The sequence below is a fragment of the Pleurodeles waltl genome, chromosome 2_2 (genome assembly GCF_031143425.1).
Source record: "Pleurodeles waltl isolate 20211129_DDA chromosome 2_2, aPleWal1.hap1.20221129, whole genome shotgun sequence".
Classification (NCBI taxonomy): Eukaryota; Metazoa; Chordata; class Amphibia; order Caudata; family Salamandridae; genus Pleurodeles; species Pleurodeles waltl.
In genome coordinates, this window is record NC_090439.1 from 980192823 (window position 1) to 980337001 (window position 144179).

The 144179-nt window shown below is 42.4% G+C and overlaps 1 protein-coding gene across 1 annotated transcript; it reads right to left on the reverse strand.

Annotated features, from left to right (window-relative positions):
- Window positions 1–56160: 56160 nt before the first annotated feature.
- Window positions 56161–116812, reverse strand: HAS2 (hyaluronan synthase 2). The gene is made up of 4 exons (XM_069220685.1): window positions 116266–116812; window positions 86400–87026; window positions 68869–68970; window positions 56161–59083 (listed from the first exon to the last, which is right to left on the reverse strand). The coding sequence occupies exons 2-4, from the start codon at window positions 87024–87026 to the stop codon at window positions 58154–58156; spliced, it is 1659 nt and encodes a 552-aa protein (XP_069076786.1). The 5' UTR covers window positions 116266–116812; the 3' UTR covers window positions 56161–58153.
- Between the last annotated feature and the right edge of the window lie 27367 nt (window positions 116813–144179).

The following is a 144179-nucleotide window of genomic DNA, read 5'->3' on the forward strand; positions in this document are numbered from 1 at the left end:
GCAGTTCAGGAATGTCAGTTACACCCATAAGTGGCAGAGATTTTCTTCCTGCAACAGGGAAAAGCCTGGATTAATCTTGCCACCACTCCTGAGAACACACAATTTCAACACCATTGTGAGCTGGAGTTCCCAAGATGGCTTTCTTACAGAGACCCATTCCACCTAGAATAAAGCATGGAACTCCTGTATCAGGGAAAATAATAGACCTTTAGAGTGTTGAATAAACTCATACAGTGCATGAAACTTGGAGAAACATAAGAAATAACTAAACAATCAGATCACCAAAATCATAATTACAAATAAGAATGTATCTTTAGAATGATAAACACAAGAGCATGCAAATGAAACAGTGCAATGTGTCCCCAGTGCCAAAGTAAGAACAAAAGTGGAAAACAATTCCAATAAAAACGGAAACCAGCTAGTGAGTAAATAACACATATTATCTTGAAATTTATGGGCTTTTGTTAGGATGAGAATTCAGCAAATCTGGGTTTGTCTGTATCCATGCCGACGACCTTTTGACCCCTATACACAGTACACTGGTCTCATCAGGACTAGAAGATAGGACACATCTGTGTACCCCAAAATAAAAGTGTTAATCCAACAAAAGAAAGTAATGAAAAGAGAAGGGAAAGCAGAATATAAAAGGGAATAATGTGCATGCACACCCAAGTACAATAATCAAATAAATTACTCACTCAGGTGAGTAGCCTCTGAGTGTAAGTGCTTGACTCCCTGAGGACCCAGCAGAGCGAAAATGAAGCACACAACTCTTACAGCAAGGAGAAGGCTGTGGGGAACAATGCCCCTGACAATCCAGCAGCCAACACAGCAACACAGTGTCAGTGTCCATATCTGATCTAAAGAAGTTTCAGAATGAGCAGGCTGTAGGGGGCTGGCCCTCTATGTAGTGTGCAAAGCTAGGCACACTGTGCAGGGAGTCTAGGCAACCACACATTGGTTTACTGTGGTACAAACTAGGTCACCTAATGCTCTAAATTTTAAGGTAGCTTGGTCCACCATTTGGGCCAATTTTGGAGAAGTGCAAAACATTTGTTGTACTCACAGTATCAATCATGCAACTCATACACTTGCTGCAGCGCCACGGAATCCTAGCTATTATATACACTGAATAGTGGATTCTGTGCTAGAGGACAATGGATCGAAGCAACATAGGTTTGAGGGGATGTCATCAATGAGCAATGTGAGCATCAACAATAGTCAACACAATCTATAATATTAAACCTCATACAATAACCACACCAGTATATTAAGAAAAATTATAGAATCTTTTTACCTAGATTAACAGTGCTAATTTCACAAACATAACTCTTAAACACAAATGATAAACATATAGGATCAATAACGGTTGATTAGAGCTTCTTATATATCTCAATTTAATTAAGACAACCAAACAAATTATCCCCAAAAGAATCACACTTTTTAATAATACAAAAAACGATAATAATGACAAAGTATACATTAGTTCAGCCTTCAAATGATCTCAAAATATGTCATGAGCATTTCAAATTAGTTCCCTCGCTAACCACAAATTAGCCTCAACATGTTGGGCTTCATGTGAAAAGAATTTAGTATCATAAATTTTGGAAAACTCTTTAACTCAGTTAATAAAAAATATTATTAATGTGCAGCGATGTAATTATTAGTTGCAGCTGATACCTGAAAAGCAAAAGAGACACGTCATACATTACAATGACCTACATTACCAATAATTAACAGCAAATAGCTTGCTTCGGCCAGGGGATACCATCAGTTATGTTATCAGAAGATTTGGGCCTAACAACAGAAAAACCCACTCAGCTAGACTCAAACCCCTCCTGTCCTCTCTTCTCCTCATTCTCCTCTATTCTCCTTGTTCTCCTCTATTCTCCTGACTATAAGGAATCCTACCCAGTTGTTATACTAAATCCTAATAAGCTTATGATTGGTCAATCTAGTGGGTGGTTACGGTTCAACCAATGAACAACTAAATTGATGACCTAAAACACAACAATTCTACATTAACTAGAACATTTTCTTCAATAGTAGCGTTTCCTCTTCCGTCTTGTCTGTAGCCCCATAGTTTCATCACCTCTCAAAAGCCTCATCTCAGGAAGAGACTTTTACAGTTTCTCTTTACTTCGATTTTTGAGGAAAGACCAAATATTAGTAACATTCTCAAACAATAGGACATTTCAACTTATGCAAAGCTCGGTAAAACATGACCTTGTAAGACATAATGCAGCAACCCACTAGGGGTAGCTGTGGACACATCTACTCAAAGTTCGAAAACACTTTTGTGTAAGCTTTGAATTATGGAAAATAACCATCACATTTAGTTAGAATTTTGCCCAGTTAGGAACAGAAATGAACACTAACAATCAGTTTTCAAAAGTTTCTCGTTTTACAAGTTAATTCAGTACACATCTTATTATGAAGATCATTAATAAACAAATTAGAAAATTCACACTCTCACAATCCCTCCTCTGATGACTATTCATGTCATCACATCAATTCCATAAGAAATTTGTTTATTATCATCAATTTCATAATTTTTTCTTATATTTTTTTGCATAATTTCTTTCTTCTTTTATTCCCTCTGTAGAATTTATTCATTTGGATTTCAAAATTTATTTTATTCTTTTCCAATTTCCTTCTCTTAAAACATTGTATCACTTTATATGTTCCCCCAATGCCAATTAAACAAAATACAATTATTGATATCCATTTTACTATTGTCAAAATAATTTTCTTTCCACATTGCTAAACCAATTACCCACAGCTTTAATCCCTTTGCCAGCTTTTTCCCAAACTGTGGTTTCTGTTGGTTCTTTTAAATCTTCACTATTAGTATTTGTTCCATTTTTAAACAGCTCTTTAACTTTACCTGAATTGTCAGGTATAAACTCCGCCCTCTTTCGCCAAAAGAATGTCTAACACCAAGCTATTCTGAAGTGCCATAGCTCTTGTAGCAGCCAATTCTGTATCTAGAAGAATGATAGTTCCAGAATATCTTGTCAACATGTTATCTACTATTGTAGACAACTTCTGAATTTTGATTGAATTTAGGACTACACCCGCTGAGGGAATTATAGCCCCACAAATGTCTACCACAATGCTAGAAATTGATTCTCGCTTGTGTCTTGTTTGAAATTTCATTGATTGAGGAATCTTACTCAAGTCTTCCAACTGATAGATTTTTAGAAAGACTATTCCTAAATAACATGTTCCATACCATCCTCTAGGACGTCGGCAATATGCATTTCTTCCACAAACATAATAAATCCCAGGTAGTGGGGGTCATGTCCATTCATCATAAAATACCACTTACTCCTAAACATAAAATCATGTCTACATTCACTCTTTCCAACAAACACTCTATCATTCTTACTCCAAGGTCTATATATACAAAGTTTCCCTACATGCTCAACATCTATTGTTAGTTTTCCTTGTTTAGTAATGTCAGTATAACCATAATCTTTTCCAGGCTTTCTACTTAAAATTTGCTTATCTTTCTTTGCCTTTAGTTCTCTTCTTCTGTCTTCTGAATTATCTAAGAACTTCTTTTCTACTGGTGTTAGTAAACAAGTCAGATTATTCCTATGAGCAAAGGCTGTAACAAAGGTTTAAGTAGGCTCAAAGAAATCTCTCATAATCTCTATGTTATTTTCCTTGGCTATTTTATTCTAATAACCTATGACAGGTACAATGGACAATACCATGCCATAGTTTGAATAAAATTAAGGAATATATTCTTGATTATAGAAGTGTGTCAGCAAAAGTCTGCAACTTATAGCATTAGTAACAGTTAAGCTATGATAAGTAGTTCCTCCCTCCGCTGAAGTCGGAACTTGTGTGCATACATAATAATCTTTAGCATCCGTCACCTCAACATACTCATGCAATAAGCAATAGAAAACATTAGAAGAAAGCTCTTTCTCTTTGTGTAAGTATTTGACATGTATCCTAAATTTATTTTTTGTTAGTGACTTATCAGTCAAATCTAAAGAATTATCAATTTTAATAGTCTGGTTGGCTCCATTCATCTCATAAACAGACACTCCTTCAAACAACAATAAACCTATTAACACACTCACTACCGTCAAACCAATACTAAACAGTTTACAACAACTAATCCCACTGTTTTGGTTATGAAAGTTATTTAAAAAAATAAAAAAAATAAAAAAAATAAAAACATTTTCAAAATTCAACAAAACACTTAAAAACACTTCAAAAATCCCCCCTATGTTTTTTTCTTTATAGTTCATTCACTCTTGGACAGTCCCTTTGTCGAGTTCAGTATAGCAGCTTGTCTAATCCAGTTATTTATTTGTCTACTCCAAAAAGTATTATTATTTGTCTCTTCAGTATGAATTTTCAAACTCAATTTTCCATTTCTCTTCTCCCAAAGTCTCTTTCTTATAATTCTTCACGTTCCAAAGTAAAAATGTTCTATGTCTCTGTCAAAACAATAGCTCGAAAATTATTCTTGCCTGTCATTTTTATTTAAATATACCAATTCAAGCCCAGCATATCTCTTGCTTGCAACTCTTTTCCTTTTTGGTCTTCTACCACTCTCACTTTCTTCTCCACTAGTGTGTTGTCCTTCATTCAATTCTTTTTCCTCTTGAATCGGTGGAATTACATCAACTTTTCTACTCTTTGAAGCTTTCTCCTGCCAATTGTCTCCTTTTAATGTTCCTCTTGTCAGCAACCTTCTCAGTATTGAGTCTTCACTTGCTTTTGGACCTTTTTCATATGACGTTCCCACAACTGGTTCAGGAAGAGTATAATCCACTTGGGTGGGACTGTCTTCAAATCCTTTGCCAATGGGATCTGTCCTTTCTTCAGTTTGGTATGTCAAACCACCTGCTGCTGAAGTCACCTTCCTCTGAGTGAATATTCCTTCTGGTGATTCTTGTGTTTCTTCCTCATTCGAGCACCGCCTCCTCGGTTCGAAGAGTCTTATCTTTTTCTTCTTCTTGGACTGATTCTTCTACTCCTTTTGCAGCTTGCTCAACTCCTTCAGCATTCTGCTCTTTTTCGTCTGTCATAGGAGTAAGCACATCTCTGCCATTTTCAACATCTTGCTCACTTTCTTTTTCTTTGTTTCCAATGTTCTCAACTGTTGGTAATCTCAACAGTACTTCTGTTCTTCTTCTCTTTCTGTTGGATCATGCACTTTTCTTGTATGGCTCGCATGCACCCAATTTGGCAAACCAGCACACTTCACAGCAGTCATCGTAGTGAGCGCAATCCGATAAGGTCTCTTCCACCGTGGCTCAAGGCAAGTCTTTCCTACGTGCTTCCGTATACGCACCCAGTCTCCTGCTGTCAAACTGTGACCTTGCCCTTGCATTTGTTGTGCTGTTGCAACTTCCACCTGATGAGAAAAAGACAGAACTACATCAGCCAGGCTTTTGCAGTAATCTAGCACCATATCATCTGTAATATTCACAAGTGCATTTGCAGCTATTGCTGGTAATCTCATTGCTCTCCCCATCAAAATCTCATGTGGAGACAACTCAGTCTTCTTATCAGGAGTGCTTCTCATTGACACTAGTACTAGTGGTAAAGCATCTGGCCATTTCAAATTTGTCGATGCACACACTTTGGCCAATCATGATTTTAAAGTTCCATTCATCTGATCTACAAGATCAGAAGCTTCTGGGCGATAGCTACAATGTAGTCTCTGCTGGATGTTTAATGCAGAAAAAAGAAACTTCATCACCTCATTATTGAAGTGTATTCCCCTATCTGATTCAATTGAAACTGGAAAACTAAAACGTGGACTTAGTTCTTTCAAAAGCAATTTAGCTACTGTAAGACTATCATTTCTCCTTGTTGGGTATGCCTCAATCCAACGACTGAAAATGCACACAATCACCAACACGTATTTCAAACCAGCACATGCAGGCATTTCAATGAAATCCATTTGCATTCTAATGAATAGACCTCCCACTATACCTATGTGTCCCATGTTGACAATTGTTCTTTTGCCAACATTCATCTGCTGGCAAATTATGCACCTATGGCAAACCAGCTCCCCCACTTTTCTAAATTTTGGATTGTACCATAACTGTTTAAAATTCCTGATCATTGCATCTTTTCCTATGTGTGTTTGACCATGGTAGTATCTGGCCATTTCTGTCAACAAGCTGTTTGGCAAGACTACTTTTCCCTCTATTGTTACCCAAATTTCACCTTCTCTTTGTATGCAACAAAGTTTTATCCAATCCCTACGCTTCTCTTCTGGAACATTGTTCTGTATTTCTTTCAGCTCATCTAATGTCTCAACTATCTGCATGGTGAAATTTGCATATATCTCTTAGTTTTCAGACATTAATTCCCAATTTCCTTTGAATAAAATTTCATTCAGAGCACAAAATTTTGCAACTTGGTCTGCATAAGTGTTTCCCAATGTTACATAATCTTGCCCTCCTTTCTGGTGTGCACTACATTTGACCACGGCAATTTGTTCAGGTTTCTGTACAGCCTGTAACAAATGATGTATTCTTTCCCCATTTCTTACAGGTGAACCTGAAGAAGTCAGGAACCCTCTTTGTGACCAAATTTGCCCAAAATCGTGTACGATACCAAATCTGTATTGACTATCAGTGTAGATCGTCACTTTCATTTGATCTGATAATTGCCATGCTCTAGTAAGAGCCACCAATTCTGTGACTTGTGCTGAGATTACTCCTTTAAACCATGAAGCTTCTAATATGCCAGTAACTGTGCACACTGCATATCCTGCTCTAAAGGCACCCCTGTTGTCTCTTAAGCAAGAACCATCAACAAAGAGAATTTGATCATTGTCTTCCAAACAAATGTCTTTGATTTCGTCTCTTGGTTTGGTGCATAATTCTGTCACCTCCAAACAATCATATTCAACATCGTCTCTTCTAGTTAGATCTTCCCCCTCATTTAGTAATAGTGTTGCTGGGTAACAAACTGTGCACCTTTTGATTGTTACATTGGTGCCCCAAGAATCACTGTTTCATATTGTGTCAGTCTTGCATTTGTCAGATATTGTGTTTTCGATCTGGTCAATAGAATTTCTATTGAATAAGGTACCATCACTGTCAGAGGATAACCCATCACAATGTTTTCACTTTGAGTTATACTCTGCTCAACAGCTGCGACTGCACTTAGACAACCGGGTAAGGCTGCTGCAACATTATCCAAAGTAGATGAAAAATATTCAACTGGACGATTGACACCACCATGTTTTTGTGTCAAGACAGACAAAGAACATCCATCTCTCTCATGACAAAACTATAAGAAAGGTTTTGTGTAATCAGGCATACCTAAAGCTGGTGCTTGACAAAAACTCTCTCTCAGCTCAGTGAAAGCTCTCATGCATTCTTTATCCATCATTATCAGATCTGAAACATCCTTATGTGTCAAATCTCTGCAATGACTTTGAAACAGCTGAACAATTTGGAATCCACTGGTGACAATATCCTACCATTCCCAAAAACATTCTCAACTCTTTTTGTGAACTTGCCACTTTCTTTTTTGTTATCGCTGCTACTCTTTCTTTTGAAATTCTCCTCGACCCTTTCTCAATCAAATGTCCCAAATATTTCACCTCTTGCTGACAGTACTGCAACGTAGCAGGAGAGACCTTATGACCAGTGTCTCCTAAAAAATTCATCAATACAATTGTATCCTCTCTACAACCTTCCTTTGTCTTTGATGCAATCAACAAATCATCTATGTACTGTACTAAGATTGTCTGGCAAGGCATTACCAATGACTCCAGGTTCTTTTTCAAAATCTGATTGAAAATCGATGGTGATTCTGAGAACCTTTGAGGAATTCTACACCAACAGTAGACTCTGGTCAGAAATTTGAAAGAAATTTGATATCTACTGTCCTCATGTAGAGGCACGGAAAAGAAAGCTTGGCACAAATCAATGACTGTGAACCATTCTGCATCACATGGATATGAAACATTATCACTGCTGGAATTGGCATAACTGGACAACACTTCACCACAAAGTCATTTATTTTCCTCAAATCCTGGACCAGACACATTTTTCCATTCTGCATTTTCAAACCCATTATTGGTGAATTATAGAGACTGCTCATCACTTCTTTCAAAACCCATTGCTCCGAGAATTGTTCTATCAAGGGTTTTATCCCTTCAATTATTTCATTTGTCATCGGGTATTGTGTAGTCTGTGGAAACACCACATTTTCTTTCACTACCACATTGACACCTTCAACTCCTTTAATCAAACCAATGTCTTTTCCTGAAAAGTCCCAAACTTTTGATTTAACTCTTTCCTGCAAATCAATCGGCAAATCTTTCTTTTCAAAGATTGGGAAGAAATTAATTAAGTCTTCCAAATTGTGATCTTGTTCATTGCATCTGCCTGACCATCCTCAACATTCAGCAAAGATAATTCACAAGGCATCGCCCTTCTCCCATCATCAACTGACAAATCTTTCTCATCATCACTGTTGGTCTTGATTTTAATTCCCTCAGTTGAACACATGATCGAACAATTTATTTTGCACAGTAAGGGCCTCATTATGACCCTGGCGGTAGAGAACCGCCAGGGCCAACGGGGGCGGGAGCACCGCCGACAGGCCGGCGGTGCTCCCTTGGGCATTCTGACCGCAGCGCTTTGGCCGCGGTCAGAAAGGGAAAACCGGCGGTCTCCCGACGGTTTTCCACTGCCCCTAAGAATCCTCCAAGGCGGCGCAGCTCGCTGCGCCGCCGAGGGGATTCTGACAATCCTTACCGCCATCCTGTTCCTGGCGGCTCGCCCGCCAGGAACAGGATGGCGGTAAGGATTGTCGTGGGGCCCCTGGTGGCCCCTGCAGTGCCCATACAAATGGCATGGGCACTGCAGGGGCCCCCGTAAGAGGGCCCCGCCAGTATTTCACTGTCTGCATAGCAGACAGTGAAATACGCGACGGGTGCAGTAGCACCCGTCGCACCTTCCCACTCCGCCGGCTCGATTACGAGCCGGCGTCCTCGTGGGAAGGGAGTTTTTCCCTGGGCTGGCGGGCGGTCTTTTGGAGACCGCCCGCCAGCCCAGGGAAAAACTCATAATACCCTCCGCGGTCTTTTGACCGCGGAGCGGTATTATGGAGGGCTGAATTCTGGCGGGCGGCCTCCGCCGCCCGCCAGAATCAGAATGAGGGCCTAAGTCTCTTCCCAATAACGATACTGGACTGGAATCGCAAACAACAAAGCTATGATAATCTCTAAAGTTTCACAGTAACTGGTTCTGTAAGGGTGTTGACCAAATGTTTATTTGCAACTCCTACTATCTGTACTGTCCTTTCTGAAACTGGTATGTCTGGAACTTCTATTGTTCCTTATTGTTGAGCGTGTTGCTCCTGTGCCAACCAAAAAATTAACCTCATCACCACGTACTTCACCCTTCACACAAGGAACTCTCTGATCCACTTCTAATGATGCGGTCATCATATATTTCATCTCATCTGAACTATCTAACGGCCATTCAGCGTTTATTTCATTCTCAGTGTGTGAAGGAAATTGTTCAGCTGTTTTTTCACTTTTGTCTTTACGTGATCACTTGCAAAAGCATAACCTGTTGCTGTACCATTGGGTTCTGTATTATTTGAACCTGTCTCGGTATGTGCATTTGCTGTAAAGGCACCATCAGGACCTGTGGCTGCATTTGTTTTATTTGTGGCATTTGTACCTGTTGTACCTGAGGTTGTACATTCAGCATCTGTTGCATCGGATGCAAAGGCTGAAAACCTTGCATATTATTCACGTTGTTCTAGAAATATTGATTTTGACCTCCCATTCTAGGCCCTCTCATGCCCTGAAATGAATTGACACCATTTGTTTGCTGGACCATTCCTCCCTGATTCAACATTGGGCACTGTCTTTTCCAATATCCCACTAATCCACAAATATGACAAGGTAACACATTTCACCTTTGCTGCTCATCTTTCATCACCACTGAACTCAAATCCACATTTCTATTGACTACCGGAATCATCATTCCACCTCAACCGGTACCTTGACCTTGACTCGGAATTAAACCATTTCCCTGTGGCAGTTGTTTCCTTGCAATCCTGTCTGTGCAGCCTTAATCTGCATCACCATCACTTTCTCTTTCAGCTTTTTCTGCTTCAACTCAATTTCAACACTACGGTATTTAGCATACTGCAAATCTTCGTCAATCAGCTTTGCTTGCCAGCAGATCAAATGATTCTTAAAAATGTGACTTACCTCCGGTTTCAACCCTTCAACAAATCTGAACACCATTGATTCATGCTCTTCTTTTCAATTGTTTCTACACCACTAAATTGTTTGAATGCCTTCAACAATCTTTTGTAATATGCATGAACTGATTCTTTCCCTTCCTGTGATGTTCTATCTATGCGCCCCCCAATCAACATTTTTGGGTGAAATTCTCGTTTTCAGAAACTCAATTACTTTATAATAATGTTTCATTACTTCAGAAGTTGACGCACCTGTTTTCAAATCCCTTTGCAGCTCACTCGTCGGCCAGTCAACACTTCTCTTGCATTCAATCCACAAATCTGCTGGAACAACAATGTCAAAAAGTGTATTTAAGTCTTCCCACAGACACTTCGAAAGTTTCACAAACCTATCTGTCTGCTGGTACCACTCTATTGGTTTCTCTCTCAGTCTTGGGTAGTCATTTGTAAAACGTATAATATCACTCCTATTCCAAAGTACATGTATAAAATTCCCTCCTGGTGTTTCTCTCATTGGCAGCATTTTCACTGCATCTCGTGCCTGTGTCACACCATCTTTCTTTGGTCTTTCTCTTTTCTTGTCCCATCTGCTCTCCCACTTGTCTAATGCCCTCCAAACCTGCACTTTCTCAAGTAATTCTTTAAGATGTGTTCTCATTCCTACAGATATCATGTGAATAAAATCTTCTTCCTCCAAGTTTAATCTGTAACTTCTTCAGTAAGTCAATGTCATACTCGTCTGCTACTTTTTGTAACTGCTGATAAACTCTGTCTGCTCCCTTTGTAATTATTTTACATAGATATCTCAACTGCACTTCAGTTTAGGACTCAAATCTGTTCACTCCCATTTTACCTTCTAAGAGTTCACTCCCTTCCATGATTAATCTCACTCTGTTTATCTTTTCTTCAGCTTTATCTTTTCTCTCTTGTTGTTTTGAATTGTTTGAATCTTCCAGCCATTTTGTTATTTCTTGTGCAGACAAGCCTTTCAATGATACTCCATTAGCTTGTGCACCTGCATATCGCTTTTTCCCTGAACTTGCATATTGTTGTGGAACCACTGTTCCTAGGTTCTCAACAGATGACAAATCTATTAAAGAATGTTTCTCATTCAAACTTGGTCCTTGTCTATTCTGCACATTTATTAATGAATTCACTCCACTATTATCTACGCAAGCATATATTGGAGTTACTGGACCCACGGTAATAGGTACAGTAATTGCATTTGGATTAATCAAGGATCCAACTCTCTGCATCTGTCCTGCACCCATGCTCTGCATCTGCGGAATCTGTATTTGAACAAGCTCTCTTAAGTTCATCCCTTGCTGAACTTGTGACAGCGCCAAATTAGTAGTTGTTCTCACAATCTGAGCCTCTGGCTGTATTTCAGGAATGTTCATTTCAAACTGTTGTCTATTACTCAATGAGTCATTAACACTACTCTGCATCTGAACTCTCTCATTGTCAAGGATACTTTTTGCTGACTCTGAAATCGATGGTGAAGTAGGAATTGTATTACTAATTCCACTCCCATTCAGTCTATTATCATTCCACTGACTCACATTTGGCGGAGGATAGGTCTCTAAAATCTGAGAAATTATTTCATCTTCCTCCATTTCATCATCATCATTAGACATGACTTGTTTTGAGTCTTTCATCTTTTGTTCGTTAATGTCTGTTAGCCCCTTTTTCTTTTTCTTTCCATCTTTTGTCTCAATCTTATCCTCCTTTGTTCTTGCAGGAAAATCTAATCACATGCAATGTTTCTACTCTCCACCTTTTCTGCTCTTCATCCCATATAGCTTCAGCTAAAGTCTTTTCTGCTCTTCTCATTTTCTTTTCAAATTTTAAAGCCTGTTGCTGTTTTGCTACCAGCTCCCATATCACTAATGCTTCATATTGTGCTGGCCTCTGTGAAGGTTTTAAATTGTACTTCTTTGACCTCAAATTATCAAATTAAATGTACCATGTTCTGGAAAACCCAGACAACCTTCTTTCTTTGTAATCTTGACCCAATGTTTCAACCAAAGGCATGTTACTGCACCTCTCTCCCCAAACACAATATATGCCGGAGTGTTTTCTGGCAGACAAACCTCTCCTTCGAGTGCCGGAATGTATTCATCACCCATTAACGCACTTCTCAATGCATTGAAAAATTTCATTTTCAACTGAATTTATTCAAACCCTGATGTCCACAACATAATTTTTAACAAACTCAATTAAACCAAGCAAGTACCAACAATAAACACAAATAAAGAAAGAACAACCAATTATAAAAAGTGACTACAATCCCACAATTCTCTTCAACCCCCTCACCTACCAATCGCGTTACTGTATTGTCGGACTGATTGACGAATCCATGCGCAACTCCTTTTATCAATCAACCAATCTCAGCACAGCACCAACTACGTCACACCAACACAATCACTCCCTTAACTGAGACGCTGACAAAGTCTGTTGTACCAATCTTTCACAACCCACACGCAAAAGCAACGCAATATTAATTTGCGAGCTAACTTAAAATAAGAAAAACAAATTTGCTCATTTACTACAGGTAGGGTAATACAATCGCTTCAGAGCCTTCCAAAGTAACCTTCAGCTTTCGCTTACTCTTTTTCACAGTTCCCACATTCGTGAGTAAAATTCGACCCGCAAACTTCATTTCTCCACTGTTTCTTGGATTATTGCCTTGTGCACTTAGTACTCACCAAGTCTTCAGTATAATTTCATTCACACCAATTTCTCACAAACTCGACTTACCAATCACGACGGATCAGTCTATTAGATAAACGAATTACAACACATACTAAGTGTCTCTCTACACTTATCAGTATACTCCGGAGTCCCAGACCTCTCTCCTTAGGTCTGTCATCAACAACCATGTGGATAATTTTCCCTGCATCAAATGCCACACTCAAATGAAGAACGTAGCTTCCCTACTCTCATGCCTACAGGAGTACGCCCACTCCATCTAATTAACTAATTTGAGTATCTCTACTCCTCTAGACTCATATTCACCACAGTCATCTACAAATTAGCTAAAGCTGTGCAAGCGCTAAAACACTTCATTTAAATTCAACCAAACACTGCTAAGAACATACCCTTAAACCTAGGGGGTCTCCCCATAACCGGGGAAAGTCACTTAAGGCAACTAACAACTCATCTTGCTAAATCCGTATAATAACAACAATCCAACAATTTTGTTCACATCCACACCTCACAACCTCATTATGACATCATCAAAACAATGATGTAACCGTAATCTGCTACCAAAAACTGCTGCAGAGCCACGGAATCCTAGCTATTATTTTCACTGAATAGTGGATTCTGCGCTAGAGGACGATGATCGAAGCGACATAGGTTTGAGGGGATGTCATCAATGAGCAATGTGAGCATAAACAAAAGTCAACACAATCTATAATATTAAACATCACACAATAACCACAACAGTTTATTAAGAAGAATTATAGAATTTATTTCCCTAGATTAACAATGCTAATGTCACAAAAATAACTCTAAAACACAAACCATAAACATATAGGATCAATAATGGTTGTTTAGAGCATCTTATATACCTAAATTTAATTAAGACAACCAAAGAAATTATTTCCAAAAGAATCACACTTATTAATAATACAAAACCGGTAATAATGACAAAGTATAAATTAGTTCAGCATTCAAATGATCTCAAAATATTTCATGAGCATTTCAAATTAGTTCCCTCGCTAACCATAAATCCGCATCAACATGTTGGGCTTCATGTGAAAAGAATTTAGTAACACAAATTTAGGAAAACTCTTTAACTCAGTTAATAAAAAATATTATTAATGTGCAGTGATTTAATCATTAGTTGCAGCTGGTACTTAAAAAGCAAAAGAGACACATCATACATTACAATGACATACATTACCAATAATAAACAGCAAATAGCTTGCTTCCGCCAGGGGACGCCATCAGTTATGTCATCAGAAGATTTGGGCCTAATGACAGCCAAACCCACTCAGCTAGACTCAAACCTCTACTCTCCTCTCTTCTCCTCGTTCACCTCTATTCTCCTCATTCTCCTCTATTCTACTAACTATAAGGAATCCTACTCTGTTGTTATACTAAATCCTAATAAGCTTATGATTGGTCAATCTATGGGGTGGTTACGGTTAAACCAATCAAGAACTAAATTGATGACCTAAAACACAACAATTCTACATTAACTAGAACATTTTCTTCAATAGTATTGTTTCCTCTTCTGTCTCGTCTTTAGCTCCATTGTTTCATCGCCTCTCAAATGCCTTGTCTCAGGAACCTTTACAGTTTCTCTTTACTTCCATTCTCGAGGAAAGACCAATTATTAGTAACATTCTCAAACAATAGGACATTTCAACTTATGCAATGCTCGGTTAAAACATGACCTTGTAAGACATAATGCAGCAACCCACTAGAGGTAGCCGTGGACATATCTACTCAAACTTCGAAAACACTTTAATGTAAGCTGTGAATTATGAAAAAGAACCATCACATTTAGTTAGAATTTTGCCCAGTTAGGAACAGAAAACGAACACTAACAATCAGTTTTCAAAAGTTACTCGTTTTACACGTTAATTCATTACACATCTTAGTAAGAAGATCATTAAAAAACATATTAGAAAATTCACACTTTCACACACTCAAAGGAATAACTTGAAACCAATTTATAAACTTTCTTCAGATTTTTATGTAACTTTTAAGACCAAGATTATCAAAATTAGTTAGGTACTTTGTGAGATATTAATTTTTGAAGTTTAATAAAAATAGCATTTTTGTGCATAATGAAGCACCATAGGAATCAATGGACAGTCACCTTTAAAAATACATATAAAATTATACAGTTGGTTTACCAAGTTCTTCTTTTGCAGGTTGGTGGAGGTTGTCGGTGGGCACGCTGTGCCAGCTGGAAATATTTGGGTGGCTCCCGGTTCTGGCTGGAGCAGCAATGGAGCTGGTGCAGGGCCACTTGGAAAAGCACTGCACAAGTAAGTTTAGAGGTGGTTCCTTTGGGGTCCCCTTGGAGTGTCGAGGTCGCAAGGGGCAGGGGATCCTTAGATCACAGCAGGTTCTTCGGTGCAGGGAGGCCGGGTACAGAGCAAATCAGTGAGCCATGAGCTATGAGCAAGGATGCCCTTTGGAGCTGGAGGTAAGTTGGTTCAAGGGTCATTTGCAGGACAACGGGGGCACTCTGGTGGACGTCTGTGGTGTTCCTGAAGTCTCTTGACTGTGGTTTCCTCCTGGTCCTTTTTCAGGCCTGGGTGGGTTGGTTTTCCTGCTGTCTCACATTAGCTGATTAATACCTAGTGTGCTGGTACGGTTTGACCACTGGAAGGTGCAATGCCACCAAACTTAGCACACCTGCAGGGTTTGTCCTTGCGGTTGTCACTGTGTTGTCAGGTCTAGCTGCGACTTCCGGTTCGGGAGTTAGCAGCTGGTGAGTGAAGTGACCCTTACTGTTTGCTGGTTTCTTCTTGTTGCAGAGTGGTAACTCCACTATGGAGGGAGTTCTTGGGTAATTTTCAAAGCCTAGAGGTCCTCTGGGGTTCTTTAGAGTTTTTCCAGTGTCCTGCAGCTCCTCAGTAGCGATTGTTGGGTCCTGGGTGCAGCTGGCAGGGGTTGGCACCTTTTCTTTGTTGCAGCAGGTCCACAGTTCTTGTGCCTTGGATCTTCTTGGTCCTGGTCTTCTTTCATCCATCAAATCTGATTACCTGGTCTAGGGATGCCCACTAAATACTAAATTTAGTAGACATTTTAGGGGGGACCCTGGTAGTTACCAATGGGACACCTACCTTTGGGTGACTACACCCACTACAGTGACCACTTCCGGTGGGAAGGGTCACTTCCCTATCCCTGATTGGCTATTTTCCTTCCATCTAAGATGGAGGAAAATGAAATGGCGTGCCACCCTCGCAGGCAACACCTTAGGGGTGGTGCATGCTAGGTGGGGCCACTCCCTCTACTCTTTGTGTAGTGTTCTGTCTTTCCTCCCACCAAAAGTGGTGGTCTGCAAGGGGGTTAAACATCTGCTGCTAGCAGCAGGCCTAGGGGCAAGGTTCAAAGGCAGTAAGCCCTTTAAAGATATCCTGCAGGGCAGGGCACATTCTGAGGGAGGGGGTGTTAGCACCTCCTCCCAGGAAGGGCATTGTTGTGCAAACCAGAGAGACGGATCTCTCCCCCAAGGTTTGCAGATTGGCTGTCTGGAGGTGGCAGGGTAGATAGGACCAGTCAGCAATCATGCCAGGGTAGTTGGCTTTTGCAGGAGGCACCTCCAAGGTGACCCCTGGGTACCAATACTGGTACCGATTTGGATTTATCTTTCTGAGTTGTTTGATACCAAACAACCCATGGTTCAGAGTGGCCATAATGTAACTCGGAAACACGTGATGACCACCATCCAGCACATGTTTTAAAATGGCTGCTCTGTTCACTCGCTATGTCCCAGGTTTGGCAAGGACACAGTGGGGGCATACTGCTCATGCAGCTATGCACTTACATATAATATGGTGCACCCTGCCTTAGGGCTGGAAGGCCTGCCAGAGGGGTGTCTTATCCATAGCGTATACAGTGTATGGTGGACAGGGCACACAGGCAGTGTGCCACGTCAAGTTTGTGTTTTAGGTTTGCACCTGGGCGCTGAAATGGCAGTGCTGGGTGTATCTTAACATGGCCCTAGAAGGAGGCATAATCAGCGCTGCTGTCCTACCCTTAGAACCCCATGCCCTCGGCACCTAAGTAACTTTTACTAGGGACTTATAGTGGTAGCTAAAGGTGTATCCAGTTGTGCCAATGCATCACAACAGTTTTACGGAAAGTTCTCTGACGCAGGAAACCTGATTAGCAGGGGCCCTGGGCACTACAATTTCTTAGGTTAATTCATACATCAGACAAAAAGTGGGGGCTAACCATGCCAAAAAGAGGCCTTTTCTCACACAACCCAAGACAGTCTGGTGGCTCTAGATTGGACCAAGAAAACTTGGTACCCAGAACATCTAGATAGAAGCATCTGTCCTTTACCATGTTGTTTCTTTGGTAGCACCTTCTGTCACAGAACCAGGACAAGTTTGTGCACCAGATATTGTGAAAGCAACACCTCTGCCACAGAAAAAGTAGAGGCAGTTGACTATATTCAATCTTCCTCCCAAAGAAGTGGATGACATCCTTGAGACCAAATATCCTTCTAAAACGTGGTTTATCCTTGGCCCTGGGCCACGTCTGTGATTTGGTGATTTGGTGTGGCATCTGAAACACTGACCGTAATAGGCCATACTGTTGGATGTATTGCTATTTGTTTTGTCTTTGGCCAAGCACTGACTTGCAGTGGGAACGGTTTAAGGTTATCTGTCAGCCTTTTCACCTTTTTTTTCATTTCCCAGATCAACCAGTTTTCTAAAAGGTTTAATCCACCTGTTTCCTTCCAAACCCTTCATGATGCCACAGTGGGGCCTCAATTGTGTGCTTGCTTTTCTTATGTGCACCTCCTTTGAGCCATTACTAGGTAGATCTCAAATATCCTTGAGAGCGCTTCCAATCACAACAGAGATGAAAACATGAGAAGGTGAAAACGTAACTCCCCCCACCTCACCCAATAGTCTTAAACAAGCCACCTGATATAGCATCAACTAAATACAGGGTATGTGCAGGGAGGGCCAAGCTAGTGAAGGAGATAAACAATATGTGAATATACCTGTGTATTCCTAAAGACTCTACTTTCATCCAGGGATGGAGGCAGCAACTTTTGGTACACATAAGTTTTCTGCCAACAGTTTCAGTAGCGATCCCCAGGGGACTGTGACTGTGACTGTGGCAGGGATCCCATTCCCACCCATCAGGTCTTGGGGCACCGCCTTCAGGCAAGTCCTACACCGTACCAAAATGTAAGGGTCCTCTCCTTGTGCCTTGAACTTTTTGAGGAACACGTCTCATTCCATAGAGATGGGCTTTCTGTGGAGAACTTTATATTTCTCTGGCCTCAAAGCCATGCTTTCAGCCTGTCCCCAATGTAACATTTCTTCACAACATCTGTCCTTCTTCGGGGCCCATGGAGATTTCCAGTACCTCAGTATCTATCTTTTTGCCAGTAAATGTGCAAGGCTCATGAACCACTCTACCACCCTGGAACAGGTATGGCCTGTCAAATCTGATGGTGCTGTGGAGATCCTCACCAGTAGTGCGACACCGATGGGCAGGACCACAACACATGTAAAAAGCCTGCGTTTTGCATATGACACTGAGGGCACACCGAGGATGCAGTGGGGTGCATCATATTGATGCAATGTGGGGTCAAGTATGCACTGTGCAGTATGGAAAATTGAATAAATGTAAATCTAGCATTGCACTAGATTAGTTGAGGGTATTCGCCTAGGCGTGGCCATTTCTTGTCCGACAAGACCCTGCTTAGGTCTGCCTCCAATTTGTCTTTAAGTATAGTAAGTGGAACCATGAGATGATCATGGAGCCCCCAATAGAGCCAGCGAATAAAATGCCACCCATGTCCCATAGTGCAGTTCATGTGTTTCGGGCTCCCTCCCATCTGGCGCCCAAGTGCGTTATGAGGTATTGCAGGATTCTTGCACGCATTAAAAATAGGGTCGCCTGTAACCCATGCACTTGTACAAATTCTGTGTGGGTCATTAACATGCTGTTGCCATAAATGGCCCCCACTGATGTCACTCCCGCCTATTCCCATGGAGCTAGCACATGTGATGTCAATGTGCCAGAAGGTGTGGGCAAGCGGCATAATAGAATATTGGGGGTGTAATGAGACTATGTGGATGTGTATGTCTTTGCAATTCTCCAGTAGGCTATGACTGTGGTCAACAAGAGGGGATCCCCGTTTGGTCCTGGGACAAAGCAGTTTATGTAGCAGCCCTTTGGTGAAGTTGAGCCTCCAAGTGTCCTATCTCTCAGAGATTTTGTCCTGCCAGCCAGTAGGCCAGCCACTGAAGCTGGCCCGCTATGCAATATGCTTTAAAATCTGGGCTCCCCCAAACCTCCTCTGGTTGCCGGCAGTTGAAGCATCACTAAGCTAACTCTGAGGCACCCTTGCCCCCATGCTAGGTCTATTAATATAGTATTCAGCTGTTTAAATACCCAAGCCGGTATAACAACTGGTAAATTCCCAAAATGGTACAATAACCTCTGCAACATTACCATTTTTTCCAGGCCAGGTCACCTGCCACTGACAAAGGAAGTGTGTTGCAGAAACTCACTTGTGATTTAAGGGCAGTAATCGTGCATAGAAGGTTACCATCTAGCAGGTCTTGTGGTACCCAATATACCTGTATCCCCAGATAGTGAAATGTGTGGGGTGCCATCTGGGTCTGGGTATCCCCAAAATGCAGTGATGGTTCTACATAAGTGTCAGAAAATGAGTAGGCACATGATTTTTCTATGTTGATTTGAAGGCTGGAAATCATTCGAATTCTGACAACAAGTGAGGCACACCCTCAGGTCTGTGCCGGAGATCCCTCAGATAGATAATCATATTTTCTGCATACATTGATATGACATGTATTGAATTGTGTATGGGAATCCCCTTACCTCCCGCCTCCAGACTTATCTGCTGTGTTATTGGCTCAATCGCTAAGATAAAGAGGAGCAGGGAGAGAGGGCATCCCTGCTGTGTACCATGCAATATCTGGCATGGGTCTGAGAAGAAAGGTCCGGTCCTGGCTCTAGCTGCTAGCAGGTAATGCCACCCAATTCTATCGAAGGCCTGCCGAACATCTAGGGACAGGCATCCTGCATATGGGTAACGACTTGGGGTGGCAACCAGGGTAACTGGCAATCTTCTAAAATCTTACTGAGAATTTCAAAATCTATGTTTAATATCAATAATGGTCCGTGTGAGTTTAGCTCTGTGGGAGGTTGGTCAGTTTCAAAAGTCATGTCGCCTGTGCTTCCCTGGTAGACAGGGGCAGTAGACCCCCAGTAATGGAGGTATTGTACCGTGGTTTTAGTTGGGGACCAGTTTAGTGGCATAAGTGGTATAGAATTTCACAGGTGGGCCGTCTGTGCCCGGTGTCTTATTCCTCAATGGCCCAAGTGTTTCACTTCTTGCGAGGTTTTTCAGTCAGACTTTGCCACTCTGGGCAGGTTTGCTCAGTGGAGGAACTCTGCCAAGTCGAGTGGGGTGGGGAGGGGGCTGAGTTTGATATCAAGTAGAAATATCAGAATTCCCTGTTTATGCCCAGTTGTGTTGTTACTATTCCCTGGTGTAGTGTGTTTATCACCATGATTGGTGTGGGGGATGTGTCAGGTTGTATCAAGCAAGCCAGAAGTGTGCCTGATTTGCTCGCCTCTGGGTGTATTTTCTTAATATATGCCCTGTGGTCTATTACCCGGAGTCGCTCGAATAATTCAGCATATTTGATCCTAGCCCCCTGTAATTGTATGGAGGATTCTCAGTATTTACAGCTGCTGCTGTCTCTAGGGGGCCAAGGCAAGGGTGTAGTCCAGAAACAGGGAGACCTGTGCATTGTCAATCTGGATCAGTGCTCGTTCGCGGGCTGCCTGTAGCAATGTGTCTTAATCTCTGAAGTTGAGTTATCTGGTCACTGTTGACCTAGGTGGGGCTCCAGGAGATGGCCTCCGAGCTGGAACATGATGAGCCCTTTCGACTGCATAGAGGGTAGACAAACCATCTCTTGTCACCACTTTGAAGGGCCAGTCTTCCACATTTTTGGTGGCATTGGAACCCAATGATCCGCGTATTGTTTCTAAGAGCCCTCTCATCAGCGTCCTCTGCCCAGTATTGCAGCTGGTCCATCTGCTGTCTCAGTTGAGCTAGTTTTGTACTAGGAGACAGGGTAGATAGTGTCATTTCATTTTTTTTTACCCTGTCAGCCAATTTGCGCTGATCATCCTTTAGCAAACTAATGTCAGTGATGAAAGTTCCAAGGTGCTTTTCGATGGTCATTCTAGAGTCTCTAATTTCTTGGACAATTAGATCCAGTTTGTCCAGAGGCGGGTTTACCACAGTGGGTGGAATACAGTTTTCCTGCGTTATGGTCGGCAAGTCCTCGCAGGGCAGGAAGAACGTCCGCAATGGTACTGTTTGCCTGTCACTCTTTGTTCTAGTGTGTTATATGGTGTCCGCAGATGGCAGACTAAGACCTAAGGTTAGGGTCCAAACAAGACTGTGCTCTTGGCCTTAATCCCTCCCCACCCACCCAAGGATGGTCACTTTCGTACCTCAAGGGGTCCACGTGGCATCTCCTCACCTTGTAGTGCCTACCTAGCCGGGTGGGGGGGTGAGTGAGGAGGCTGGTCCATATGGTAAGTCGGGGTGAGACAGGCCAAAGCTGGACAATCAACGAAACGCACTCCGTTTATACAGTGCCACCCCCAGTCCAAGGCATGTTTAAATGGGACCAAGGACTCAGGACCCAGTCCATTCATTAATAGAGGCCTTGGTGTGTGTCATGCTGGGCTGGCAGCCCGTTCAAGCTGTGGAAGTGTGCAGCTTATGTTCATGCATAAAGTGCCAGGTTCAGTCTATGCCCGCTGTCGGTGCCTTCAGCCACTCTAGATAAGGTCTCCCATGGGGGCCAGCAAGTTACACACAGTCATTTGCCACTTCTCTTCACTGGTCACAGGAGTTTGCATGAACTGATTTCAACAGTCATGGGGGCACCCCATATTCCGAGCCCAGGAGAGGCTGTGTGTCCCCAGGATTACAAACATAATCGCAGTCACCACCGTGGACACAGTCTCTACTCTTCTCCTCAGTGGCTCCTTGCAGGGGGCATAGGCAGGCCACTCCTGTTTATTCTAACCCCAGGGCACTCACAGGAACAGCGGAACCTGGAGCAGCCACCCCCAGGTGCCCCACGTAGCTCCTAACTCTTTGACTCAGTGTACCGTGTTTGCGTTCTCTAATTTGGTTCCAACTGGCCACCAGCTGTTCTTTCTGGAGTCAGCGTCCCAATCACCTCTGCAGCACTCACTTCGTGCCCGCAGCAGCGACACGCTGTCTCTCCAGCCGTTGCGGGCCGACGGGTCTGGTAGGCCCCATGCAGTCTCCACACAATCTCTGATGGTCTGGGGCGATGCCTACAGCTGTTGTGCTCAACTTAGTCACTCAAGCTCATTCTATCTTCACATGCCAGACCCCCACAGGTCCTGCAATGGTCTAGCCTGATTTGGGTCTTGCCACCAGCCGACCGAGACTCCTCATGGAATCACACAACTCTCAGGATGTTCGTTGTCAGCCCCAATCTTGTGCGTGCAGCCCGGGTGAGAACAGGTCGTTGAGCAATGCTGTGGCCACCCAGCAGGCAAGTTTAGCAATCAGGGCATGATCCGGTCATCTGGTCTCACCTGGTGTTGTTTTTTTAGGCTGATAATGCACCTAGGACAAAGATTGCAGGAGATGCCGGACCTGGGTCCAGGAGCTCCGAAACTATGGCCCATATTTATACTTTTTTGTGCTGCATTTGCGTAATTTTTTGACACAAAAGTGACACAAACTTACAAAGTACAATTATATTTTTTACGTTTGCGCCACTTTTGCGTAACAAAATGAGGCAAATGCGGCACAAAAAAAGTATAAATATGGGCCTATACGTCTGCCATTTTGAGCAGCTGGCCATGCCCTGTTCTTTCAAGTCCTCTTAAGCAAGCTGTAAATCTGTTGCATGCAATGCTTTAATTTTGGGGGGCCTAACTTCATTTACCACAGTGCCCTTTTCTCTTTCTCCAGAAGGAGGTGGGAATTTGCTTCTTCAAGCCCTTACAAGCGAACTACAAATCCTTGAGGGTGTGCTCGAGCATGGCCCGGGGAAGAGCGGGCCCATCTGCACCCACCCAAGCCTGTAGGAGGCTGGGCTGGGCCACCCTTCTGATATTTCATCTCGGATCCACACCCATAGATCTAAGCGGAAATTGCCTGCTTCAAGCACTGTGGCAACCGGGAGCCATGCGTGTACTTCTTCTATCACTAGCTATTCAACCAATGCCATGGGTATTATCAACTCAGACATAGAGGCAGTTGAAGGACTGCTATTGTCAGCTAAACAGGAAGCAGCTGCTGAGTCCATGGTAGAAGCTGAATCGCAAACAACCCAGCCAGTGCTACTATTACCAAACCTCCAAATGATAATAGAAATCTTTGCATCTTACCGAAGAAACTTAAGCATTCAGTCTATTGCCATTTGGAGATTCCCCCACTAACGAAAAAGAGTAAGAAAATCCCAAAGCAGACATCACATCCTAAGGACAATTCTGGGCACAGCTCTTTAAATCAATCTAGTGCCCCACAGAATATCACACAGGTTAATACAGAAATTAATAGAACTTCCTCCTGTAGCCAGACCCCCATGGCAACATTTGGATTTCCAGTCTGGAACACATCATAAAGCAGAATCTTGATGCTGTACTGACCAAATTAAAAACTTTTGAAAATGGTCTGTCATCTTTGCTAGCAGTTACAAAAGTTCACATGAATCTGATTTCTTTATCTTCTGATCCTTCTTTACCTAAGGGCCAGTCTGATGTTCCTTTAGGCCTTTCTCCTTCTTTAAGGGGTCTATAGTGTCCTCTAACTTCCATACAGATCACTACAGATCACATGGTTCAAACTGAAGGAGGGAGGAGAATGGAGAAATTTGGTCCACCTTCAGTTATTAATAGAAAAAGGGTAGCATCAGTTCCATAGAAAACTTGGCGAACAGTTGTTAACTGAGCTATGGAAACACAACAGACTTCTGACCTCGCAAGCTGCCTCGCATCTTCTAATAGAATGTTGCACGGCTTCTCTATAAATAAATTGAGTCTTGGGTTGGCCTTAAGAATAAAGTTGTTCACTGGCTAACCACTGGGGTGGGTAATATTGATAAGTTATCAAAGTAGATCCTGACAGCTAGCAGCATAAACTCTAATAAAATAATTCAATGGGGACTGTATTGCTATAAACTTTAACAATCCTGATTTTGTGATCTTTGTGCTTCGAAAACTCTGTCAATCATCCTACACAACTACACCACATTACAGTTGTTCCCCTGGGTTATTTTTGTAGGCAGGAAGACACCTGTCCTTGAAGGCTCCCCAAAAAGCAACCTATGGAGGAAGGGCAGAAAGATTGTTATATACACTGTTGTAACATAGAACAGTTTTGACTGTTTAAGGTGTATTAATAGCATGGACCGACTTATTGTCTCCTGATCAGAACCTAGCAGGAATATCTATCTAATAAATTAAATAATCCCATTTGGACAGCTGATACCACTTCTTTTGATATTATCTGCCTGCAAAAGACGTGGGTATCAGGACCCTTCTACATGAATGGGTTTACCACATGTCACTCTGGCCCATCCTTCGTGAGTTGGTTGAGCGATAGTGGGACAAGGGGCACTACTATCTTGTCTTTTACCAGCAAGTGTTAGGTGGCTCACAAAAGACTCTCCTTAACTTTCTAAAAGTGGCATTTTTAAAATTGTAACAATAAATCCAACTTTACCATTGAAGATGATTTGTCATTGCAATTCCATAGGTACTAAACATGACATAAAGAGAATATGGCAGGTTTACCCCTTCCCAATCAGGAATTACAGATTATTAAATATAATAAGGGGTTCCCAATGTTATCCTATTGGAAAGGTAGGCCTTACAGTAGTGAACAATTAATTTGAGGGTTTTTCACTACCAGGACTTGGAACACTTGAAGGTATATGTCCTGCTTTTTAATTACATAGCACCCTGCATTATGAGCTACCTAGGACCTAACTTAGGGGTGACTTACATGTAATAAAAGGGGAGTTTAAGGCTTTGCAATGGGTTTTAAATGCCAAGTCGATACGGCAGTGTAACACTGCACTCAGACTGCAATGGCAGGCCAGGAACATGTTTAAAAGGCTAACTTATGTGGGTGGCACAAGCATTGCTGTAGGGCTACTCATAGCATTTAATTTACAGGCCCTGGGCACATTACTAGGGACTCAAAAGTAAATGAAATGAGAATTTGGTGCATACCAATCAAACCATGTTTTAGGGAGAGGACACCTACACATTTGCACTGGTCAACAGTGGCAAAGTGTTCAGAGTCCTAAGGCCAACAAAAAGAAATCAGCAAAATGAGAGGCAAGCAGGCAAAAAGTTTGGGGGAAGACCACCCAAGGCTCTCAGGTGTAACAGGTCTACTTTTGACTCCTTTGTGAATTGGGGTGTGCAAGCTTCTGGGAGGGTAGGAAGTATTCCAGGGGACCACTGCCAACTCTCACTAATCTTTTCAACATTGAAACATTTTTGGAATGCAGACCCATTTCCTTTAAGGAAATCAGACTGCTTTTAAAAAAGGTTTTCTGTTTTTAAAAGCAATCAAAGGAATGGTGGGCAAATGAACTTTAAACCATCCCTCTAAGTGTATCCAATCTATGTCCTACTAGAATTATGTGTTTTGTGAACTGACCTATTAGTAGATTGGTCCATTTGTAAAATCATATTCCATTTGCAAAACCTTAGTGCACAATTTCTGAACATTGTTTTATGAATGCAGTCCTTGTACATCTAACCTTCATATTACTGCTGCAGCTGTTTTGTTGCTGCAGAATACAGACAGGTTCTAGTCACAGTGGTGAAAAATAATGCAAGAAATCGGAATGCTCTGCAATGGGAGAGTTCTGCCAGGGCCTTGATGTGAGCACTGAGCCCTGAAGGTAAACAAGGTCCTATTAGTATGCGTGGCTCACCCTTTATAGGGCTACAGATCTGCAAGGCAGCCTCAGAGAAAATGCATGTGGTGTTTATAGTGCAACTAGCCAAAACAACAATACCATTAGGAAAGAGAGAACTAGAAGTTTCAAAACATGTTACTGAAATAAACTGTAATATTACAAATGTGCCAGAAACCAAGACCATTGAATTTAAGTATCAAATGGTATAAGGAAAAAAATGCAATCTGTGTGGTAAAAGGTGATCATACTTATCCTATGAAAAATGCAAAAAAGTCAAAGTGTCTTCCATGCCATTACTCAGGACATAAGCATCTTTTGATTCCATGAGCGAATGACAGTGGGCAAGTAAAAGGTGATTGTTGGTCCTCTTCAAATTTGTTTACTTCACATTTAGGAACCTTTCATTAGGTGTTTTTCAGTAGGGTTTAAAAGTTATTCATTAGGCAGGTATCATGAGCTTAGGTATGTTGTGTGAGTGCCCCCCTCATAGCCTTCACCGTCTTGTCGACAAAAATGAGGTGTCAAAAAGTGAGAATGTATTTTATCGTAGATTCTTCGCAGGATGCTGCAGTACTTCAGGAGTGAACGTTTCAAGTGTACAAACTATTTGTACAAACTCTTGAAGCACTACTACATTGAAGAAAAGTTGTTACATTTTTGTGATTGGCTCCTTAGCACTCATTCCATAGATTCCACTGCAGAATGCTCTGATCAACTCCAGTTTCATGCACACAAGACATGTTCAGTTCACATTGGTGATCTGGAACTCTTCAAAGCAGGAGCTTTCTTTTCCTCAGGACCTTCTTTATCCTACAGCCACAAGGTGATGCTTCTGCTTCACAGGGTCAAGGAGGAGAAATGTGCACTTGCAACTGCTCCAACAGATTTTCTCTAGGGACTCCAAACCGTAAATTCACATTAATTTCTTTTAGTGAATTTCTGTGTGTGTGTATATATATATATATATATATATATATATATATATTAAAATTCAAAACCCATAACTGCACTTTATTTGTTTTTTTATCTATCTATCTATCTATCTATCTATCTATCTATCTATCTATCTATCTATCTATCTATCTATCTATCTATCTATCTATATTCACTAAAAAACAAAGGTTACAGGGACGTTATAGTTAGGTTTGGATTTTACATGCACAAACCATAGAAATGCCGTTGTTATAGTCAATGTTATTTCAAAGTAACTGTAACTCATGCCCTAAGGTAACAAAGACTCGCACCCTCACCATGAACAGTTTTCTCATCAATAATTTTACTGTAGATGCTATAGAAGATGCCATGAGTGATGTAATATCTGGAGTATTTAGCAGTGCATGGCAAAGGAGTGAGTTATAGTTACCTTAGGACATGAGTTATAGTTACATGAAATAGCTTTCAGTATATCAGCTGGATTTCTATGGTTTTGTGTGTGCAAAATCTGAACCAAACTATAACGTTCCTGTAACCTTTTTTTTTGTGTGTGAATTTCTAGGGTTTTTTAATGTTAAGTGAAATGTCTATTGCAATGTACAGTTGGGGGATGGGAGTTGAATGCAGAGCCTGGCCTGGCATTGTGCTGCCCCCACTCAAGCTTGCTGCTATCCCCCCTCCTCCTTGCCTTTCCTTTTTCCAAGTCCATGCCCCTGCTCCCTCATTACAGCTCTGTGTGGCCATTGCTCTGCCACTGCCCTTCCTGTCTGCCCTGAACAGTTAGGTTGCTGCCCCATTCACCTACTCGCTATCCTCTGTTGTCCGAGTCCATGCACCAGCCCTCTTCTCCTGCCCTGCATAGTCCGATGTGCTGCCACTGCCCTCCATTTAGCTTGATGTCCTTGCCCACTCGTCCTGCCCTTTGTTTCCCAATTTTTTGCCACATCATTGCCCTTCTGCTTAGCCTCTGTGTTTAGCTTGCTGCTCCTACTCTCCTTTCCCCATCCTCTAATGTCTGTGTGCTTGCCCCTGCTCTCTCCTTTTTGCCTACCATGTTCCATGTACCTGTCACTGCCCCTCCTATCCACTCTGAGTGTTCTGTTGAGCTGCCACTGCCCCGCCCACCTGGCTAGCATGGTCAAATGACCTCCCTGCTGTCATTCATGGTCCATTTTGCTGCCACTCACTTCTGCTCTCCATGTCTGTTGTGCTGCAACTGCTCCTCCTGCCTACCCCCACATCGTCTGTTGTTAACCCTCATCCCCTGCCCTCTCTTGCCTGTGTCCAGCCCCTACCCATCCCTTCTGTCCTCCACGGTCCTTTGTGCATGCCCCTGCCCCCTCTCTATTGCCAAATATTGCTGTTGTGCTGCCACTAACCCTCCCACTTGCCATGCATGGCCTTCTGTGCTGCCAGAGCCTCTCCCACCTGCCCTTTGTGGTCCGCTTGCTGCCCCTGGCCCCCTCCCATCTTCCCTCTGTTGTCATTATAGTCTCACTGTTGACCTCCATGGTGTGTTGTGCTTCCGGTGCCGATCCCGCCTTCCCTCCATGGTCAGCTTGCTGCTATAGCCATGCCCCCTGCTCTCCATTTTCCATGTACAGGCCTCTATCCCTTCCCTCCTAGATTGTCTGGTCCTTTGTCATGCCCCTGCCCCCTCCCTCCTGCCCTTCCTGGTCTGTTATGCTGCAACTGTCCCTCCTGTCTGTCCGGTATGGTCAGTTGCTGCCCTTGCCTCTTTCCCCTCTGCTCTCTGTTGGCTCTGTGACTAGGCCCTGCAGCCAACCCCCTGCATGTAGTCAACCCCATGCTTTGGGTCGGTGAATAAGTGTGTGAGAGATTGTATGGGTGTGTGACTGGGTGTGTGTGGTTGTGTAGAAGTGCAGGTGGGTGTGTATGTGTATGAGTGGATGTGTGAGTGTGTGTGAGTGACTGTGTGGGTCTGTGAGTGGGTGAGAGTGTTTTTTGTGGGTCTGTGAGTGGGTGTGTGAGTTGCTGTATAGGTGTGTGAGTGGCTGTCTGGGTGTATAAGTGGGTGTGTGAGTGGGTGTGTGGGAGGGGATCTGAGTGGCTTTGTGGGTGTGTGAGTAGTTTTGTGGGTGTGTAGGGTGGTGTGTGAGTGGCTGTATCAGTGTGTGCGTGGGGTGTGAGTGGTTGTGTGGGTGTGTAAGTGGATGTGTGAGTGCTTGTGTGAGTGCCTGTGTGGGTCTGTGACTAGGGTTGGTAGTGATTTGGAGGATCTGTGATTGAGTGTGTGAGTGGGTGTGTAAGTGCCTGCATGGGTCTGTGGGTGGCTGTGTGGGTGTGTGAGTGTGTAAGAGGGTGTGTTTGTATGTTGTGTAAGTCAAAGTGTATGAGTGGCTGTGTGGTCCGTGACTGAATATGGTAGTGGTTTTGGGGGTCTGTGGGGGGTGTATAAGTGTGTGAATGGGTGTGTGAGTAAGTGTGTGTGGGTTTGTGTGTGAGTGTATTTTTTTAACTTAGAGCTGGATCCACACATCCATTATGGATTCCCACTGGGGGCTGTGCTGAACACCACAGTGGATCTGCAGATCCTCTGGTGCCCCCCAAAAAATGTTTTTGGGCAATTCCTTGCCCATGCAGGGTCCCACAAAGACCCCTCCACCAGTCCCATTGCGTCAGTATTCCTCTGTCCAGACCCTTATATCATATTAAATCTTTATTGCCTCTCCCCCGGGAACCATGTCCTGATTGACAAAGTGCCAACCATAACTTTTCTTTCTGGTTGAAGCCAGTCAATCACGTCATTGCGGTTGGTGCGCGGATCCGTGGATCTGTATTTCTAGATAGACATAAATGTTTTTCTTTGATAACTCCAAAACTGCTGAACAGATTTACACCAATTTACAAAAGATTATCTTTTTTGGACCGAGATCTAGCTTTCTGACAAACTTGGTGTAATTCCATCCAGTGGTTTGCGCTGTAGTTGTTGCCAAAATCCCTGTGGGAGAATTGCCTGAGAAAAACGTGTTTTGGGACCCCACATTTACTCATTTTTTTCAGTTCAAAATGTTAATGCTGTCACTGACATATTCACTTAACTATAACGTCATGATAACCTTTGATTTTTTTCAGTGAGTTTCAGAGGATTTTTGTTAAACAAAAACAGATCTTTTATCCCACCTAACTATAACGTTATTTGTTTTTTTCAGTGAATTTCTAGGTTTTTTTTTTTAACGTAAAGTAAGGCTTCATTATAATAATTAAAACCAACCTCACGCTTCGCGCGGCCTTCAGCCATTGACCACTTGCTCTATGGCAAACTCTGCATATGCAGCCGACCTCTAGACTGCGCACGCCCTTTGGCCATGCACAGCAGGGGACTGACAATGGTGAGTGGCCAGCACGCCAGGTCCCATGCCTGACCCACCCAGAGGCAGCTAATCCTACACTGTGCATGGCCTTTTGTGGCACGCAGAGAAGTGTTAACAGCAGACAGCCTCCTGGAGGCAGCCAACCACAGGATACACACAGGATTTAGTTCTGCATCGGTTTAGCCCCAGGGCCTGTGCTGCAGCCAGGTCCTGCTTCCAACCCCCCGCAGGCAGTCAACCACATGCTGCACACAGCCTTTGGCTGTGTGTAGTGGGGGTTTGGTCACAGGACTTGGCCTTCCGCCAGGTCCTGTGGCCAAACCCCTAGCAGGCTACCAACCCCACACTGTGCACAGCTTTCAGCATGTACAATGTAAACTGGTGTCAAAACATACATATTAAGGGAAAGATGGCATGCAGCCTATTCCCCAAACCCTTAATTGGCCCCTGGGACCCAATCTTCTGGGGCCCAATACAATAAACAATGGGAGGAAATGAACTTTGTTTTGGAAAGTTTTGAGCACATTCCTCAAATGATCTCATAGATATTAAGAAAACAAAAAAGGCCAGATTTGTTTTTCTTCCAAGCAACTCAGCGAGTTGACAGCTTGTGCTCCATTGTGTGAAAGGGAGAGAACAGAAATGCTCCAAATCTACTATGGTGCAAGCGTGCCTGTGATATCGGGAAGATTGTTTTTGCCCGGTAAGGCATACCTTCTGCACAAAAACAATCCTTTGAGGCATATTCCTTTTTTTTTTTTTAATATTTTTTATTGATTTTTATGTTCCAGTTATGTAATACAAATTGTACAATTTTCAACCACAGGATAACCCAGTGCAATATCTGGTATCTAAACCATTTAACAATCACAAACCCCCCCAATAAGCCCGAGACGGAACACTTCCAGTTTTACAGTATCATTTCTAACTGCACCCGCCGTGAGTTTACCCTTTGCTATTTATGTTATAAAGGTATTCGCTCGTGACCAGTGTGGGCCCTGTTTTACGTGCGTGAGCTCCCTGGCTGACTAACGGGGGCTCCATTCAGAATACTAAGTGCAGGCAGCTGCCCAAGTTTTCTACTCCTCTTGTGTCGCTGGTACTTCAATGACGGAGATTTGACGGATTATTGCTACAAGAGAGGGGGAACGGGGGTGATGCGCACGTGCTGCGGTGCCTGGGTGCCCTATGGGTTTTATTACTGTAGTGGGAGATGCAGGGTGATTAGTGTCGTAATTATTACGAGTGTGTGTTCCCACGTTCAAGGGGGCATCTCATCGTTTTTGGCCTCCAATTTTGTTACCAGATCTTCCCAGGTGGTGCACCCTGTGTGTTGTCGCCCCTCACGTACCATTATTTTTAGTACCTGGTGTTCAGTGCGAGCCCAACGTAATATTAGAGATTGCCAGGATTTCAGGTCGGGAGCCTTTGGGGCTTTCCAATGTATTGCTATTAGTCTTTTGTACATTAAAAAGGCTAGGTCTGTAAACTTGTGTAGGTGTCTTTGTTTTTTTGGTCTCTTTCTCAGACCCAGTAGGCAGGACCTGGGTTCTGCTATTAATGTAAGCCCCGTTAGCTCGGATACCTCCCCTACCACCTCCACCCAGACCGTTTGTATATTAGGACAATCCCATACCATATGATAGAAGCGTGCTGACGGTGTTTTGCATCTTGGGCATACTGTCCCAGTGTCGGGAAACATACGCTTCAATCTGGCTGGGGAGAGATATGTTTGATGCATGTAATTGAATTGAGTGTACCTAAATCTGGGATTCCTTGACACGCCGTGGGTGTGGGACAAGGCTTTTGGCCAATCTGCCTGTGGGATCGGGGTGGGGAGTACTGCGTTCCATCTCTCCCAGGCTTTGCCCGCCTGTGGTTCGGGAGTCTTGTTGAGGGTTTTGTATAGGTTAGATATTATTTTTGTTTGGTCATTATGGGGGTGATTCTGACCGCGGCGGACGGCGGTCGCCGCCCGCCAAGCGGTTCCCACCGAAAGACCGCTCCGCGGTCATTCTGGCTTTCCCACTGGGCTGGCAGGCGACCGCCGAAAGTCCGCCCGCCAGCCCAGCGGGAAACACCCTTCCCACGAGGAAGCCGGCTCAGAATGGAGCCGGCGGAGTGGGAAGGTGCGACGGGTGCAGTTGCACCCGTCACGAATTTCAGTGTCTGCAAAGCAGACACTGAAATTCTTTGTGGGGCCCTCTTACGGGGGCCCCTGCAGTGCCCATGCCATTGGCATGGGCACTGCAGGGGCCCCCAGGGGCCCCACGACACCCCATACCGCCATCCTGTTCCTGGCGGGTGAACCGCCAGGAACAGGATGGCGGTATGGGCTGTCAGAATCCGCCAAGGCGGATTCCCATGGGCAGCGGAAAGTCGGCGGTACACCGCCGGCTTTCCGCTACTGGCCGCGGCTGTACCGCTGCGGTCAGAATGCACCGGCGGAGCACCGCCAGCCTGTTGGCGGTGCTACCGCCAACCTCCGCCATGGCGGTAATTACCGCCAGGGTCAGAATGACCCCCTATATTGTAAAAGCTGGTGGATTACTGGGGAAATCGCTGGTTCCAAAATACCTGCCCCCCATATTTTCCTTATTTCGTGGCATACGGTGTTGTATGTCAGGAACTGACCCGGGTTTATCTCCGTGAGGGCCTGGAGAGCCTCAAACGACATTAATTTGCCATCCTCAAAACAATCTCCTACTGTCTGTATTCCTGCTTCACTCCACACCCTCGCAGCTTGCATTCCGGCTGCTGTCCCCACCAATAAATAATTGAGTGGTATGTGTGGGGAGTAAGGGAACTTATCCGCTCCTTTTTGCACATATTTAGCCCAACACACGTGCGCACCTGCAAATAATGGGTTGACCTGTTCCATTTTGGGGGGCTTAGACGACAGCCAATTTATGAGGGGGGTCCCGTTCCGCCGAGGCTCTAGTCTCATGGGTTCTGCCTGCTCTGGTCTGTGAATCCAATATTGGACCCACTGAAGCTGTGCGGCTGCATAGTATCTTTCAAAATTAGGAGTTCCCAGGCCGCCGTTATCTAGCGGGCGTTGCAGCGTGGTTAGTGCCACCCTCGCTCTGCCGCCACCCCAGATGAGCTGCAGTAGAGCTGTGTTAAAATTGCCGAAAAAGCTTTTGGGAATAGCTATCGGCAAGGCCGCAAAATAATATAGCAGTCTAGGTAGGATCAACATGTTGGCAATCGCTACCTTGCCGGGTGGCGAGAGCGAGAGCTTATTCCAGAATTGCAAGGAGCCTTTTATGGAGGTTAGTGCCCTCCCCAGATTCCCATCTCTTAAATCTTCTGTGTCATGGTATATGTTTATCCCAAGATATTTAAATGTTGTCGGGCACCACTTTAAGTGCCCTAGCTTAGGGGCATCCTGATTATTGGGGGCCCTCTTTGCCAGTGGAAACGCACAGGACTTCTCCCAATTTACCACAAGGCCTGACAGACTTCCAAATTCAGCCAATAAGGATATTACAGAGGGAATAACTGCACAGCCGTTCGTGATATATATTAAAGCATCATCTGCGTATAATGAGACCGTGTGGTATAACCCGTTTCTGATTATTCCCCATTCGTGTTCCATGAGGCGTATTCTTGCCGCTAGCGGTTCCATTGCTATGGCAAACAATAGCGGGGATAGTGGGCAGCCCTGCCGTGTCCCCTGGGAGATCAGGAAACTATCAGAAATCACCCCGCCCGTCTTCACCCTCGCACTTGGGTTGAAATACAGTGTCCGGACCCAATGGATGAAATTAGGGCCTATTCCCATGCGAGCCATCGTAACTAACAAGAAATCCCACTCCAGCGTATCAAAGGCCTTTTCTATGTCTAGTGAGAGCACCATTTCCTCTTGTGCATCACGGGGGTGTCCCCCATTATGCTCAGCAGTCTGCGAATATTTAGGAAGGTCTTACGCTTTGGGATGAAGCCGTTTTGATCTGTGTGTATCAATGAGTGCATGTGGGGGGCTAATCTATTAGCTAATATTTTGCCTAATATTTTGCAGTCTGTATTTAGAAGCGATAGTGGTCTATAGGATTTGACATCTGTATGGTCTCGGCCCTGTTTAGGGAGTACCACTATCATAGCTTCCCTTTGGGATATAGGTAGGCTTTCTTTATTCCACGCCTCTGTGAACACTCCTAGCAGATGGGGTTTCAGGTTGGGTAGATAAGCTTTATAATATTCCGAGGGGAGGCCATCTGCCCTGGGCGCTTTGTTCCTGGGCAGCTGTGCAAGGGCTAGTTCTATTTCCTCTGTTGTTATGGGGGATTCGATTATATCTCTATCTGTTTGTGATAATTGGGGCAGGAGGGAGTCCGCAAGAAAAGCCTCGAGTTGTGCAGCTGTGCATGAGGTGCGTTTAGTGTATACGTTTGAGTAGTAATTCCTGAACGTCTCATTTATTTCTACTTGTGTAGTAGCCATCTCTTGCGCACCCGCACGGATGGCACCTAACGGAGCCTGCTGTCTATCTTCGCGGAGTAGCCATGCTAGCATCCTGCTTGATCTATCTCCTTCCGTTTGCAACCTAGTTAAGTAGTAATTATAGTCGTGACAGCGGAGTCTGCTATCTGCATCATTGTATTTTGAGCGCTTTTCTTTGAGGACGATGTTGGGGATTTCCCCTAGCGCTACCGCTTTTTCCGCTGTTCTTAGCTCCTTCTCTAGCTTGCTAATCTCTGCCTGTAAGGAGCGTCTCACTCCCCACGTAGTGGATATGCATACTCCGCGTGCTACTACTTTATGGGCGTCCCACTCTGTCGCCCGAGTTGTTGCAGACATAGCGTTTATTTCCCAGTATTGGCTTATAGATTTCCCCAATATTTCGGTGAATGCTTGGTCTTGTAAAGCCTCCGCCTGGAATCTCCAAGTGGGGATTGCCTGACGTGTCCTACCCCAATTCAGTGTTACTCTCAGTGGCGCATGATCCGAGAGCGTCTTTGCTAAGTATTCAGATTCAGTGACCAGTGCCCCTATTTCACGAGTGCCCCATATTATGTCTATTCTAGTATGAGTGTTGTGTGGTACTGAGTAAAATGAATATTCTTTTTTTTCTGGATGACCTAGTCGCCATATGTCATGGAGTCCCATAACGTTTGGCCATTCCTGCAGGGGACCTATGGCTTTCCTATTGGTTGGTGAGCTCGAGTACGCACTGGTTCTATCCAATACTGCAGACGGGGTACTATTGAAATCACCACCCCAGATGGCTAAGGCCACGGGGTGGGACAACAATGTTGGAGTGAGAGTGGTAAGAAAACCCATGATGCCGCTGTTTGGAGCGTATACCCCGACCACCGCCATTTGTCTGCCATCTAGTCTGCCTTCCACAACAACGTATCTCCCACCCTGATCTATCTTGTGTGATGTCAGAAGGAATGGAACTCCTGCCGCTATCCAGATCAACACCCCCCTTGTGAAGGCCGAGTATGTCGTGCCTATCAACTGACCACCCCATTTCGTGCGCAGGTCGCGTAGGTCCCCCTCTAACGTGTGTGTCTCTTGCAAAATAGCAATATGTACTCCTAGTCGTTTAAGTCGAGCGTGCACTCTGGCCCGTTTACTCAGCGCCCCAAGACCCCTGATATTCCATGTTACTATGATATACTGGTTTTTAGTATTATTGCGGGAAGACATCATATGGAGTTCTGAGGGTACATTGCTGTGTTAAGGATCTGAGCTCTAGAATTGGCCCAACTGGTCACTGCCTTTCTGTAGCTGGTATTTAAATATAGCGGGCGCAGGTGATCATTTTGTGCATTAAGTGATTCCGAAGCTTGCTTTTCTACTAAACTATTAACCCCAACTCCCCTTATTAAACCCCCTATACTACTTCCAACTACTGTGAAACTACAAAACTTAAAAATACGTGAAATAACCCATATCCAGTTGGATTTACATAGTGGGATTCTCATATCGTACAGATGTGGCTCTTATAAGGGGCTCACATCTTTTCGCGGACTTAGTCCGCTGATATCGTCAGGCGCCCCACCTAGGCATGAGTTTATTCCCTTTGGCCCCGCCCACCGATCATGTTCCGCCCCCGTGTGCCCCCAAACCCTTAGCTTAGCATTTATGTCAAAGATACATATTGTTGGAGGCACATTGTCCCCACGCCTCAGCGGTGTCACAAAGTCTCTGCAGATTTCCAGGTTTCAAGCATCGACGCTGGCGGTCTCACTGGGCGTGTGTGTGTATTTTCAAAGTTCGTCAGCGGTTTAGCCCACCTAGTTCTCCTGTTAACGTGGATGTGGAGCTGGCCGTATCTGAGTCTGATCCCGGCTCAGGGGGTTTCCTAGCTATTGCACTGTGGCTTTGCATGTGTAACGGCGTCTCTTTTAGCACTTTTGCTCTTTCTTCTGCTGCTTGCCAGTCATTGGGCTGGCCTCTGGTGCGTCTTTTGGATCGCTTCCTAGCAGCAGGAGTTTGCCATTTCTCGTCCCCTTCCTTGTCTTCCCTGGGGTGTGCTAGGCCCTTAGCGTGTAACCATGTCCAGGCATCTTCGGGGTTTGTGAATATATGGATACGGTCCTCCATTACTACCCTTAGTTTGGCAGGGAAGAGCAAGGCATATTTTATGTTGTGTTCCCGTAGGCGTAGCTTAATTTTGATGAAAGAATTGCGTTGGTTCTGCACCTCTTGTGTAAAGTCTGGGTATGCGTTAATGTTCGAGTCTTCGTATTCGAATGGTCCTTTACTGCGGAATTGTTGCAATATTGCATCTCGGTCTCTGTAATTCAAGAATCTAGCAATCAATGGCCTGGGGTCTACCCGGAATTCTGTAAGCCCTTTCAACTGAGAAAAACTTAGATGGAGCCATTTAACACCTCCTTGATTAGCCACTGCTCTAGGGAAATTTCTGATTCCGATTGTCGCATACTTTCTGGAAAGCCCAAAAACCTCACGTTATTGCGGCGCGCCCTGCTCTTCATTTCCTCCGATCTCCTGCAGAGTACCTTCAGTTCCTCATCCATGCGCTGGATCTGCTTTTGGTTTCCTTGCGCTATTGGAGTTAAGTCGGCTATTTCAGCTTCTGTTGTTTTCACTTTTTCAGCTAGGCTTCGGTGGTCCACTCGCAAAAGGTTCAAGTCTTGCGCAACTGCGTAAATTCTGCTTTCCAGAGATGACTTAGTGTCCAATATTGCCTGCAATACTTTCTCGAACTGAGCAGAATGCGCAAGAAGTGTACTTTCTAGTGACTGTAGGGATGGGTTAGATTGTTGGTCGGCCGGCGTTAGTCCTTGAGTGGTTCGGTCTGAGTTCTTAGCTGCTATGGCTCTACCGGCCATTTCGGCTGTTTCGGGATCTCCTCCCAAACTACAGTAATTTCGCACTTTTAGTCCACTTAGTTCGTTGATTTAAACTTTTACTGAGCAACCTGGGCTTGGTGTACACGTTCGTTGTTAAGAGCGCGAGATTGGCCAGCGATGCCAAGGGATGTTGTAGTCTTATTCAGGCGTGTTGGTAGCCTGGGGCCTTGTGTTCATTGACAAGCGCTGCAGCCATTGATTGATTTGGTGGTCCGGTGTTGAGTTCTCGTGGGACTGTCCGCAGGACCCACTGGGGCGCACGGGGAGCGTAAGAGTTGGAGGGGAGCGCTCTCTCCCTCATGTGTGATGGCAGGGTTGGTGCCAGAGGTTTCCCCAAATAAAGGGGGAGCGTATTTGAGGGCTGGGGGAGGCGGCGTCGCATGGGAGAGACCACAACGCAGGGCGGGCAACAGGCGCCGCGGATGGGCTCCGTTTAGCAGAGGACAGTCGTGACAGGCGCCCACTGCAGAGGGGCCAGCACAGGTCAGGTGCTCGCAGCGCGCACCAGCCGTCTGTACTGTGGTCCGAGCTCACGGGGGCACGCGGCCCACATCAGTCTTGCTCCCCTGCATTAATGGTGAGGTGGAGTGGGGGGGGTGTCCAAAAGAGTATGAATTTCACCACATCGTTGGTTTTAATTTTTACACCCCCCCTCCAGGTGCCCTCCTCACCTCATTCCACTTGCTCCTTCTTGGAGTCCCCTGCGTCCTTCTAAACTGCCAATGAATCTTCAGTCCTGGGCAGGGGTGCCCCTTCTCTGCGCTTCTCTCGCGTGTACACGCGGCTCCTGCTGTCGTCCAAGAGGGCGCTCCGACCCCTCGGGCCGGCACCAGCCTCGCGCGCCTCAGGGCACCTTGAAAAAAAGAAAAACTCACTGCGGCCCGCCTGGCCGCGGCGCCCCAGCCCCCCCGGGCGCCAGCAATCACAGGGGCGAAGGGCGGCCGAGCCGAACGAGAACGCGGCCGGGGCCGCAGCAGCAACCCCCCACGCCTCTCGCCGCGCCCGGCGCGAGCCCTCGGAACCCGGCCCCGATCCGCCCGATCGCCGAGGGGCCCGCGCCGCACACAGCGGATGCTCCGGTCCTCCCCGGACAGGCCGCCGACCCAGCCGCTTCAGCAAGGCTGCGGAGGGTGCCTTTCAGGATATTTTCTCTGAGACGGAGACGGAGCGCTCAAATCAAGCGACCGTCCCGGCTGCCATTTTGGCTCCTCCCTTGAGGCATATTCCTTTATCCATATGTGCTGCAGAATTCAGCACACAAGGAAAAAGGAGGTAACAAGAAATACAAATATTTCTCCTCATTACAATTCTCTTTGAGAAGGCGCACCATTGTGGCACAAACCTAGATTTACAAGTCTGTGTAAATATGGATTTGCGTCAAAATCTGTGCACCGGACCAGGGCCTACGCCCAACCATAGACTTAATTGTTTTATTTTGTTTTTAAAATTACTGGTTCTGGTTTCAATAATTCAAAATAGTGGCCTAGTAATCAGGACTGTCTGAAAAAAGTCAGTTTTTTTCTGAGATAAGTTTGTTCTTTTTTTCTATTTTACATGCCTCTGAGTTCTTCCTAGCTCTCGGTTGTGTCTAGCACCTCTTAATGTGTATCACTTTACATGTCGATTTTTTTCACACTTCTACAATTGCAATGTTTAACAAAATCATGATTTTCGAAGTAGCATTTTTTTTTATCCCCTTCTTTAGACAATCACATTCCTTGAAAAACCCAACCTTTGGGAAAAGGGTTAACTTTATCAAACTCAGATGGCTCCTTTTATAAACGTTAATATCTTGAAAACTACTGAACGAATTTACATCAAACTACAGTTTTTTAGAGAAGTTCTACAACTTGCCACATTTGGTGTAAATGCATTCAGTGTTTTTTACTATGGGAGTCAGCACATTTTCCTCTGAGAGCTTAAGTAAATGAAAACAGTTTATGACTCCATGTTACTTCTACTTGTTGGAACTGAATGTAATTGCATATGTCAGACCTTAGTTTATGCTAGCTTTGAATGGATGGATGGGTCAGTAGGTGGATAGATGGATGGATGGTTGGATAGATAGATAGATAGATAGATAGATAGATAGATAGATAGATAGATAGATAGATAGATAGATAGATAGATAGATAGATCTGTTCAAGTGAACTCATGGGTAGAAGGAACTCATATAATAATATGAATTACATTTAAAAGACCTATGACATACACTGAAAAAACACAGTTGAGGTGAAGTTATTGGTAAAACGTATAAATATTTATAAATATTTATAACTTACATTTTAAAAAAATCTCAGAAATTCACTGAAAAACACAGTGAAGCTATCATTACAAAGCCTACAAATCAGAACTTATGTCTCTGGGTCATGTACTGCTCACTAACACATGACAAGTTAACCCCTTAGCTGCTGGGCCTTTCCCCCTCCCAGTGCTGAGCCCTTTTTTGGCTATTTGGGGTAGTTCGCATTTAGGCCTTCATATCCTTTTGTCCACATAAGCTATCCACGCCAAATTTGCGTCTTTTTTTTTTCCAACATCCTAGGAATTCTAAAGGTACTCATAGTTTGTGGGTTCCCCTGGAGGAGAACAAGAAATTAGCAAAAATAGAGCGAACATTTCATTTTTTTTAAAAAAAATGGGAAAAAAGGGCTGCCGAAAAAGGCTTATGGTAGATTCCCTGAAAATGACATAAATAAAGGGTTTGTGGTGCTAAAATCACCATCTTCCCAGGTTTCAGGAACAGGCAGACTTGAATCAGAAAACCAATTTTTTCAAATCTTGCCATTTTACTGGGACATACCCCATTTTAAAAAAAAATTGTGCTTTCACCCTCCTTCCAGTTAATGACAGGAATGGGTGTGAAATCAATTCTGGATCTCAGAAAACTAAACATTTATGAAAAGTAGGCATAATTCTGAATTCAGAAAGGGGTCATTTGTGTAGATCCTACAAGGTTTTCCTACAGAAAATATCGGCTGAAATAAAAAAATATTGAAATTGAGCTAAAAAATCAACCAATTTTCTCCATGTTTTACTCTGTAACTTTTTCCTGCGATGACAGATTTTTTAAAGCAATATACTGTTATGTCTGCTGGAATCCTATGGTTGCGGGAATATATAGGTCTTGTAAGTTCATCAAGATCCCTAGTTACTCAGAGCCAATGAATGAGCTGCACCTTGCAATGGGTATTCATTCTCTACCGGGTGTACAGCAATTAATTTGCTGAAATATAAAGAGTGAAAAATAGGTATCAAGAAAACCTTTGTATTTCCAAAATGGGCACAGGATAAGGTGTTGAGAAGCAGTGGTTCTTTGCACATCTCTGAACTCCGGGGAGGCCATACTAGCATGTGAATTACAGGGCATTTCTCAAATAGACGTCTTTTTTACACACTGGCTTACATTTGGAAGGAAAAAATATAGAGAAAGACAAGTGGCAATAACATTTGTTCTGCTATTCTGTGTTCCCCCATGTCTCCCAATAAAAATGTTACCTCACTTGTGTGGGTAGGCCTAATGCCCGCAACAGGAAATGCAACATGGGCACCACATTTTTACATTGAAAACTGACGTGTTTTTTGGAAAGTGCCTAGCCGGGGATTTTGGCCTGTATCTCAGCTGTCACCTAAGGAAACCTACCAAACCTGTGCATTTTTTAAAACTAGACGCCTAGGGGAATCCAAGATGGGGTGACTTGTGGGGATCTCACCAGGTTTTGTTACACAGAATCCTTTGCAAACCTCAAAATTTGGCCAACAAAACACTTTTTCCTCACATTTCAGTGACAGAAAGTTATGGAATCTGAGAGGAGCCACACATTTCCTTCCCACCAGCGTTCCCCCAAGTCTCCCGATAAAAATGGTACCTCACTTGTATCGGTAGGCCTAGTGCCCGTGACAGGAAATGCCCCAAAACACAACGTGGTCACATCACATTTTCCCAAAGAAAACAGAGCTGTTTTTTGTAAAGTGCCTAGCTGTGGATTTTGGCCTCTAGCTCAGCCGGCACCTAGGGAATCCTACCAAACCTGTGCATTTTTTAAAACTAGACACCTAGGGGAATCCAAGATGGGGTAACTTGACTTCCACCCAGCATTCCCCCAAGTCTCCAAATAAAAAGGTACCTCACTTGTGTGGGTAGTCCTAGTGCCCGTGACAGAAATAGATCACACAACGGGCAATGTTGGACCTTACATGAGGGCAACTGTTGACCCTGGAATGATCCATTCCTGATGCAGGCACTAGGCACAGGCACTCAAGTGGGGTAGTGTTTTTATCAAGTCAGGTGGGAAAACACTGGGTGGTAGGAATTTTGTGGATCCAAGCATATTCCTGTAGTTTGTGTGCAAGAAAAAATAGAGTTTTTATTCAACATTTCAGTTTTGCAGGGTATTCTGGGTAAGAAAACTTTGGGGAATCCACACAATTCACACCTCTGTGGACTCCCCCGGATGTCTAATTTCCAGAAATGTCTGGGTTTGGTGTGTTTCCCTATATGGCCGCCGAGCACTGGACCAAAAACACAGGTGCCTGCCTTACAAAACCAGTTTGCTTAGTGATAGATAATTGTGATATCTCCACAATACGATTTGGGTGGTGGAATTTGGAGCTTAACTAAATTGGGGAGCTCCCTAGAGAGCACTCTCTCTGTGCTTGCAGCTGCATGCACCTGCTAACCCTCGGCTAACCCTCTATTGTTCCGTTGCACAGACTGTGCTTGCGAAAGGACAGCTGGACTTTCCTCATCACCTCCCTCATAATCACTGGAAGAGGAGTTATCGAATGGGACTCCTCCGACCAATGTTGCCTCTAATTTTTTTCCACTGTGTGCAGCAGTGTGAGGTCTCTGTGAGCTGCAGCCAAGGATATGTGCACCAAGAAATTGACCATTCATGCGAGCGCAGAGCATAACTACCAAGATCTTTGGCATTAGCCTCTCCCTAGCTTTGTTTTACCACTAAAGCAAAAAAGGGATATTTGTATAAACATTGCTCCATGTAATAGGACATTTAGGCAGTTTTGTGACCTGGTTGTACACCCAAAGGACATGACCTGTTAAGTGCCACCTACACCCCAGTTAGAGAAAACAGAAATCAGGAGGTTGAACCATTATGAAACTTTAATGAATACTCTCAGAGTGCTGCAGAGGGCCCTGCACATCAAATACAGCAAGTTGTACAATTAACTACCATTTACAATTTGATGAACACACTGCTGATTAATGCCATGATGCCCCTGCCAAGACACAGGCTGAGAAATGTTCCTACCCCATCCACACATGGACTGTAGGAGGAGCCGCATCAGAGTTTAGACAAGTCAGGTGCCAACATTAGATGTGTGACATGTTTGTTTTTCTCGCCAGTCCTTGCAATTCTTCCATTGCTGATAAACTCAGTCTAAGTCAACTTTCCCATTTGAGAGGTAAGCCTTTGTCCTCATCAGCATATCTAGGCGACTCTCCTCTAGTCTGTTTCTTAATTTGAACTTGATAGAATTCATGAGGCTGAATCCTCGTTCGCAGTCTGCACTTGAAGCCTGGAAAGTTGCACAGACATCAACAAGCTGAGATACAACACTATACTGTGCAGCATTCCGCAGAGTGAAATTCACCATGTCTTGAAAGGTCCTAAACAATCAGTTATTTATATGTGCTGCCACCACATATTTATGATCTCTGTACTGTCGAACAACATCATTAGAGGTGTCACAATCACCCAGGACCAAGACCTTCTTATACTTTTCAAAAAGTCTTTATACATTCTCAGTCCCCAGATTAAACTGTGATTGTGTTGTTACTGCATGGAAATCAAAGCTTGTCCATTCCTTCAATTCATCTTCTGGGAACCTTCTTTCCATGTGCTCACAAAGAAGTTTAATGAAAGATAACATCAGCTTACTATCATACTCTCGGTCCTCTCTGCACAAAGCCATCAGATCTCTTACTGTGTTGATCCAAAAGACCGTGTCGCTCAAGTACTGTTTCTTTATTTAGGCAATTTTTGCTCTTGCATACTGTACAGCTTCAACTGTGGTAAAAGCGATTTTCTGAAACGACTTGCACAAGATGCAAGTTCACCCAGAATGTCATTTTAGTGCAGCAAAGGAAATATGGTAGTTTGAGTCAGATAGTTTTTTGTAGCAATATTTAGCATTGGGTCATTCTCCTCACCTCTTTCATGATCAAAGTATTTGAGAGCAACCTCATAATTATGCAAGAGTGAACCAACAGCAAAATGCCTTGAAGCCACTGCACCTCATTAAGTGGCCGAAAGGAGACCACTTCACATTCAGTGACCAAAGCAAGTTCATCCAGCTTGGACTTCCTTGCATGTGAGCAGGAGAACACAGTGTAGACAGCCCTCAGTAACGTTTCCATTTCTCTGATCATCAGCACTTTTTTCCAGGCATCGTCAACTCCCAAATCTTCTCTGTGCTCAACACAGTGCTGCTCAACTAGATGGGGAATGGATTGTTTGAGGCGGGTAGCAACACCATTATTCTTTCCCAGCATCACTGATGCACCACCTGATGTGAACATGACCATTTTCATAAGAGGCAGTTTACTGGCAGTGTAGAAGTCTTTTACAGCTATAGTGATAGCCTCCGCATTCCATGTACTCAGAGTTACCATTCCCACAAACACTGTTTTGTGCTCTGTTGATGTTACAGATTGGAACTTTAAGTAGAGGATGAACATTTTTGTAACTGAAATATCTGTGCTCACATTAATTATCAATGTGTGATACCGAGCACTGCGAAGTTCTGCCATGAAGTCAGAGCGTATCACGCTGTTGATGGCCTCCAAAAACTCAAAGGCATAGTTCTTGCTCCTCCAGCTGTCTGGTATCGTCACATACAATGTGACGTGGTCGTGGATGTCTTGAACAGATGAAATTGACAGGTTCATTTTGACTGCTAGCAACACATTGTTGATGAAAATCTTTATCTCCTCAGGCAGGGATCTTTGCAGTTCAACCACTTCTAGTCTGTTTGCTCTGTCACTGGTTGTTTCCGTTAGCATGATGCGGACTCCAAAACCCAGCCTGGCAACAGCACTTTTATTTCTCAGTGTCACCAAAACAGATTCATGAACTTTGCTACATAGATGGTGTTTCAAGTAGTCCAGCTTCCAGCCATCACTCCATTTCTTCCCAGCAGAAAAGTCCCCTGCGATCTTTGCTTCTGCACATACTTTGCAAACCAGTCCTACTTCTGGATTGTGTAGAAATAGCTCTCCCAGTTGTACGCGAACCTTGCTCCGGGACTTCTGTGTCTCAGTCTCCACAATTTCTTTCAGCCATTCTTCTTTGAACACAAGACAGCATTTCTTCCTTTGTGGTGAAGCACTGCTCTCTGCACAAGTCACAGCTTTGCGCTTGAACATTTTGGTGGCAGTCAGTCTGAGCCTACTGTGCCACAAAGCCTACAAAAAACAAGAGGAACATCATTTAAAGTGAGGAACACTATTTAAAGTTGGTTCTTAGGCTATTGAATGCAATCTACCAGACAAGACTGAAATATCTCTTGGAAAATGTAGCAAGTGATTACCTGGGCCTTTCTGTTTGTTCTCACACCTGCCTGTAGATGTAACACTGTCTAAGATGTCTGCAATAGAAAAAACAATGGTTACAGCATGTGCTTATGTTCCTGTGATTCAGATGTATTTTAAGGAAAAACAACTAAATAATTAATTGGTCTTTCTGCTTGTAGTCATGTCTGCTTTTTCTAACCTATGATTAGCACTGTCTAAGAAGCCTGCAAAAGAACAAAAAACAAGGGTTGAAGAATGTTGTCATATTATGATGTACTAGGTGAATCACAAGTGAAATCTACCAAATAATTACCTTGTCTTTCTGCTTCTACTCACATGTGCCTTTTTGTAATGTATGAGTAGTGCTGTCGGAGACGCCTGCAACAGAAGAAAAGGCGGGTAAGGTGGTTAAAGTAGGTTGTCATATTCCACTGTACTAGGTGCACCACAATGAAAATCTGCTAAATTATCACCTTGTCTTTCTGCTTCTACTCACGTGTGCCTGTTCAAATTTGTGTAGCAGGATCTAAGATGCCTGTAGAAGAGGAAAAAATGATTAAAGCACCTGATCGTTTCAATGTCTCAGTTGCACTATAAGGAAAAACTAGCAAATATTAACCTGCTCTTTCTGCTGCTACTCCGGTCTGCCTGTCCTCATCTATGACCAGTACTGTCTGAGATGCCCGCAGCAGAAGAAAAGATGGTTAACAATTGGTTCCAGCATGTTGTCATATTATAATGTGCCAGGTGACCCAGATGGGGAACCTACCAAATAATTACCTGGTCCTTATGGTTCTACACATGTCGGTCCATTCAAATCTATAACTTGCTCAGTCCGACAAACCTGTAATAGAAGCAAAGGTTTGGATCATGAACGTGATTTATCTAGAGACCCTTAATCCCACCTGGAATGTCTACAGAATTACCTGGTCTTCCTTGGTACTCACGCCTGGCTGTTCAAATCCAAATGTTGACTGGCTGTAATTGGAAAGAAGATATTTAGCATAGGTTATAGGAGTTACAAAAACATTATGCATGACAGTTCGAGAGCAATTGAGTAGTTACCTGGGGTTTCAATTTAGATGAACTCTGGGTCCATATTATCATCCGTTTGGAAACCTACATTACATTTTAAACTTTCGATGATGCAGCCTTTATAGGCCTTAAGTGGCTACTGAGTGGAGTTAGAGACATGATGATACAAAGACATTTCTATAGAGTATTCATTGTGCCCTTGCATTGTCCTTGACAGTGGTCTCAAACTTCCCATATGTGAAAATTAACAGCTAGCTACATACAGTGCTTAATTTGTACTTGTTGATTTCAGTGCGGAGCACCAGCACTTATTTTTCTGCCTCAAGCATGTACTGCGAGCAAAAGACTCATATGGAAAGACGGAGGAAAAGAAAAATCTAAAAAGCATGCCAAAGGAAGAAACGAGAAAGCTGCAAGACCGAGCTGAAGGGGTAGGGAGAGGCCCTAGATGGACTGAAGAGGCCCGAGATGGCCTCAGAATTACGCTGCCTCAGTATTCTGTGCTCGCACATTTAATTGCAGCAGCCGCGTGTTTCAGAGGAGAGCTTTCCATACCGGCACGTTTTTATTTACAAATTAAGCACTGGCTACATATGCTAATAAAGAGTCGTGTGAAAACCTGCTGGAAACAGATCCTAAATCATAATGTTGGAGCTTTTGAACCATGAATGCAGCAAAGTCATCAACAGCACTATTAGCACTTCTAGGCTAATAATCAGTGTGCCCCAGGACAAAAGAGACTCCGAAATAGCAGCTTTAATAATGAGCTCTGCACCAGTTACAGGACATACCAAAACGTGGGAAATGTAACAATATAAACAACACACGTTAACTAGTTACCGGAAATGAAGGTCAAACACAAAATGTTGCTGTTTGCTTGTTTTGAAATATTTGCTGCTTATTACTGTCATACTGTTCTTACTAACTTGCATTTGCCACAACACTTAAATATTCTCGAGTGAAGCAAGCACACATGCACACACAAAGCATTCCACGCATTTCTTAGAAGCTACCTTGTGTGTCCAGTTCTCTTTCTCTCTGATATCACTTTGACTCTCACACACAAATATACACACAAACACACACACACACTTACATACTTACTTCATTTGGGATTTGCCCTGCTGCTGTGCACCGAGAGTGTGAATGTGATTGACAGAGCAGGGCCTCAGTGGGCCGTACTCTGTCAAACACAGCGGGACTGTGACATTCCCAACACCGAGACATACATTGCATAATGCAATGAGCCACTGTTGAATGGTTCAGCAATAAATCAGCTAAGGGCTAGAGAGGCGCTCTGGCTGACAGAGTGCCGTACTGATCAGCCCCTCTCTGACACCCATAAGCTCAGCAGCACTAGCGCCAATGAGCGTACCTCTTGTTTAGTCATAGCATAGGTATTGTCATCATTCTGTACCACTCTAATGTGTTCCAAGATGCGCTTTTTTAAATTGAACATCAGGGTTTCACATGAAAGACTAAATGGATTATTGGTTGCAGAGGGTTGCTGCGAATCTTACAGTAAGAAGATGAAATGATGGGGTACTAGACCCATAATTAAGTAACACAAGTGCAACAAAAAAGTATGATATACAATTAAAATAAGAAAAGAAATTGATGTGATAACATATAATCAGATATACAATTGGTTATTGGACATAGTGATAGATGACAAATTAAGTTGTGGCTAGAATGTGTAATGTGCAGAGTTTCTTCTTTTTATCTCAGTAGATATATATTTTTTATTTGACTGTCTTTTCTTCTTGGTATTTTGTAGAGGTAGAATGTAGTTGCACAGATTTTTTTGTTATAATTGTAGTTTTTTATTTTCATACATGTATTGATCTGAACTACATATCCCAGAATGTCACATAAAGGCATGTTGAGATGAAGAGTATAAGTAGAGCACCAAATGGATTGATTAATTCCCGTGATCAAGACCATGAGGGTTGAAACGTGTTTGTGATTGCTGTTGGTATCATTTTGCACATTAAAATGAAGATTTGAGAATCCTGTGAGTGCTGAGTCATTGACAGAAGTGTCAAGTTTGTGTGACAATAAATTAAGGGAAAGGTCCTTCTCTGGCGTGGGCACCGTCGAAATAGAGCGCGCCTTAAGTGGACCTCTTGGGACTAATTGAATTGTTGGAGGCAGCGCCGGGGAGCAAAGATATGACATGTTTATGAAAGTTGCAGCAGGAACACTTTGTTAAGAAGCCTTACACGAAGCTCTTGACCGGGAGCAATGTCGACGATATCAATGTGGAAATAACATTCGAGTGTGTGGATGTGAAGAGACAAATATTACCGACCCAGCTGAAATGCACCGGAAAAGGAGGAGAGCGCTGATTGAGGACCTCAATGTTAGCGTGCACCCCGAAAGACGTGTGTCTTTGAAAGTGGTGATTTACGGGTGCCACGTGGAACACATAAAAGAGACTGGGAACTTCGAGGTTATTCGTGTGAGGTGCGAAGCACTGTCTGTAAGGTGAGCCGCGTTATATTACTGTCAAATATCTAACATGCAGTAATTGGAATTTAAACGGCACATACCGTGAAAACAAAGGCTTAAGAACGCGGCGCACAAACAGTATATATTTCTGAGATTATTGGAGAAACCGGTGTAAGGTAGAGGCTGTACTTAGAATGTGGAATACATGAATGCAATTGAAAAATGCTTCATGCAACAAAATGCATAAAAGTAAACAATACAGCCGGATCATGAGTCAATAACAAAGTATTCGAATGGTGATTTTAGCTAAGATATTGCAAGTTTTTAAAAATAAACTTACATACATTTTGATGTTTGCTGCAGCGGAAACATAAATATGTTTGATTGGTACTAAGAGGTGTATACCTGAGATAGAAGTCCCAGATGGAAGGGGTCGTAGGACGCCAGAATAACGGACATTAAATTCATACTCCGGTGAGGCCCTCATTGATAACATATTGCTTCCCAGTAGTAGCTGCATGGCATGAAGAATATAAGGCCTTGGGAGCTACACAGGATGAATTGCTGTAACAAGGAAATATTGCAATGAATGATACCCTGTAAAGTGAATGTATTTATAATTACTCTACAATCATCACTTGAAGAACTTTCTAGTCATAAGCCGGAATAAGTTGGTGCCAATATGGAGGAGAGGTTGGCTAAACGTATACAGAGAGCGGAAACAGCTTTTTGCGTCACAAGTAGTATACAAAATAATGGCAGGTCTACAATAGGTGGAGAAACGGCACCGAAGGAAAATGTGAAACATTTATATTTGCAATTAGAACATCTCATGAAAAAGGAAATCTCGAAGAGTTGGGAAGTGATGACATTACAGAAATATATACAAGTGGGGAGAGTTCCAAGAGGGTTGAGAATCTTTACACTGCCAAATCATCCAGATACGATTTCAGAGATGTTAGAGGAATGGGGAACCAACAGTATGGAATGTTCTAGACACATGATGGAGATCATAATTAAATATGCCAAAAAAGACATTGAAAAATTGAGGCATAGTATTAAAGAGTTGGAAGACCAGATCCGTGTTCTGGGTCAGGAAGAGGAGAAAGAGAAATGTAAGAGAGTAATGAACACCTTTTTGGATAAATATGAAAATCAAGTGGAAGAACATAAAAAAAGCAAGTTTATGAGGGACACTCAAGATTATGAGACAGGACGCATTTTGAACTTTGCTAACAGATTCGATATTCTAAAACAGCAATTTTATTCAGGAAATATGGATTTGGAACAGGTACAGAATATAGAGACCAGTGGATCTGAGACGAACCTGAGTGAAGGAGAAGGAACTAGTAGTAATGTAAGGAAAACAACTTTTTTAGACAAAATGAAATTAGTATATCTGGATCAAGTAACACAAAGGAACAAAGGACGAGGAGGAAGAGGCAGAGGCCGAGGCTGGCGAGATTCCAAAGGAATAGAAAGACGGGAAGAGGAAAAAGGAAAAGACTATGGACCAGATGTAGCAAGCAGTTTTGTCCATTCTGTGTCTATGGGAAAATGTATTTGTACATATGGCCCTATATGTTACACAGTGGGAAGAGACAATAGGTTCTGAAATACAATCAGCACAATCAGAGAATTTGATTGTGAACCTATCAAGATACAAATTAACAAAAGTAGAAGAAAGTGTCCTGCAGAAAGGCCTTGGCTTCTGCCCAGAGAAACATCAGGACTTTGCACAAAGAAGAATCAACATATACAAATTTGTACGGAAATTTAAACTGGCTAAGCACTTTTCCAAAATGGAATCTGTAACAACATCTAAAGAGGACTCAAATACCTGTGATTCAAACTTGACTATAGAACAGAGTATGGACTTGAAAACAATATTTGACTTGACACATGATCTAAGAGATGAGGATATGATGGAAATGCAAGTATTAACTACGCTAGGTATTGACATAGGGCAAAAAGAAAAAAGAAAATTTAAACCGAAATCCAAGTTCTGCCCAGTATTGTCTCCAGGCCACAAGATTGATATGTTCCATGATCTTGATATCAATGACTTAGAGAAAATACAGACTCACCACAAGAGGAGCAAGGAAAATCTAACCAAGAGCAAATGAGAAGCATTAAAAGGTTTGATGGATAACCAGTCAATAATAATCAAACCTGCAGGCAAAGGAGGAAATATAGTGATCTGGGAGAGGAGTGACTATATGGTGGAAGCATATAGCCAATTGAATATAGAGTCGAACTATTGTAAACTAATCAAGAATCCCATGAATGAATTAGTGTTGGACTTGAATGAAAGACTAGAGAAATGGTATTCAGAAGGTCTAATTAGTTTGGACAAGAGAACATTTATGATGAATGAAAATCCGATTATGCCATCTATGTACTTCTTACCAAAGATTCACAAAACCTTAAACAAACCCCCAGGGAGACCCATAATATCAAGCTGCGGTTCACTGTATGAGGGTGTGTTGAAATATGTAGATTACTTTTTAGCACTGATGGTCAAAGATTTGAATTCACATATACAGGACTCCGGGGACTTTCTTAGGTTACTGGATGGAATAGTGTGGCAATAAGATTATTTATTAGTTACTACTGATGTTGTATCACTATATCCTTCAATTTTGCATCAATTGGGTATAAATGCAGTGAGATTTTTCTTGAGACAAAAAAGTATTCATCTCTTAAAACATTCTGAGATGCTATTGGGGATGACAGAAGTATGCCTCAGCAATAATATATTTATGTTTAATCATCAGGTATACAAACACATTTGTGGGACAGCCATGGGAGTTTCCTTTTCTCCAAGCTATGCAAACCTTATGATGGGTTGGTGAGAGAAATGCATAGCTTGGGGTCAGGGGAATGAGGAATAAATGGACAAAGTGGTGGTGTGGTATATAGATGACCTATTTTTGATCTGGAATGGGACGGAGGAAATATTCAAGCAATTCTTTATCAGTTTGAACTTGAACAATGTTGGGTTGCAGTTTACATGTAAGACAAGTAAGATCTCTATTGAGTTTCTAGATGTGTTAGTGTATATTGAAGGGAATGAATTACAGACTACACTACACAGAAAGCCCACTGCAACCAATAGCATCCTGCATGGGTCTAGTTTCCACCCTAGATCACTAACTAAAAGCATCCCATATGGGGAATGTGTCCGTATCAAAAGAAATTGCTTAAATCAGCAAGATATGAATGAAAATTTTGGGGAAACTAAACAGAGATTTTTGAATAGAGGATATAAATTGAAGGTGGTGAATCAGGGAGAGATGAAAGCAAAGGCAAAAACACGAGCACAGGTGTTGGTCAAAAACAAAAAAAATGCCAGATGAGCTGATGATGGAAAATGATGAGATAAGACTTATTCTGGATTATAGTAAAGAGAACCAACAGAAACTAAATGTATTAAATAGACATTGGCATATGATCAAAAGAGACAATGACATTGGACAAAGAGTGGGAACTCGCCCATCAGTTACATATAGAAAAGTACCAGCATTAAAGGATATACTAGTGAGAAGTCACTTCGAGACCCCAATGATCCCCAATTGGTTAGTAGATGGAAACAAGGGTTTCTATTGCTGCAATAAGTGCAAAGCATGTAAAATTGGTTGCAACAAAAAGGCAGTAATAGATTTTCGGGGGAAGGAGATTCCGATCAGAGACAGAATTACATGTGATACAGCTTATGTGGTATATGTCATAGAATGCCAGTGTGGTCTACGATACGTTGGCTGTACTATCTGCCCCTTAAACAAGCGCATCTTGGGACACATTAGAGCGGTACAGAATGATGACAATACCTATGCTATGACTAAACATCTGAAAAGCCATCCAGAATCAGATTGGCTACATATGAAATATTATACCATTGCTACAATAAAAAAACATGAACGGGGAGGGGACAGAGTTCAGAAACTAAGACGTTTAGAATCTAGATACATCATTAGATTAAAAACCAAGACTCCGTTTGGGACGAACGGTGATGAGGAATTATATTGTCATCTATAACTATGAATAAGTAATAGAAATTGAACATCAGGGTTTCACATGAAAAACTAAATGGATTATTGGTTGCAGAGGGTTGCTAAAAATCTTACAGTGAGAAGGTGAAACGATAGGGTAGTAGAACCATAATTAAATAACACAAGTGCAACAAAAAAGTATGATATACAATTAAAAAAAGAAAATAAATTGATGTGATAACATATAATCAGATATACAGTTGGTTATTGGACATAGTGATAGATGACAAGTTAAGTTGTGGCTAGAATGTGTAATGTGTAGAGTTTCTTCTTTTTATCTCAGTATATATATATTTTTTATTTGCCTGTCTTTTCTTCTTGGTATTTTGTAGACTTTTTTGTTATAATTGTAGTTTTTTATTTTCATACATGTATTGATCTGAACTACATATCCCAGAATGCCGCATAAAGGCATGTTGAGATGAAGAGTATAAGTAGAGCACGAAATGGATTGATTAATTACTGTGATCAAGACCGTGAGAGTTGAAACGCGTTGGTGATTGCTGTTGGTATAATTTTGCACATTAAAATGAGGATTTGGGAATCCTGTGAGTGCCGCGTCATTGACAGAAGTGTCAGGTTTGTGTGACAATAAATTAAGGGAAAGGTCCTTCCCTGGCGTGGGCACCGACGAAATAGAGCGCGCCTTAAGTGGACCTCTTAGGACTAATATATATATATATATATATATATATATACATCACTTTTATATGTGGGTCTGGTTTTCCTGGGGGCTGATCGCAGCCCTCAGGGAAACAACACACGCATTGACAAAAATGATCTATATATATATATATATATATATATATATATATATATATATATATATATATGTACATATCTATCTATATAGTTATATCTATCTGTCTAGAAAAATAGATCTATCTATCAACATAGATCCATATATTTTTTTAGTAGTTGTATGGTTTCCTTGGGGGCCATAGTGGCCCCCAGGGAAACTATACAACTACTAAAGAAAATTATTGCTCCCACAGGGGGTCACCCTGCTCAAGGGCGACCCCCTGTCAATTTATTTTTTGTGTGTTAAATTTAGCCCCTGGGAGGGTGTGATCAGGTGTGATTGTGCCCTCACCAGGGGACACTTATCTTTTTATTTTTTTAAATGTGCCCCCAGGGGGGTGGCCCGTTTGCAGAGGGGGCTGACCCCCCCAAGTGAAATCCCTGGTGTCTAATGGTGTTTCCTGACCCTCGATCGCAGCTGTGCTGCAATTGAGGGCCAGGAAACTGGTTCAGGAAGGCCTCGTTTGAAAGGGGAGCGTCTCCCCTTTCAAATGAGTCCTTCCTGAAGGTTGAGAAGGCAGTTTGGGGCTGTTTTCTCCATTGGAGCAGGAAGCGGCCATAAGGCTGCTTTCTGCTCCGATGGAGAAAAGAAAACAGTGATAGCGCGAACGTCACAAAGGGGCGGGTGGAGGGGCTGGGGGAGACACAGAGGATCTTCAGTGTCTCCTGTGGGATTTTTAGATTTTAAAAAATCCTCTTGTGTGATGCACCCGAGGATTTTTTAACCCCCTCCCTGGTGTCGGCCACTGGTTGTGACCCACACCAGGGAGCTAGTGTGAGCTTTGGCCAGTGGCCGACACCCACACTAAAGAGGTTAAAAGACATACATTTTCGTATTTTTTGTTGCACTAACAAGTGACAGTTAAAATAAAATAAAAATTGTTATATTAATAATGTTATTTTTAATTACACTTGATGAATATTGGTCATATATAGGTTTAATTGTAATATTTCTAAAATTTATTTATGTATTTATGTTTTAAGATGCATACACACACACATTTCATTGTGATGATAATCACTGTATAGTTTTATGTAAGTCAGAGTTTCCATAGGAAGAGCAGTTTTTGTTTTGCTAATAATTTGTGGCATTTGGCACATTTTCACAAACCTTTTCACTTCTGCTCCTTACTGGAAAATTTCTGGGTGACCCGTCAAGTTGGGGCAGAGAAAATGTAAGGTTCCCAAAACACCTTCCTCCCCTATGCATTTTAAATATGAAAAAGTAGACAGAAAACAGCAGAACATAATTACACCAAATTTGACAGAAAGATAGATCTTTACCCAGAAAGTGTGCTTTTGTGATTTAGTGTAGGTTTTGAGAAATTAAGGTTCTGAAGTAAGTGATATTTTGAGGTTTGGTATCTGGATATGCTCTGATTTGTACTTTAAAAAGGAGTAGTCAATCAGGATTGGTTGGTCACAACCTGAGTAATGTGTTGTGGCAGTCATCACAGAAATCTGTGGAATGGACATTGAGTCCTGAAATTAAAGTAAAAATATATTAGAGGGTAGGGTGAGCACACGCTGACCCCAAAGGCCATTGCTTGGCTGATTGGATGACCACAACATTGACAAGATGTTGTGGAAGATATTTTAGGACTGTGGCCAAAAGGTCCTCATTGAAATGTAATGAAAGCACATTTCTGAAGGTCATAAAAAAGGAGTGCATATAAAGGGTGATAAGAGATTTTAATCACAATATAAATCATTTGTTGGTGGTACAATACTCATTTTAGGAATTTCAGTATATTCTAGAGTGGTTTTACACTGTGTAAAATGCTGATCTTTTGCTGGGATTTGATGACCCATGTTTGAGAGAAAACAGTTTTCTCCATGATTTTCTCATAGAGGTTATGAAAGGTGTTCCAAAAGCTAAAATGAGAACATATTCTGTGTAAATTCACAATATCTCCTTCAGCCATGTGGGAATAAAGTAAAATATGTACTTTCAACAGCAACATCAGCCTGTCACTTGATTTCCCTGGATTCTAATGCAGAATCCCACAGTGTTCTTATGAACAACTAGAGCTCTACCAGTCTTTTATTATGACAAAAGTGTGTCACACACGAAGCCATCTGGATTAAATCAAAACTGAAAACGTAAAACGTTTGCTTTTTAAATGAACAAACTAAGGGGGTTTTAATTTGTCATAGACAGTATGGTCTTTGTCTCTCACAGTGATCTAATGAGCAACTAGAGTGCTAACATTCTGTATTTATGACAAACATAGGACAAGTTATAGTTTGTTAAGCTAACTATAACTTGTACATTCCATTCAATATTCATGACCTCACCAATTACATCACTCATAACATGGTAAATGACAACATTAATGACATCTCAAATGATGCCAAAGTCAGCAAAACAAAATACGCTCTTCCTATGGAAACCCTACCGCCACTGTGTAAGATAGATAGATGGATAGATAGATAGATAGATAGATAGATAGATAGATAGATAGATAGATAGATAGATAGATAGATGTATTTTTATTGTTATTCACTTGGACCTATTCTCATAGAGTTTTGGGTCATGTGTGTAATTATGCCTATTGTTAGAATATTAGAAGAGCCCTATGTAACTGATCTTACGCTTTATGATACAATTCAATATAGTTAGGACTTTTTAAAATGCATACCTGCCCTGTTGACTATGACATCATCTTTGAATTTATGCACATATTCTAATATAAATATTATTAAAATGACAGATTAATTGGCATATAAAACAAACTCTAGGTGATTGTTGATATAAAACACAACATAATAAAGTCATCTTTATATAAAAATACTTTATTTATGAATGAATCATTTGTACAATACATTCTGTATTAGAAAGACAAGAAACACATGGCTAGAATAAATAGAGGTATTGAACAGAATCTTGTACAAAATGAGCTATTCTGGTCAATATTTTGAAACCACAAATGATTTAACCTTTTGTAAAAGTTTTGAAAAATGTACAATGGACTTTGTGTCTCGTAACAACCAAATTGGGTCAACCCAATCTCGTATTTTTAATTGTCAACCTATTAACATTCGTAGACTGTGAGCAAAGTACTTCTTTGTGTTCAAGTATGGTAGAATGGAAGTGCTTGTTTGAGTGTCGGCATACGGGAAAGAATTATACCTTTCTGATATCACATGACGGAGTTGTCTTATTTCAGCGCATTCTACAAGACTATTGAAAAGCTACAAGATTGTGCAATTATAGAATGGATCTCAGAACATGCTAAGTAAGCCTTTAGGGTTTAATAGATCTACGAATCCCTTGGAGAGGCCAAACCCATGGCCAAAAGTCTAAGGATTTAATTAACCATTGTCTATTCATCCAGCAGAAAGGGTATGCTAATCCTTGCTGGAGAAGCATCGAATTCACTGTTCATCAGAGAGGAAAAACATTAGGTCTTCAAGTTGATTTGATTGACATGGGAGTAATATATATTTTAACTTACTCACCTATTCTCAAAAATACATGACGATTTTGCCCATATGTTAATTATTAATAATAAAGGAACCTAAGCAGTGCTGCATATTGGATATTCTAGCTGTGACCCATATTAAGATGAATGTTCACCTCCTGCAAAGTGAGTTTAATAAACGTAGCTAATATCCAAATATTCTGTTAGTGGATTTATGTTACACTTTAAACTGTCAAATGTACATATACAAATCGTTTGAGCTGTTCTTGTTTTGACTCTTAACTCGAATGTCTTTTATACAAATGCATCAATCTTAAGTTTAAATAGTTTTCACAGAAATGACTATTCATCAGTTTTAAAAGTACAAAGAAACATTTTATTCTTTCTTTTGTGAACAATATGAACCAATATAAAGTTTCACATTTTGGCCAGTTTAATAAAACAAGTATGAATCCTTTCAAAAACACATTTAAAAAAGAAAAAATAGAGAATAAAACATTTTGGCTGATAAGTAAAATATAAAATATGTAACTTTTTTTTAAAAAGGACATAAAAATAGAACACACAAAAATACAATATTATAAAAAATACAGCATCACCATTGTTCTTTCACTTGGCATTACATTTGGCAGCTTAAAACAATAACCTTTCCTAGAACAAAACTAACTTTTAAAATAGTTCATAAATTACACTGTAAGGCATTGTGAGTATTGTTCGACCCAGAACACTGGTGATGTGTTGCATAGTTAAACCTCACATTCAACAGAAATATTGCTGTTTTTTTCTGGAGACAGGCGAAGCGATTCCTTTTCCTTTCCCTTGTATACAGTAATGTAAAGATGTAAAATGAGAAGAAAGGCTTAGATACTCCACAGTATCTAGTGAGTGATGTGTAAAGTATATATTTGAGCGGAATTACCTTTAACCCTGTCTGTCCCCCATCAAGTCAAAACATAATGTGTTGAATAGAGGTCACAGTGTAAATGGGTCGTTGATCTTCCAAATGCCTTCCTTACCATGACCAACCACATAAGCAAGACCAGTGAGGTATATAGAACATAACACTGTCAAGCATATGCACAACTAAAAGTGCATAAAGGAAAATGTCGCCCCATTTTCAATGGAGAAACATTAGTTCGATCTGTTTATTTTCTTGGAAATGGTTGACTGTTTTGCTTTGGAAAAATGAAAATAAGCCCATAAAACATGTAAGTCTTCAAGTCCAAGCAGCAGTGTTGTGTTTCCCTTGGTGGCATATCTCCATGCCATTAATACTAGTTCCTAGACAATGTCTCTTAAGTTTTGGGTATTTGTTCTACAACGTGGAAGTGAAACAGGGTACATCATACATCAAGCACCATGTCGTATTGCTGTTCCTTCTTCCGCCTGCCGCATTTGGTGATTAGAACCACATATAAAGTCAAGAGCATAGCCCAGTAGCAAGCATAAAGTATTGCACCTATCATCAGGACTGTCTGCTTTGTTTCGGAGAATGGCTTTTTTGTCTCCTTCCATACAGTGTAGATCACTCCTCCCAAGAGGATGGAGAACCACACGGATATAGGAATGAGTCCTATGAAATTGACGACTATGGTTTTTCTTCCGGATGTGCCCCAACCTGCCTTGTTTATCGTGGCAATTGCAAATATTTTGGCAGGGAGAAGGCTTGACATGTACAACACTGAATAGAGAGACATAAACACCATCACAATGTTTCCTCTAAGGCAGCTGGCAAAGGAAGACTTTATAAGACCAACTAACTGGACTGTCAGCAAAAACAGGAGGATATTCCAGATCTTTCCCCGATAGAACAGTTGGATGACAGTTGCAATGAGAAAAAAGGGAAAGAATCCAGTGATAACAGCTTCATAGGTCATCCATAAGTGGTGTTTGTGGAACCACATTGCATTGTATAACCATTCTCTAAAGTAGGACTTACTCCATCGCGTTTGCTGGTTTAGCCACCTTAAGTACTCTATGGGTGTTTCCGTAAGGCACTTTGATCTTGCTGTGTACTTGGTAGCATACCCCAGGCTCAACACTCTGTTGGTAAGATGGCGGTCATCTCCAAAACTGCACTGGGAACCCATAAATTCTTGGTTGTACCAATCTTCAATGAATTCATGCAGAAGCGAGTTTCTGTACATTCCCAGTGGACCACTGATGCACTGTACGCAGCCAAAATATGATTGGCAAGCTCGCTCTATGTTGAAAGCCATCCAATATCGTACGGAGCTGAGAAAGGAGATCCAGGAATCATACTTGTTTAAAATCTAGAAGAAAAGAAAACAATCATGTATCACTGAATCTACCACAGGCCTGTCCACAACATAAACAGGAGAAAAATACATTTTAGCCAAAGAAAGGTGTTAGCCTTTGTTTTCATGGCGTTATTTCAAGAGTTGAAGGTTGAAACCAAGAAGACACCCAAGTACTTCTAGTTAAGCTATGAGCTGGAATTAGAATTCAAAGCTGCACCTTTAAGGTTTTTGGTTTTTGTTTATCGTTGAATCACAAGGCATATTCTAAACATACTTATTAAACAGGCAATCTAGATTTTAGAAGCTAGGATGTCTATAGCCTCTTAGTGGTGTAAGGAAACTACAGAGAGCCCTCCCACAGCGAAGGGCTATAAAAGACCCCATTCCATATCCCAACCAGTCTTTCACCCCATAGCAAACCTTTACAAAGCTTCACAGAGACTGGTTTAACAGGAGGGGTAGGAGACAGTAATTAACCAGACAAGGAGATATTGGTGCATGTTTTTCACTGTTGAAAAGTTCTAATGGGTACACTTGATATATTCTAAACCCAGGGGGGTTGAACTTTATCAGGTGTAATAAATTCCGACTGGGGCACTCGTAATTAGGGCCCTACTGTGGAATTGTACATTCCCTTCTTGCACTTCCTCTCTGTGTGCTCTTTTTCCCACCTGTCTCTTTATAGCCTCTCCCTCGCTTTCTCCTGTCTGTGTCTTTCTGTTAAGTGTCTGTTATTCAGAAGTGTTTTTATTCTATGCATGTTGTTCAATCCGGCTCTCTCTTCTCTCTCTCTGGTGTCTATCTTCTTTCCCTTTATTCCCTCTCCTGTGCTCACATTCAGATACTTTTTCTTACGTGGTTTGTAACCTTTATCAATCTCTCTCTCTCGCTTTCTCTCCCTCTCTCTCTCTCTCTCTCTCTCTCTCTCTCTCTCTCTCTCTCTCTCTCTCAGCAGGCTCTTGCTCCCTAAACTCTATTAAGTTTTCATCTTTCTTACTCTCTCTGGATTCTTCATAGTGCCCTCTTTCTTCGTCATTTCTCTTTCCCTAGTGATCCATCCCTCAGTCGTGGCTCACAGCGCTAAAAAGGGGCGGGCAAGTGCAGCGCGAAGCGGGGAGGTGGGGAGAGGGGGAGTCAGGGGTACATTTAATTATTTAAAAAAAAAAAAAAAAGGTACCTTGTCCACCGCTGCTCCTCTTACACCCGTCTCTGCAGGGAGGCACAGGTTCCCAGCCTGCCCTGTGGCCAATCCTGACACTGCTCAGAGAAGTGTCAGAACTGGCTAGGAGCACCCAGCCAGGGTGCTCACAGCCACCTGGGAGCCTGTGCAGGCTCTCTCCAGCCCTGCAGTTGGGGAGAGCCCTGTGCGATTATGTGATTGGCCTGCCCGAGATGGCTGGCCAAATACACATGCGCTCTGAGGGGGAGTGCTGTGCACTCTCCCTCACTGCTAGTCACCCCCATGGCCCGCCCCTTTCTGAAAGGTTTGCAACTTCTGCTGCTGGCGGGGGAGCGACGCTCCTCCGCCCAAACAGAGGAGCTGCCCCGGCCCTCTATATCACTCTTTTCTTACAATGACTCATGTGTGAATTGACACTGTTACATGGGTGCCTTTGCCCTGGGATTTTCTTCACTGCATCAATAAATGGTGCAGCATTCAGAAAACTGACAAACACATCTCATGGAGCAGCCTTTTAACAAGCAGCAGGAGTTGCTATTCCTTATTTTACCAGATTGTACTGGCATTGTATGCAAGCTTGAGAGGCACCTTACAGTCCCTCCTCTCCCACCCCTCCACCCCTCCCCACAGCATGAGGGCTGAGGGGCCCTGCGTTAATCTCTTACGGCCAGTTGGGATCTGTCGGCAGGACCGGACAGTCATTGTTAGTAGCTATGTTTCCCTACAGACATTGATTACATTTTTGAAAACCTCTGTATTGTTGATTACGACGCGTGTTTTGGTTGTTGTGGTCAGTCACACAACTTTAAGGCATCTTGCTCAAGCACATTAGGGATAATAAAGATGATTCTCTCATGACACAGGTTCCGCGAACCTGCACCAACTTTGCCTTTATTCCTCGCTGTTAATTCTTCTTCTTAAATTCATCATGATTGCTCCCTGTGCTCTTATCCATCCCTTTGAGTACATTTCTAATATACTATTCCCTTCTCTAATTATCTGGAAGCATTTTTTGTCCCTGCTCGTACCATGCTTTGTTCCATGCTGTCTCCTTCCCAATAAACCCATCTAGCTTTTTCATTCTTGTACCATGAAAATGTGGTGCTAGGGAATTAGAAAAAAGCAAAGTCCTGTGTGCTAACTTTTTGAAAAGTGAGTTATCTAAAGGACCAAGGCCCTCAGCCACCAAGAGGGGGCATGTTTCAATATAGAGCCCCTTCTCAGATTTGTAGACAGTAAAGCGGAATAAATAGGGCTATTTCTAACCTTTGTGTGACGTCTACAAAGTGTAGAATTATTTCCCTTTCTTTTTCACCCTACTCATTAGGTAATGCAATAACACTTTTTGTCCACCAGGAGGTAGTCTTAAGAGAGCCCCTCTGCATATTACTCATCTACCCCCACTACAATACACCAAGGGCCAGATGTAGGAACCGGTTTGCATGTCGCAAACTGCGAAAAACGCAGTTTGCGACATGCAAAACGGCCATTGCGATGTTGATTCACATTTTGTGAATCCGACTCGCAAATAGGAAGGGGTGTTCCCTTCCTATTTGCGACTCACACAGCGATGTAGAATTGCTTTGGGACCGCGAAAGCGGTCGCAAAGCAACTCGCAGTTAACACCCACTTGAAGTGGGTGGTAACTCATTCGTAAACCTGGAAGGGGTCCCCTTGGGATCCCTTCCCCTTTGTGAATGTCACTGAAAATATTTTTTCAGAGCAGGCAGTGGTCCAATGGACCACTGCCTGCTCTGAAAAAATGAAACCAAATGGTTTCATTATTTTTTTGAATTGCAACTCGTTTTCCTTTAAGGAAAACGGGCAGCAATTTAAAAAAAAAAAAAACTGCTTTATTCAAAAAGCAGTCACAGACACGGAGGTATGCTGTCTCCAGCAGGCCACCATCCCTGTGAGTGCAGGGACTCGCTATGGCGAGTTGCAGAAGGTGTCTGAGACACCTTTCTGCATACAATTTTGCGAGTTGCAAATTGCGAGTCGGTATGACTCGCAATTTGCAACTTGCAAAATTTTCTGTTCCTACATCTGGCCCCAAGTTCTCAACAACAATGACATGTCTATTTTTTCTATTGCAAGAAATCTGCTGTCTTTTCAGGGCTGTAGGCCACACTGATACTATCATCTACCAAAGTTAGAAGGGGCCCTATAATGAAGCATGCCATCCCTGGGTGGGTGAACGCTTTCATTCTTTCGAGAATTCACTCTTCCAGGAAATAGCACACAAGGCGTAGATATTTTTTGATGTCCTGGGCAGTGAATGTTCATGAGACTAATTTGAAGGGGTGAAAGTGCCTTGATTGTACCTTTATCTAATTTTCTTTACACTTCGATACTTTTTCATTCTCCATACTACTCACTCAATGCTACATCCTTACTCTATGTGTTATTTATCATTCATTCTTTTTGATCTGTACTACCTGGGCAATGTGCTATCCACATTCCATGTTCCATAATATGTGTTCAATTTTTAACCCCTCTTGATCCTTGCTTCATCGCTTCTTCATCATATGACTTGTTCCATGCTTTTACATACTGTTGTCTCCCTATTCTAGGTTACGTGCCCCCTCATCCATGGACCATGATACATGTCAGATGCACAATCTTCATTGTTCCATGCTCCCTCCTCTCTGCTCCATTCTTCATTAATCCTTTATCATCTATCTTTGCTGCCATCTCCATGCTATCTGTGCCATAATTTGTCCTCTCTGGTACATGATATTTACACCTGCTCTATTTTCCTCGCAATGTGCTTTGCTCTCTCCTTTCCATTCTCCCTCCTATCAGTTCTTTGTCCTCCCTGTACCATGCTACTGCCAGAAATTCTATCCTCCTTTTTTCAACTTCCATGATATGTGTTTTTTCTGCATTCTTACCCATCCACTTTAATGCTACCTGTTTCATGCTATCTGTTATATATACCCTCGACTCTGCCCCAGTCTTCCTGCTTTATTGCCCCTGCTCCAGTTCACCTGTCACACGCTTTGTCTTCCTTGCTCCATTCTTCACTCTTCCTCCACGTGCTCTAATATGCTGCGTATTCCATAGTCTCCCTGTCACATTATAACTTTGACCAGCTCTGCTTTCCCTCGGGTCTTCCTCTATCCTCCATTCTCACTGTTGCATCTTATGGCTACCTAATTCATGCTTTCTCTTCCCTGCTATATACAGGCAGGTCCCAGATATTTGCCCCAGGCTCAATATTCCCTGACTTAGTCACCTCTTCCCTTCTCCCTATGCAACCAACCCCAGTGTCAGCTACATACGACGTGCTCCATCCTCCCAGGTCCATACTATTTGCTACAAGTAACATCTTCTTGGATCTACAACACTTGCTATGTTTTCTTCACTCTCATCCATATTAGCTGATTCATGCCCCATTGTGCCTGCTATATCCTTGCACTCCACCTGCTCTACGCTTCATCCATCCTGCTCCATGATCTACACTCACAGTTCCATGAACCATTTTCAATGATCCACAATATTTGTTGCAAGTGTTGAACTCCTGTACTCTGCGCTGTTCTCTCATGCTTCGTGGTGCCCATGCATTGCTCCATCCCTCTAGTGTCAATCTCTATCTGTTGCTCTTTGCTAACTGTGCAGTGTTCCAATACCCTGCTCCATTACTCTTGCTCTCTTTTACATCCATGTTAATCCTTGATCTGTGAAAAATTTTACTTTCTGCATGTTCTATCCATTCTGGCCCATGCTATTTTCTATATGATGGGCAATCCTTCATCTATGGCCTATCCTCTCTGCTCTATGATTCGTCTTGCCATGCTCATCAGCTATTATCTCTGCTCTTTCCTTCCTGCTGCCTATGCCATAATGTGTCTTCAAGGTGTCATACTCCAATGCGTCAAATTCCGATGCGTCATACTCAAATGCCTGTGCCCCGCTGCTCATACAATTTCCCATCAGCAATGTCCGATGTTAACAGCACCATGGAGGTTCAATGACACCGAAATAATTTCTTTACATTGGAAATGATTTGGCAAAGATGTACTAGCACCTCTACCATACGTAATTATGATTCCTCTGCATTGAATGCAACAGGCTTAGTAGGCCTACATGAGAAATGTCAATGACGTATTCCTAAATAGTCACACCAGCATTATTTTTTCAAACACCTTGAAGGCACAAGGGAGAAAACGAAAAAAATGAGACGGGAAAATTATTAAAAAAGAGTGAGGTAGTATCGAATGCAGGTGACAGTAAAGAAGAGAGTGGACAAGTGATAGGGAAAAGGGAAGATGGTGTGAGTATGCAAGTATATTAAGATGAGGAAAGGAAAGGATGTAGTAGATGGCTCGATAATTAAATTAATGAAGAATTGGCAAATAAACACATAAACATATTCATGAATGAATCATGAAGTGAGGCTTAAACTAATTGAGGCACCAATGTATGAATGAATGAGTGAGTGGATCAATTGATGAGGGAAGTACTTAATGAAGATATACAGCACTGCTGGACAACAAGGATTCTCGGTCCCTCAAAGAGAAAACAGATCAAAATGGAAAACCCAACTAACAGAAGGCTAAACAGGCACACAAAGGGTGGAGATGACAGGGAGTGGAGAAAGAGAACTCCACTGGATGAGGCAAAGGGAGAGAAGTAGTGGATGAATGATTACTTATAGTGTGAGTATCTGTAGTGTTGGTAAATGCCTACCGTTCTCGAATGCCGTGCGCGAGGAATTCCACACGCGCTGGTATGTATTGGAGGCATTCGAGAACGGAGGTTGTGACGGTTTTGAATGGCGGACGGAGCAACTGCACGTCTCCCTTCTTCCATGTACTTGAAGAAATAAAGTAATTTCCAGACTCACTCGGTGTGGAGATTCTTACAATTGGCGACGAGGAGAAGAATTAATCCGAGCGCATCATCTTGAGGAGTGTGCTGCACAGTGGGTAGCCACTATTCCGGGGCTGTGAAGCATTTTGGGCTACAGCTGAAGATCGTCTTTTCTACACTGTGAGTTAGAAACTGGGAAAGATGTTCCCAGCAGGCTAAGATCAACGTTGATTGAAGCAGTGTCTGTGTGGGTGTGTACTACTACCGGGACTGCCTCCAACCGACGTCCTCCTGTTTCGGTGGCCATTTTGGATTGGTCAAAACATGACAATGCATCATTGCTAAGTGGCCGCCATTTTAAGTTGGGATAGCTCTACAAACAGAGTGGCAGCCATTTTAATTTATACATTATTTATGCGGCAGCCATTTTAAATTGGGAAAGTACGTGCTAACAAATTTATTGCTAGCTTGACTAACATTAGGAATTGCCTGTGTTTTTTTTTATCAGTTTAATACATCTTTTAAACATTTGTAACCAACTATTAGCAATTATAGTGGTTACCTCTACTTAAGTGGATAATTTTAGAAGGGAGACAGTGCAAATACATGGCGGCAAACAACCCATGGAATTTATCACCTCCACAATCATTTATTCCTGTTGCTGGTTCACCTATATTAAAATGGGAGGAATGGACCTAATCCTCACAATAAGGATGAGGTCCGTGCTTTTCTAGGTTTATTGGAATTCTATTCCAAATTTGTTAATAACTTTTCTACGAAAACATATGATTTAAGGCAATTGCTCAAAGTAAGGAACAAGTTTTTGTGGACAGAGGCGTGTCAAAATGCTTTTGACATGTTGAAAAATGATATTTGCAAAGCCCCACCTTTGCAAGGCTTTGATCCAAGTCTTAGATGTGTCATTACAACGGATGCTAGTTGCAAGGGAATAGGAGCGGTTCTCCCCCAAATTAATAAGGAGGGGTATGAAGACACTATTGCTTTTGCCTCACGTTCATTAACTCCTATTGAAGAGAAGTATTCAGTTATTGAGCGGGAGGCACTTGCATGTGTATGGGCATTGGAATATTTTAGACAGTATGTGTGGGGTACTGCAGTCATATTAAGATGTGACCACAAACCACTTGTGAAGGTTTTAACCACAAAGGGGTTGTATAAGGCTTCTCCCAGGCTTGCCAGAATGTCTGTACGATTGTTTGATTACAACTATGTGGTGCAATACTTACCTGGAGTGAAGAATATAGTTGCAGATTTTTTAAGCCGCATGCCTTTGCCATCCAACGATACGGATGAGTTCCAGAATTCTGATGAAGATAGTAAAGATGACATGTGGGTGGCTATTGTAGAGGAAGGTGTATGCAATGGTATTATGCGAGATGAATGGAATACAGAGCAGAACTTAGATGAGGTGATGAAAGAATTGAGCGTCATGATTACTAAAGGGTGGCCGTTAAAGAAAATGGTTAATAAAAATGTGTTACCTTTTTGGGAAGTAAGGGACGAATTAACTATGGAAGATGGTTTATTTCTTAGGAATGGAAAGGTTATACCTCCCATCACCTTAAGGGGGAAAATTCTTGAGATTTGTCACGAAGGCCATCTTGGCATAGGGAAAACTAAGAATACAGTGAAACATTGGTACTGGTGGCCGGGGATAGATAAGGAGGTAGAAAGAATGGTGAGACATTGCCATGTTTGTGAAAATGCAGATAAAACACATGTGATGTTGAGACCGCCTTTGCATCCCATTCCTTCTCCCAACATGTCATGGGAAAGAGTTGGTATTGATGTGATGGGACCAATTGGTGAAGGTGAAAAGCAAACCTTCCTGTTAGTGCTTGTAGATCACTTTTCCAAGTGGCCGGAGGTAGGTATTGTAAGGAAGGCTGATGTGAGCAGTATCATCAAATTTATGGACAACATTTTTGTAAGAGAGGGTTTACCAAAATGTATTGTGTCGGACAATGGGACACAATTCACGTCATCTGCTTTCCAAGATTATGTGGGAAGGAATGGAATAAAACATCATACTACTTCAATTTACCATCCTGCAAGTAATGGTTCTGTAGAAAGATTTAACCGTGTACTTAAAGGAATGATTCAATGGTCTAATTGCAACAATTTAGTTTGGGAAAGAGAATTATGGAAAACCTTGTGGGCCTTTAGGATTACTGCATGTGACAGTACAAATGTTAGTCCGTTTGAACTCATGAGGGGTAGAACTCCCATGTCTAAGGATAATATTGGTTGGCTCAAAGCTGCTAAAAGAGTAAATTGGTGTCCGGAGGAGGTGAAGACAAATATTGAGAAAGCTCAGGAAAAATATAAGAAGTATTATGATGACAGACACAAGTGTAAGGAGGTTAAATTGTGTGTTGGTGATGTTGCGAGAGTCAAGAGCAATAAACACACAGTGAAGGGCCAAAGTAAATTTTCTTCCCCATGAGAGTAATTGCTGTGTACAATAATTCAGTGCGACTCAATGATGGTAAAGTGTGGCATGTATCTGCTTTGTCACTATGTAAAAGTACTGGAGTTACCTTGGGAACGGAGACTAGTATTCCGAAAAGTCATATGTGGAAAGAATGGTTGGAAAATGAGGGAAGAGAAGAACATGTTCATCAATGTCAATATAGAGAGAATTCAGGGAGTACTGATGATTGTCATCTTCCATCAAATGACCTGAGGTCATCTAACAGTTCCAGTGACTCTAGTAGATTGGAGGGAATCCATTGTAGGAATGGTAGGTGGAGTAGATCTGGCAGGAGAATTGTAAAACCAAACAAGTAAAAAGATTATTATTCATGGTAATGTTCTATAGAAACTGTTTATTAGGATGTGTTCGACTGATTTATTTATAGGTTTATATATGGTTATTTTCATATTGTTTATATATATTTATTGTTTATTTTCATATTGTTTCTTCTGTAAAGAGAGAAGATATGTAGTGTTGGTAAATGCCTACCGTTCTCGAATGCCGTGCGCGAGGAATTCCACACGCGCTGGTATGTATTGGAGGCATTCGAGAACGGAGGTTGTGACGGTTTTGAATGGCGGACGGAGCAACTGCACGTCTCCCTTCTTCCATGTACTTGAAGAAATAAAGTAATTTCCAGACTCACTCGGTGTGGAGATTCTTACAGTATCCTATTCACAAACACTGAGTTTCATGGTCACCACTGAATAAATTGAGCAATCATGAGTCATAAATGTAATTTTTCACAAAATTGTTACTTCAAAGCTTTGCTTCCCCTCACCCCTGCAGAAACGTTAGCGAAAGTGCAGACTGTGTAACTCTCCAGCCTGTAAAAGGTGTGCACTTCACCCAATTGACTCACAACTGCAGTCTGTCTAGGTGTACCCTAGAACCTTTAAGCACAGGCTGCAGCGGTAATCCACTCTGAACTAATGCAGCTCATGCTTGCTGGTGTTGAACGGGCTCTGTAAGCCATTCCTCAGGAGCAATTCTGAGAAAGGATGGACGCCCTGCATTAAAAGAGCATTGGTTTTTCAAATGTGATACAACAGAACCAGACCTACTCTTCTGAGAGCAGGGAGTGGCATCCACGCCTCTTACAAGTATAAGTGCAAAGTAGCAAAACTATCGTTACAGTGAAACTATGAAGAGACTTGTTCAATTCAAAGTCCACTCCACATTGGATTTCAACAAAGAGAGTCGTGTACATGTATCGCGCCCTTTCACAGCCAAAGTGGTATATTTGGGCTGATAACAGATATTGCTAGCAAATCAGTGGTACTCAGCTGAAGATGCTCTGCTCACCTGCACATCCCCACCAACACCACCAACCATCATGTCCTCCTCCAGTACTTTCACCATCTCCACGGAGCAGGCGGGGTCCAGCATAGTGTCGGAGTCGCACACCTATACAAAAAAAAGTGTGACTATGAGGACATGGGAAGTGTATTACATGTTAAGACTGCAGTGTGGGCTGTGAGTTCTATTTATATCTAAACACCAGCCCCGTTAAATGCCTTTACTCACACCAAAGGGCTGCAGTGTGAGAGAACCAAGCTAATCACCCACTGAAAGAAAACATTCTTTAGAACTGACCTCACAAAGCCACATCTGTATTATGACGCCGATGAAAGATGTATTTATTTTAGAACTGTACTAGACTGTGAACAAGGCACTCACACACGCTCGTTTGGCTTTAAGAATTGCACTTTTCACAGAGGGACTTTTGAGCATAGTTTGAAGAGTTCAAATAAAAATTATTTCCCATATAGGTATTTGCCATACAGAGTTGTGTACTTCGATTAATTTCACTTTTATATATGTGTGTGTTCCATTTAAAATGCAGTTCATACTTGTTTAAGCATGTTTTCTACTGTTTCTCCACATGTTTATCCCGCTCCTTCCTCATACTCTTGCTTGCCTCCCTGGTCCTTGAGCTTGGTACATTCCATAGAACGTTGTTGCGTTCTCACGTTTTAAACACACAAAACCATAGAAATTCTCTTGATATAGGTATAGTTATCTCAAGTAACTATAACTCGTGCCTTAAGGTAATTACAACTTGCCCCCCCCACCATGGACAATTTCTCGTAATTTTTTTTACTGCAAATATTACATTGATATTATCAGTGATGTTATCAAGGATGTCATCAGTGCCCTAATTTGTGGGGTAACTAGAAGTACATGGCGAGGGCGCGAGTTATAGTTACCTTAGGTCACAAGTTATAGTTAGGAGCCTGCAATTGTTTTTTTTTTTTTTTTTTGACGCAAATTCTCGACTGTTGCAAGTATGCAGGCACATTTTTACAAAAAAAATGCTTTTTTACTCTGGCGGGGTCCCTCTGGGACCCCACAACCAGAGCTAAGGGGTCAGGTTGTCCATACCCTGGCCCCTTTTTTATTTTATTGCTTTTTTTTTCAGACTCAACTGAAGCCGAGTCCCAGGATGGCTGCCATCACTTCCTGGTTTGAAGTGTTGACAGCTAATCAGAGCTGTGCATTTCCCTGCACAAGCTTGTAATTATTCGCGAAGTTGACGCAGCCGTAGATTTCTAAATTTATTTTCCCTTTAATATCTCCAAAACTACTGAACGGATTTACAACAAATAAGCAAAAGCACAATCTGCGTACTAAAAGCTAGCTGTCTGCCAAATTTGGTGTAATTCCGTCCAGCAGTTTGGGCTTAGTCGTGTCTAAAGGTCCTATGGGAATTAACATGGGAAATAGAACTTTTTTGAACCCTTCTTTTTCTTGGCCCCCACTTGATAGATCACCCAAAACTTTCTGTGGGCAACAAGAATCAACAGGGCACTTTGTTTTGGAAAATTTTGTGAAGATTCGTCAAACGGTGCCAAAGATATAGGCAAGTCAAAAAAATTTTAATTTAGGGAAAACTTGTCCTAACTATAACTACATAGTGATGACCGCCACCAGGTAATATATTTAAATATACATATATATTAATTCTGCAGTTCAAAGGCAGGGAAAGGGAGGACATCTTTTCATTCAGATTACCTGGTCTAGAATGGTCATATTTCCAGAGGACATTGTTAGTGCTTCAGTTCATACATGTGATTTGCCTCATTACACTGTTGAATATAAATGGAACACATTACAAGCTACATTATCAAAATTAGAGGAGGGATCAAAAATGGCTGTGCTAAAGGATAAATGAAGCTCATCTTCTTTATTAAGGTGCAAAACCTTATGTTTAGCAGAGGATTCCATGCATGATGAAATACCAGAGGTTAAAACCAAAAGTACAAAAACGCAGCAAGTGGTGTAGGGTGGTGAAGTAGGCAGCCCAATTCTCTACCACCATCTACAAGAAGGCCTTCAACTCCCAGCAGCCCTCCATTATTGTAAATCCTGATGAGGCAGAAATCATGTTTCGGAATATCATCAATAGAGCAGAGGTGACCAACTTTATTTCCAGAACAGATCCGCGCGTAATTTGTGGGAGTACGTCAGAATACGCAAACGTTTCTCATTTAGGTTTATTTATTGTAATTGATATTATGTGGATATTCTAAAGGTTTGACATATATCTATTGCTAATGGACCAATATTGGACACACTCAGGGTCTAATTACGACCTTGGCAGATGAGATACTTTGTCACAAATCTGACAGATATCCTTCCCGCCGTATTACAAGTTCCATTATGTCCTATGGAACTTGTAAAACGACAGGCGGGATATCCGTCATCCATTCACCAATGTAGTAATCAGTGTACAAAGTGCCTAGAGAAATACAAACTCGATTTGTTCATCCTAAACATGCAGCCTCTTCCTTTAAAAAAATAAAAGTGGCATGGCGAGCAATCAATAGAGCAGATAGAAATACTGCTATGGTAAGGAATGTAAACGTGCTATTTTCCTCTATTGGCATGGACATCATTTAGGGGTCAGCAGGGGTCACCGCTGCAACCCCAGGCTTACCCCTTACCACCTCTGGCACTGTCTTTGCGACCCCTGGCCTCAGAGGTGGCAAAATCTGTCAAGAGGCAACTCGTCCATAGAGTCGCTGTCTGGGGCTCCAGTTTCCTTGTTTTTTTGCCAATGTTTTATTACACTTATAGTGAATAATATTCTGTTATATTATTCACTCTAAGGGTAATAAAGACTGGAGTAGAGTTAGTTGGAATTTATCTTTCTCTGGCAGTGGAGGTAAGTAAAAAGTGCTCTTAAATGTATGTTGTGTGCATTCTTGTGGGTGAGAGTGTGTTTATTTGAGATTGTGTATGTGTGAATGTGTGTGTATGTCTAAGCCTGTGTGTGTGAGATTGAAAGTAAAAGTCAAATGGTGTGTGATGGCACTTCCGCTACCCCTAGCATTTTGATGAATTGACATTGATGTCTATAGGCCCCTTATCACCAGTTTAGGTAGAAAGAATGGGATGCCTAAACATTTGCACTTGCATTGTTAAAGTATACTTGAATACAGTTTACTAAATTATTGTTTTCGGCCATTCTACTTTTAACTTTTATCATCAATGGTTCATGGCAAATCGGAGAAGACTACCAGAGTTAGTTCATTTGAATGACTATATGGATGCAGTTCACTTGACCAAAGGAGTCTCGAAGTCACATTTCCGGTTATTATTTAGCTTAAAAAATTAGCTTATTGTGCTGAAGTTGGCTCTACGATCCATCAGTTGAAAGTCATGTTCATTGCATCTTTAAAACACTCGACAGTCCTCAAAATGGAAAGCTTTGATACTAGGGATTACCCTTTCCTGCATTAGCTTTTATCCACACTGGCTGTATTGTAAACCTTACAACCATGCACTGCAGTTTTGTGTTGTTGATATCTACTACATTAGTGTATTCAGCCCATTAACAGGGTTGATATTAGCTATCTAGATTTTCTTTAGTAACTCAAACTAAGGTTACAATGATTTGAGACATTTCTAGCATGGAGGCTTTGGAAGATTAGTTGATTTCACTATGGTCAAGTCACACTTGCTTTACAAGTATTACAGCTGAAGTGAACCAGCTTGACTATCCCCCGTCTTTGCAGGGCAACGGTACTCTAGTAAGAAGGTACATTTGCATATTCTAATGGTATCTGTTTGTGCTCAGAACTTTTTTGTTATAGAGCCAAACCAATTATCGAAAAGTTTTTTTTCTGAATGTACTTATGTGGGTGACAGAACTTTGCTTGATTTAAGGTCTGATTTACAGCTTGGTGAATGGGGTTACTCCATTACATATATGAAGGCTATCATGTCTGCTGAATTACGAATTCATTATGTCCAATGGAATACAGCGGGTGGGATAACTCACATTTGTGACAGAGTAACCAATCCACAAAACTCTAAATCAGGCCCTTAGGCACTTCTTAAAATGAGGAATCTCAGCAGCAGCATAACCCATACAAATAAATGCTGATAATACCTATGTGTAGCAAGAACCCTCAGAGAAACACATTTGGCTCTATTCATGACTAATTTGTACAACTAAATTCAAATAGGCATACTTCGCAAACAACCATTAACTCTTCCACATGGGAACCTCAAGATCTAAGAAACTCCATGCTCCTGCAGAGTCCTTCAAGTATCCATCCTCTACCTATTGATCCCCAATCTCTATATGGAACCTCTTGGATACACACTTACTGACTACAGCATTGAAAGCCATCGGTATGTTCTTGATCCACAACTCAAAATCTCCTTGTGTAGTGATAATATGTGAATCAGAGCCAGTCTTGATGTAATACAGATCTGGTTGTCAAATAGCCACCTAAACCTCCACCCTTCAAACAAGGAATGCATGTTTAATAGCCATCAACACCAACCAACCACAGTATCAAGCCTAGCTGTCTGCCAGGAACCTAAAGGTCTTTGCCCACAAACTGATAGCCAAGGCAATTCACTTAGAGCCACCCTCGACACAGATTGTCATCTATGGTATTAGTCCTTCTGAAAAAAAGTGAAATCTTGTGTACCCAATTTTGAATTCATAACAACAGCACAAGCATTTGTCCCCTCTTTGCTCTGCTTAAATTCCTCCCCAATAGAAATGTGACATCTAGAAAGGGATGCTACATTCTGCAGCATGGATCCTTCATAGGCTTCTAGTAGTTCATCCATATCACCTCAACACTAAGAGAATTACACCAGTTCACTATTCTACCCTGGATCGTCTTAAAGATCTATATAAGGTCATTAGACACAGCAGATGTGTGTAAGTGGCTGTGAAAATTACCACTTTTAGGGGGTCATTCTGACCCCCGCTGGCGGCGGAAGCCGCCTGCCTGGCGGGAACCGCCAGAAGACCGTACCGCGGTCAAAAGACCGCGGCGGTCATTCTGACTTTCCCGCTGGGCTGGCGGGCGACCGCCAAAAGGCCGCCCACCCGCCCAGTGGGAAAGCACCAGCAACGAGGAAGCTGGCTCCGAATGGAGCCGGCGGAGTTGCTGGTGTGCGACGGGTGCAGTTGCACCCGTCGCGATTTTCAGTGTCTGCCAAGCAGACACTGAAAATCTCAATGGGGCCCTGTTAGGGGCCCCCTGCAGTGCCCATGCCAGTGGCATGGGCACTGCAGGGGCCCCCAGGGGCCCCACGACACCCGTTCCCGCCATCCTGTTTCTGGCAGTGAAAACCGCCAGAAACAGGATGGCGGGAAGGGGGTCGGAATCCCCATGGCGGCGCTGCTTGCAGCGCCGCCGTGGAGGATTCTTTGGGGCAGCGGGAAACCGCCGGTTTCCCTTTTCTGACCGCGACTTTACCGCCGTGGTCAGAATGGCCCCGGAAGCACCGCCAGCCTGTTGGCGGTGCTTCCTCCGTCCCCTGCTCTGGCGGTCTATTACCGCCAGGGTAGGAATCACCCCCTTAGTGTACAGCACCAAACCACGAATCATGGCATGGTCTTATTGAGGATGAAGAAACCTGAGAAGGAAAAGGCCAGAAGACAGCTCTTCTCAATTTACTCATCAAACATCTGGAACGACATTCTCATTAACATCATAATGGTCCCCACCCTACTTCAATTCAGAAAGAAATTGAAGACCCGTCTCTTCACTATTATGCCTAAACTGAATATGAATAACCCTCATTTCATAAACAATCTTCAATGGCATCCCAAGGCTCATGTACCTTTTTCAGCACTCCAGCTAGGTTTTTACACTCAAAGCGTTTGTAAATGTACTTCGGTCGAGAGCAGATGTAAGTGGATTTCCAATGTTGGATTTAAGGGAAAGCATCCACTGTAAGAATATTTTCCCAGGCAGACAAAGTGTCAAATAATAAAAGCACATTAATCAGCATTATAATTTTATGCAATAGTAATTAAATGCCTCTAAATGCTTCGATTTCCAGTTGTCCTGAAAAAATGACTGTAATACTTTTTTCGGTAGCAATCCTGTGAATCCTTGAGAATTCCATGCACCTCAGAAACATCATTTATTTCTCTGCCTATATATTGCTCTGTCTCAGTCTTTCTCTATACCTGGATTTATGTCTTAAGTTTCTTCATCTACATATTGCAAGTAAATGACTGAATTGTTAGTTTCAAAATATATCACATACCTTGAGGAAACAAATAAAACAGAAAAAATCTGCAATAGACTGAAGACATGGGCATTAGGGAAACAAGAGTGATCAAAAGAGGACTGAATTTCTTCCAGCATAAGTAATATTGCACTTCATGACATGACTAGACCCTATTAGGGATGACTAAACACAGATGTTACAGAGCAGCACGTCTTGATCCATCAGTGGGTATGAAGGCTGTGACAGTGCACTTATGGAGAAATTAAGCAGTGCTGCAGCTCTTATGCCAGTGTAATGCATACAGCGGGTGTAGATAGCAACCATAGAAGGGGATGTCCCTATAGATGACCCAGTTGTATGACTGCTAAAAATAGTAGTACTGGGAAGTATGTTTGTGAAGACCAAGCACTGCATGAATTGTGACTCCCTCCAGAAACCTTCCACAAGCATAACCTGCCTCAGTACCGCATCCATAGGACCTTTCATGAACATGAATCATAGTATAGATGGGTAAATTCTTTGGGCGGGTATGCATAGATCATTTTCAGAACTTGTCTTAGGGTAGGCTGCAGAATGCAGGACTTTGACGTGATATAAGATCTCCATGAATACAGTAAAGTCTTCACAATTATTGCTTTCAATGTCCAAAAGCATAATTATAAATCAAATATTAGACCAGTCCAAGAGGAAGACAATCTACTTTGGCTGACCAGAGATCGGGATTTCAGAGGACTTTACTGCAATAAATAACAATTCTTATTCTGCAAACAAGTGTCAAAATGGTGAAAAAAATGGAAATAATACTTTGGGCTTCATAGAAAGTTCCACAGATATAGATGCAGGAATACCAGATGGCTGGAATCTGTGTTTATGGCACATATCTCTGCACCTATATTTGGTGATGAAGTCATTTCCATTGAATGGGCAATAACATGTGGATCCGCGAATGCTAGGTCGAATTCAGCTTCTTTTTCTAGGTTGACATTTCAAAAATGTATTTATTCCCTTTGCACATAGATGACATCGAGAGAAGGCAAAAATGTCAGCCACATTCATGGTGTTAAATGGGGATGAAAGGTCTATTCAGTAGGCAATGTGTAGTACCTGTTTGACCCAATATATAGATTTGGGTAGTGAAAGAGAAGTCTAAGGGCCTCATTTACAAGAAACTGGTGCATCATGATCGATGTGTCAGTTTTCTTGCGCCGCCCTTCCCCCCCCAATGACACCATGTATTTACTATACTGTGCTCCATGGCGCACAGTGTCTACAACTGCATCAGAAATTCTGACACAGTTGTGGCACTAAACCTTAAAATTGCTGGACTAGCATAAAAAATGTTGACGCTAGTCTAGCAATGCTAAGGGGGGGGGGGCATTAAAAACAGCACAGCGTCACTTTAATGCCTGCCCGGAGCAGGCATTTAAAAATGACGCTAGACTGATTCCGTGAAATCTTGTAGATTTCACTGCGCCATTCCTGCGGGCCTCCTAACATGGGAACGTCTCTGATATAACGCAGCAATCAGAGCCACCGCCTTGGGGGCTGGAGATCTGGGTTTGAACGTCGGCACAACATCTTGTGATTCTGGGCAAATCACTTAATCTCCCCTTGCCCATGGACAGCGCCTTGAGATCCTCATGGGTGAAAAGCCATGCTATATAAATCTACATTTCATTTCATTTCCTTGCATACATTATACCTGGCATAGGTATAATGTGACGCAAGGGCTTGCAAACTGGTGCAATTGTCCCATTAGGCCAGTATGTAAAATGGCGCAGGGTGGGGGACTGTTCTGCACCACCAGAGTGTGTAAAAAAATGATGCTAGGGCGGCGAAAGGGGCTTGTAAATCTTTATTCGACCCTGAAATGCAGTTTGGGGTTGGAAGGTTTGCCTGGACTTCATTAATTATCCTTTCCCATGATTTAATTTCTTAGTTTTATATAGAATAAGACATTTTAAATTGTGTGTCTCACTATTTATCAATAACATTACGATTAGTGATTTTTCAAAGCAGACGTTTTACCTTTTATTTCATGTTATTTGAAAATTGGTGCAATTAGTTTGCAAACAATTTTGTTTTTGTTTGTCCGTTTTGAATGTTGCACTTCTCTCAGAGCATCCAGCTTAAAATTTGATTTTTTTCAGCTCAAAAATGTACTCTGTATTTTCTCTGCTGCTGTGCGTGTGAAACACCCATATTTAGGCGTCCTACAGATATTTGGTTTGACAAACATATATCTTAGGGCGGGTAGATGCTGGAGATACAATGCACTCATACTGAGTTGCAGCGCAACAAATCCATTCTAAAGCTCACAGAGAGCTCGGCGACGCGGGGGGAAGAGCCCTGGCGGAAGAGCCAGGTGCAAGAGCGGTGCCTCATGCCAAAAACCTGTCTGTGGCCCGGCAGCTGCTGCCTAAATTCACAACATCCCTTGCAGGCCACTGGGAATCACCACGCTGATGAAATCGAAAACCAATCACGAGCAAATGTGCACAACTCACACTAGAAGGGGTGCTGGGAAACGGGAGAAGCCAGGAAGTGCAGCCATTTAAACTACACAGTGGCACACGTTTCGACTCAGACAACGTCACGACCGAGAATAATTGGGCATCAGTTGTGTCCAACTATTAGAGCATGGATCCGATGCGATGCGCAGCTGGGGAAGAGTTGGCGGGAATACACAGAGGAATTCATGCTTTAGAGTCGTGTGGTCACTGCTGAGAGTCAGATTAATCTTTATTAATCTTGGTACAACAAGGAGGGATTGTAGAAACAAGTACAGTAAGCTAAAGATCTAGCAGCTTTGGAATTGGCACGAAACGACCATACATTGACAGGCAGGGTGCGAAGTAACTGACATGATAATTAGGACTTCGAGACTCTAGAGCAGCCCTCAAATCCTAGATGAAAAATGGTGGCTTTCTTGAAAGTCCACCATTGAACAGTACAACCATTAGCGAAACCAGATCAAGGGATGCGGAGTCACAGGGCGCAGCATTGAGGCTTCCAACAAACTAGGGAGGAGGATATCCCTTGGAAGCATTGGGGAAGACAGGAATAATTGCTCCCCATGAAACCTTGCTGGATCTGACACTAGGCACATAATTAAAAGTTTTGCCGGCAGATTCTGGGAGGCTGGCCTCATAGATGTTTCTGGAGATAGCCTTCTTAGAATGCTTGTCCTCTTGAAATGAGTCAAATACTCTATCGCCAAACTTTGGGTCCGTAAATGGGAGCAGCACCGATAGGGTAAGACCACTGTTATCTTTAAAAGGCCCACACAGTTAATGTCACTCTCTCAAGGACTTCCATCTTGAAGAGGGATGTGTTTTAGCCCATAAGAAAGCCAGTTGCACATAAAGCAATGTTTCCCAGAAGATTTCATTTTATTGTAGGACGCCTCACATTGTCCTAGTGTTCTTGTTACTAATTTACATTGCATGTTTCTTAACTTGCAAGCACACCAGACAAGATTCACTATGGGCACTGTCTTGTGTGCAACTAATTTAATCAATTAAAGGTTTGTGTGAAGTCTGTGGCTGGGGTGTGGGGAGACAGGCATATCATATGATGGGGTCCTACATGGTTCATGAAGTTCTGAGATTCACTGTTAGGCCCTGATGCAAAACAGCAGCCTACATAAGCATATGGACACCTTAATCACACTTGTCCACTTCAAAGAATACAGCCTTGCGGATGTAAGATTGGGGCAAAAGCCTTGAGCCTCTGCCCAGGTAACATTGGAGACCTTGGGCATCTGACCAGCTAAAGGGCAAGAAGTGCCTCAGTGGCAATAGTGGGATCATCTCTGCCTAGTTTGATATCCCATATAGTAGGCAGAAGACAAGAGGGGATTTCTCATGAACTCTTCCATGTGTGAAACTGTGCATTCAGTAGCAGGCCCAAGGCAAGGTCAGCCGATCACAGTGTACGGAAATGAGTCATGAAGGGGCACAATTCCCACTTGTGCACATGCATGGTGTTTGCCTTACACTGTGCATGTTGATACCAACACAGCGTAAAGTGTAAATCAGAGCCATTTCAGACACCTTTATGCTTTGCTTGATACAGTACACCAAGGCTCATGTACTAAGTCCGTAAGAATGATTATCTCTTATTAGGGATGCAAATTAAAGAACCTGCATTTCAGTGGATATTTCTTTGGTCTACTGTTGCACATATGGTTGTAGAACCAGAGGCATTCAGAATTTAGAAGATCTTTCTCAGTCTATTTGGATGCTAGTGGGAATGTGTGCACAAGCACGTACTGTACACAGAGGTATCAAAAACAAGAGAAGAATGACTAGAGGCATAGAGCATCAGATCTAGAGAAAATAGGCATATAAAGTAGTGTTTTCTACTTAAAGGAAGTAATTAGAACTAACAGATGATCACCAGGTTCTGGAAGGCCAGCAATAATAGACATTTAAGCATTTTAGCCTATTGCCAATGATAATGATGGTTGTGAAAGGACCTGAGCTCAAGTTATAACGAAGGTGAGGGCTTTTAACAACTGTTATAGTCTGGGGCAGAAGGACTATAAGGCTATTAAGTAATAAGTTGAAAAGGGAGAAATAGAATGACAACCATTGGCCTGTTGGAACAAGTCTGTACTAGGAGTGAGTGGAATGTTTCGTTCCGTATGCAGAACTTTGGAATTTGGTGAGTTGTGGCCAAATTCCTGCAATGACAGCATGGTAGAATTATTTCCCGTGATGCTCCAGAAATGCGAGTGCAAGTGAGATTTGGCATCCCCTAGCATCATTTTCTAACATAGGTTGTCGTAGGCAGTTGCGAGTGGCTGTCGTCAGAGGGCTGCTTCTCGGTTATATTTGCTACAGCTTGAGTAGATTTCAACTTGAACGGCACAAAAATCAGCATGAGTGGCTATGTACTCTTGCACTCTGCATGGTGCTGTTTGCACTTCTCGCACTAATGGTGCTAAATTGCAGTGCGAGCAGCACAATTTTCCATTTGCGGAACTCCATGGAATCTCACACAGTTTTTATGTAACTGCATAATTCTGAAACTCTGCGAGTTCCGCCAACCCTTAAACTTTACCAGCATTACTGGCCCTGAACCACTTTATTATCTAAAGTGGAGCTCTCAATATTTATTGCAGTGTTCTAATTCTGGTTATGGTCTCCTTATCATACTCATCCTCTTGCAACAGGGCCTGTACTGAGGTAGAAGAAGGGGGAAAGATCTTGTCATCAAGACAGTGAAATAGAAAATAGTTTTATGTGTGAGTGAAAGATACCTTTGCATTCGATGTGGCTATTGCTGAGAGATAAATGCGAGGATAGAGCTTCCCCATATTTAAGATAGTTTGCTTTTATGCACATTAACTACAGTATCAAAATGAAATATAATCAATGCAGTCTAATGAAGATGGTGTTGATATTTTTGGCTTTCAATGCAGAAGCAAAGGGTAACTTTTTCACAATCATGTTCATAGACGTCATAAGTGTTTTCCACAGACTATCTTTCTCTCCATAAAACATGAAAAAAGTCTAGAAGGTTTGAAATAGTTGTCTGAAGCTATGGATTGCCTCTAGTTATTAGAAATGGGTATTGAAGATATTTATGCAGTCCTAAGTAACATGCTTAGGATCTCTCTCCCCATTCCCCTTGTACTAGACTTTCTTGGAGGAAATCAAGACCAGGGACAGTTACGAGCCTGAAAAAGATGCACAGCTCCACTGGGGCGTCCAGAAGGGCTGAAATGGCTACTTTTAGAAATTTCAAAGAGCATCTGCCGTTAGGGACAAGAACATGTGTTTTGACACAAGATGGATGAAATACACATGCACCTTCAATGAAATGAGCTATTGCAGTCTTTGTATAGAATTTAAATACTCTCTGACGCCCAGAAGTGCAGACCTGTGACCAGAATAAAGAAATTGCTTTAAGGCAGTTTTTGCACCATTTTCACTCCAGAAGATTCCAAAACATCTGTACGCCCCCCTTCTCTAATAACCATTCCCCAGACATCAAGCTAGCACCAATGTAATGTACAGTGCAAGTTCCTTCATTTGAATGAGGGTTTGACCCATTTAAAATGAAGTCATGTCTTTGCCAAGCTAGCTGTGAGATACTGAAAGCAAGGGCACATACTCATCATGGCCTTGGAGCCACCCTGGAGGTAGTGCATAACTAGGGATATCCCACATCCCTTTGGAGAGGGCCCATCAGTGAACATGACGGTGCAATAAGGATCGTAAGGTTAGTGTTTATGTAGACACATCATGCATGCTTATCCCTGAGGGGAGTCTTGAAAACCTCTCTCAGACACGAGACAGAGCTTGATGTTTAACATCCTTCTACATGGGGACCCTCGGGGCCTCCATGAAGGGGTACCTGCCACTAATCGAGAAACACAATGCGAGAACTAATAATCTGTCCTACCATGCTCTACTCAATCCACAGTGAATGTGCTAACCTGACAAGTTAGTGTGTGTGCTGCGTAGATTGTATTGTTTGATAAAATGCGTGTCTAGCACCAGTCAGCTCAGGTATACCCAGTGAAGGTACACATTGGCTTAAACGCGGGCCATTTGCCCCTACTGTAACCCAGCCCCAAATCTGTGGACCCCTCAACAGTCTGTCTGAAGGATTTTGAGAACAGGTTGCACAACTATTCAATTAGGTCACATCTACACACCTGAATGGGGACTAAGCAGTGTGTTGTGAAAACGTCCAACATTTATTTAAAGAAAAGCTCATCTACTATTATATACCAGGTTTAATGTATATTTGGTGCTATGATCCAGTCTACCTTATTGCATAAGATAAAATGTGAGGGGAAGATACACAGCAATAATTGCAACCTTGTGAAATGTGAAGAATGTGGTGCACTAAATTACGTCACATTATCGTAGCCCCACCCCTTCATTTGAAATTCCACAAAGGAATAGGGCGTCATTACAAGTCGGCCAAACTTTGGTGCAGAGATGCCATGGGGCTGGAACTAAAGTTACCAGGTGGTATCTTCGTTATTTTCCTTGAAATGGGAAACAACTGGTCTGACTTGGAGTTACGGGGTGATTTACCTGACACTTTTTCACCTCTTCGGTGATAACATGCTGATATTTTTCGCTTGCTCTGTGCAGGTGGAACGTGTCAGCGGGATTGCTACTGATAGGTCATGGAGTGATGCAGGAAGGGTCCAAGGCAGGCTTGGGTTTGTCTGGGGGAAGCATTGTCTTTCCCCCATACTGCTGCAGGTGGCAGGAGGGGGTCGCGGAATGCTTCTGCCTACTGAACCTACCCTTACAATGCCTCTGGACCCAACATTTTCAGACGTGATAATTCTGGGCAGGTGCACACCTGTGATAGTGACGTGGAGTATTTTACCCAGAGTTATCTCTCAGGTGAAATTTTCCAACTCGCAGTGTGGGTCATAATAGGATATAACCTGGTCTGTCTCTTAAAGGAGCGCTACAGGAGGATGCATGTTACAAGCCTTTTCCATATTTTGTCTGATCATCAGCAGACCAACAGAGGCGCAGAAAGAGAAGCGGCTCTTTTTCTTGGTAGAGCGTTTGTTCTTAGTTATGAATCTTAGGTAATATGTAAATTAGCTTATTACACATCAGCATGAAACTAACCCATTACACTACCCCAAATTTTGAATTCCTTTCCAATACGACAATTTATCCATTTATGAGGAGAACTGATAACCATACTTATATAGCATGGGTTATATATTTATGAGACATAGCAAAATAACAGTTAGTTTGACGCGGCAGCTGTGCTTGGGCATGCTATCTTTTGCTTTAAGAACAGTAACAAGCAATAGGAGGAAGGTTCAGAGCTTGCACTGCAGTATTTCAATGAATACTCCATTGCCTTTGAAACAGTGTGCTCTAAATTCCAAGGTACTCCAGACACACTTAACCAATCTACTAATGAATTAATTGTCTAGACTCTTCAGTTGTTGAGCAGGCTGTGTCAGGTGGCCCCACTGGGATTGCCAAGCCTGCTCACCCGTCCTGCACAGAGAAATCCTCAGGCGCGGTGTGCAATCACAGCTAAATGCCAGTGGTGTCTCTGTGAATGAGGCTTTTTTCGGGATCACTGCCTATTCTGCTGCTTTCCCTTCACAGAATATGCGCTGCTCTGAGAAGCCGCGGCTCTGTTTCCTGGACCACTGCCACCAGAATCTGTTGGGTGGAGAAGTTACACATCTTCTGTGTCCGCTCGAAATCTAGAGGCAACATTAGCCAGATGTAATAGATCTGAAGGGAGGGTCCATCCCTTCCCGTCTCATTTGGGGTCAGGGAGACCTGTCTGACTCATGTTCAAGTGAACTTGAGCTTTATAGGATTTCAGGAACAAACCATGGTGAATTAGAGCACTGCATTTACTCCATGTCCGCTGCACTATAATGGCTTCCGTCCAATGTTTATACATTGAAACAAGAAAATGTATCTTGGAGACCCACAGGCTTTGGTGGCAGAAACAAAGATGTTCTATTATTTCTGTGTTATGCTTCGAGCTCTGTTGAAAATATCCTATATGTTATGAGATTCTATATGTGTCACTGTAGCTTTTAGACCAGCACTAACAGCTGGAATAGGCACTTTTGGGAGTTTCTTTCCATTGCAGAGTTATGCATCCCAAGCGGTAGGCCAGGTCATATAGAACGGCCAACCTCTCAGTCGATAATGACTATTCCATACCATCAGCAAAGTTCTTAGTGGCTGCATACAAGAGCTGCCAAGCCATGAAAATAAATCAATCCTCACTTTCTGGCTCTCTGGGAATGACTGTGTCAGACACTCTATGTAAAGCTTTCTGGAATCAGGAAAACAATAGCTAAAGCTGAAGAAATATAAGCTGGAGATACACCCTTCACCATGTCTGCAATAACACAGGAAAGGAGCTCAGATTATAGATGACATGTTGCCATGTTCTATATTCATCTTTCTAAATTCAGGAATAATATGGGCTTTCACAGCTTGTTCCAACCCACATGTCCATGGCTTCAGGTTGTCTGATATAACTTCAGCCTTCCACTTTTTCTAGCCAGGTCTTATTGGTTCACTTACATGGTGCCTTTTCTGGGCCCTTTGGAGCAATAAACTCATATGGACCAAGAAAAGAAATGAAACACGTTACAGTGGCAAAATGGATGTTTCCACCCATAAATACATTGCTATGGGTGCTTCTTATGTTATATTACACTGCGTGATGTTATGTTTCAATACTTTTTGAAATATAATATTAAGATAACGAGATTTGTATCACATTGTATGGCTTTAAGTGTTGCCTCACAGCACTGTCAGGTTCAGGTACCTTCGCAACATCTTTTCAAGGATTCCGTTATAGTTTGGAATCTGTTTCTTATAGAGTATGATCATTAATAGCAAGGGTTTGGTTATTTTTTTTATGACTGTGCTTTACTGTATGTAGTGTATGCTTGACTGTATGGATATAGTGTAGCCAAAGATCTAAACAAACTCGGGGGCGTGCCATCTGAAGGATCCGTAAATGCCTTATCCACCACGAGGTATATGCATGAGATAACAGACTGTAATGTATTGTTAGAACCCACAGAGCCCCTTTAAATTAGCCCAGTTGTCTGTACCTGTAGAGCTTACATTGCTTCTTATGGAAAGGCGTCTGTATCTTTTCATGAAAGTAGTAATTGTGTATGATGTGTTCCATTGAGATGATTGTATTTCCCATTTGCACATTATGAGGAAAACTTTCTGTGAAATGGTCAATTATTATATGGCATGCTGGTTAGGTACCTTCTCCCTATACAATGACTTAAACAGGTAGAGGCCCATGTTTGTGAAGCCTTTGCACTGTCCTGGCAAAGGCGAAGCAAGGACAATGGAAAGGCTTCAGTAATATGTACAAGGCCTGATTTGCGTGGTCTTGCTTGGCTTTAGAAAGAAATGTAACGCAAGCCAGCTGCTTGTGCTGCCTTACAATATGTTTCAAATTTGGAGGCGTTCCATGGGTGGAGCATGGGCGTTTCCATGTATCCACCCATGGATTTTGGCACATTCCCAGATTTACAAAGACTTGTAAACCTGAGAATGCGTCAAAATGCTATGCCTTCCCAAATGGGACGTAACAAGGTGATATATCTGTATTTCTCCTTGTTATTTCCTCTTCCCCGGTGTCCTGCATTCAGTAGCACACGTCAAAAGAGGAAAATGCTTCTAAGGGTTGTTTTTGTTCACAAAAGTTTCCCTTCCTGCACAAGAACAAACCTGCATGTAAGGCGCTATGGCGCAAGGGTGCTTGTGTTGGCGCTAGGCCGCACACAGTGCACCTGCACAAGGAAAGAGCAGGAATTCTCCAAATCTTTGTAATCACAGAACAACTCTGCTCTCTCTCTTTCATGCAACCCAGCACAGTAACTTTGCTTGCTACCCTGCGTTGCCTGAAAGTTTAGTAAATGTGCCTTACAGTGTACACAGGGCCACTACCTGTGAGATTCCGCAACACAGCATGTCCCCTCAGGGGAATTCAGAATGACGAAAAATAAAAGAAAGAATTAGGACTCGTGCCGAGGGTCCTCCTAGAAGAGAATAACTCAGATTCTACTTGTGTGTTAACAGAAAGTGCAAACAGCAGTTACCTGGTTTTCAAATACAATAGTTTATTCATACCTTTGCGAATTGTGTCCTTGATTTTGGTCCCTGTGATCTAGCAAAACTACCAGAAAGGCACAGAAGATATAACAGCTCAAAATGTATTGCAACAGCAGGGGGGTATGACCTCAAATAACCACTTGTGATGGAATTGATGGTTTCGGCCGTCACGAGCGCATCGGATGCAGCTGAAGCAAAGGTTTCACAAATGTGTCAGGGGCCTATTAATGTGTAGGGCAAATACCCCAAGTAGCAAGTTCATGGTCACGTCTAGCTTATGCACCGCTTGGAGAGTCTGCTTTGAAACAAAATACTGGCTCTTCGTTCCTTATTTGCTTTGCATTTGCTCAGGCCTCCTAGAAAACTAAGAATTCATGTTTTATAATAAAAAAATATGTCCTCGCATACAATCCATAAGCACTTTCTTTCTCAGCATATCTCCCTACATTAAAACTCCGATACCACGCGAGGTATATGAGGAGGGCGGATGAAAGTTAACTATTTTTGGTATGAAAAACTCACAAACCCATGCTTTTACAGATAACCACTGGTTACAAACATGCACTTTCAGCAGCCATGTTCCATTCCTGAGCAGTCTGAAAGGAGTACTGTGCTAAGAGGAGACCTGGACATTCTATAACATTCTGCATTACCGGCTCATACAAAAGCCTCTTTATGTCACATATGTTTGCGTTGGCATTCGGAAAGTGCTTCGAGACCTACCTGCACATAATCCACACTTCTCCCCAGCGCTTTGAAGGCCGTGTACATTACTTCTCTTTTTCCACCCCACTTCTGCATGATGCACACAGATTTGTTGGAAAGGACCATCTGTGTCACGTGCTGCATGGACTCCCTATGTGACTCCTCTGTCTCGCTCTGGCCTGTCGCGTGAAAGTTGCTCGCCCACCTGTAGGTAGCAGATTTGTCCCTGCCCATGATCTCACTGAAAATGTCCATCATGTAAACATCATCTTCTGAGTTCCCGTCAATCACCATGATCACTTTAATGCCAGGGTATGTCAGCCGTTTGACCGACAGCAAACATTTCCGCAGGTAGTCGGGGTCTTCCTGGTAGGCAGCGATGCACAGGGCAACACTCTTGTTGAGCTTGATCGGCGTCTCCAGGGACCTTTTCATCTTTTTGTGTTCTAAAAAGGCAAACAGGCTTTGGATGATCAGATGAAGCGTGAGAATTGCACCATAGAGCCCGAAAGAGAAATAATAGTTGTCTGTCTGGATGAACTGGTACCCAACAATGTAAGCCGTTGTGATGCCGAGAAGAAGAGAGACGCCGAACATAGTTGTTCCAAGTATTCTTAGGATGTTGATGAACCTTTCACAATGCATCTGTAAGCAAAGGACATGACATGATGAACTCACTGATTCACACGTAACTCAACAATTTACCACATGCCTAGTTGGAATCAAGCTGAGATTGGTCAATTCTGCTTGAAGTGAATTAATGAGACTGTGTATGCATCAGGCTTACATGGAAATTACTACAACAAGATTTCCCCAATGTAGATCTACAAGGGCAAACGCTATCCCACATTTTCATGTATGTAGGTTCACCTCTTCTCGTATCTGTATCTTACAAACATGGCATGGCTCTTGCTCGATGCAACCAACTTTACAATTAGGAGTTGCCTATGCAAAGCAGGGAATTACAACCGTAGCCTTTTTTTCTACTGTCTCCTGGGTAGACAGGGTAAAGGCAGGTCTTGTCTTAAGCATGTCCCATAGTTCACGAGTCCAGAGCAGTGCAATGCACACATAGGCATGCTGCATGGACTGCAGAAGACAATGTCTAGTCTGCCCTTTGAGAGACGCCGGGATTATCTCCACAAGAACTGGTGCAGTCAGGGACTGCAGAGACCTTTGTGGTTACTCTCAGGCCCTTGCTACCAAAGTACGTGGGGGTTCAGCATTCACGTGTTGAAAGTATTGGACAACACTACACCTCTGTTAAGATGCTCAGAGCACTCATGCAACAGAATTGGCACAACATGGTGCACTTCTGAGAAAGATGCAGAAACAAAAGAATTCAAGCTGCATTTATCACTCTTTACCTTGCCAGGCAATGTTGTGCACCCTATATCGGATCAAAATTAAAATGGCTTTGCTTTAAACACTCCTAATGCACTGTCCCTGACTAAACCGGAATAGCCTGGTGCAGGCTTGCTAATAGATTGGTTGACAAAGACTACTCCAAAGTAGAACCATTAATGAGATTAGCACAACGGAGAGGCTTTCTTTTGCATGTCACCGCCATAGCTATTTAGCAAATCCAGTATAACATTACATTCTGTAAAGGCCTAAATCTATTTTTATTTCATCAAATATCATTTTGCCTCCTGTTCTGTTATTGGTCAACTTGACTCATGAGGTGAGTGAAGACTTGATTGGTTAGTGGCATATAACTCCATACATTAGGAAGCAATAGCATGATCTTAATCAAAGAACATACGCCTTCCTCTAGATAGCAATCTCTAGTGTCAACCCACTTTTCCCCACATACTGCACACAATGCACAAACAAGTCATCACAAGTACTTCCTTGGACTGATGCAAAGATAGAGAACACCATATCCCATCCGCACACTGGACAACTGTCCATCCAAATGCAGAAAACATGACTCTTTTGGTACACTAAAACACTACAAACATCTGTCAAGCTTCAACTCAATGCACCTTGACACAAACCACGTAGACACTAAACATTGAACATACTCCCTACAAAACTCCCACAATCAAAGACTAACAAACATTAGACACAATCCCATTTCTGTATGAAAGAGTATCCAATTCTGGAATGTGCTACGATATAATTGAATAAGTCATTAGCACTATACAAATGCAAGCAACATAACATATCTGTGTGTGTGACCAACACTCACATCCTCTCTACTCCACTCCACACTTGAATGCATTTACAAGTTTTATGCAGAGAACTCTCACTCGTTTAGTCATCACACATGATTACACTTTTCACATTAACCATACTAAAATCCTGCACTCTTTCAGCAAGTACAACCAGCACAGTAGTGTCGTACCAGTCCAGTGAAAGGCACTTGGGGCCTTGTCAGGAGTATAAAAACATACAACTGCAATACAATATAAACACAGTCCGATGAACTCCTGGTGTGATGAATCTATAAGGGGACATTACAAGTGAATGGAAGGGAGAATTACATTATTGCACAAATTCACACAAAAATTGCCCCATTGTGAATGGATGAAAAAATGCTAAATTGAAATAATTAACAAAGCGTAATCATGGGGTGAGATGGGGATCGACCCCATGTAACTAGAAACGCCCGCTACACATGGCTGGTTCGTGTCCAAGCACACTGAGTGGTCTGATACACTGGTGAAAGGGGAACATTGCATGAGGTAGGTCACTCAGTTCAAATCCAGACTCTACCGCTGGGAGCAGCACATATGGAGGTGCTGACCTCCCGCCTCCAAGCACAGCCCGGTGACCTTCAAATGTAACTTCTCTTTCAAACACTCCCAAAAGCCACGTCTTTGAGGAATAATAAACTGCAGTATATTCTGTAATGTTATCTGCCGTTACAAGAACCGTTTAAGGCTATTCTAGAATGTTTGAAGTAAAAACGACACTTTATTTTCTACAAAAAGTTGCTGTACAAAAGTTTGATATGTCAATTAGCAAGGAGCACAATGAAAGTATTGGAAAGAATAACAGATTGAGATGAAGGGATATGCTTTCTCGCAAAAAAAGCGATCTCCAGAAGGCTTTGTGAATTCTGGCAAATTTCCTGAAACAATAAAACTTTTCAGGCCTTAAGAACGATCAAACACTTTATATCGCAAATAAAATGGCCACAGCATGTTCCTTGTCCTATTGATTGCTTTCAGTATTCCCATTTCCTTGCTTTTATCAGTTGTGTATAGAAGAGATATTGGTCATCAAAACATCTGCTCGCAGCAGCTGGATTTGGAGCACCACCCTCTTACATCATGTGTCTGCAGACTTTCCCAGGTCAGTACTCTGGAAAAAGGATGTGGAAAGAAAATTATATTTCAACCCGCAGTCCTTTGGTGAAAAAAGATTCATACCTTTTTTTAAGTTGAACTCAGAAGGTTTTTCCCACGAACAGAACTGGAGGGAAATCTTGCAGACCTGCTATTCTGTTATAAAACACTTCTTGAAGACATGTCTACTTACTGGCAGAGAATGAAAGCTTCTATTTAAGTCAAACGCCCTTTTTTCTACTCTGTCCTTTGCTGATCCCTGTCAGAAGGTAACGCCTCAACCTGAGGTCGTCCCCTTTTCCTTTCATGTTTCACTGTACTATAAGAATCCATTTGCCATAACAGCATTAGCCTGATTCTGTAAAAGAACATGCAAACAATCCCTAGCAGCTCCTCTTTGATTCCATTTATTTTATAGGAATTCGTGCCAAGCGAGAAGAGTGCTAAACAGAGAAGGCCCCAGTTCTGGAGAGAAATAGAAACATGCAAATAGGTCACTTTTTCCTAGAATAGAGTACTACAAATGACTTTTTGTTAATGCAACAATTGTTTATCTTGAGGAATATATTATAGGTGGGGACTTTAGTTGATAGGTTATCCTTAAAAGGGAGATACTGAAGAGCCTGAATACCAGGCACATTTTGTTGTTTTATTATGTTAGGGGCATTTAGTATAGCACAGTGATTCACTACTGACGAGTATCTCGGAGCTCAGCAGTCAGGACAGAACAGCAAGTCAAAACAGCCAGGTTTTCAGATGTTTTATAAAAGTTTTGAATTCGCAACAGTATCGAATATGAAGGGTAAGTTTAATGCCATAGGGGCCAGATGTACGTAGCTTTGGGTGTGTGATTTCCTAAGAGTGAATTTTGGCAATTTGCTATAAGGAAATCGCAAACAGCTGTGTACAACACTGTGTTTAACACTGCTTTCGATTCCCAAATGGGGTGCAACAGACCTGCCTCATTAATATTCATGAGGTAGGTCACAATTTATAACCCATTTGGGAATGGACACTATCACAGGGATGTTGGCCTGTGGGGGTCAGCAGGCCACCATGTCTGTCACTGCTTTTTAAATAAAGCAATATATATTTTTTGTAATTTATCCTGTTTTCCTCAAAGGAAAACGGGGTGCATTACAAAAGGAAACTGAAAAGTTTTCTGTTTATTTTTTAAGAGCAGGCAGTGGTCCCTGTGATCACTGCCTGCTCTTAAAACATTTTTCACCCACATTCACAAAGGGGTCCCTTGCTGCACCCTTTCCCGTTTGCGTATATGATTCCACCTCCTCTATAGAGTCGGTAAAATATCAATGTTTTGTGACCGTATTCCGGTCGCAAAACATTCATACATACCAGTGCAACTTGCTTTTAGGAAGGGACGTCCTTTACACGCCCCTTCTTAATACTGACGCTCAAAATAGGGTTGGTGTATACCAAAATGCATTTTACCAGTCGCAAATATTCAGATGGGCTGTTTGTGACCACTAAAATGCTTCATAAATCTGGCCCTTAGTTCTTAATCATTTTAGAAATGTACAACTTTAGTGAGGCTAGTGCCTGGGGAGGTTGTGTAAGGAAATATGAGAGAATCAGTATAGAACTGATTGGTTTGAACTTTTGCAACAGGAAGTGAGGTTAGTGCAGATAGTACGGTAAAATGTCATTTTAAAGAGGTAGCCTGGGCTGGAATGGTGCTGATAATGGAGGTAGACCTTCCACTAATGCTGTGGCAGAAGTGGCATTGTGTTATGGCTCGGATGAGGAAAATAAATGTGCCAAGGCTCATACTAATCCTGCTATTACCCAGGCAGCTATAGTGTCCCTGCTGCATGACAAACGTATCTTCCCCAGACAGAGGTACTCACCGGATGTCACCCTACCTTTGGAAGATATGATTCTGCAGCACATGCACTTACTGCGGTATTGTCCTTTAGTGTGTGTATTTAATTGTCAGATCCTTTCACATAGCCCCAGGGGATCAGTCTCACACTCTTCTATATGAGATGGTGGATCCACCTTCATGTGGGGGAGCAGTGGGCACTGCATCGCCGGATGCAGTCCCTGACTGCTTATGTCCTCACAGTGGACCTCCAGCCCCCCTCAAGGGCAGGGAGAGGATGCTGTCACACAGATAGGCCAGGCTGTTTGGATCGTGCTTATCCTCCCATTTTGCAGTGATCCGATTCTCCAGTACTACCTGACTTTTTCGGGGCAGAAAGCGAGAATCAAGGGCTAAACCACCTTGGTCCCTTGCACAATGTGTTCGTTCGGGATTGCAAAATGTAGATCTCCCAGGGTGTGTATAATTTAAAGTAAAGCTCTGTCTGGAACAGGAGAAGATTTAAAACTGCCTGCGTTATGCTTTAAAATACCAATCTGCCAGGTGAAGGACTGAGGAGGATAGTCTCCTGCTTTGCCTTACATTCTTGGAACTGGGGGTTTCTCTGGGGGATACGTGAAGTAGCCTCTTTCTACCCCACAAGGTTCTGCTTTTTGACCAGAAGAAGTGTGTCTGTTGCTTGGACCTTCTTTCACTGAGGCTGAGGAAGAGTAGAAGATGCTAATAGAAGCAGAAAAAACAGCCAAACCGGTGGCTTCTTGAATGTTGACTGTGGTGCTGAGCATAAGCGGGGAAGACATTACAGTCTGGCAATCTCCACACTTAGCCTTTGCTTTCTTTAAAACAAGGACATTTGCTGCTGCAAGTGAGAGAAACATTTTCTTTAAAAGACAGCACATCCTCAGTACTGGCATCTTTTAAAAACATCCCTTGAGGTTTATTTCTTGGCTGCAGTGGCTCTAACGGTTATTTTTCGAGACTCACGTGCAAAGGATCAGGGAGTTTAAAGTTTTATTTTCCCAGAGACTGGCTAATAATATTTTGTTCATATCTCTCAGCCCTTACATGAGATTAATATAATATTTCTGTCATTTTAATCAGTAAATCGGTTTACTTTTAAATAGCTTAGTTTCTGAATAGCATCCTATTTTATTCGTAATTGAAGTTTTGCTGTACTGCATTAAAAATATCTGAGAGGAAGAATATAGCTGCTTGTACAGAGCTACTAACAACAAGTCATGGATTCCTCGCGACAATCTGCATTCCCATTTTTGGGGTACATTGCTTTGTCGTCAGTAGAGGCTCAACCGCAGCTCACCTCTCTGGGGTCACATCGTAAGCCCGAGGCAGACTCCACGCTGATGCTAGGCTGAAGGGATGCAGCAGCAGCGGGTCTCTGGGCCTAGGCTCCGAGCGCTGGGAGTGACAGCTGGTCCAGAAAGCTCCGGAAACAGAGGAAAGATGGCACGCAGTAGGAGAACGGGAAGTGAGGAAAGAAACAAGGGTATGTAAACGAAGGCAAAGGAGGAGTCGAGGATAACGTAAAATAGCAAATGAGGACAGACAGCAGACCTTCTAACAAGAGCTCAAACTATCTGTGATGCACCCCCCGGGCCCCTGTTATTGGCACATCACCATCAGAGAGGCGGAGCTCATAATCATAACGTGAAGGGAGTGGCTGAGCAAACTATGCAGACTTCATAACTTTCCTTTCAAGGGCTATAACTTGAATTAACAGGAATCGTGTCATTTGTCCTGTGCCCATAATACTTCAGATGACATATGTCCAAAGGCACCCGTTGCACAGCAGGAAGTGGAAATGACAGACAGATGCATCCACCAAACCTTCCAAGAAAGCACAGGGTTAGGTTGAGAACCACAGCAGAAAGTGTCACGGAACAGTGTGGAATGCTTCATGGGGAGAGATGAGATGAGGAGGGCGTGCAGGGGGAAAAGCAAGGTGATAGGTGCGCAAAAGGTGTGGATTGTCTTAGTGGCTAAGAAAAAGCCACTTACACAACGTGATGCCAATTACAATTTCCACTTGTGAGACATGACAGAAGAACAACCAAAGGAACAAGGATCTATGTCTGTTGACTAGCGTATAATAAATGTTAATAGATGAGATGGGAGCATGTCCCGAATAGTGTAGGAATAAGGTTTTCCTCTTCTCACATCACATGGAATGGTTTGCCTCGAGTCCAGCTTGTGGATTAGTGAACCACTGTGACACCTTCACGTCTGTCCTTTGCCTCAGACAGTGATCGCATTCTTTAACAAGGCGACAACCTAGTGCCCTAGCAAGCAAAGACTTTGCATCAGCAAACACATGTACACATGCAAAGGTTGAAAGAGTACACACACAGGGCGATTTAGAAGTTTTAAAATTAGAAATATGTACTAGATGGCTGACTACATCCCAAATCACACAGGCCCTGATTACGAGTGGGGAAATTTGACACAAAGAGATAACTCAGGTGGAATTCCACCACCCACCATTGCAAGTGTCTCCAGTCCCGGAATTACCAGGCCTGGGACACCAGATTTCACCTTACGGCTGCAGGGGGACCAAAGCAGTGCAGACCCTGCCTGGCCTCCACAGCCCTCCCACTGAGGCAATGAACCTGCTCAGAGCAAGCAGAAGATGTCAGTGGCTTTCTTCCTGCACGGTAAAGAACCTTGCCCCAGATTTACATCATTCTGCAGCACACATACAAGGATGAAATATCCTTTTTGTGCAGTAAAGGGCCTATTCCTGCACAAAAGTATGCACCCCAGAACGCAGACAACCTTGCACTTGGGGGGAAGGGTGCCTATATTGGCGCTCGACTCCACAACACTCACCAGCGCAGGGAGAGATCTGGACTGTCCCATTTCTTTGTGGGTATGGCACAGTTCTGTTCTCTTCAGTTCATGCTACACAGCACAGCAACTTGCTTGATTGCCTGCGTTGCATGAAGGTTTAGTAAATCTGGGTCCAGGTATTTCGTGGTCAGTGTTCTTATTCACCATTCTCAGAAGAAAACTCATAAAAGCCGGAATATGTATTGGGAGTCCGACTGGAATAAGAGATGCTGGTCCCCTGATAGCCCCTCTCCAAATTCTGGCCAACTTGTAATCAGGGCCTTAATGATCACTTATTGCTAATTAATAGCAATCCCAGGGTCATAAATGTCCGTGAACACATGTGAACAGTTATGTGTGTGTTATGTGTGTTTCTATTTGTCCTAATACACATTAAATGTTCCTCTGTATGTGCATTCACATACTTATCCAACAGGTTCATACTAACAGGTGATAAAGATTGTGGGGCATCATCTTTTTAATTATAAGAACATAGACTGGATAAATCTGTCCAGTATTTAATGGCTATTTACAATATGGCTTTGATCCTTTTTCTAGCTGAGAGGGAAGTAGCAAGTGCTGAAAACACATTGTACCGCTCTTCCACACATGCAGCCACACATGCACACAAACAGACAGACCTTGGATAAACATCAAATCAACTAACAAGTTGAAAGTGAAATTCCTCCTTTCACTCCTAACTATGCACATTGACTAGGGTCATTTTGAACCTCAGCAGCCCGGGATCCAGCGGCATCCAGGCCTTGGAGGTCATTCACAAATGCTGGAGGAGACATCTACGTAAGACACAGTGCCCCAGACCTTACACCCCCAAACTTCCTCTGAGTTGCTTATTGATGCTCCCACAGTAATTGGGGTGCGATCAGGGGATGGGAAAGAGCAGGAGCTTCAACTTTGGGCACACTATATGAGGCTGAACATCTGTAACCTTTTTACAGACTTTTGAGACAGATACCAGATATCAACGGGTAATTTCTTGCTACATAGAGCAATCACAAACATGCTGAGAAGAGGATACAGACCCGCCCACCTCGGAGGTCGCGCAGTACCTCGTGAGCGCTATGGAGACACATAGAGCAGTGGCCACTCTCTACAGCAAAATCCGAGCTACTACAACCCGCCCCTTGATGGATCTTAAACTAAAATGGGAGGCAGACCTGGGGGTAACAATAGAAGAAAAAGCGTGGGAGGAAACACTCTCCCGGACTACGAGAGTGCCTAGAAACGGCCGATTTAAGTTAATTAATATATACGTCCTGCATAGGGCATATCTAGCACCAGGCAGAATCAAGACGCATATTGGGGCCTCGGGTTAGCTGCTTTAGATGCTGGGTGGAGGGAACTGAATTTCTACACATGTTCTGGGACTGCCCAGCACTACGAGAGTACTGGCACAGCATAATACAACTTCTTTCTGGTGACACCGGGCACACGTTATTAGAAAATCCCAGGCATTGCCTATTGGGAGACTATCGGCATCAGCCCAAACACACATACACTAATCAATTCCAGGATCTGGCTCTGGTCTTGGCCAAAAGAGAGATAGCAATGACTTGGAAAGCGGAGACAGGTCCAAAATTACAGGCATGGGCAAGGGAAGTCCTCAAATGGGCTGAAGCCGAAGAGACGATCAGCCATAAAGAAGCATGGAGAGGTCAGGGTCCCATAGAGAGAGCTAAAGCCTGGAGCACACTGACAGATGAATGGGAAAAGAGACTTGAAGAAACACAACAACCCGACATCCGTAAGACTAATTAGATGGATTGGCCTAGCCCCCAGTAGGTTACCATAATACACGCATCTTACTACAGCACCCCTTCAGGAATGTATCACTCCCACCGATGATTGAAGCATACTCCAGACCATTCCATTGGAGATCAAGCTCTTACAGATACTAGCTACCGCACAGGACTTACCGGGCACTTGAACAGCAGTTGGGTAGGGTGGGAGGGGGGAGGTTCGACCCTCTCAAGGAGAAACTCATAAGCCGATACCAGCTTGTAGGCCGTGATATTACCCAACGGAAATTTTTCACTCCTTACCATATTAACAGACATAAGGGAAGTAGCACATGAAAATGTCAATTCACGAGTTCACAGATGAAGAAACCCCGAGCAAAAAGATATAATGCCTACAAGAAATGCTATAATTAACCAATACCACATCTTGTCATTCTACTTGAGAGGGATGTCCGACTTGTTGTAATGTTTGTCTTTTAACATGTACCAAAACCCAATAATATGTTTAAAAAAAAAAAAAAAAAAAACTAACAAGTCGCAACCAGCTGCCACCACAACCCTACACATGCCCAAACTCTCCATAAGGAGTCCAAATCTTTAAGTGTATGTGCAGCGACTTATTCCAAGATTCTGTAAGTGATGGTTATTGATGCAAAGTGTGTGGCAAAGGAATGCAAAGTGTTTACTCTTCGAAGAAGCATTACTGCTGGTCAATTGAGCCGGTGCATTGCTCAGTAATGTTCATCCTAAAGAATGCGTGCTGGAGAAAAGACAGGATACATTACCATCAAACCACCCAGGCAATCGCATCAGGAACTGAAAGAGCCTTCTGTACTTTCCTCTACTTTTACCTACTTGGAGAATGCACTCAGAACGTGGTGGAACTGTTTTGTTAAAAACTGGAAACATTTAACATACCAACTTGAAACACTTGAGAAGCACTGTGCTGCATAAAGTTTCACTCTTAGAGAAGCGTGTGTACAGTTGTTGTAATTTCTGGCTGCATTCCTCGGTGCGTTGAATGTGCCAGTCACTGTTCCTTTTTTTCTCCACTAAAACCACAATCATAAGAAGTAGGCAAGACCTTTAGGAAAAATGTATTTTTGAACATTAGCCAAAGGAAACAGGGAAATGTCTTTTTCATGGCTGAATAGGTTGTCATATCCGCCTTATATCTGAAATGTCTGCAAAGCTGGACTCTAATTAGAAACTGCTGTATGTAAAAGTTTGTAAGAAGGCTTCCAACATCATTGCACAATAGTATTATGATCGTACATCTAAGCATAGTTTTATACAGCAGTGGTGCTGGATCATTTCTCATGTGTGCTTCTAATGCTTAGATAAATTGATCACAACATACAGCATAAACATGCTTTCAATCGCCCATGGATGGATTGTTCACTTGCACTCTCTGCTATTCATGTGGAACCTCATTACTGAAAAATGATTGGCAACTAGATGTAATTTTCCTGATAGTTAAATGAATTAAAGAGAGCTATACTTTGCTGTCTGGCTGACTTTTATGTTTCCTCTCAGTGGGTGGGTGGGCGATAGACCTCCCACTCTAAGGCTGAACTCAGTGAGCTTGCTGGTGTCCTTCCAAATACAAAGTCCAGAAAAAGACCAGTTAATGATTACGATATATTGTTCTGTGTCTGAGCTTCTGAAAGCACCGTAGGAGACTGCTGGTACTGCCATGCTGGAGGCATGTGGCTCATCTCCACCCCCGCCCATGATGGCAATGTTGGAATGGATGGTTGGTAAAGTGGAGCTCAACCCTGGATTTCCACGAAGCACTGTTTAGTACAGCAGTGATACCTTTCAAGCCCTCTGACTCACCATCTTGCCTCCAGACTTGCCACTCCCCATCCTGCACACCGATTACTCCCTCCTGCTCCAACAAGCAGACCCTTAGCACGGTCCTAACAAATGCTCATTATCTAAACATCGGGTGCTGATGCATCATTTTATTGTGGATCTTCAGTTTGCCACCCTGGCACTTTTTGTGAAACCTAATGGAATCTTTTTCTCCTAATATTGGCTCTTATGTTGCCCTGACTTCAAAATGTATGAGCAGGATCGGAGCACAGTGGTCAGGTTGCAGAGTAGCAATTTATTGCACATGATTCTATTGACATTTTCTGACCACTGACATTTTCCATGACTAAGATTTTAGTCAATAATGTCAAACTCACTTCTCTTTGTACTTTGTTTTGGTTCTCCTTATTTATTGCCGACCCTACAAACCTATTCGTTGTGGGTGTGCCTTAGTGAATCCTATTGTGCTGTTGGTGCCTAATGTCTCCAAACTAATTATTATTGCTGATTTCCATATCTGGACTCAGCACCCAAAGCCCTGGAACATCAATCCTTCCTATTTCTGTGGCCACACTCATCCTCCATCAACTGTTTACTGGTCTGACCCGTAACTCATACCACATGCTTGACCTCATTTTCACTTCAACCTCAGATCTTCTGGTAACCTCTTCCTAGAACCAAACATTGCACTCTTCTTTTCACTCTAATGATGCATCTAAATCCATTCTAGCCTCTGTTGGCTAGACACAGATCAGGTGTGTAACTTTGCCTCACCTCTTTTCAGCACATACACCGGCATTATCTAGCAATCTGGACACTTTAATACAATTCTTCAATGATTGGCTTACTCTATCCATTGATGAAGCGCCATCTCTTAAACTATCCCCTTTCAAAAGATCTCGGGCATTGAGAACATGGTTCACCTCAATACTAAGCCTAGAGCTCAACATTTATTACAACCTTACTCCGAAGATAGGGTCTGCAATGCCCAGAATACTACAAAAGAAATCTTCAATATTTATACGCCGCCTAACAATCCTTTTTGTAATGCAATCAAGGTTACTCATGACTCCTTACTTTTGTGACGATATCTCTGCTACTACTGCCTTCTTTTTTCCATAAGAGATGTGCAACCAGGAGGAACGTGTGAATAATGATTCTTCTGCCACTCAGCAATTTCCAGCTTTCGCTACCTCATTTTGGAAAGATGACTTCCAGTCTGTGCACAGTCCAAACTGGCTCTACCTGGGCCCCCTGTCTTTTCAAGTGACTAACATTGTGACCCAATTCTTTGTCGTACTAGAGATCTCTCCCTGAAATCTGCTACCATTCCACTTAACCTTAAGCATGCTGTTATATTACCTGTGTGCACAAAAATCTGTCAACCAGAGACGTTGATTACCTACCCACCAATAGCCGTAATTTTTTTTGTAACAAGCGGTCAATTATCATTTACTTGCTATTTTAGAAGCCTATTTGTTCTTGGTCCTGCTTGAGCAGGTTCTCAACCAGTTCACAGCACCAAACATTGCTGTTTGCCACTTTGGAAACCATTAGGATAGCCGCAGACAATTTTGGTGTTGGGCAGCCTTTCCGATCTGATAGCCTCTTTGATACCTAAATTCACTCCAGGCTAATCCTTAGGCTCAAGGGAATGCTCTAAGACCATGGGTCCTTGCCATTGATCTCTCTTTTGTAGCCAATTAAACACACGCTCTTATAATGCACCATTACCAATTACTATCTTTGTTCAGGTACTCAACTGGCCAGTCTTTATGTGAGCAAATTGGAAGTGCATAACTTTGCAGACTTCAGAGTTTGTTGGACTCTTATTGTCCAAGATCTATGACTGCAAGTTGTAGATCAACCCATTAGTTGTCTATGATGTGCACTCCTCCAGTGTGGAGATACTTCTGTGGTGCATTTAACTTCACTGGAAGCCTTAGTAGATGTTGTAGAAAAAGCACCAAAAGCAAGCGAGTTAATTGTCATTTGTGGGCTCCAGTGTGAGCACCATGGTGCTCTGGCTGAGTTGTACTTTCTGAAAAGGTAAAGTGCCTTCCACATCTCAATCCTATTTTATATACTAATAAGTCACTCTAAAGTGCATCTTGTAAGCCTACAAGGTAGAGTGCCCGATAAATATAAAAATAGCAATTATATATTTAAAAAGTATCCCTTCACAGTGACTGAAGATCTAAAAAAATCTATTTAACTGTGTATGTTTAGTTGTACTTTCTGTAGGATTGACCCAAGTGTGATTAGAATGTTTAATTTCATATCTCTGGCTGGGAAATGGTAGAAAACATGTTTAAAGTTATTTAATACTTAATTTTTTTAATCTGGTTTAATGGTTATATCAGATTTTTGATAATGAACATGGAAATGTAACTTTATTAACATTTAGGTTTTAGGCTGCCAGAGCTGGCATAAAACTACTTCTGCCCCTCCTCAGATCTCCAGAGCTGCAATACAAATTCATGGGTGAGAGAGTTATCAACCCTGGATCAGAAGACAATGGCCTGCCTCTGAGCCCTGGACCGAAAAGAAGAGCAAACTGCTGACCACGTAGGAGGTTATCTGTAAGCCAGCATGAAGAGTTAGCAGAACAAAGAACAGTTTTAGCACTACCTATTTTGACTTGTAAATGTCGGGGAGGGCTTGTCCAATTAATTACTAGGACTCTCCTAGATAGCCAACCTCCCATTGGGGTAGTAAAAGAGACTAGGTGCTCCTAAATGTCGGGAAAGCTCATCCAATAATAGAGATAATAAGGAGCTGAAGATATTCCTGCCTCTTGGGGGGAGTCGGCCATATTGAAACAGGGGCTCCTGGATAATACTGTTGTGTGACAGTGAGAAAGTGCTGCAAATGGAGGTGAGGGGACTGCAAACAATAGTTGGGATTGAGTGGCAGAAATTCTTCAATCACTGACTAGTAGGCATGATAACTCAGATACGCCAACTCCCACCTCATTTGAACATTCCTGGACCTATAAAGTCTCTCGCTTAAGAAGATGGCCTTTCAGGACGGAGACCTAACCCCTTTACTCCTGCTGGAAGAAGAAGAAGAGCACTCAAGGACTCAGGAACTCATGACTCCTGCTAGCATCCAAGGACTGTAACTACTCTCCAAGGATAAATAGGTTTCCCCTGTTTGCATGCCCCTGGGCGACAAAAAGCAGAAGGTATCCTTTTTCCAGGAGACACATCAAACCACAGACAACTAGACCCTGCAGAAAACAAAACTAGAGTAAGACCTGGCTCCTAGAAGCTTGCCCTGAGGAGCTAGAGGATCCAGATCTAAAAAAGTGCAACATAGTCATTTTTTCCACCTCTGGATGACTAGAAATAGGTGCTGAAGCTTGCCAAGGACAGTAGCTGTCAGAACCCCTTTCAGAGGTGCCTCTGAGCAAGCAGAATTTACTGTGCCCAACTGTGGTGGCTGGGCCTTTTACTCCTGACTCCTGGGGCCCAACCTACTATGGTTCCAGAGCAACTAGGCCAAGTACCCCTTCAGAACTTAACTCTCACTAGTAGTGCAGATAAAGCAGACAAAGTCTTCTCCGATGGGAGGGAGGTGCAAGGTGAACACAGACTCAAGGCTAAAAATACAACCAACAACCACAATAAATGAATGTTCAGCCATATACTCTCTTTTGTGACAAAAGTCGTTTTTATAAAGAAAACACAAAGTGAAATTCGACCCACACAAACAAATTAACAGCCTTCCTAATGCCGGGACTCTACCATTGTCCAGGCAGTGTCCTCAGTAATATGTACAGGCAGTAGTTATTGCCTGTTTATAAAAGATAACATTCAGGTTAGGCCCCACTAACGAGTGTGAGTCTCTGAAGTTCCCCAATGTGTTTCTATAAGTCAAAGTGTTACAATGCTGTATGCGCTATAAGGCAGAGCAAGTTCCCACCACAGCTCTGTAGCCTGGTGATAAGTCTAACTCGCTCCCGCTAATGTTGCAATATGGAAAACCATGGGAGCAGTCACAACCTTGTGTCGAGGTAGACTGAAGCAGATGCCGACTATGAGTGGTAGTTTTGTTATTGCAGGCAAGGTTGCTGAACATCTGCTGTGTTCCTCCAATGATGTAGTAAGTTTTGCTGTTCCTACTGGCAGGTTGGGGGCCAAAGCCCCACTTATCAGAGACCTTCACAGAACCAAAGATCCCTTTTGCAGAGCACAGGACAAGTTGGCTCTTTCCCTTCCTCCAGTGTATGTACTATCCAGAATGTAACAATCTACAAATCTATCTGGTTTGGCTCCTACCTGGATTTTCACTATGGAACCCACAGACCTCCATGTATTGTACCAATCACATGCACAAATACATCATAGCATACACACAAACAGATGTGAGCTACACAGTGTATCATGTTAACATGATATAGGCCAAGAGTGAGTTAAGCACACAGCAGCTGAACTTTTCATGAGTCGGCTGGTAGGCCATTTCACTCTACTGATCATAATTACTAAAATACTGTATGTTGCCACCACTGCGCTTGTGCTACTTAACTCTTTGATAAGGGCAGCAACCCTTCACCACGGCAAGGGTAGTACTTTAGGACCTCTCCGTGTCTAACAAGTCCACAATCCGTGAGACAGGCCCATGTCATAGCGCACACACATGATCTGTGCTCACCCATGACTAAAAAATGTACACTAGGGATCCAGATATCTGTGTAGCTGGGGTACTTTAGGGCAGTGGTGCACGTCCATCACGATGCAAGGGACTTTTCAGTGCCAACAGGTACACCATAGGTGTGCAAATAAACAGGTTAATCCCCTCTGAGCTTTTTGTCATGTTGAAAAGAAGTTTAGCGGAACCTTGCTGTAAAGGTACATGGCCTTGTGAAACCCAGCCATTTACAGCTTCCAGCCATTCTTCACTAGAGGATTTTAATTAATATAAAAAAAAAGTGACTGTGCCCAAAGTTAAGACCTGGGACTGGGCTGAAGTTGTAAATCTATCTGACCAGTAAAGCACCCTTGGCAGCTCCGAAATCTAGTTTTGTCCAGCACAAATCTTTTGGTGCCAAAACGAATGACATCAGGGGGAGCTCAGTGATTACATATCTGACTTCAAGGGACCTCAGAGTGTGGATCTTGCACTGCTGGAAAACTCTGACTTGTATTTCATATATTAAATCCAAAGATAAAACCTTGACTGGAATGACCTGCTTGATGTATCAGATCTCCACTCCATCGCGGTCAGCCAGAGATCATGCCTGTCATGGTCAACTATGACCTGTTTTCAATGGTTCTTTACTCTTTCCAGATGATTTTTGCCTTAAAACCTTTATAATTAATATGCGTGGTTCTCCTATCTTGAGGATCTTGGTGTCTTTTGGCTGACTACTATTTTCTCTATTTTTGTAGTTGGTTTAGGAATTATATTGTGGTATATTCTTTACTTTAAAATTGGTAGTACTTCTCTAATTGAACATGTACTTCCGTGGGGATTGCCTATTACTTGTCCATAGCTACCAGGAGTTGAGCAGGTATGCTCTCAGAACTGTGCTTTGATCTTCTACCCAGGTTGGATTTATTAAATTGGCTGCAGACACCCCTTCCAAATTAATAACCCAATTTCCGAAACACACCCACAGTTTTAACCAAAATATCAACATAACGACAGACCTTGTGCTTCTCACTTTAGCTGTTCATACAAAACGTATCATTCTGCTAAAAGGTTGCAACCACATGACTTTGATAGTGCCAAAAAGACATTGTGGGAAGCTACTCCTTTCTTGCTCCCATGTGCAATTCAGAAGCAACGGATTCCACGGACAGCTACTCTCTCGAATTATGTGCCTCCTAAATTCTTATATTTTGTTCTGTTGTGCATTTTCTTACAACCCAAACTTATGAAAATATACTTGTATGCCCTTTAAAGGTGGTATTCTTACCATGTCACTTTTTATGCGCGCTCATCTACGCCCTTATTGTGCATCAGACCCACGTGGTATTTTAATATTCGCTTTCATGTTGATTATTTTAAGCTGTGTATGAATTTTTACAACACTTTTTTGGGGGGGTTTTTGGACGCAGATGGCGCCGTTATGGTATTGACAGACTTCCATCTTGTGATCTTTGAACCTACAGTCATCTTGGGAGCAGGAAGAAACTCCTTTGCCCTACATGGTCAACGAATGATAGTGCTGCCAACCGGGGACATCGTGAGGCAGTGTGGGGAGGGTGTTTTTAAACAGGCATTTTCAGAAAAATAGATTAGGAAGAGAAAGTGCACAGTGCATTTTTATGATGTCCATATAGGATGGTTACCTCAGCATGAACTTGTATCTTTGAAAGGCTAGTGCACTATTTTGAAGATACAATATTGGGGGCACTTTATGCATGGTATATATGCATGTCCAGCGCATTCTCCATCAATCCGATGGGGCCAGATTAGCTTCTGACAGTTCAAATTTAAGAATGTTCACAATAAACAACAGGGAGAAAATGTGATCCCACTTCTAAGGGCATGTCATTGGGCACAAGTAGTACCTTCAGATGTGAGTCATGCCACAAAATGGATACCAAAGGTTCCTATTGCTCCAAGCTCAGTAAAGCAATGCATTTTGGTCTCATACACAGTCTAACACCCAGATCTGCTTATATTGTGCTATAATTAATGCAGGGTAGTCAAATGCACACAGGGAGCTGAATCGCTGCTGGCCAATAAATTTCAAAAAAAGAAATGAAAACATAAGAGGAGTTGCGGTAACATATTCATATATTATCTCACTACACACCTAGCCCATCTGGAACGCTGTCCCCTCACTTATTTTAGTCAGAAAAAAGCTGATGTTCTGCATGCTTGGTTAAGCAGGACTTATACGATCACCATTAAGTTTAAGGAACTTATAAAAGTGCGCAGCTACTAGTCAGCTACTCATCAGCTACTCGTCAGAGCGTCCCAGCACTCAGCTTACTTGGCCGTTTGCCCCGCAGTAGGGGCAACTCTAAAAGGCGACATTAAAAAGCCATGTTTTTAAAAGGCGTTTTAAAGAATCAACCTCCTTTATAGCATGAAGATGAAGAGGAAGTGGATTCCACTCAGCCACGGCCAGTGCCGGGCTCAAGAGAGCCCGGTGGGTAGTCTACATTATGAGTGCTTTTTAGGGTTGAGCCTGTGATAGCATGTGCTGGCGCATGTGTATCGCTTGCGAGACGCTGTAGTAGTTAGAAAAGGGCTCGGAGCCCGCCCATGTCACGTCAGTGTCTTTTATTGGTTCATGGGCTTGCCTCTTAAAATCTGCTTGCTTTCATTAGTGGAAGGCATGCATACGTCATGCCTTTTCTGGTGGTTAGCCCTCCTCGAGCGCAGCGACCAGGTACTGAAAACATACTAGGCTCACTGTTTTCCGTTCGGTTTGTGGACTACTTTTTCTCTTTTTTCACAGCACAATCTTGCTTGGAAGAAGTCTAGCACTTTGCATGACATCGACCCGGAGACCGTTTCTATTTCTATATCCATTGTTTAGCAGCACCGTCGCCCTCGTTTTTTTTTTCAATTTAATGAGGCAAGAAAAGTCCAGTTGGGAGTTTACAACTGCTAATTGCTCTAACTCGGAGAAATGCGAAACCTGTTGCATTGCAAATGCTTGTTGTTGATTCTTGTTATTGTTGGTAATGAAAACCAAGTCACTGACAGATATTGCCTTCATGACAGCCATTTGTGGGTTGCCTTGGTTAATTACTGACCTCTGGGAAGCATCACAACTTTGAAAAAGATAACTAGTATTATTTGCAATAAATCAAAGTTGTCATTTGGGATGTCTCTTGATTGGTGATGCAGATGGGTGGTGCTATGAAGATAACCTCCTTGCTTGATTCCGACTGTACCTGATGGAGGGAGAGAGCTTCTCTGAATGGGTATTTGGACAGCTAGAGAGACCTGTTCAAACTGCCTACTACTGTCTTGACCCCTCTCTGTGACATTTATTGTGCAGAACTAAAAGATCACCAAGAACTGAGCTTTCTCCTATCAAAAGAACTAATCATGCGAGACATCATTGCACAAAGAATTGAAAAACTGCAACCAAAGCAGATATGATAACATCAATAAAAAATTATGACTAGCTTGACTCTGAAGACAATCTGGATTACCAACATGCAAACTAGTTTGAAGAACTGGATAAAGGAGAGGAAAAATATAGGAAAATATATGTATGGACCAAAGAAAAACCAGGCTCAAAATTAATACAGGTAGCATTAAGCTATTCCAAACAAAATCAATGTCGACTCAAAACACCCCCAAAGACATAGTATTTACTATGTAAACACTATGTAGCACCCAACACAATCAGCATAAGAATTGTACTCTGAGCCCTCCACTTCGTCCACTTGCCAAAGATTGCTAAATTATAAAATATCTGTTCCAGCCCAAGCCCTGAGACCACCCACCTGACTGAAGTTCGCAAATTCCAAAGATGCAATAAAAAAATCAGGAAAATACCAAGTCGAAGTTGAAACATCTACTATCAGTAAACATGAGGCATCCAAGATTACAAGGAATTTCAGAAAACTTGAAAGACATATTTGTGCCCACAGCATGCCTAAGAAAACTTTCTTCTTCAAACATGCACCTAAATTCTAAGTAGCACCTGCCCCGGATGCAGAGCAATACAACACCATATCACACGGAAAACATAAGCTATCTTGACTGCTACATCCTCCAACCCATCCAGAAGCATCCTTACTTAGGTTTACCTTGTACAGATGCGTCAAATCCAATCAGTCTCATCCTCTTTTGATGGATGCTGAGATCAGGAGGGCCTGATACAAAATCTCTTGACAACTCTTAAGGTTCTGATGATGCATCCTGAATTGCAATTCAATTGTGCATTTCAATCCTTGCAGCCTAGAATGCACCAAAGCAGCCATTCGGTTTTCATTGGCAACTCCATCCATGATGATTATTGCGCCTCTCGAATCCTTCCTCAAGCTCATCCCTAGCCTCACCAGTTCAATCCTGACGATGTAATGCTTCCATCAACTAAGGACTTGAGACCTTCGTGGGCGGCCTGGTGTCTCATCAGGGAGGCGGAGATCCCTGCCTGTGTGCCTGGCTGAGAGTTCTGGTCTGAGAAGGGAGCTTCTACAGTGACCGCTTCAAAGTAGCGAAGATTGCTGAACCAGCACCTTATTTAAACAGCCTGCTCGGTAAACATTTTCTGTTCAGAGAAAAATAACTCCCAAAGCGGGAGCTTGTTTTTCTGGAAAAAACACAATTGGCCCTGATGTGCATGGAGCTTTTTAACATTTTCCCTGCCATACCTTGCCGGGAAAATGTGTGAACTTGCGGGGAAAATGTGTGACACAGTCAGGTCCAGCTTTAGAGTGGTGCAACCAGTGCCACTGCACGGGCCGTCGAGCTTGGGGACGCTGTCTTTTCAAATATCTTATGGGTTTAAAAGCACCTACAGCAGATTTGCTTCTGTGTCCATCAATTTTCAGGCAACAATAAAAATGTTAGGATGACCAGTGATTAAGGTACCTGCTGGAGGGAGATCAGAGTTTTGTCTAGTGGCAGTTTTGACTCATCATGGAGTAGCGCAGAGGGTTAACATGCCTGCTGAAGGGCACCTGTACCAGGTAGAGCACATAATTTTGTTTTATACAAATGGCCCAGCGGGTAAATGCTTTGTCAGATCAATCCTTTACCTAATTGCAGTTTATAAGTTACAATCATAGTGTAGCGCCGTGAGCTGTGGACTGTTAACGGAGAGCTGTATGCAAACTGGAAGGTATAGATTTCAGCGTCATGTTTTCCCGGGTCATTTGTTGTCCTGATGTTGCTGGGGTGAGGGTTCATTTGGATGGAAATAAATTCTTCTTGGTAAGGCCAACCCCACTGCTGTGTTGCGTTTTAGATCCTGAGTTTGTGTTTCTCCAGACCATTCTCTCTTGGAAAACACTGTCTACCAGTATGGGTGGTGTGAGGCTCCTGCAACTTGTGGTCCTCTATGTCTTGGTAGCATTTCTTGTGCACTGATTTCTACATGTGTGATTCATTGTCTCTGTGTTGTGTATGTGGGATGTGGAATGCTCCGACAGCCTACATTGGTATGAATGGTGCTGTGGGGTGAATGAAATGCATGTGAGAGAGGGACTGTGGAGGGGTGGGGGCACTTTTGGACGGGATGGTGGGAGAGTCAGTACAGAGGGAGGTCATTTGGGGCACCAGCAGGGATCATTGCACACCTGTGCTAAAGCTGGCCCTGGACATGGTCCTGTCCTTAATAGGGTACAAAGACACTCACTGTGACCCACTGATGAAGATACCTCAGTGGTTTCCCTGACTCTTGATAGAGTGGAGGAACCCCTCATTTCGCAAAATGGAATAAACAATGTTTTGGGGCATTGTTCCTGCTCCACCACAACTCCAAATAAGACCCTTTTTTGTTTTGACAGAGAAATAAGTGTTCTTCCTCCACAGCCTCTCTCAGTTTTGGATTGTAATAACTTTTGTGTGTTGGATTCCAATTGACTTTGCATCCCACTCATGACACTATCATAAACACAAAACGGCCCAATCGGTATGGCTTGTGGGTGAATATTTGTGGATATTTATGCATTAGGACTGTAAATGGGACAAGTAAGTGGTGCCTCTGTTGGTGTGATGGCCTAGTGAATGAATGCCATTTCAAGCTCAGTAGTCAGTAGTCCTCGATTACCCAGTCTTTGCTTGGTAACAGAAGTGATTTAATTATTTGTGTATGTGTTTGTCCATATATTAGCTGAACTATCAGGGCAAAGGGCATGAAGAAAAACTATTCACAGGAAGTTAGAATGAGCCAGCTGCATGGCATCCATCAGTCATTTCTAGTTACTTAAAAGGATCTTAGTCAAAGGTTACTGTGATTACTTTTGTTTTCATGACTTTCCTGAAGGAAAGATACTTTAGTTCTGGGTGAGATTCTGGACTCCAGGCATTCCTAAGTTGGTGGATCTGAAGTTGTATGGATGTAAAAACATTTGTGTCTGAAATAAGAATAAGACTGTTCTGTCCTGGGAGGGTTATAGTGAGATGTTTCTGGAGGTGACCGTGTCCATTGCATTAGTTTGCCTTCTGCACAAGACAGAGAATGTAATATGTGATACTTGATTCCACTAGGAGTGTGTGAAATTCACGTAATTTGCTTTCACATCAATACGGTAAATGATGACAAAATTTTGCACAATTATTCTTAATTACACAAAATGCAAACGCATCATTTTGCACTATATTTTAACGTGAAATACACCCTGGCATTCGTTTTTGGCAAGAGGACACATTTAAACAAAAGCACCACAAACAACAGCCACTCGCATTCTATTATTCCTGTATGTTCATGGTAAATTTTTACTGCAAATTGTGTGTTTTCTGAATCTTTTTACTGCAAATGATACATAATTATGTATAGTGGCGTAATAACATCATTTCAGGAATTTCGTGCAACTGTAACATGAAATTCACGAAATTACAAAAACTATGCCAACATAATTTAAATTCACCAGGCCTAGATTTTCAAGGGCACAAGTGAGATTGTCTCAGGGTTGGCTTTGATGGCAACATCATTGTGGATTTATGCACAATGCCCACTTGGTTCTGGAACATTTACTTCGAGGATCCCGGGCACCTTCACTAAGGCATCTATTGAGCAGCCCATCAGGAATAAAAATAACACTACCGGGGGGGGGGGGGGATTGAGGGGGTACTTCCCACACTCATCGCTGCATACTTCACAAAACATATTGAAACCCAAAATGAGTGACTTTAAACTATGACATTAATCTAAGGATTTGTAGGAAATCATGAAAATTACAGAGTGGATATTTTCATCTATGAGATAGTCCTGTGATAACCTACCTACCACAGAGAGACTGCATAGACTTTCGGGACCCTGTCTTTTCTTATTTATAATAACCTACATTGTTATACCTCTGTTGTAAAAAAGTGTCAAGGACACTGCCTTAAATTCCTTGGGATCTATCTAGGCATCATCATGTTTCCTTTGCTGTCTGAAGTCACCCAGGGGCAGGTGGCACCCTGAAAACCATTCAATGACCCACAGGTCTAAACTGTATAATTATGTTCTTCTTTTTTATCTAGTGCTCTTCTGATTCATGCATGTGAGTGAGTGAGTGAGTGAGTGAGTGAGTGAGTGAGTGAGTGAGTGAGAGTGATTCAGGGAGTGAGTGGGTCAGTGAGTGATTTATTTTTTTGTATTGTTTGCTCTGCCAATTAGAGATTTGATTCTTGGACAGTTTAAGCTGTAACTTTGCTCTCTATTAAAGATGCTGGCTTGAAAGCACTAGGGCTAATGATCTCCACGGAATTATGATTTTCTCACGTTGTCCACATTTCTTTATCTAACACACTCATGCCTGTTGGAAGTTAATACAGATTTCATGCTACTTCAGAGATTGACTGACATGCCTGTAGGCACTGCCAGCAGAATGCCAATTTTGTGCCAAACATACTCACATTTTACCTAAAATTGTGCCTGCTTGTTTCATAGTTAAATGTGTACAAACTTGGCACAAACTGGCATGTAACATCGTCAGAAAAAGTATAGATGGGGAGGGGGGTCTAGCACAGAAAACAACTATTTAAATAGATATGTGATGGCCACGAAACACAAGTGAGGAAGGGTTACAATTTGTCACCAATATAGACTTGCCTCTTTTATACTTTGATAAGCTGGGCGTCTATTACAAATCTGTTCCATGGTTTCAAACATTCACAATTAATCTCCACTGCTTCCTTCAGCTTCCTTCCTAGCACTAGGCCTCCAGTGGACTTCCCCATCTGCAAATGTTGGAGATGGTGCCTAGTGACTAAGAGGTCAAATGCAAGTTAAGATTGTTTGCAGCACACATGATGTAGTGCACCACATCATCTGTTTATAAGCAGGTCCCCAACGTGCAACGCACCTACGTCAGCAGCCTCATTAAGAGAGAAAGTTGGCTTCCTAAAGAGCCGTGCCTGGGAAGGGAGTAGAGGTGGGAGGGGAGGAAATGGAGTGGGAGGGGAAGGGCGTGAGAAGGCAGGAGACCAAAAGTAAAATAACCCTGTTTAAAATGAATGCTCACCAATGCTGCCAACTCCAAGGATTCGCTGCTAGGAGGGATGCAACAACTCCCTATCATTGAATGGCTCTGATAAAGCTAACATAAACATTCGTAATCAATAGGTTAGTATAGGGCTTAATTTCTCAACATTCTGCAACAAAATTATACGTCTTCTGAAATAGGTAGCCCTTGTAGGGGCAGGAGCATAAAAGAAGCTTGTGTTTGACGCAGATAAGACACCATGAGCCCAGGCACATCAACATATCCTTACAACTGTGTCATGTGATTACCATGGTGGGATTGGGGTGACCACCTCCCCTCAGGCCATTATGGACACAGTTTCCAGGCATGGATGTTTGTGTGATAGCCAAATGCATTCTGGTTGTTGTAGTCTTGTTTTGGCTCCACTGAAGTAATTAGTCTAAAACGTCTGAAATAATGATTAGGGAGTGAAAACGGAGTGAAGACGTCATCTATTACTGACCTGGAGAAAGATGATCCCACAGTATTGATGGATGTATAGCTATATGCTTGGTATATAATTACATTTGTACAAACTGGGCACTGAGGTAACTCTGAGATGGCAAATGCGCTAGTCACATAAGACGTCTTGCCCTTCTACCTCCTCTGCATGGTTCACGCTGCCTTTAAATAAGAGATCTCTGCTGTTTCAGTTGACAAAATGCTCTGCTTAACAACATTGCACTACCCATGAGGAGTGGAAACCACCATGCCTCCCAGATCTAGTTTATCATACCATAAGAACATGAAGAAGGTTTGGAATTTCGTCATGGTTGATCCTTATCAGCACGAGGTGGCTTCTTGTCTTCTCTCAGTTTTAAATAATCTATGTAAACATACCTTCCTTCACTAAGATGTGACCTATAAGTAATAATGCACTATTACTGGACTATATACTCATTACACAATAACATCTAAACAGTAAAAGGCACAATCTTTCTATCTGTCTGCCCACCTGCCCATTCATCCATCCACCCACCAAACCTATCTATCTATCTCTATCCATTTTCTACCTATTTGACAATTCTATAGCTGTTTATGGAATGTAATGTGAACGTGTATGTTTCTATAACACAATAATCTAAAATATTTTTCTACATAGTCCTATAACTAGTGTCTAAGTGTCTACAGACCTTTTTTATTTATTTAACAATCCTTATTAGAAACTTAGTTGAAACCAAATCCTGCATTATGATGAAAGAGTGGCAAAAAGTTCAGTGACAAGCAGAGAAGCTGTATGGGTACTGATGGAACACAAGCGTCACTAGGTTATTAATGGAGGTGACTGGGTTTCTTTATATGGTGTCTGGCAGAATCTGTAGTTTTAACTTCATTGTTAAATATAAAGATGTTCTTTGGTTCTCTCCGGTGTATCTTGATGAAATGTGAATGGCTGTCTGTTGGGCTGGTGATTGGAGCCAGCTCTGTGAGGTGTGTCCAATAGGAACAGATGGACTAACACAGAGAATATGTTGTTAATCAGATGTTCCAGGCAGAGCATGGGAATCCTATTAAAGAACGCATAGTTAATCTGAGCTTCTCCATCATCGCAAAAGATTAACTATCCAGTATGAAGGCTAAATTCATTTTCCAATTTTCCAACAAGGTTTTCATGGATATTGATGATATTGAATGTGACAGTTCCCACAATGCTACAGTTATCGCACTCCATATTAAAATATAATGGTATCAAGATGGAACAGGAAATGTATTCCATCCATCTGGTCACATGTCTATCTGTGTATCTATTTAACAATGTATTTAACTATTGGTATACCACATTTGCTTGTCTGTCAGTCTGCCGGACCTTTCTATCTGTCAGTTGTCTCTTTTCTTTCTAGCTGTCTGCTTTCCATGAGCATAGTAGCCCAAATTTATGCAGCTCTAAATTCAGATCTCTTAATGTCACATTCCAGTGCCACCACTCCTTCAATTGCAAAATCTTTTTTTCTAGTAGTTGACAGCAAAATTTTCATTGATTTACATTTTTTTAAACAAATTGGACACATGCCTTATTTTCATGCAAGGAAATCAAACCTATTGATTTTTTAAGGAAGTCACATATCTTGTTCCTGGCTCCTTAGACTTGTCTTTTGTTCCAGAATTCCTTTGTTTACTATTCGTCTCTGGGAAAGTGTTTCACTTGTTAACTCTGCAGTGGAGGCAGCCGAGAGGGTGCAACGTGCTACCACTCTCAGCTATCCGGCTGATAGAAAAAAACATCAAGCACTAAAAGCAAACCAAAAATGGCTTCCTAAGTAGACTCATTGACCCATATTAATTCCCAACACAGGTCAGTTTGGATTCTTTACGTTCATCCAGTATGGCAGTTGATTGTTAAGGTTGGTCTTAGAAGCGACTTCATGTTAAATGTTCATGCGATTCATTAGTGCATTAATATTGTTCATAAAATGACCTTGTCATCCCTCATAATAAAAAACCTAACCTCATTGACTGATGTTTTGTATTCATTTTGTGAGCAAAACTCACTTTTAACTCTAGTTCTCTGTGAAACAAATGAGAAGTCACATGAGCTGCACAAACCAGCAAGTAACAACTTTGTCTCAGTTGTCTTTTTCAGTGAAACAATAGTATTTCAACTTTTATGGTCTCATCAACTGTTTCACTTTTTTAGGTCTGGCTTGATAGCAGTGCTGTGTGTTTAGCACCGTTGTTACCAATTCTTTAAAATACAGAGAACCAGTGCTTTAAATGGGCCGGTACTCTCCGGTACTGAGTACCGGCACTTTTTTATTTTGAGAGGGAGAGTACCGGCATATTTCAAGAAAAACGTAATACTTTTAATTGGAGAGTACCGGCACTTCTTAGAAACAAGCAGGTACTCTATTACAGAGTACCTGCACTTCTATTTTTCCATTTAAAGCACTGCAGAGAACTGACTGTGACTGTTCCCAGTGGAGCATACCCCGCCAACCTCATGCTATTGGGTGTTTGCTGTTTCAGTCTGCCTCTTATAGCGTGCCTTGAAAGGCATAAGGGTCAATTTTACATATAAGGAATTATATGAGTCAAGGTAATTCAAATTATTTTTCTCATAGATGATTTTTATACAAAATGCAATCTTTTTTTACTGCAGTAACCTGTTTTCAGTGTTCTATCGGGATTTAAAAGCAAACCAGGCCTACTTGCTTTGCAATTCTTATTTTAAGCACGTCTGCTACTTGAAAAAATTACCTTTGCCATATGAAAAGCTCTTCCTACTGGAGAAGGAATTTAATAAAAAACAAACTATTTTTTAAACTCCATATCTATTTAACTTGGACTATTACTCAAAAGTACAATACCGGCAGAGAAAGGTGCTAGTATAACGTTGAGCATCTTCATAATTTTTTAAGAAAAGCATATGTGGGTGAAATGTGTTAACCATGCTCCTTCGCCAGTGACAGCATGTTTTCTCCACTGAGGGGGGCTGGAGGCGCCCCGCCTGAAGCAGGTATAGTCGACCGCTGTCATCACTAGGGCGCTGACACATGCACACAATTCGGCTTCAGAAAATAATTTCAGGAGCGCTGCCCAGGCTCCCGGAATCCTCTCCGCCAATCACAGGCTGCCTGAGCTGTGACGTGAACACGGGCGTGCCTTCGGCATGACGTCAGAGGCCGCGCCCACGCCTGTCGCCACGTGGGGATCCCAGGCGTACAAGCGGCTCCTTCTTCGTCTCTTGGAAGCTGCTGCCGAGCTGGAAGCCGGGGTGGGGAGCGCAAGGGCAGGCCACAGAGCATCCCTCTGTCTGCCTTTCCGCTTCAGCCTGCGGCCGGCGCATAGGGACACACCGCTACTGCCTGCAGCCTGCACACTACTCTTAAATCACTTTTTATGGCAGAGAGAAAGTGGACGACTTGTGTCGCGTTACCTGTATGGTAGAGAGCCTATATAGTGCGCGGGATTTACGTTTTCTGATGTATTTCTATGTACACTACATGGAAATAACAGTTAATTGCTAGTGCTAAGACTACAAAAATGACTAACTTTGTACTATACCACAATGTATTTCCTTCATACACTTGATTTACATATGTTAATGAATTTTAATGGTAGCATTAGGCACATTTCCATCAGTTTGCCTCTGGGCTCTTCAACTCTGCCAGGTATTCTGAGGCTTTGCTTGTACCTCTAGTCTAGACCTTGCCTCAGACGCTGGCAGACAGAGGGCATGCGCGACAGTTTAGTTGGGCAAAGACTTTCTTTTATTAACACCTTGCGCCTAAGTCTCCTGTACCGCTGTGTATGCACCTTAGTCATTTCCTTCCGACTTCTGGGCGCTCCCCTCCCCACCAGGGTTGGCAGAACGTCTCTAACTGTTTCCGCCTCATTAATTTCAGAGCAGCATCTCGGTTACGTCCCAAGCAGGGAGGTACCAGTGAAACAGTTCATTCTTAAACTTCTTACCCTTCCAAAAATGCCTCACCATTGGCTTGCAGAGGAGCGTCTACTATGTATTTTGTTTGAACGCAACCAACAGAAAGGATGTCCTACAGACAGCAGTAATAAGAGTTCAGCCTCAGGCACGTATAATGTCTAGGCAGATCAAAGGCTGGAGCGTTAACGTCTCCCTACCCCTCCCTTTCTAGAGGAGTACAACTCTCTTGTCATGCTTTGGGAGTGTCCATGCAGCATACTGGCAACCCTGCCTTTAACTTTATACCAGGTGTCAGTAAAAGAGCTACGGGAGTCTCGAATGTAGCTGCTGTCAACGAGGTGCTTGTTGGATAAGTTTGGTCACCCGAGGAGCTAGATGCCTCCGACAAAATTAACATCACGTTCAAAGAAGTACTGTTTGACTTTCAAACCTACATCCTCAAAAAGAGTCATACTGTTGAAAGAATAGTGCTAGTGCAATGCCCATAGGATGTCATTACACTTACTACAAAAAGTGTATATATATATATATATATATATATATATATATATATATATATATATATATATATGTATATACATAAGTATATATATATAGCGTAATTTCATAACTGTGTCAATGACTATTACATTAATATAAAAGTAATTGTTTCATTAGTAGAAATACGCAAACACAATTTTTAAAATAGTGACGTGACTGGAAATACTCCACGATGTGACAACTTGAGTAAAATTACAAGGTTCAGGAAAATAATAGTAAAAAAGCAATTAAGGCACATCTGTATGTAAAACACGTAAATCTTTAACTTCTTAGAAAAAGAAGGAGCGTGTGGTAAATGTACATACCTTGTTGAGCCTTAGATGCCAGCTGGTCGCCGACTGTTTCAGCCAGTTATGTGAAACGTCTTGCCGCCTGGTTGTGAAAGGTTTCCAAAGACTGAGGTATAATAAATCAGAGCAGCTTGCGCGAGAGAGACAGTAAGCACGACAAAAATATAAAATTTAAAATAACGCAAAAAAAAAAAAAAAAATACTGAACACACTTTCTCCCTCGTGCGTTAAAAATGCTGGACTTTTATCTACCTATCTTAAAGGATCCAGCATGAGCCAGGCAATTTAAATAAATAAAATAGTTTTTCCTCGCTATCTAACGTGCATATTCATGCTGAGTGTCCAGTGCCGGTGCAGGAGCGCTGCTCCATTAGTGGTACAGAGGGAAAGTCGCCCGGTGATGCTTTAACCGCCAGTTTCAGTCTTGAGTAGGGGAAGTCTTCTTAAAATCAGCCAGCTGGTAATTTTTTCCAGACGTCTTCCCCCCTTGGACTTTTTTTCTCTTTCCCCTCCTGCTCTCCTGCCTTTTCTGCCTTCTTTGACTGAAGGGGGTCTCTTAAACAAGCGGGACTTTTGCTGGTGGTTGTTTTAATAAGGGAGGAGGACAGGGGGTGAGGAGGAGGGAACACTTTCCAGAAGAAAAAAAAAATCCCTGCCCCTTAAGAGTCATACTAGAGCCTGGTCGGGATCACTTGAAAACTCCAGTGAATTAAATTAGCGTAATTGCAAACATTTGTGGAGCACTGTGGGGCCCATATGTTGCCACCACCTGACGTCCTCGTCACGAACAGCACTGACGGCAAAATGTCACATCTCTGACAGTAAAAGAAATGCGCAAGATTACTGTTCCACTCTCCTGGGTAGAGAGAGGAAACCTTTAATGTACTTTGCCTTGCACTGTGACCAGACTCATACCAATGTCGACCTGTGCATTTTTTTTTATTATTTCTTCCAGGTGTATTTAAAATCAGAAGAGGGAAGTGCCCAGACATCTTAAAGTATCATGCAATATATCAGCATCTGTAAACTTTGAAGAGAACATAATGGTTTCTCGTGGGTCTGGTTCATTATTTGAAAATAAGTGACATTTAAAGCCTATTTAACTCCTCGGAGCAGTCCATTCTCTATGCAGACGGTCCTCCACAGACAAGAGTTGCGCCGCTCGCCCCAGCCCTAAACTCCAAGTGACTGATAGGAAACGCAATGCTAATCCGCTATGCTCCGGTCCCATTTCGCTTCTTTCTCTTGCCAGGACTGTCTGGATGAAGGTTCTCAGAAACCCGTCCAAATTTCTGTACAGCTGTACCAGAAAGGACCACATGGTGGCAGTGTTTGGAAAAGAATAAGGCTTTTGGCTGCAATTTGTTCTTCGAAGGCTGCCTGACAGGAGCCGGCGCGGATTCGTGGTTGCAGGGAGAGCACTACGTTTGCACACGCACGTAACTCAAGCCCCACAAACCAGCCAGAGTGTGTCCGGGAACCCCGTAAGGGGTCAGTGGCGTAACACAGCCCCCACCCCCCAGGCTCCGCGGTGCGGGGGGGAGGGAAGGGGGAGAGGGACGAGCTCCAGCTCCCCCAGTACCCCTCCCCAGCAGCCTCTGACTGGGTCCAGGGGGAGTGACTGGGGGGCTCAATGTACTCGGCAGGGAGGGGGGGGCACGTCAAGTTTCGTTACACCACTGTAAGGGTTTCTTCATCGATAACCACCTCCTGGGTCGGCGTGTGCACTTAAGAAGTTACAGATGGTTTAGGATTGTTTAGGATGAATGGCCATCTTTGTTGAAAGACCGTTATACCATTTTCAATTGGGAAACAGATAATGCCCCCTTTATTTACCCACAAAATGTCATAGTCAATATCTAATTAGCCTTATTTAATGTGCTAGAACACCGATAGTTACTAGAATATTTTATTGATCTCGGGATGCTGCGCGTTATCACTCTTTACATAGTAACTATTAGGGAGCCATCATACACTCATGCACCGACAGATCTGTGCGAGAGGGAGATGAGATGAGGGAGATAATGAGTGCTGCCCTGGATTACTTCCGTTCGTGCAAACTCCTCCTTAGCGGTGCCCGTGCCTCCGATTGGAAAGGCAATTGTAGTTGGGAGAGCCCACACGCGCAGGGTCCAATGCAATATGTTTTTTAATTGAAATTTAATTTGCTGGCGCTCATCTGATCGTCCCATGGAGCTGGCAGCATTGACATGCCTGAGACAATCATGCCACTTTACTCTGCAGATGCTTTTTTCAAATGTAATATATTGGGTCTTGGGGCATGCTGGCGCATTGAACATTGAAAGAGGTTTTAATACGGAGCCCAAGGCTGGGTGCACACTTGAGATGCCTAGGCTTCATTAATGAGTATCCCTTGTTGAGCTTTAAGGCAAGAGCCAGGCTTCCGTCGCCGGAGACCGCTGACGTGCAGCCACTGCTGAACTATACACCTAAAACAGGCAGTCGGGGCTCCTCCGCAATGGTGGAGGAGCGTTGCCCCACTGGCTCACAGTCAGCAGCTGAAAAATAAAACAATATTTTTATATTGTTTTATTTTTCAGCTGCTGGCTGAGCCAGTATGTGCAGGGAGGGGCGGGGCTGGGCCATGGGAGGCAGAGGAGGAGTGGAATGGAGTGCACTTAAGTGTCAAACAGACATGCGCACTTAGGTTTCTCCAACCCAGATGTATTTGACAGCCCTGTTGGAGAAGCAGCACAGGCTCCCTGTGCTTGAGCGAGCAGTAAACCAGCCCACTCTGGCCAATCCCTGCACTGCTGTCATGCTTGGTAATAGCATGAGAGCAGCACAGAGATTGCAAAGGGAGTCTCTGAAGCTGCTGGGACTAGGAAGAGGAGTGTGAGGCATCTGGAAGCACCAAGTACTTTTTTTTTATTATTGACCCCTCCTGCGCTTCCCCCGTGCGCTCCCTTGGCACGCTGCCCCCGCACCCTCCAACCTGCCCCACTATCTTTAAAATGCTTCAGGTGCCACTGACAACAGGACCCATAACACTGATTTGTTGAGGATAGAGTTGCCTGTGACCATTGATGTGCAGCCACATCCGAGCGGTAAGTGGGGCTCCATTGCACGCAGCCCAGGCACAGATATTTGCTTTTGGTGCCTTGAACCACAGACATGTACCCACAGCAGAATCTTATTAGTGGCTTTACATGACAGCCGTCGGGGATAGATCAAAGCTTCCAATGCCTGTGCAGTCACAGCATAATCATATACTAAGCATCTCAGCCCAGAGCCTAAGTTTAAATGAAAGCTTCCTTTGCCTGTGACCACTGATGCACAGCCACAGCAGAACCATATACTAAACACCTCAGCATAGAGCTTACATTTAGACAAAAGTATCTCCCGCTTGCGGCCATTGATGTACAACTACATGTGAACTTTATTTAGTGTGCTCCATAGCAAAGAGATCGGTGAAAGAGCTATGCTTCCAGTGCCTGGGACCACGATGTGCAGCCACACCTGCATACCCACAGCCTGTCGGCTCGAAGACAAAGGTGAAGTCCTATAATTTAGAGAGCTATCCTGTTAAAGTGTATCAGTAATCAACCATTTTAGGGAGGGGGGCTGATCTAGCTTTCAAAGAAAGTGACACTATTAAAGTCTATGGAGGCATATTGCTTTTTAGGAGAATGGCTATAGTTAAAAAGAGGGTAACCACCTCCACATGAGGATGTGTTGATGGGTATGCATCTGAACCTTATGTGGGGCTCCGTAGCATGATACAACAGGCCACGGCAGAGCTTCTGGTACCCTGGACCACTGATGTGATATTCTGTGTAACAAAACACCTATATGTAGGCTTTAAAATAGAGTAATAACAATCAGCACTTAAACACTTATTTACTTTAACATACGCTTTTCACAGTAAATACACCGGGCCTATTGCTTTTATCATAACATTTCATAATAAACAGATCACGCCTATAGCCATGATCATTCGCTGTTGTATCTAGTGTAAGGTTCTCCATATGCCAAAAAGTGCAGCACAAGCAATATTTTTATAGTGGAAGCACACAAATTTACCCCAACTATACTCAAGGTAACCAATCTGTGAGATTCCATGTAACATAAATAGTTTCTGTAAGCTTCAATTCAGACTAAGAACAATCCACTCCTAAATGCCTATTGACTTTAGCATAAGCTGTTCATAATCAGTATGACAGGCCTGCTGCCTTTATTGTGAATTTTATAATAAGGAACCAGGCTTATAGCCTTTAGCACTGGCTTGTCACCATAACCAACTCAAACAGACTATACTGCGCATGAGCTTCCACAGGGCAACCATCCAGCATACCAACATAAAACTACAAATGTATACAAAATCACAGTTGGCAAAGCAAAATACCATCTCTTGTAAGAGAGCCTAGCTAGGGTTAGTGTAGTGCACATCATCTATCCTTGTGGTTCATTCAGTCATATTACCAATACCAAAACCTTTGCCTACTACAGTAATTGAGAAATTGGATATAACAAAATGCCTGCCTACAGGCTGTAGCATGTTGTAATAACAATCCAACTTTAAAAGCCTATTATCTTTAACACACGCTTTTCACAATAAGTAGGTTAGGGCTTATCATCTTAGTTATTATGTTCCATAGTAAACAGATCAAACATGTGAAGTCTTGCATGACTTTTACCAAATGAACGGACATAGCCTTTACCCTTTACCATTGGCTTTGTACTTTACCCAACATCAGCCTTTTCAAGTGGACACAGACTGGCAACCATCATGCATACAGTTATACAATTACAAATGTGCAGGAAAATAGAGCTTGGAAAACAATATACAAGCCCTCTCAACAGGGTATAACAAGAATCATCATAGGGAAAACCCCCAGGCTTTGTCAGCATATGTGACCAGTTCCAAAATCCTTGCCTACAATGATAATCTGTGGGAATACATGTAACAAGTATCTGTCTATAGCTGCTACACAATGTGATAACAACCAGCTGTTAAAGGCTTACTGGCTTTAACAAATGCTTTTGACAATTAGGAAGCTAGACCAACTGCCTTTGTCATAAAGTTTTATAATCAGCAGGCCACATCTGTGGCATCGGACATATTGTTTCCTAGTGCACTCATCAGGCCAATAGCTTGTCACCATAACCAACTCAGGCCTAAAGTTTTGAGCATAAGGCTTTCCACAAGGCAAGCATCAGACACATTTGAAAGGTATACAAAATTACAGTTGGCTAAGAAAATTACTGTATCTCAGAATATGGCCTAATAAGCGTTCTTAGAGAACAAGCCTTCTATGTTCACAGTTAGTTTCATGGAGCAACCATCATCAAAACCATTGCCTACTATGGTAATCTCTACAGTGAGATTTATTTATGCGTTTGTATATATAGCACAGACATTACCCGGAGGTGTCAGATCGCTTTACAATAGAGATTCAATCTGTGAGATTCTATGTAGCACAATACATATATGTAGGTTTCGATATAGAGTAATAACAATCCACACTTAAATGCCTGATTACTTTAGCATTTGTTTTTGACAATAATAAGTCTGGCTCAGTGCTTTTATCATTGCATTTCATAATGATCAAATCAAGCCTGTAGCTATGATCATTGACTTGCCTCAATAATAAACTCACTCCTGTTGTACTGAGTATAAGGTTTGCCACAAGTCAAAAAGGGCAATATAAGCAGTCATTATTGTGGAAGAGAACAAATTTGACGCAATCAAATGATGTACTCACACATACTTGTATTTCTATTATTGCCAAGATTACTAAGACCAGCAAAGGACGTTTGCTCGATATGAAGTGTTAGAACTCAATCAACTCTCTTTTTTGTTGCATTCAGATAATTGCACGTTTCATTGTTCAGTTATAGGAACAAGACGACAAACACTAGTACAGATATAACGGGCCAGAACTGTGTGAGGTACTCACCAGGCTAGAGGCAGCACAGAATCACTTATGCTTGAGATGTGAATTGTCTATTATAGTACAACAATGTGCCCTTCAGATGTTATAAATAAATGCCAAACCTACTATCCCTAGCTCTGTTCCCATTAGGAACTCCTGGTTGGAACTGTGAGGCAGCATCCAAATCCAACTTCCTTTGAACACTCTTTGATCTAATGCATCCCAGTGTCAGTCAATACAACATTAGATCACAGACTATGGTGATCAACGTCAGCAGAAGGGATGTCAAAAAGTAATTATTTAGGGTGCCAAAAGCCTTAGCAGGGAAATTGGAGAGTTCGGAACCACAAAAATAGAGCTTATTCCTACATGGTCTCTTGTCAGACCATGAATTGACTAGATATACTGATTGTAACATCTGTAAAAACAATGTTCTTGAATCATTGTATAAAGTGAATACATTAAAGGCAACTGGAAGGCCATCATGGGTCAGTTGCAAGAGTGATCCCTCCTTGCTAATTCATTGGCGGAGTCATGAATGAGCAAGAATGAGTGACTCAGACACTAAGATAAGTGTGACATTCTTGGTGTCACTTACAGAGTTAAGAGATCCATACCAAGAACACTATGAAATTGTGTGCCAGAGTTCAGCAAATTAGCTCATTAGTCTCCTCACTATCAGGCGTTTGACTAGAGCTGTCAGACCACATCAGGTCACAAGATGGGCCTGATTTCGAGTTTGGCGGACAGGTTACTCTGTCACAAAAGTGACGGATATCCCGTCCACCTTATTACAAGTGCATTATATACCATGACACTTGTAGTGAGGAGGAAGTGATATCTGTCACATAGTGAGTGAGTATCTTATCCACAAAACTCTAAGTCAGGCCCATGTTTGTAGTCTAAGATTTTCTTTTGAAAACTATCGTTTTAGATGTTTTGGAAGACTTGTTCCTAGGGAAACAAACCAAGGTAGGAGCATGCATCTATTTTTCTTTTTTTGTAAATGAAAGTCAGCTACCAGTAAAGGCATCTCCTACCAACATGGAGCATTCTGGTTTCCTATTTTGAGCTATAACTACATCTTCATGTGGCTCCAGTATGCCAGCCGGTCAAGTAGTTTAACATTTTACTATGAAAATGTAACATGCCCACTTGAATTATCACTTGGCAGTCTCAGAGACCCTGTTTGCTCAGTGTTAGTGGTATAAAATATAGAGCGTTGCTGGCGCCTACTCACAGTAGTGCTCTCAATCAAGGAGTGTGGCTAAGGGTCATGATATGTGGTAGGACTTATTCAAAGCCAGATGGTAGGTAAATGTAAGAGCTACACAGGATTCATCAAGAAGCCCTTCTTTTCTGTCACCTGTTTGCAGAAGAAAACTTTCTTATTGTGGGATTTAGCCAGAAGAAGAATTACTTGTAACTTACACAAACTGGCCAAACATGCTCCTTGATTCTGGGCTTCTGGTTTCCCCGGGTCCTCATTTTGAAAATTTTGCTAAATACCGCAGTAACGCGCAGTAATCTTAAAGACATTACAGGGTGGCACTACTCATAAAGTTAGAACTTTCACACAAATCAGGAGATATAAATTGCTGTAGCATGGTCACTACCAGTAATTTTGGTCACCTTTAATAATTGGTAGAACTGTTCACCACCCACCCAGAGTTGGCAATTAGGTTTTCCACTAATTTCAATCACTGAATAAATGTAGAAGAACAGTAAAAATGTCTGGTAATCCGATCAGTGGACACTTCTTGTTATTTCACAGCATTTTCTCTCACCATCTAATTCAGTGTTGTAGGTATTTTTTGGTACTTTGCCCAATTGATGGACAAGTGGAGGCCCAATCAAAATCAGCGCTTGCAGCAGTCACACACCTATGGAATAGACGTATGAGAATCAGTGGAAGTGACTTCCAAGGGTGCATAGAAGGGGTTACTTTTCAGTCCCTGCCTGTCTTGAGTCCGTCCTGTTGCTTCTCTACCCCATATTGTTGTGAGAAACTGACAGATATACAATAGTCTGATTAATAAAAATGATGTGCATGGAATATTCTGTTGAAGAAAAAGCATACCAACCCAAACCGAGGGCAAGGGAACCTGTCACTTGGTCACCAATACGGAAGTTCTTTGGTTTGAGTGGCTGAGCACCATTGAAAAACATGGACTATTTGATTTCATTTAAGTATACATAGAAAGGACTATGCTGTTTATGCACTTTTACTAACAGGGAGTTGGACGTTTTGGGCTGATTCACAAAGGAACCAAAGAATACATCAAAGACCATGTCAAAGGGTACTCCTGTAATATTACTCCCCTTATTCCAGGGGCGTAATACAGGCACCTGCAGTCACTGTGGAGTTGGGGAGAGGGATCAAACTTTTAGAGGGCCCCAGATGAGCCTATGATCAATGAATATCTGGGAGACTCAGGGCACCTCATCACATTCTGCAGGGTCGGTGCACATCATTTTGGGTTATCGACTGGCTTACTCATGAATGCTTTAGTTGCCCTTCCAATATGGAGGTACAATTGGTCAGGTTTACAAGGCCTTTGCGCCACACTAGAGTAATTTTTTTTACTCCTGATGTTAAGGAGGCCATTCCTGAGCGCCAGATTTACAAAGTGGCACAATGCTTGCATTGCGCCCTTTTGTAACCTATTGTATCACATTATGCCTGCACTAGGTATAACGTAAGCAAGGGGGATGTTTCCACGCAGGGAGGCCGCAAAAAATTACGTAGTGAAATTTACAAGATTTCACTGCATCATTTTTTCCATAATTTTTAACGCCTGCACAGGGCAGGCATTAAAGCAACGGACCAATAGTAATCTCTGGGCCTCCCTAGTGCTTTGCTGCACTAGCGCCATAAGTTATGGCACTATTGCTGCAAAGCACCACAATAGCATCATAAAATATGACACTATTGTGGTAACGACCACCATGGTGAGCCATAATGTAAATACGGCACAACCATGGAGTCCTTAGGTGAGGCAGGGGCGACGCAAGAAAAGTTGCGCATCAGGCCCCATGTTCCACTTTCTTGTAAATCTGGGCCAATATGTGGTATTTAAGGCCCCTGCCTCCTCATTCCTGAACATTGTGTGTGACACATACTCGTGCCGCATATAGCATGACCGTAATTTCCTTTTCCTTTTGTTACATTTGCATTTTAAAAGTGAGCCAGGTCCAGAAGAGTCATAGATACCACTATACGTGACCAGAACTCAACCTAGCAATGCTAATAGAAACGCTTTCCGTCAGTGGTGACACTGGCTTAAGATATTTGCTGCTACTTCAATTAGCTATCACGCTTTGCTGTCTTAAACTGCCCAAATCTAGATGTGAATGTAGCTGTTTCGGAAGAAAGTCACATGCGTTTGCACCCCCCATCCACTAATGCGGGGGGTGAACGCATAGAGTAGAGCGTGCCTTTCGCTGCTCTAGTTCTCTCTGTTTCCTCCTTAATTTGCTGAGGAACACGGGGTTTCTGTCGCAGAGATAACGGGTTCCCGATTTCAGGCCTGCTTGCACAACAAGGAGCCTCGCGGCGAGCTGCTATCTGGGTATTTACACGGATCACAACCGCAGAGGTCTGGTTTAAGTCGGCTACTATTCCCATTAGCGGTGTCCGGGAACCAGCAATGAGCGGGGAGAACCTGCACACACGCAACAGTTGACAATTGTGGCTGAAACATCTCGGTTGTTTTCGGAAGGGAAGTGACGGCTTATTCTTGTACCAGGGCAACGAGCAGCGTGCTGAACCCGCCCCCACCCCAAGCACAAACAAACAGGCCGGGCTGCCACACACAGTCACCGGGGGCTGGGAGGTGTCTGTCTGCAAGGCGCTGGCTACCAGAGACGGCTGCGCTCTGGACAGCTCCGGCTCTCGGAACCTGTTCTATTTTGGTCGCTTATCACGGCCGTTCTTTCGTGCTTACTCTGAAGCATTTAGCAGAAGTTGTGAATAGTGAGCAGGGAAACCCGACACATTGTATCGATAAATGCCATGGAAAACAGAATTGTGGTATGATTTTGCACGATTAGCCTCCACGAACTAAATGCGCTGCTCTTCATTTTTGTTTATCGAGATCGGTAATTTTGTCACGGTGTGCATTGCCAACACAGGCTATTTTCAGCTGATTCGGGCTTCCTGCACAGCTCCCACCTCGTCCGTGTCGCCAGAGGCCCGTCGCGGTCAAGCTGCCCAATGTCAAAGGGGGGCATTCGGCCGGTGCTGATTTTAGATCTCGGGCTTCTGGCTGCAGCTGAACTTAGCTCGACAGAGCTAAGCATGCAGTTGCTTCATTTTTAGGCCTGGCTAAAGACACCTTTAACTGCGTACCCAGACTCTCTTCTTGAACATGCAAGGAGAGAGGCTTGGGAAAGCCCTCATCTGGCGCTGGCTCCTTCAGCCATTGCTCGATGATAGTGCGACTCACATCATTTGTCAGCCCGCAGGAATATCTCTTTTCTACCACCATGTTGCTCTTTCAGCGTTACTTCTTTCTTATTGAATATGTTGAGGTCGCACATGTGCTCCAATGAGGAAGGTGCACTCCTTGTTTTGCTTTTCTTTGGCCCTATGTTCTTTTATGTGCTTGATGCCATTAGGAGCCTCTTCAGTGCCCCAGAGCAGCGTCAGCCCAACGCACCCCCCGTGCCCTGCGGCCTGCTGGGGCTCCTTGCTGTTTACACACTGACGCATTCTCGTGCTCCAGTTTAGCTCATCCCACTTGGTAGTCTCGGTGGCTGAACAAAAAGGTGTGAGCCGTGGCACCCATGATCCATATTTGCGACAGAGGACATTGTTGCTACTCCACAGGGATGTCCGGGCTGACAGTGGCTGCACGGAATAGGAGTGGCAGGGTACCAACGATCCTTATAGTCATCCACTTTGTTGCTGAAACAGGAAGGGAGCTAATGTACTGTGTCAATGGCTCCCTGGGGCACGTGGCCAATCAGCAGCAGGCTGCTGGAACTAAACTGTTCGGAAAAGGGTCCACTATTTTTCTCATCTCCTCGCTAGGCCTATGGCTCATGGTGCGTTCCTCTTGCAGTTATTTGCCCTGTGCCTAAACTTCATGGTCCCTTCTGAAGGTAACCAATGTAGAGGCACAGAACTGAACTCATGCGTCCTAGTGCCCAGGGACCCCCAGTCTGGACCAAGCCCCCATTCTACTCAACGAATCAATGACAAGACACTACTACTCTGCCACTGGTGAAAGATTGTGTTTATTAACAATCTTACACAAACAGGACAGTCATAAAATTCAAATAACAGATGTAAACAGTTCCAGAGATTAAAAAGAAGAGCGCATAACCATACAAGGTGAAAATATACAACTCACCCTTCTATGGAATTGTGCATCCAATCGGAATTCTTCCAACATGTACGTATCCACAAATGATCCATTCCCTGAGATGTCACAACACAAAGGGCTGATTATTTTTTTCTTCTGCCGCCCTGCCTGGACCGCAGAGGTGAAACCACCTATATGCATGGGAGGCGATCTGAAGTCCTTGTGTCCTTGACCACCTGCCCTGGCCCTCCCCACACACACACCAAGATGCAAAGGGGGTAAGACTGTGAGAACAGAGGCTAGAACCCCTTGCCCTGCATCTCGATGCTCCTGTGATGCTTGAGCAGCTTCCTGGTCCCAGCATTGCAGTGGTGCATCAAAGAGGGAGAGGCTGTGTCTGAACCGGGAAGGCAAACATAGAGTAATGAAAAAACAGGATATTGTAGGCCATTATCAGGGCTGCTGTAAGAAGTTGGGATGGTGAGGTATGTGCGCCCACATTTAGGATCTTCTATCTTCAAGTGTTCAACAGTGCACCCGAAAGGAGGGATCACCCTATATAGGACCCTTCCCAAAGGTAGTATATAATGTGCTCACAAGGGGCATGATTAAAAAGTGTGAAGTTGCACTCGTGATCGTCATTCGTCCTCCCAGCATAGTCTAACATTGAAAAGCGAGTCACTGCATACCATGGTCAGAATACACTGTCCATTTGTCAGACATGCATGCACAGAGAGAGAACTCCATTTTCCAAGGAGTCCTCCAAGGTAAAATGAGTAGCCAGTATATGGACTCAGACCTACTAGTTCCTAAACCTGCAGTTTATCTTCTATATCACACTTCCTTCAGCTGCTGCCACTTTCTGCTTCCCTAAAATTACTTTATGAGGAACACTATCAGATGTACATGAGAAACAAACCAGCAAACATCCATTTGAAAAAAGTAATAGCATTAGCATAATTTTGGCAAGGAACCTTGCAGATCAGTGCAGCCAGTACCAGTGCTGATATTAATGATGCTATGGCTGGCAGTGTTTACTAATTAAGTAAGTTATCCTTCAGGTATTAAAGGTCTGCATCACTTTAGATGCACTGCTATGATGTTAGTTTCTGCTCTCCGTTATTATAAAAATAATGCACTTCAATGCCAATTTCTACATTTCCTAGGTTTGTAACAACGTACCAGAAAATACATTGTTGGAGTATGCAAAGAACATCTGCCATGCCAATTTACATATTGCTCTTACGTAGAACAGTATTTTCAGGCTATATCCCATATTGCAGCCTGCCAGACTCCATTTGGCAAGCAAAGTTTCCCATGTCAATACCAAAAGTGAAAAAGGCCACGGCCTCTGTGTCCTTGGGTCGGTTCTACTATTGCTCTCCAAACTGGGCAAAGTGCAGCATTCCTAAACTTGACTCTTAGAGGGGTGAGGGTGAGTAGTCAAATGTTTCTCAGGAAGGTAGCATGGGTGGATATCTCAAACAGTCAAACAGGTACACTCATTTATTGCCAGCTCAGTACTGTTCTTTTTGTAAAAAAAAGTACTTTAATCACACCAAAGTGAGATTCTGCTCAAAAGAAATATTATTCACCACAAGATGGTGTACTATTGGTGGTATGACGATTATATACACAGAAATGTGTAGACGAGATTGAAGTAAAATTCAAGGAGAGAAAAACAGAGACAGGACCTCTCTATAAACATCTTGCCTTCTAACAACATAGTCATCTGATTCACCCCCTTTTAGGGTGACCACCTCACTCAAGATCATAATGGTTACTTCCCCAGTGCTGAACATTTCACAATTCATTGATTTCAAGTGTGTTATTCTAATTAGAATAATGGAATCAAAGCAAAACAGCAACTCACAGGATGCATTATACTTTCCCACTGAAGTTCACAACTGTAAGCGGTCTCAGTAATCCACAAAAGGGAAGTAGTCGTCCTACCCCCATTGTTCCATCAATAACTCAAATAGTAATGCTCAGGAAAGACTAATCAGCATTACCTCCCGTCCCTCCCTCGCCTTCCTTTCCATACCACTAAGGCTCATTTCCTCCTCTAGACCCTTCCTTCCCCTTTAAAAAGTCCCCCGCCCCCAACACCTCCTGTACAGAAACAAGCCCAAAACAGAAACTCAGGCGTCCGTACCGGGAGGGCGGGAGGGAACGGAAACGAAGGCGAGGGAGTAGGACTAGGAGTAATGCCATTACTGGTAAGTAACGGACGCAATACTGTGCTGTAAATGTCATCATAGCATTTCTAAAATCAGCCTTCTCTTCATCCTTCCACACTTCAGTGTCTGGGGTTATACCCTTCAGTCTTAAGAATGCAGGCAATACAGTTCCACTGCCTGGGGAGGCTGTACCGCAACCTCCGTCTTGTGACATATAAAAAGGCAATCCACAATGGATTCTGGTATCCACAGCAATCTTACCGCCAACCACATGGAGTCCTAATTCCTTGCATGCTTTACACAACATGCTCTTGACATATACTTGGGATGTCAGAACAAGGATCTGGGTGTCTCATGCCAAACTTTACATGAGTGGAACCAGTAGGTTCCACACTACCTCTAAGCCAGAGAAAAGGTCTGTTCAGTGCTAGAATTATAAAAACAGCATGCAGTTTAATGTTGGCAATGCAGGAAACATGTGTAAGAAGTTCAGGGGTGTTTGGACAAAGTACTGAGTTGTAAATGTTCGGAGATAGTAATATTGGAAATAAAATATCATGCTACAAACATATTGCGATGTAAAAATGTTGTCAAGAACATCTTTTTTTAGGTGATATTGTTCTTAAAAATATTTTTCTAATATCGTTTTCACTGGTATAGTTGTAAAAAATATCATTTTGTTACTGTTTTACTATGTTTTAGTTCATATATTCTTTTTATGTGTTATCATCATTTGAATAATTGCTATTCATTTTGTAACATAGTTTGTAATTTTAAGTGATTGTTAATTCATTTTTAATAATACATTGTTAATTAGTTATTAACTCTCTGCACTAAACCCCTACAAGTCTAGCAACCTGCACCTAAAATATAACTAAAATGTACAAGTATTACACAATGTATATAGTTAATAATCAATTAAATAATTAATTCTAAATTATTATTTAATTGTTAATCAATAATTACTTAGCTACCCACCCTGTACCCCCACAAACCTAGCAACTTGCACTTAAAATAAACCTAACATAAATCAGTATTATATAATTTACATAAGAAAATAACGAAAAAGTATTAATTCATTAATAATTAATTATTACTTACTTAACTTCCCACCCTTACAAACCCAACAACCTACTATGACACTATAAATTATAATTGTTAAATAATTTCTCAATTGATTATCATTTATGTAAATGGAACCATACCTATTTAGTTTAGCTTTATTTTAGGTGTGGGGTGTTAGAATTGCATTGATATATGGCCAGAAGTAACTAAGTAATAATTAAATAATTATTTGAACACTTTTTAAAAATAATACATAATTATGATTAAAGTAGTAAATAATAATTTTAAATAATTAAATGATTCAATTGATTATTAATTATCTATCTATCTATCTATCTATCTATCTATCTATCTATCTATCTATCTATCTATCTATCTATCTATCTATCTATATATTACCTAGTGGTGTTTGTTTGTCGGGTTATTCATGATGTAAAGATCCCATCAATGGTGGTCTGTGTTTTCTGGAACCATATCTACATTGTACCGAGAAATTATTCATGAGGTGCATCATATGGATTTGACGTATTCTTTCGAAGAAGCTTCACCAATATTTGGATTCCAAATTACTTTGTGAATAAATCTAACAAAAGACTGACTAACTTTCTTAAGAGTTGTTTTTGATATATTCAGACTTTTATGTTTATGTTAAGCCAATGAACAAGTGTGATATTCATATTTCATTTTCTATTAGATTGTTTTCATTTGCTAACGAGTGCCTTACATTGTTTGGTTTGTTGAAATGTTTGTTTACCATGTAAACTAGAGGGGTTCAGGTGTTTCCCCTGTGAGTGCACCGTTATTGTACTCTGTGCCTTACTCATTCCTTGAGCACCTGTTTTGTTCCCCTTTTTTGACACCCTTTGTATTCATTATTTACGTTTGCCACTAGGTAGTTATAGTTAGGACCATGTTTCCATAGAGAAAGCGTTTTTTGACTTGCCTATATCTTTGGCACCCTTTGACGAATATTCACTAATTTTTCACAAAAAAAGTGCTGCAGTGATTCTTGTTGTGCACGGAAAGTTGTGGGGTGATTCGTCAAGCAGGGGCAGGGAAAAAGAGGGCGTGAAAAAAATGGTGTTTCCCATGTTAATTTCCATATGACCTTTAGACCCATCTACAGCCCGAACCGCTGGACAGAATTACACCAAATTTGGCATAAAGCTAGCAGTCGGTGTGCAGATCACGTTTTCACTTATTTGTTGTAAATCCATACAGTAGTTTTTGAGATTTTAAAGGGAAAATACATTTGTATATCTCTGGACACTAAACATTTGCGAATATTTTGTGAATAATTCACGAAATTCATGATTTTTTTGCGAGTACGCATGCGAAAAGAAGCATCGCAATTGTCTGATCACAACCGGACTTGAAAGTTGTGGCCGCTATTTCATTTCATGGGACACAGTCCCTGGGGGTGAAAATCCAAATTTAAAGTGGCATTAAGGGGCTAGGGTGAAGGTACGCTGACCGTAGGTGTGTAATATAGGTGTGTTTTAGGGGCAAATTAAGGGTTATGCATCACTCTGCATCATATAGTCGCAAAAATTCACTAATTTATTTGCAAATTATTCGTGAATATAGAAAAATTGGAAATAAACCACAGACTCATTCATACATTAATTCATTTACTCATACTTGCACTCAGAGGCTCGTGCACCCACTCACACACCCACCTAGTCACATATGCACTCAGACACTCATGTACCCACTCACACCCACTCATAGCTCACACATCCATTTTCAGACCCACTCTGGCACTCATGCACCAACTCACAGATCCTCTGACAATGACAGGCCCTCTGGCCAACCTGCGCTGGGCGCATGGCCAAAAGCCATATATGGCGCAGGGTTGGGTGGTTACAAGGGCTTGGCTGCAAGCCTGGCTGCAGGCTAAAGACTGTGCGCGGCGGGGGTTGGAATAACCTATGGTAATTAACATTTCTTTACGTTAAAAAAACAAGAAATTCACTGGAAAAAAAAACAAAAGTTACAGGGGCGTTATAGTTAGGTTCTGAATTTACTCATACAAAACATAGACATTCAGCAGCTATAGTTAGAGTTCTTTTAAGTAACTATAACTCAGCCCTAAGTTAGCTATAACTCGCGCCTTCGCCATGCACAGCTAATTACTCTACATATTATATAATTGATGAGATGTTGTATGGCATCTCTGATATTATCCCTACAACATTTGCAATAAAATTATTGATAAGAAAACTGTACATGGCAAGGGCGTGAGTTATAGTCAACTTAGGGTGCAAGTTTCAGGGCGGCCTCGACGCTGCAGGGACAGAGCACCCTCGCTAAATCTCCAAACCAACTTCTCCAGCAAAAGAAGCACGCTGTACGCCTTAGCTTGCAGCAATGAGAGGCACTTTATTCAACATCTTCAAACTGGGATAATCATCTTTCTTTCCTTTCCTGATGCGTTTTGGTTCTCAATACGAGCCTAAATCATAGGTGCACAGTTCATCCAATTTGAAAATGACCACATGATAAAGCAGACCACCCTTTTTATACTGTGGCCTTAAAGTAACAAAGTCTTTTTTAATTCTCTTTTAAAAAACGTATTCAATCTTTAAGTGAAACCGTTTAGCATTGTCTTGCAGTGTCATTTTCTTCTTCCTTTCACCAAAAGTGCACTGTAGTTATTTATTTATCTGCGTGCAACTTCCACATCTTATAATTGCAGTGTCCTTTTATCACCATTTCAAAAGTGCACTGTAGCTCTTCCTTTATATTCATGCTTCAAGAATGTATTTTAACATAACTGTGATGATCAGTTAGCCTTCTTATCTCAGTTCTCCACATCTCCTCCAGTGCCTCTCAAATGCTAGCAAACAGTAAATGGGAAAAGCCATTCCCATTTTACCGCCTTTACCCAATTTCACTTAAATTTCAAATAGGAAATATTTCAGTTAGGAAGTCCTGTACCTTATCATTAATTTATTTCAGTATTAATTATCTAAATATATATCACTAACACAAATGCTCCTACTGGAGTTCGTACCATTGTTTTCCATATAAAACATAGCCATCTGTAAGTAACAAGCATTTGAAATACAATGGGTCTCACATTTGCACGAGTTAGAGCTATTAGTTTTGTTAACTCCTAACCGGACTTTTCTTGCCAGATAACTTGAAAATCAAAAGTAAAACAGTTTAACATAAGCAAGCTGATTCACAGCGCCACAGCAGACATGAGCATCACCGATAACGAGAGACACAAAAGGAAAAAGAAGTTCTTGTGCACTCAAACTTATCGGCAAAAGTGCAACTAGCCATGTAACAGGGGCGATAGCCAAGGCGGTAACAAAACCTCCCCGAGGAGGGACAAAAATAAACCATTTACCAATGTCATCAAAGGATTTTTGAAAGGCAGGCCCACGAACGAGTGATAGTGATGGGCATGAGGTGGGCGTTGTTAAAAGCCCAGATACATACCAAGACATCGGAAAAGCAGTGCATGCGCGCTGCTATGCTCAACCTAAAAGAGTGATGCCCAGGATATCCTTGTGCCACTTTGCACGGTGTATTAGGTTGCGGGGGAACGAGAAAAGAAAAAGGCAATTTGTCAGCAAATTAACTATATAATTTATCAATTCTTTATTGCAAAGTGTTAAAAAATGTCTGGTTATGCATATAAACATGTTTATAACAGTAGCAGGACTAATATACAGAATCTAAATACAAACTTAATAACTGTACATACTTCCGCGTTTAAACACATTAACTCGAAATACTTTAATAATACATACAAATCCATCAAAATGGCTACTCATACAAGCGCATCATAATACACAAATCCATCACACTACAGACTATTCTCTGAACAGTGGGTTCAAATATTGAGGCACAGATTTAAGAGGGCCTAGAGCCATTCCAAAGCCACATTAGCATTATTTTTTTATGCTAATGTGGCGTTGGAAGGCCAAAAATGCAGCACCATATTTACAAAGTGGTGCAATGCCTGCATTGCACCACTTTGTAACCCCTTGCGCCACATTATGCCTGCGACAGGCATAATCTATGCAAGGGGGTGTTCCGGCGCTAGGGGGGCTGAAAAAATGGTGCAAAGAAATCTCAGAGATTTCTTTGCGTCATTTTTATCGGCATTTTTAACGACTACTAAGAGCAGGCATTAATGGGAGGCTCCCATTGTTTTCAATGGGCCTCTGGGTGCTTTGCAGAGTTAGCGTCAACATTTTTTATACTAATCCTGCAAAGCGCTGGACTAGCGTAAATAAATATGTCCTAGTACCCATGGCTACTGCCATGGTGCGCCGTATTTTAAATATGGCGCACACATGGTAGTGGTAGGGGAGCGCTTGGTTGTTAAGCTTATGAAAGTGGTGCATAAGCACAATATATGACATAAAGTAGACATAGCCAACCCGCATAATCGGCAAGGAGCCAGAAGCCCTATTATAGTGACACAGAAAATGCCATTTTTGCCGGATATGCTGCATTCTCGCTGATGACAACTGAAAGGCTCAGCTTTATCACACACAGAAAGCAAGTGTTTTCCAACTTTATATTTTCAGACTAATAGAAAATCGCCAAGGAAACAGTTGTTTGGTTAAGAGGAGTACGACAATTAAAAGTTCTTGTCTGAGGTACTTTCAGCAGACCAGGTGTGCCACAAGATATAATTCTCCAACGGGTAACCAAGTTATAATGCACACTCCACTTCCGGCCTGCAGACTGCTTTTAGTCAACCAAGGAACAACCCAATGCAAAAATGAATACATAAATACATGCTTTTGTGTCAACCTGTGTTGTTATTGAATATCTACCCAATTCAGCCTGATACTCTCTTTCCTGTACAGCGCTGCAACTTGTGAAAGGTTCAGGTCAGGGTGACCTAAGGGAATCAGAAGTTAATAGGTCCCAATAGTATCAATGCGGGTTTTCACCTGGGGCCTCTATAAGGTCAACCCTCTAATTGGGAATCAACTATCCCCTTTAGTGTTTATCTCCCAGGTTAACAAGGCAGAGCAGTCCAGGGCAGACTCGCGAAGGTGCTGTCAGCTTCCAATTCAGAACCTGATATGCACATCAGTATCACTCAACTAGTCAAAGTCCAGCCAGTGCTTTGTACCCTTTAACCCCATACATATTTTTCTTTTAAAAACATACATTCCCTGGTGCATAGTGGGTTTTCTGCCCCTCCAGGACAATCATCCCATCATTCCAATCTGCTCTCCAGGGGGCGCAGAAAGACTATCACTGCATTTTATTAGGGGTAGGGGCATGGCTATGCCTATAGTAGGCAGCCCTCACCCTGTGTTTACATTTTGTTGACTTACTCTGGTGGGCTTTCTTTCCCCCCCATGGGGCCTGATCAGGGGGGCAGAAATACTGAAATTATTAAATTACTAGGTGGGAGCACAAACCCTTCCCTAAGGGGCCACTCCCCCAATACCTGGTCTCAAGGAGATGGATTCCTGCTTGGGGATCGCTGTGGCAATCCTCAAGCAGGGATCCACTGGGCAGAGGTACCATTTGAAAGGAGAGATTCTCCCCTTTCCAACAATACCTCCCCCATGGGAATCAGTGCTCAGGTGTTGAAATTTGCCCATGAGCCCTGATTCAGTGAAAGTAAAACAAGCCCATTGTCTTCTTTTACTTTCACTTTTACTGTACTGATGTCAGCACACCCTGCCCGCTGGTCCACAATACAGTAAAAAAAACACTCAGGCTGCTCAGGAAGTTCTTCTCAAGAAGCTTGAGCTAAAAATGATATAAGGAACCCCCTCTGGGGCACAGCACACCAGAGGGTTCTTCTTATACCTCCTGAGTGTTCACCAGCGGCCGACAGACTAATTGCGAAGGTAGTGCGGGTGTCAGCCACTGGCAGACACCAACACATAAGGGTTTAATTAAGAAAGAAAAAGTACTTAAATATTCTGATAATGAAACATTATGTACAAAATTACAAATGTAAGGTTTATTAGAGGGGATATGACAGTTTGGTACCCCTCCCAATGAGCCTCACAAGAATAGCAAGGGTGCCAATCAGCTACTTTAAACATTTGTCATGGAGTCAACTAACTCTATAAGTTTTGCCTGTTTCTGTTATCTGTGAAACACCATACAACAATGTATCTGCCTGCAAACCTTAACAAAGAAAATCAGCAGTCCCTCCTCATGAGTTCACATTTAGCTTTCACACTCAATGACTTAGACCTACCTATTTTGTCAAGTTAATGACAATTTCCTTTGACAATGCTTTTAACCATTATTATATCATGCCTACAGGCTTGAACATTAACAAGATCATAAGGCTGCCTATAGAGAGCTGAAATAACATTTAGATCGGCCTAATTTGAACCGACTAAAATCACTTCATAAAGTGTTTCTTTGTAGAAATACCACATGGACTGATCAGACATTAAACAATGGATGGTATTGGCATGAGACCTCACACCATAGAAAGACCCTGCAAATATCACCCAGCATGAAAATATATTTGTTTAGAGCTTGGTGACACTACCTCAAAACCTCTGTTTGTTTTCCTGGTAGCCTAGCAGCTATGACGCTTCAGAGTCAAGCCATATGTGCTGCTGCCCTTTACTGGAATCTCCAGGCTTTCATTGTCACTCTTTCTTTTGTTTTTGTTTTGCCATCACTACAGCACTGGCAGACTTTGGATTTTTTTTGTGGCTGCCCCTGATATTGTGTTTGACCATCAACAGGCGCTTTCACAGACCTTTTTCAGCTACGTGGTCCAGCTGTTTTCTCTGCTACTGAAAACGTTTCTCCTGTCCTGGGCAGTGGAGCCAGATCCTCCTGCTTTGCTGCCTGCTTTATTCCTCTTTGAGTGCAAGAAGCAAAGAGATATCAAGTAATGCTTCAAGTATCTCCCAGGTCCACAACATCCCAAGCCATGCTAATTAGGCAAAAGTGCTTCCCTCACAGGAGATACAATTTTACTGAGCAGTGGCCCCCACCTTTAACAAAAAGGTGGACAGTAACAAAGTGTGGGATCATGCTAAAACTTTTTTTATCTTCACCAGCTTAGAAGGACTGTTTTTCAGTGTGGATGGCACAATGATGATTTCCTGGTGTCAGCAGCTGATAAAAGGATGACAAAATAGCAGCTACTCCTATTAGAGATATTGCGGCTCTTCTTGGCATTATTTTAGCTCACTTTGGAGTACACCTCTCCCAGGTGCCAGCTCCAACCACTAGTACTAATAACCTGGGAATTTCCTGGCCAAAGATGTCTCTAAGAAATTCCTTCAGCCTTTCACAGACTCTGGCATTGCAATCGTACTACTCCTGAGAAGCTGCAGTTTCGGTTGAGAATGCCATAGCTGTTCCTAGGGCAAAGACCCTGAAAGAATGTCAGTGCACACTCAAGTTGAATGTATTCACTCCCCTGCACTATGTAAATCCAACATATGGGCAATATGCCATTAGCACATGTATCTTCATGCAATCCTCAATGCAAGACTTGACAAAATCTCACGAGAACATGTGCTGTTCTTTAGGTGTGGCTGGATGTGCCTGGTTTAGGGCACAGTCAGGTGTGGTCGGCTATTTAAGTCACATCCAACTGCAAGCATGTGCTAACTATTCAGAACCTTACCTAAAGGAGGAAGCAGGCAGGGCGTCATCTTCTGCATCACGATCCAGCATTCTGCACATCTAGACAAGAAAGCCAGAACTGGATTTGGAACTTTACAAGGCGGTAATGCACTAGCGCTTGTAGTTGAAAGACTTACTTGATTAACCTAGAAGCTCCGCGCATTCTGGCTTTGCCGCCTCTGCAAAACACACAACAATGTCAAAACTCAGTTACAAGTAGCAAGTACAATTACTAGATACAATGAACTCACTAAAGTGATTCTGCAAACTAACAAATAACTACGTTAATGTCTACAAACTTTATGATGTGAATCAATCATGTTAGTTGAATTTGTGTGCTGCCATACAGTTGTAAAGTATAATGTGTCATTGCATGGTAAGTAGAGAGATAAGTTTATGTATAAGAAAGTATCCATACAACTTATGTTGTAAAGCAGTTTTCCTAATAAATCCAGTGAGAGAGTGTAGGGGGGTATCATCCGCATTGAGTCTCAGTAGTTGTGAGTAAGAGCAGGTCTAATGTGTGATAATAGCAATAGCAAGACATGTATTGTTTAAAGTAACCTGTGGCCTGCATTGTCATGGATATGGAATTCCTACTGCCCAACACACATTGTTTGGGGTCAAAGGCAACAAGCTTTCATGTTTATTTTGTCTTTGGGACTAGTAGGCCCAACCCCTTGCAGCACAAACCCTTTGGCTCTGAGTTTACAGAGAAGGAAACTGTCTGCAGTTGAGGTAATGTGTGTCCATTAACTAATGCTCTTTGAACTTGTATTTGGTGAGCACTGTAAATAAATGTTTTAAGGTCACACTGCACTACTGGCAGTGATTTCAGTAAAAAAACAAAAGTGTGCACACGTTTGAAAAGCTGAACAATATGATGCTAATTATAATGCTCCCAGAATGCTCTCTGATTAGATGTAAATGTTTGCACAAGCTTGTCAGCAAGAAGTCTGATTCTTTGCTTTCAAAATAAATCATTCAGAAAAAAATGCAGGTAGGACATTTTATGTGCTATTTCTTTGAAGTGCCACTTAAAAAAATGCGTTGATGCATACTAGTATTTCCAAAAAATATTCCTAATGGAAAAATCAATGAAACAATTTGCAACAAGATTAGGGAAGCATGAAAACAAACAAGTACTGGGAAAGCCAACCGATCCAACATTTTTTGTGAGTCTTTTGGTTTTGTCAATGCGTTTCTTGTTTTGACATGGCTTTTGTAACACTTTATTGTTGTGGGAGTGCCAGGCCCTCATCATTGTAACAAACACTGTCAAAAAGAAAAAAAAAGTTTTTGGTCTCAAAAAGCACACACTGCCACCAGTGGCATAACAAAGTCCCCACAGCCTCCCTCGAAGGTGCCCGCTCAGCACAGCACCTGCCATGAGTCTGGGGGGGTGGGCGGGGCGCTCCATGTCCTTTGCAGGGGGGAGGTCCAAGTTTATTTTGCCACTGATTGCCACAGTAGTTCCTGGCACTGAACAAAACTACTTGGTGTGCCAATATGCTCCTTGTGGAAGAGCGAATGCGATCATTCACAGTAAAGCCAGATGATAGATAGAGAAATAGAAGTTTAATAAAAACAAAATGTCTTTGTTAATGCCAGACCTAATTAAGGACCTTATTCTTAGAGAAAGTCACAAAAGTGCACCCATGGTATGTCTTTGAATTAGTGGCTTTCATGAATTCACAAGACCTTACAGAAGTAGACCAGGAAATCGGACTCCTAGAAAATATTTGTGAACTGTATTTTAGCACCAGCAAATATCCATGTGTAGATTTGCTCATGTGAAAATCCATTGAGCGTTTACAAGTTCACTTTCCCTCCAAACACATTTTTCCCAACCCTGAAAGAACTTCTACTTTTGCCATTGTCAGGAGTACATTTCCAACCTTTCTCATTATGGGAAAAGATTAGAAAAGCGCTGGTGAAAATCCTTAGAACATGCAAGTTAGTTGGCTTGCAGACTTAGAGGCATTCCAGCCCTGAACCTTTTGCTTAAGGCTTCCTCCAGCCCCAGTATGTAGATGTGCAAAAAAATAAAATTGGTATAGTAGGGATTGAAATTGCAAGTATCAAGCCCTACTATAGTAGTAGCCCTGGCATAATCAGAGAGGCTATTATCAGAGATCTTACAAAAGAGTTTGCTGTCATAATTTGTCGCCGCACTACATGGCACCAAAGTGGCAAGTCTATGTTTTTACAGGGCAAGTAGATTTAAGAAGTAACCTTTCCCATGAACAAGTAGATATTTGTTATTAAATTCCACACCCCTGATTGTATTTAAAGCTGATAGCAGATGTAAAAAGTCATCCATCCAACCCGCCACTCAGAATCAGAAACCTAGGAGTGAATTGAAGTGGCTACATCCGCAAGATAATCCTTCTTTCTCTCATCCCAACCCCTTTCCCCTGTCAAACTCTTGGGGTCCACAGAATTACCTTTTAGGGTGACAGGAGTTGGAATTGGGATCTGGTTTCTTGGATACTCATCTCACCTCTATGGGATCTGCAGAAATCCAGGTTAGTTCAAAATGATCTCCTGACACTTTCACTGTAAGAGCTCTGGGCTAACCTTCTGCCCAAGACTGGTGATCTTCTGGCTCCTCAGTTCCTCACCAGCACCTCACAGGTTGTCCATGGCAGGCCACCCTCTATGGCTGCACTTCTCAGTCACCCCAGCCTTCAGCCACCCGCAGAACATATTTCCACAGTGTCAGTGAACAACAGCTTGAATCCTTAGCCCATTATCCAAAGCCACTTGTTAGACTGCTCAGCCTTAAGGTGGTCTTCCCCCAAACATTTTGTCATACGCCTCCATATTTTTCTGATAACAGTTATGTTGGCCTTAGGACTCTGTTCACTTTACCACCATTGAACAGTGCTAAAGGGCATGCACTCACTCCTTAAAACAGGGTAACATTGCCCTATTCCCAATTGGCATATTTAATTTACTTATAATGCCTATGTCAAGTGGTACAATGGGTACCTAGATCCTGTAATTTAAATGACACTAGTGGACCTGCAGCACTGATTGTGCCACCCACTTTTAGTAATCCTTTCAATCATGTATAAGGTCTGCCATTGCAGCCTTTGTGTGCAGTTTTAGACTGCCATTTTTACTTGGCAAAATAAAACATTTTCCAGGCCTAAACCTTCCTATTTAGTAATGTGAGTACCCCTATGAAAGGCCGTGGGAATCCCAGAGAGCAAAGGGCAGGGAGCAGTTTATTTAAAAAGCAGGGCATGTACTTTACATTATACATATACTGGTAGTGAATGATTCTTAAATTAATTTTTCACTACTGCAAGGCTTATCTCTCCCTTAGGATAACATTGGAATTACCCTATTACATTTAATGAGTGATAACTTCCAAATGGCAAACAGGTAACCATTTCATGTTTGGTGACCTTTGAATTGTAATGAAAAATCCTCTCTTGTGGTAAAGTTGGCTATTGAATTATGATTTTGAAAATGCCACTTTAAAAAAGTTGCTATTTCCCTGCCTGCAGCATGTCTCTTGGTCACATAACTGTGGACATTTGGCAGTTGGTCTTCGTGTAGTCCTCCTAGACAGCCACACACAAAAGAGAGTTTAGGTGTGCCTGGATGGGCCATCACTGGCTGGATGGTAAAGAGGAGATGGGCACAGCCCTACTTACACTTGTATAGTCTGTCCTACCTCCACTCAAATGGCTGCATACCCCCTGCAGTTAGTCTGGAGCCATGGCAGGGGGGAACAGGAAAGCTGATCACCTTAAAAGGAATTCTCTAGAGATTTTTCCCATGTCAAAGAAGACACCGGGTATAACTATTGGACCTCAGACACCAACTCATCAGTACACTCCTGGACCTGTGGATATGACTGAAGAAGGACTGATGTGTTGCCACTCTGCTTCCCTGCTACTCTGTTGCTCTGCTGCCCCCTGCCCTGCTTGCTAAGAAGGAAGACTGGACTTGCACCTTTCATCCCAGGCTGAAGTGACTCCAAGATCACCCAGCTGACTTATTTTTCTGAGCTCCCTGTGGACATAAACTCCAGAGGATCCCTGCAACTGCCCAGATGACCTGTTGCCTGGACCTGCATCTGAACCTGCATCTGCACCTGCCTGAGCGTTGCCGGCTTTAGCTGGAGTGAGTTTCTTACCCCCATGTGGTGCCCCTCAGTACCTGGGCCACTGATGTCCCTGGGTTGTGCTCCCCTGAAGTTTTGGGGCTTTTTGCGAGCATGAATGGGTCATTTTGCACAGTCTTTGCTGTCCATACCACATCAAGATATTTGTGCTGCAGCAGTGACCATCCATGATGCCCAGTATGCTCTTTGGGCTACTTCTGCAGACATCTGTGACACTCTCCCTGCTCCTCTCAGCCCTTTCCACCACGAACTGAACTCTTGCTGCTAGACTGAGAAGATAACTCTTTCAGAGGGACTAACCTGGTCCCTGTATCTGACCCACGCTCCATAATGGTTGGCCGGAACGTGGAACTTTATGCCAGCCCTGCACAACCAGCTACCCACAAGTTGCAAGTTGGGCTTTTTGGTTCTTTTTTCTGCTAAAACATTAAAAATTCATAACTCTAGTTCTACTGTTTGGATTGTGTTCTTTTAGTGTCAAATTATGTATTAAATTGTACTCTCTGTTTCTAAATTGATGTGGGATGTTTCTTGTGTAGTGTTTTCATCTTATTACTGTTTGAAGTGCTGCATAAATACTTTACACATTGCCTCTAACTTAAGTCTGACTGCTCTGTGGCATGCTGCCAGAGGGTGGAGCACAGGTTAATTTGGGGTTTATGTTGTGGCAACAGAATGCTACTGCTGCTGGATTGTAGGATGTGGAGGCAGCAGTCAGAAAGCGGTCAGTTTCTGTGGAAGCTGGACATGAGGAAGGATTGTTCCTGATATCTTAATAAAGCTGTAAATCTCAAGTCTGCCGCCTTCTGTCTTAAGAAAATGGCGACAAGGATGGGATGGACTGTCAAGGCGGCTACTGCATGAACTAGATAAGTATGGAACAAAATTAATGTAATGCTTCCACAACCTGCAGATGAGGAAACTTGTCCTGTTTTAAAAGTATAATGTTTTAAGTGTAAAAGGTTAGTCATTTTTCACGCATTTGTAAATCAAAGGATCAGATGAGAGGAAAGAAAGTGGTAAATGTAGTATGTGATGACCAAAAGGAGTACACAGATGAAGAGGCAGAAGAAAATACAACTGAAGAGTTAGTTGTACAACAGGATGTGGTAGGAGAGATGCAGGAAGGAAATCATCTTTCTAGATGTGTCATAAAAATAAATGAGCAAAATGTAGTGTTGTGGGCAGATTCATGTTCACCGTACACTATTATAGATAAAGCAACATAGCAGAAGTTGGGTGAATGTAATCTACAGATTCCTAACATAGAGCCAAAAGGATATTTTGGGGAGAAATTACCATTACTAGGCTATTTCAGAAGCAAAATTGAATACAAAAACAGAAACACTGTGGGTAAAATGTACGTGATAGAAACTGGAAAAACACTTTTAGAGTGGAAGGACCAAAAAGAGTTAGGCATCATTCTGCATCCTAATCATCCTGAACAAGTTTTGCTCACAGAGGAAGCCAGTAAGAGTCAGTGTCGCATGAAATATTCAAAATTATTCAGTGAGAGTTTAGGGTATTTGGAACATGTTGAACACCATATAGTTCTCAAAGCTAACAGCAGTCCCAAAGTTCACAAGGTGAAGAATGTTCCCCTTTCTTTAAGGGATCTTCTTAAGCAAGAATTGTATAGGTTAAGTGAGGCTGGAACAATAGAACCGATAGAATCATTGGAATAGTTACGTCCGATAGTGTTAGCATGGAAGGCTAAGGGCAAAATACGCATATGCGT

Coding starts and splice junctions, on each gene's coding strand:
- HAS2 (XM_069220685.1), bottom strand. CDS start 87,026: ATGCATTGTGAAAGGTTCATCAACATCCTAAGAATACTTGGAACAACT. Junction 68,971..86,399: donor GAAGTGTGGATTATGTGCAG/GTAGGTCTCGAA, acceptor TTTTTTGTATAG/GTGTGCGACTCCGACACTAT. Junction 59,084..68,868: donor GTGTTGGTGGGGATGTGCAG/GTGAGCAGAGCA, acceptor CTTTTCTTCTAG/ATTTTAAACAAGTATGATTC.